Source organism: Gavia stellata, chromosome 5, assembly GCF_030936135.1.
Source record: "Gavia stellata isolate bGavSte3 chromosome 5, bGavSte3.hap2, whole genome shotgun sequence".
Lineage (NCBI taxonomy): Eukaryota > Metazoa > Chordata > Aves > Gaviiformes > Gaviidae > Gavia > Gavia stellata.
In genome coordinates this window covers 56,452,475-56,596,653 of record NC_082598.1, presented here as the reverse complement: position 1 = coordinate 56,596,653, position 144,179 = coordinate 56,452,475, and positions in this window count along the sequence as shown.

The window sequence follows — 144,179 nt, the reverse complement described above, 5'->3', positions numbered from 1 at the left end:
CTATCTGCTATATAATAGTTTTTAATGAGAGAATGAGAACATTACTTTTTCTCATCAAATCAGAAGGAAAAATGTACCAAAAATTGCTTAAGTGTCTTCTCCATGGAGGAAAAAAGTGGGCAGCTATTTCTCTTAATTCAAGGCTGGGAAGCTATTGGTACCAGTAGCTCAGGTTCTTCCCTGTTAATCACTGCAATACAAATAGTAGCCACCGCCTCCCCATCCTCTGGGTAGGGGAAAGACATCTTCAAATGGACTGGCTGGCCCGTAGTAGCTTGGATAACAGTAATGTAGTTAACAAGGTGCTCAGCAAGTCTCTGTTAATTTGTTGAAGACCGCCCATGAGCAAAAGACCTGCTTTCAATATGAGAGATGCTGAGGAACGGCTCTGCTAGCAGCGGTCTGCAAGCACGCAGGAATTTGGTAGGGCCTCTGCTGCCAGAAAACAGTATTTTACCTTGATTACAGGATACTAAAAGCTATAGTTTTTGTAGGATGTTTGGTTTTCCATCTTCAGGATACTACTAACTCTTCCCTCCAGAGATGGTCTGTACTGTTAATTTTGTAGAAAATGTGGAACTCGGGGTTGGTACTACACGAATAAACAGAAATAAAACGTTGTCAGGATAGGGCATGCAATCATTGAAATGCCCAAGGAATGATCCTCAGGCATTGGTAGACCATGTAGTGTTTCTGGTTTAGACCAGAAGTAGTATCAGAAAAAATCAGAAATACCAGTACCGTCCATGCTACCAAACTGGCCAATGAAGAAAACTACATCTGGTTATTTCCTTGTCAACCTGTTCCCGTTTTAACCTGGTGTGTCTGGACCCATATATATATATATATATACACATGTAATGGTGCTGCACATACTTGCACACATCTTTCTATAGCCCTAGCAGCAGACAGTGCCCTGTGTCCATCTGAGCAGTGCAATACGCTGATGGCAACATGGCAGTCGTCCCATCACAGAATCACAGAATCACAGAATCACTAAGGTTGGAAAAGACCTGTAAGATCATCAAGTCCAACCATTAAAAAAACCAAACAAACAAAAACAAAACAACAAAAACAAAAAAACCCCCACAACCACCCACACACAAAAACCACCACACAAAAAACCACCCACACCACACAGCACCATGCCCATCAAGCCACGTCCCACATCCCTTACGCTGGTTCACAGCAGGGAAGGAGGCCATCACCTCCAGCTGACTTCCAGCCTCGTGGGGCTGCTGGTGCCTCATGGCCCCTGCCTGAACCACCACAGCCCTTGTAAGTGGCCTCACAGGTCTGAGTTAGATGAGACCTGCAGCCTCCTTCCTGCCTGAGATGGGATGCACAGACCAAATTACCTTTCGCTGCCTCCCCTGAAGTCGAAGTTCAGCTTTCTCCAGCAGCATCAGCCAGCGGGAAGCCTAGCTAATAGTATGACATGGTAGGCATCAGCACAGTGAAATGCGCTTCTGCCTCGGTACAGAGCCTTGCACAGGTTTTCTAATACATCTTCAGAACGTTTCTGAATGAAGGAGACACAGCAGAAACTGATGAAAACTCGATTTTGCTTGCAGCGGGGGAAAGGGAAGAGGAAGGTGGGTTAATGTGCTTCAGAGAAGATCCTCCAGGAAGAATGTTTACAGGTAGTCACCTGCCCTCGTTTTACATTTCACGTTGGATGTCATCTTTTACTAAATTGCCAAGATTTTCATTCACATCAATAGGAGCTTCGGAGCACTCAAACTTCAGGAAATCAGCGTATATTTGGGGGGCCTAAATCTGAACGTAGAAGAATAGTTTTGTGTTTTTTCCTACCACTGGCAAAATGTAAATTTCCTTGGTGGAACGTTCACTCATTATCGCTGAATCAAAGAGCAGTCTCAGTTCCTGCTGGCATCCTATTTAACACAAAAATAAAAACCTCTTCCGTTGCAGACGTACATTGCTATGTGAATGGATGATGCTGCCTCGATGTTCGTGTCTCACATTCGTGTTGATTAGCTGCCCTATTTTAGGACTGTTTGCATTAGGCAACAGGCTAGTAAAATCATTAGTGCGCAAACAAAAGTATGTTTTTACCTTAAGAATTAAACATATAAACCACATGATTAAAATGACGGAGGTTTATAGAAACGGGGAAAACCGCAGGAACTAGGTGAGACACCATGGTTTGAGGCAGATGAGCATCACTGGGGATAAATGACAGGGCTGAAGCGCACAAGTGAAAATAATCAGAACTCCTGTGTAAAGTGACGCTGATGTATTCTGAATGTCACGTTACACTGCACAGTGCTATGCTTGCTCCAAAAAGGCTCTTTAATTATAGTTGCTCAAGCCTTAAAATCACAAAACTCGAGTATGGTAGAGGTGGGCGCCATTTAAGCAACATAAATCATCACACTGAAGATGTGGTGCAAATTGGAAGTTCACCTCCTAGATAATTTAGCAGGACTTACTTGTGGTATTTAATTCTCTAGGGGACTATTTAAGGCTAACAGTGGGAAGGTTTAAAGGAAGGGGGGAGTCTAAAAATTTTTATTAAAACTATTATCCTTTTTAAATATTTCTTTCTCCTTTATCTTTCCCTTCTAATGCTTGTATAGTAAATTGCTTTTGGGGTTTTTTTGCTTTAGAAGACTGCTGCATAATACACTGGCAATAAAATGATGAGATGTGACACCCCTTTGCCTCATGAGACGCTACAACTCTTCCTCCTAAAATAGTTTTCATCTTTTGAGGGAGGCTTCTGTTGCTTTTCTTTCCTTTGCTGATAAATACATAAGCATATGAGCCAGTTACCTGCTCTTCCCATGCTATTATCAAGGGTGGCAACCTGTTCTGGAAATCTCTTCCTAATTATTAGCCCTTCCCAAGGATCTGCAAATGAGAGCAACACTTGCTAACTGATGTCCGAGTCCAACGGTCCCAGGGGAGCGGGAACACCTTGCGTGGGGCAGCGGAGGCAGGGCTGAGGGTACTTGGAGCTTTCGCCATAGGGGTGGGGATGGCGGCGTGTCAGCCGTCCGTTGCACTTTGGCAGGCAACAATGACTTTGGCAGTTTCGTCCTCTCCTTCCCGTTGCCTGTCAGAAAGGGGACCCATCCCCTCAGGAGTCCCTAGAGACATCCCACACTCGGATATGGATAAACAGGGGAAGTGTGCAAGCCAAAACTTAGTTCCTGAATTAAATGAGAACTCTGCCCGTGGTAGTTTGAGTGTCCTGGAGAGTGCAGCCTGGGCCTTTGTCGGCTTTGTAAACTGCTGGCCTAGCTATTTAAGCTAAAAATAATTCTTTCCTTGAGAGCTTTTCTCCCACAGTTTTGTTTTCAGGAGTTGGCACCGAATAAAGTAGCTTGAGAAAAAAAAAACAAAATGGGGCAGAATTTCAAGCGGAATAACTGAAAAGCCCTCTTGAGCTGTGGCCACACACAGTCGCACGCTCTCGGCTGTCCTGGGATCCCTCCCCTGCCAAGTGGGCTGCCTGCTTTTCTCTAGGTGTTTTCTTCTTTGAGACGGTACCGATGCATTCATTGGTAGACCTCTGAAGAATGATTTTAGATCTGATATCACCTCAGCTGCCAGTTTTCTTTCACACCCTCCTACGCTTTTCCTTATGCCAGGCGTTCCCAAGGGATTGGGTTTATTGATGTAAGGCTGGAAGGGCTTCTCTGTGCTGCCAAAAGTCCTTTGGTATTTCGCAGTCAGGATCTCCAGGATCCATCTGGCCGGGCTGCCCTCCCGGGATGCCTCCTTGGTTGTCCTGCAACTCCCTTCCTTCCACCGTTCTTCTTCATAAAGGCAGAGTCGATTCACCTCTATGCAGCCAAGTTCTAAAAATTTATTGCTCTTTTGGGGAATAGCCAAATTACTGTTGTCTTCAGCAAAGCTCATCATCTGCTTAGGAAAGTTTAAGGGCTGGGTACGTGGATTTAGAGGCGTGTTGGCTTTGCAAAACACATTTTGCAGTTATGAAGAAATTCATAAATATCACAAGTGATAATTCAGCAAGCAAAAAGAGCCAGGTTCCTTAAATAAACTGTTAGCAACAGAAATCTGTGATCGGCTCAAATATTTATTGAGAGAAAAGCATGAATGAAAAAATGAAAGAATACTAGTTCTAAACTAAAATGTTTTCTTGGCAGATCCACATGAAAAGATTAAAAAAAAATTGTAACATTAGTGGCAAAGTATTAGAAATTCATCATTTTTCCTAAACAAAAATAAGATATTGAAAATTATGTGAAAAGTGAGGAAAGAAATGCTTTTTAGTATCACGGTGCCCTACCACAGTCCCCACAAACAGAGGATGTGTTTGTCAAAGGCCTCTAGACTTATGTTCTCAAGAACAGCCAGATGTATGTGCCATGATTTGCTATCAATGAGCAAGAATGTGGTATTTCAAGTATATTATGTTACATGTTTTGAAAATTGCATTGTAGCTGTTTGAAATTAAATGAACGTTTCCCCTGCCACCGCTCAAAAGTTAGAGTAACTGAACTGCTTGCTCCTGTTTGCCTTTACAGCGATACCCACTTCTTTGTGGCTTCTCATTTTCAGATGAGGCACTTCTTGCATGGAGAGGGAAAAATCAAAACTCTTTCCCAAATGTCTGCTTTTGGAAAGCATTGGCTTTGCCTGTCACCCACTGACAGGTGTTAAAAACTCAGCAGAACCATTTTGGATGATCAGCATCCCGGGATGCATCTGCATGAATGGCTCTGTGATCACTGCACGCTATTTTTTAAAAATTATTTTTATTTTATTTTATTTTATTTTATTTTATTTTATTTTATTTAGCTGTAAACCTTCTCTGCACCCACACTTGGAGTATTGCACAGCAGAGTAATGCACAAGAGATGGCTTCTCTCCTGGAAAACCAACAGTTCATTTTAGTTGAGAAACCTGGAGCCATGCATAAGCGCTTATGCTCCCTCGGTCTCTCTCACTTCTTTTTTTTTTTAATATCTTTCTGCTCTTATAGTGCCAAAGGAAAAATTCAGTCAGAGCTGAGTCTCCACACAAAATACAAGAGGTTTGCTGGAGTCCCCTGCTGTGCAGGGAAGAAGCATCAGCTGATTGATCCACCATGTCATTTTACCTTCTCCCAAGATTTCACAGCCTTAAATGTCTTTGTCTGTAAAGAACCTAAAGCAGGTGTAAATATGCTTGAGGTTTTACACTGGAAGAGAAAATCAAATGTAAGCTTTAAGGGAAAGAGGTGTGCATGTGGAAGAAGCAGTAGCTGGATTCACAGGTGTCGTTTCCGGATCTGAGAACACACTTGCATTTTGCAATTTTGGAGACCTGGGAGTGAGAGGCGTTGAACGTCCTCCCCTCTCCTTCCGATGAGTCTCAATTTGCCACGTTCATGTCCTTTTTATTTGGAAGATGCTCGCTGCTGTGTACGTCGCCCATGCCACGCTGCATCCTTGCAGCCACAGCCCTTTGTGCTCGGCATTTGCAGATGGATGGCTTTTTCCATCATACATCACGGTTGTGACAGCAGACTGATGATCTACAACTCTGAGCGCTGTAGCTCTGATGATGTGGCTGTGGCTGTAGTAATAATGTGGGCCTACTCCAGGGACAGCAATGCTGCATGGCGTTTTTTTAAAGGTGAAGCGAAAGGCTTAAATCCCCTCTTGTTTCCTAGCTGCCTCCCTCCACAAAGCTGTTTCAAGTCCCAGATCAATGGGAAAAAAAAAGATTAATCCATCTTCTGCGGAAATATCATCACCGGTGCGAGAGAGCTCACTGATTTAGATACAGGGCATGACAAAATCAAGCTTTGTAAAGACAGAATTGGGCAGAAATGCAAAGGAAAGTCTGACTTTCGGATTTCTTGCCCCGACAGGTAAACATTGTGATATCAGAAGCAGAGCAAACTTGTCTTCTGCAGTTTGAGCAACTTTTGCATTTTTTCCATAGGCTCATATCTCTAGTCATCATTAAAACTCCAGCTTCTGGAGGCAAGTGAGTCTGTTAAATCACATCTTTCCTAAGTAAATACACATTACTTTCTTTGAAAGAAAATGTAAACTCTTCAAATCCTGACACCAGTTACCCACGGAGGTTCAGAAATAAAAAGGTCAAGGAAAAAAACTCGCGTTTTATTATTATTCTGTTTCCTGGGTTTTAAACCGTTGCACTGATTTAGGCTTGAGTCATGATGCTTGATTGCTTGTGTGTAGTAACAATACCAAATTTAGATCCTCAGCTGGCAGTCGCTCTCCATCTCGCTGCAGGCTGGCAGCTGGTGGTGCCAAGCCAAAAGCCCAACTCCTTTCTCTCCATCTCCCAAATGCATTTAACCAGAAATATACTGCCTGCTTTTAATAGGCTGGATGGCCCCAGCTCTGGGGCTGCCTGTTTGCGCGCAGAACCTCAACCCCGCCGCCGTCCCTGCCAGCCAGGCTGCACCTGCAGCCACGGGAAACCGCGCCTTCCTCCAAAGCCCGGACAAGTGAAAGGAGAAGACCCGCCGTGACTTCAGCGAGGTTCAACTCAAGCCCAAGCCTCGTGCGTCGCGGAAGAGTTGGGAGTACTGCCTGTGCACACTGATGGAAATGGCGCCACACGCTTTTCTTGTGCTTTTTATTGCTTTCTAAAGCATATATTTCAGCTAAGGCCAAAGGGTTTTAAAAGGCGAACTCAAAATTGGTCTCTGAATTAGTGAAAGCGAAGTCATCCCACCTTTTCTCTGGGAAATGAAACAAAAAATGCGCTGGCAGACGTACCTGCTAGTGTTAATTAAGCTACAATTGTTTGCAGAGGACCTTACGCGCATGTGGCACTGAACAGGAAAAAGTAGCGCAGGTGACCTGATGAAACACCCCATGTTGTGTGTTGGCTGCAGAGGGGTCAGCTTTCTTCCATCCGGCTGTTTGGCAGCTCCAAGGCTGCTTCCCTGTTGCCCACAGCTGGTGGAGGTCAAGCCTTGTCCGAAACATCCACGCACACCCTCAGAGAGTAACGTGGGATTTACAGCAGCCACCTCATTTCCCTGTGCCATCTGAGGACAGGACGGCAGGACCAGGAACGGCCTGAGCCTGGCAGCGGTCCCCAAGTGCGTGTCACAGCCCGGTGCGAGGAGGACCAGCTGCGGGGCTGTCTCTCTCCATCCCTGGTGAGAAAAGCCAGTTGGGAAGAAAGGACAGGGCGGCTTGACAATACCCATCACAACTGACCCCGCCGTGGCAAGAACTCTGCCCCATCGCTGAGACGCTCTTACCTGAATAGTTTCTAGCCCTCCCATGTAAGTCTGCTCTTTCTGGGACCTCTTGTCCTACTCCCGGACCTTTCAGGTGAGGGGAGATCCTCAGTGGGTCGGCCACGCTCTCCAGCCTGGCTGCTAGAGGATTGCTCGGATGGCTTCCCCGCTGCCTTTGCGGGCCTGGTGTCTGGTCCCCCCTGGCATCTCTGCGGTGGTGGCCACTGTCCGGGCTCCCTTGGCAGATTGCTCTGTTACCTGTTTGATCTTGGGGAGTTTTCCCTAATATTTAACCTAATTTTTGCCTGCTGGAGTTAAAACCCATTAGTTCCCGTTCTGTCCTCACCGACTAATGAGAATTAGTCCCAGTCCTCTGTATAATGTCTCTTAACATGCTTGTAGACTGTTATGCATCCCTTCAGCCCTCTCTTCTCTGGTCTGAACATGCCTTTCTCTCACAGGTCTTATTTTCCAAATCCTTCATCACCTTTGTTGCTTTCCTGTGTGCTCTTCCCAATTAATCTCTAAAAAAAATGCGCCCCGCACCAAACGCAGTGTGCCATTGCCTCTGTGCTGAAGGAGAGCAGCATAATTAGCATAATTATCTCACCCGGTTTTCCCACAGCTCTGCTATTAACCGTTTTATTGCTGGGGCACCTTGTCCGGCTGGCAGCATGCAAATCCAGCCTGCTCCCAAGCACGGGCTGAGGTAGGGTTTGACTGGCTGGCCCTTCAGCTGGCAGTCATTTTTATGAGCTCCTGCAAAGGCAGATAACGCTTTGCAGGCAGAGTCCGGTCCCTGCCTTCAGGGAGACCTCAGCTTCAGAGAGTGAGGTGGAAATGAGTGTAACCTGGGGAAAGCCCGGGGGAGCCCCTGCCCCAAAAATGCCCAGGGTGGCAGGTGGCTCCAGGAGGAGCTGGTGGCACTGCTCCAGCCCGGGGGACGCTGGCCACGTTGGATGCCAGCCCGGGCAAAGCCGGCAGCTGCGCCAATGCCTGCCTGGCGTGCATCCGGGGCGGCAGGGCTTCAAGGTGCGACGGCTGTGAAAAACTTGCCGCCTCCAGCTGCTGGCAGAGAAATCGGCTTCGAAATGGCGACGTCTGCAAGGAGAGTTCGCACGCATCACAAAGCGCTGCCGCCTGGTCGCAGCAAAGCCCATCTTGGTTGGCTGGACGTTGCATCTGTCGAAGAGCCGCGCTGACGGCTTGCGTTGCTTTTAGGATTTTAACAGTGACCTCTAGATCCTATAACGAAGAAACACTCTTCCCAGCATTTTCTATTGCCATGCTACAGTGGTGCATTTCATTTTTCTCCGTGCAGAACATTGACTTTGTTGAATCTCAGTACATTTCTTCCATTTATCTCCCAAACACCACGTTATACTTTAATCCTGTCCTTCTCGATATTTGCATATCCTCCTTGGTTTGAATAGTACCTAAATAGGGCCTTGCTCCTAAAGGCACGGACAGATTTGCATGTCTGACTATGCCAAGAGCGGCTAACGAAAATACCAATGAGCATGGGGGAATAAACTCGCCACCTGTGGAGTCTTGTTTGGCATCCTCATTCAGCCTAATAAAGAATCATTCATGTTTAATTGCTACATTTGATTGTTTAATTACAGTTATTTTACATGCCATCTTGTAGTTTTGTCTTGGCTTTAGACACTATCTGCTACCTTACTTTTTTTGAATAGTGAATTATACTAGAATAGAAAATTATTTTAGTCAAAGAGTTAGAACTTGGCCTTTAAATTGTAATCAGGATTTTTAAAATCTGTTCATAAAACCCTTTCTATTTGATGTTGCTGTATAGATTCAAATCCAGGCTTTTGTCTGTGCAACAAGAATTATATGAATAACTCTCTCAAATGCTCTTGCAGGGCCACAATAGGAGTAGCCTCATCTTCTCACTGAAGTTCTACCAAATTAAGGTTACTTTGTCTAAATGCCAATTCGTTTAAACCACTGCAAGATTTTTTTGTACAGGCTTAACTTGGCATAAAATTAGTTTATTGCAGGTTCACTTAGTTGGGCAATGTTCTGACTTCAAATCAATACAAATCTGTCCTGAACTTCAGTAAGATGGTCTGCTTGCAAACCTAGCACCTGTTTAACTGAACGAATGGAAAGGAAACCAGGAAAACTCCTCTGCTTCTTCAGCTGTGCCTTTTTGGTGCTCCCATCCTGTAATTAAACGGTGAGGAGGCATCTGTGGGCTCGGAGCCCTGGGGCAGCCCCTTGCCTTGGTAGCTGGTGGGTTTCTCTCTGCCAGAAGGTCCCCCTGAACTTAATTCCCAGGGGAGGTGTTGATGGCCTCTCCGGGTTAATGACGGACTTGTCCTGGGTGAACAGCTTCATCACGCGCTCCCCAGCAGCAGCCTGGCTGCGAAGCGCCTGCCCCTGCCTTTCATGTACCTTTTAAGAGGGCAACCTCCCTTTTAACTAATGCTCTTAATGACTTCTTCCAGAAGCAACGAAACGCCTCCAGGTCATCTGACAATCCTTTCTTCATGTTTCTGTAAACCGTACTGTGTCCCCCCGTGGGGCAGACGTCGCCATATGACGAGGAGTCCCTAGATCCCCTCTTCGCTTTCCGAGCAGGGGGAGGTGTTGCTGCCTTGCTCTGAGTCCCCTGACTTTGCTTCTCATCTCGTGCCTTGGTGCATGGAGGCTCCCTTGGTGCATGGAGGCTCCCTGCCCCCAGAATCCCATCCACGGGAGTGTGCTACACCCCGTCTTGCTGGTATGTGCGTATTTGTCCTTTCTGATCTTTGTACGCTAAATTGCCTGGCGTTTGGTCGGTCACCCCTCCTGGGGTGCTGGTCTCTGACAAATTTACGTAGAAGCAGCTGAAGAGATGCCCAGACCTTTTAAGGTCTGCGGCAAAACCATCTACCCTTTCTATCATCTTTTCCTTCAACCTTATGATCTTCCCAAGTCTTCATCCCAACAACTGACATCCTCAGGTGTTTTCCAATCCCCTTCTCCCTTGGACAGCGGTGTTCCCCACTGTGGCACCATCTTTTCTGCCACAGAAACACATAACCACGCAGTCCTCCTCCCCTCCCACATTGAAAAGTAAAAGCCCAGGTGACTGCCAAGCACCACACATGGTGTCTTGCTTTGCCTCTGGCTTGCTCACCAGGAAGCAAATTTCTCAACGCTTCAACTCTCCTCTTAGACAAGTAAAGACAAATCGCTCTTTGTATGCCCAGGCAGCTGCGATGGCAAAGGCTGCACCGATCCTCCGTGGGTTGGGCTGCAAGGAGACATGGCAGCACGGGAAAATGTGCCCATCGCAGACTGCGCTCTGGCTTTCAGTGGTCTCCTGATTTTAGGCACTGGAGTAATTTCTTTACGTGGGCCATTTCTGTGTGGCCAATAGAGATACAGGAGGAGGAGGGTCTCCCTTTTACCCCTGCTTTTATTCCTGCTTCGCTAATGCCTAAATCTGTCTTTGAGCTTGTTGCCTGGGTGCTCTGCCCATCCAGAAGAGAGGCGACTTTCTCAGACTAGTCTTTAACTACGTTGTTTCATAGAGGAAAACTTTAGAATGCTAGCAGCTGGTGCCCAGAATTTAGAGAAAAAAATATAGAAAAGGCATTTATCAAATCAAATAAAGAATGAATAAATTCAGGGCACTGCACTGTGTGAGGCTTCTCCGTAAGAAAGAAAGAAAGAAAGAGAGGAAAAAAATAAGATGTGAGCCAAAGAGCTGCAGGACAGTTTAATGCTAGTTATTTACCTGCTTGGAGGCCCTAAGGGATTTCCCTGTGGATGCATCTTGAGCTCATTCCCACGAAATTCTTCCCTTGTTTTTACTGCTGCCTTGCCTTCCCCCTTCTCACCTCGTACAGCTAAGAAATGACATGCCACCTGAGTGCTTTTCTTTCAGGATAATTTCAGCTACTTCTTGCTCAGTTAAGATTTTTTAAAAGATCAGGCTCATGTACTCAAATCAGTTTAAAGTGCTTTGCAAGAATGTGGCACGGGAATACTAAATCATTATTCATCATTTGACCAGACATGAAAATAAGCTACACTCATAACTAGTTTCATAAAATGGCCAGTGTAATTACTAGCATGTGGAATAAGAAGGTAGGAAACAACTACTATTTCTGCAGACAAGGAGCATCTTACTGAGACAAGGCCACAGCGAAGCAGGCAATTTTCAGTTCTTTTTCAGCAAGCTTTCTACATCCTTTCTTGCCTTTGCACTCACAGAAAGCCAATTTTCCATGTCCCTACTACACACAAAATGGGGCAAGATTTTAAAGATACAGCTCCACTCCATTTGACTGCAGCAGACTAAAAGAAAAATGAAGTTCAGCACTTAACTGATCCCTTTGCAATATTTCAGGGTAAATTAAAAATCAAAATGTCACGAGGTTCAATGTGTCAGTGGGCCTTTTGACAGAGCAGCCACTTTGAAGCCTAAATGGGAACTATGCTCTTTTTAGAAACCAAAACCAAATGTGTGCAGCTGCTGCTCTGTTTCAAAATTTGGGCCCTTCATCTTTGTATTTCTTTCATAAGAAAATTAGTAAAATATTCTGGCTGCTGTTCTACTTATTCTCAGAGCAGAAAGCCTCCATTTCACAGAACCGCTATCTATTTAGTAGGACGGCTATTCTTCATTATCTGCCTTAAGGTAAAGCCTGGGAATCTTACAGTCTGCCTTTTACCACCAAGCAAAACTATATTTGCTGCCCACGACGTGTTATCTTGCCTGGCCCTCTGCAAATCATTTTTTGTTTTGCCATCTCAGTTTGTGTTTGTAAAACAGGAAAGATAATAAATGATAATACTTACCTTCTTCACAGAGATGTGGTGAAGATTAATTAGTTCTTGTTTATACAAAGATTGGCAATAGCGATCTGCAGGTTTGCAAAACACTGGAGTGATTGCTATCACTGCTGCGCTTGACAAAGAAGCACAATCAAGGACAGGAGCTGGTGCCACTGCAATCATTTACAGGACTGATATATGTGGCCTTGAAGAAAGCTCCCAAAAACCTTCTGCATCTGCACCTAAAACCAGGAGGAAATCTGTATCAGGACACTCAGAAGCTGAGTTTGCAGAGTGGCATTCACAGGACGGCACCGTGGCAGCCCCGTTCCTTCGCATCTCAGCGAACGCGGTGTTGCTGACCAGTAAGGGGGTGATTTGGTCTTGGTGGAGCCTGCAAGTGCAATCCTGTGCCGTTGGCACGCGACAAGAGGAAGAATGGCCAGGTATTGTGAAGAGGCTTGCCACCTTCCGGGCTCCGTGCTGCCTCAGTCCCATCGCAGGAGCCACGGACACGGGGCTCAGCCCAGCATGGGACTGGTGCTCTGAACGTGGACCTGAGGCAGAATTGGGTGAAGCTCAAAGCTTGCTCTGAACAATGCCAGGAGCAGCCAACCAGCTCTGAAAGCGCTTCCCGCTGCCCAACGGGCTGCTCCTCGCCCAGCCGCGTGCCCCCCACTCTTGGCCAGGCAGCGTGATCTGGCGTGGACCCTGCATTGCAGCCCACCTCAAGCAAGGTGCTCCTTTGCTGCTTTGGCCGGGGCACCCCTGGGGTCTCCATTACCCACCTGCCCCCCACCACAAACCCTTTAGCCTGCTGGAAAAGGCACATGGATAAGCAACCCAGATTGCTTATTCAGTAACCTCCTAGATAGCTGGTGTTGAACTGCCTCTCCTGAACTTTGCTATGGATGCCGTGACGGAGTTAACCTCTCCCACTCACGTACGCCTTCCCCACCAGTCGCTGCGTACATGTATTGTGCCACGGCAAATTGACACCTTTGGCGCTCAGCCTGCTGCGTTAGTTAGATACTTGCAGGCTGTCCAGTCAGCAGGTTAGGCTTTTTCATAGCGATGCCTCTGCAGCAAAATGTGTTTTTCCCCACAACTGCCCAATTTGTTCTCGCAGGTTCTTTTGAGCGTGGCCGGCTTTCAGCCTGAGTTCGCTGCGGGCGGGGATGTCTCTGTACGAAACGATGGGAGGTTGTGCTGGCCTGCACGCCTTGTTCTCCACCTTTTCCCCCTGTTCCCTACAGCTTTCCATAGGCTCCAGCTGTTGCTTTTTGCCTTCCTCAGCAGTTCCTTGCCGCCCTGACAGCCGTGGTGAGGAGGAGACGTGGCACATTCAAACACGATGATGCAGCAAATGGCAAAATCCCCCTGGGCAAAGCAGGGTCTGCGGCTGGTGATGGCAGTGACCGGCAGCCGGCAACGGCCGGGCCTGGGCGCTGCGGGTTGCTGAGAGGGAGGATGGGATTGTTGTGGCTGAAGCTTCGTTCCTTCTGCGGCTGAAGCGGTGCGGGCGATCAGCCAGAGCCGGCCGCGGGAGATGCTGGTCCTTGCATACTCGTGACTGCTTTTGTCAAATCGTCCAGTGACACATGGATAGGATTTGGGGGGTGATTTTTCTGCTTCGCAGAGACCAAAACACTCTGTCAAGGAGAGGTGAATTTAGCAGAATATGTGTGAGATCTGGGACACTCATACCACAGTTACGGTGTTGACCATCAGGTCCCCAGACCGGATGGTTGGTCCATCCTTGAATGACTGGGTATTACAGGGTCCCTTGAATCCCAAGATCTTACTTTGTGCTTCTTTAATTACAGCGCTTACTGCATAGCTACATATTTGTGCTGGTCCTCTTCAGCAGTCCGCTTGCTCCTCTGTGAGCCTTGTTTCGGCTGCACACCTCCCTAGGTACAGACTACAGCCATCTGAATAAAAAACGCAGCCAACAGCGACTGTTCGGTAACTCCTTGTAACAAAAGCAGCACTGATAAAACGTCCCTGTTCTGTAAAGATATAAATTCTCAGCAAGGTTTTTTTAACAGCAGAGGTTCAGTTACTATGGTGGACAGCTATGTCATTAAGGTCAAAGTCTACAGGTTAGATTGTGCAAGGCCAAAAAAGCATGCCATGTGATTTCAGGCTATAGACATCCATTTACTGGTGTGAGCTTAAAGGAAGGTTGTGTTTGGGGCAATTTGCATTGCAAAGTATATGCAGGTGACAGTGCAATATGACAGGAGATGTTATTACTGAGATTAAAATTTACTTATAGCCTAAATTGGGATCGTATTTGTCTGAGAAATGATGGTACCCTGGAAAAAATTACTAAACATCTGATAATTTAATATTGACTGTGTCCAGCAAATATCCCTTTAGTTTCCTATTTCCACCTAAGATTAATTTTCTGATCAAAGAAAATTTGATCAGAACTGCATAGACAGTGCAATAGCAGCGATATTACATGGCTTGAGGATATGTGTTGTACCTTTGAATCTCTACAGGAAAGCCAGCCAGGAGTGGATGATGATGGCTTGTGGTAGAAGCTCTGCAAGAAATAACAACTCCACTTTGGTTTTGGAAAGGAGTTATTTTTACGTATTTCTTTTCCGCTGTCAATCAGAGAAGTCCTTTCCTCACTTTGAAAGTACAGGCAGTCTTTGCTTTATGCCTCTGAAACTCTTCGGATGCTTTTGGTTGAACCCTGGGCTAATTATGGTTATTGCTATTTTGATTTCTCAAAAAAAGCCCAGAAGTAGAGATGACCGCTACCGCACCATTTGTTCTGGCGTTATAAACTATGTTAACAAGATTAATCTCTGTCCTCCCATGTTTCTGTCCTGTCCAGTGTGACAGATAGCCCCCTTCTCCTTCCCCTCCCACTTCCATCTATTCCTGCTAGATCAGCTGTTCCCGTCCCAGGTGGAGTGGCTCACCCACGCAAGCTGTGAATGGTTTCTGGTTAGCCCTTCACCAGTCATTTTGCAATATTGCCTTCCCCACTCTTCTACTACCATCACATTAAATATTCACTGCTTCACAGTGCCTGTTAACTGGATGGTTTGCCACTAATATCTAGCTCTGAATGGAGACATCTTACTCGGAGTATTCCCAGCACCATCTGCTGCCTTTCTTTATTTCCATGTCTGGAAGGGGTTTCGCTGATATCTGAGAAGCAGGGGAGGAATCTGGATACGGCTGACACAAATCCCAGAAAACATTTGTCTGTTTGTCTTATGCGCTAATTAGCACAGACTTGGTCAAAAGTGTCTGAACTTTTATTTATTTATTTTACTCATTTCTATAGCATCTATCACCATGACAGCAATGTGCTTCAACGGCAGGAAATTAAAACACACAACGCAGGCAGCTAATCAAATGCAGAAGCAAACAGAAGAATTTTGCACAGAGCCCTCAGTGTCGCTATGGTCCCACTTTGACAGGCAGTAGAGTTTCTCTTTCTGCAGGAAAAAAAAGATGTTTTGTTTGTTTCAAATTCCCTCTTCCCTTGGAAGCGTAAACGTGAAATTACTCTATCTTCCTCTGTTGGGATGACTTATTTATTTTCCTGCTAGTGGCTGTTAGAGTAGACGATGTTTAATTATTTCCTGGGTTTAATTCATGGTTTGCAGAGCTCAGCATGGGGATTGGGGTGGGACTGGTGCGGACTAACCTGTGCTGTTGAGGCACAGCCTGGTCTTAGCAGCTCCATTGCCTCCACGGCCAGGATCCATCCCCCCATAGCTGCCCAGCTTCCACCAGCCCTCTGCTCTGTGGCGTGCCGTCTCTTGTTAACAGAGCCTTATTTCATCCTTTGCCCTTCTGGGGCTGTGCAGGGCTCGGCAGGTCTCTGCGCATGGGCAGGGGCTGAACGTCGGCGCGAGGCTCCCGAGGTACAGCACAATTTTCTGGCAGGAGCGGGCGAAAGGGCAGCCGTCCAGCTTGGTCCCGTGCACCGAGCTGCCGGCTCAGCCGGGCAGGGGGGGCCGGTAAGAGGTTTCAGCAGCCAGGAAGACCTGCGGAGCAGAGGAGAGAGGTTACACCTGCCCGGGTAAAGGGGGACGGCCAGCCGGTGAGGCTGTGTTTTATTGCTTTGCCTTCGAGGTAGCAGGTACCAGCAGGGAGGGATTTGGAGCTTGTTGCATGGGTTAGGAGTCACTGAGCTAGTGAGTTGTTAAGATTAAATCATTCACTTAAATGAAGAAAGACTGGGGGACTGAACCAGGATGAAGGCACGAGGAAGGAGGGCTGTGCACCAGGGCCACAGGAGCCACGATCATGCGGATGGGTGGCCCACTGGCTTGCCCTCTCCTCGTGGGGCCAGGGCAGGGGCAAAGGAAAACCCAGCAGGAAAACAATTCCATGGAAATCTCTCAAATCTTTGAAAAACGTTTGTTTTGCAGGATCCAAACTAGATCTCTCATATGAGGTTAGTGAAGCTTTGTATTTTAGCAGTATTTGAACAAAAGTGTAACTGCAGTTCCCAGCACGTCATGATTTTTCTCCAATTTTCCCTTTCTGGGCTGCAGCCAGTTCCTGTCTCTGCGCATTGCACCCTCTGCCACGGGCATCGTTCACACGCAAACCCAAATCCCTCCAACCCCAGCGCATGGCAGTACCGAGAGCCGAACCGTCAGGTCAGCCGGTCGACGGCCGCGTGTGAGTAGCAGAGTTAAGGCTAAAACTCTGCTCATCTGATGCCCTTCACCTTAGTCATGAGGCTGTGCGGTGTGATGCTCACCTCCCCTTTTGGCACATGTTTCGTGAAGTGGCCAGCCTACAGTTAAGGCGTATATTTATGACTGCATCTACATCTTTGGGTGTGCAGTACAATTGTGTGATCGAAGTAGTGTTTTGGGCTTCAGGTGTTTAGATAATTGCCATGTTTAAAATTATTGTTCAAAAAGAAAACTCTTTTAGAAAAATATTAAAAAGAATGAATTTCAAATAAGCCATGGAGAGAACCTAGTAAAAGGGTAACAAAATCACTTCAGGCTCTTTTTAACCTTGACAGTGACCCTTTGAGCTCTTTATATAAGGCATTGCATATGTCAATCACAGTCTCGACCCTGTTAGAGACTTCAATCAGAAGTCTGCTAACTTTTCTTGAACACTTTCATCAAATCATCATCTTATACTGGTGTCCTCAGGTGATTTCTTTTGGGGGCAACAGAATTTTACCAAAACCAATCTTTGTATTATTCCCCTTGCACCTAAATTAGTTTTTATCTGTATTCTTTTGAGTCAACAGTTCAAACACCTAAATATGCCTACCAAGGATCATCCTAACAGACCACTTTCCTATTAAGCTTTCTTTAGTATTGAACACCGAAATGCATTTCTCTTCATTAGCACTGGTAAAACGTCTGCCACATGAGTAATGAATCATGCAAAGCTCAAGTCCTTCCCTGCGCCCAGCGAGTGTATGCAGGTGGGCAGAGGTTTTCTGCTTTGCTGCTGCAAGCTAAGTTTGGATTTCATAGAGTCAAGGAGTAACTCATCTCACAAATCCACATCCTAACATTAGCAGCCTAACTCCTCTCAAAATAATTACACTGCTTCTACCTCAGGTTGTAAACTCGGGTGTGTTGTTAAACAGCTGTTGTGTTCCACTCTCCAAATGACCAGAATGATTCAAGGTACAAAGCAATCGGGTCTTCTCCCAGGTGAGAGATGCTCCATAAATCTAAGAGACTCATTATTCGCCTGCCCATCCAGATACATATAGAAGAAAGTAATTTACCAGTGGAGATTTTTCATCAGTGAATTACACTAATGAATGCATTAGTCTCTTTTTTACTTCTCTATCCAGCTTTTTGAGTTATTTACTTGATATTAATTACTGAAAAGCCCTCACTATTTTGTGGAGCCCTTGTACCCAAGTAGCATTATTTCTTGCCATAAGAGCACAGCAAGGTTAAATACCACAGGCCACTTGATGTGATTTTGCAGAGATTTTGGGCATATGGAGCCATGAAAACGCCTGAGGCCATCATCAGATCCACTTGGCATCCATAATCAGGAGGAGCGAGCTGATTGTCTTTGCTTTTTGCAACTCTGCGTTTGAGTAGGAACTCTCCAAACTATTTCATCTGATAATGCCTTGGTGAACACTTCATTTTGTGTACATAGGTAGGCAGTCTCTCCTTGCTTTGAAAACTGATTTTATATCATGGCATTTTTCTCTTGTCTTTGTTTTATGTTTGTAGGTGCTAGTCTCGAGGCTGCTATTTTCAAGTTTTTTTCTTTTCCTTGCGTGCTTGCTTTAAAGCGATTCTTTGGTATTGAGTATGATGTATTTTAAATGGCTGAAATAGAGCATATTGATGTAGATTCAATAGAAATTGATTTGAGACTTCAGCAACCATGGTACCTTCATATGCTAAAATCGGAAGGTATCGTAGCTTCTGAAGTAGACAGTGTTAGCGCCTGAGTAGTACTCACTATCAGTCAGGTTCAGACTAGAGCCTATTTAATTTTTATTTTTTTTTAAATAGGTATAAGTTATTCTCTGGGCTGCAGATACTTACAGTTTTCTGTTTGTTTTCCAGTCATCTGAGGAGAATAACTTTATGAACCCTACAGTGAACATTGCTTTGGAAAACTTTATGAACAAAATCACGCAGCACATTTTAAAAATGAAAGTAACCCCAAAAAGGCCTTTGCCGCATAGGGAATGGGTGGAGCTCACAAGTGCCTACTAAGGGTAATGGGCTCTAAATTTCAGCTCGGTTCTCTGATCCACAGGGTCAATTCCTCTCAATCTGATCCCAAAGTCTGTGGCAAACTGTTGTATTTAAGAGCCCTTGGGAGAGTATTTCATGGAATGGAGATTAGAAAGCAAGAACTGGAAACTGGAAAGTGCTTCATGGTGCCTCTTTAACAGCTTAGGCTTGATTCATTTTAGTATTTGTGTCTGGGTCGTATTCACTGCTGCCTCATAGATCAATGGCACGACGGAGTCCCAGCTCTTGTTGATGCAGCATATGGGAACGGGATCCATTATCTTTAGTTCCCAGGACTATAAAATGTCTAATAAACTCAGCAGCAAGAGTGCCAGATTTGTGCGGCACTGCCAGCTGCTGTAGCCTTGTTGTCTATTAAGCTATGTTTTTAGTTTCATTATTGATGGGGAATGCTGATAGTCGAGCAAATGATGTTGCTTGCAGATTCGAGGCACTTTACTAAAGCATCAATGATATTAGAGAGTTGAAAGAGGCTAACAGTAAAAGAAAACCAGTCAGAAAACAGCCCCTGGCACCCACAGAGTGAATTAATGGTTCGCCTGCCTTACTTCTCCTTTGGAAACTAGGAGACCTCCAAAGTTGTGCCTATGGGATTTGTACATGAACGCTTGTTGCAAGAGACAGGGGAAAACTAAAATCGTGTGTACCAGAGCAAGAAGGAGACCCAGCTGCGGGAGATCAGGGCTCATAGCAGGAGGAAAGCCGTTTGGTCGAAATCCCATTTGCCACGGCGCTCTCCTAGCCCGTCCCGTCCTGCCTCCTCCTCCTTTCGCTTCTACCAGACAGGATCTGGATCAGAAAACAGGGGAAATCCTCAGTTCACCACCTAACTAAAAAATATTTGCTCATTATCTCATAACCCTCTTTCTCCCATGTCAGCATGACTTGTAAAGGTGACTTCAGCTGCTGTGCCTCCTCTTGTAGGGAGGGAGGGAGGGAGGAAGGGATTCATGCTGCAATGAGAAATCAATTTAAATTCACATGGGCACAGTCAAGCCTTAATCATGTCAGCAAACTCAGGCTGGCTGCAGGAATCTGAGTAGGAAGTTCAAATGCCTCAGCCCCAAATGTTCATCCCCTACCGCAGAACCCAAGGCAGGGTGTCCCTGAGCATTAGTCTGCTGCTCCAACACTTTTCTCAGTCTCTTCCCTAGCTGTTGACATTATAATTTGTCTCTCCCCTGTTTTTCCCACATAGCGCTCTGTGGGTCCTGCTACACCTTCAGGATAAATTCCATAATCGCTCTGAAAACAGTGCAAAACATGATCTTGCATATAGGAGTTGTTAACGGTGGGGTGGGGGAACAGCTTTCTACTCCACTTTGCTTGCTCCCTGTGCGTTGTCACTAGGGGCATGTTGCAGTTCCTGACCAGTGTTAGTTTTTATTGCTTTCTTTACTCCTCTGGGACATGGAGATCAAGCACTACTAGGGGAAGTTAGGCAATGTTTTCAGTCTCTAGTGTCTTTAGTTGAGGCACTTCAGAATCAGTAGAAGGCACTCAAATGGAAGAAAGTTAATATGAGCCAGCATCCACAGCTCCCGTTTAATCCACTATTGATGCCTTTGATCAATCTCTAGATATTTTTTCTTGAAAAGAGAATCCTGTATCCCATGGGCAGGATCAGTTTCTGTATCTTGGACATCTTTGACAAGGGAAAACAAAATCTGTAGCATTAATGCTGGTATAAATGCAGAAGAAAACATTCCCTTGATTCTTACCTGGGCTAAGGTCGGTACGGGTGGTGATTAGAGTAGCTCTCACCCATGCTTGTAGCTAGGCTGCTCCTGGTTTGTAAGTATGCTGTCACTACCCAGTGCCCACTGGCTCTTGACAGCCTTCCTAGGGCATTTCCGATCTCTCAGTCTTCACCGTTAATAGCTGCAGCACTTGGAAAAACCTGTTAAATGCTGGTGTGTTTCTGCCAACTTTTCTGCAAGGAACAGAAAGAAAGAAACTCGTGAGCCAGTAGTTGCTCTTAAGGAACACAAATCAGAGGTTTTGTGCAAACTACTTTCTTCAATTATTTAAAATCTGCCATAATTGCCGGCTATTTCAAAATATTCTGGGGAATAATTTCTGGGCCCATCTGTTTTTCCCTTCTCTTTACTGCCACGTTGAGTCCCAGCCATTAGAAATGCTAAAGGATGACTTTAATGAAAATGAGGGAGATGGTAATGGTGTGTTTGACAAAAAACATGACTTTTGCTTGGTGAAACTGTATATCCTGATCAGAAGGCACCAAGAGGTGGAGGATTCATTATATCCATTGATACCTTGTTCAGAGCTTTTCACCGTTCTTCTTAAAAATGCATTCCTACCATCTCAGATTTGTCTGTCTCAAGCATCCAGCTACTGGGTCTTGTTATCTCCCATGTTAAAGAACTTCACGGTTCCCATTGTTTCATGAAGGTAATAGCATACTGTAATCAAGCCACCTCTCCGTCTTCCTTTTGATAAGCTAAACAGATTGTGCTCGCTACGCTTCTCACTCTAGAGCACTTTCTTCAGCTCTTAAACCATTTTGGTGGCACTTGCTGTGGCTTTTTTTTCTGTGCAGTCACCAATTTTGCTACACCCTCATGAAAAAAGATGAACTCTGGAGCTGAGTGTGTTGTCAGGAACTGGCCTCATCCAGACTATATGTGCCTAAAAAGCCCGTGCCTGAATCTGCTCGCATTCCCTTCTTTGTATATAGGGATTATTTTACCACTTTTTAGCATGACTTTGCCCTGGCAACCTGTGTTGAGTTGCTTGTCCACTATGACCTTAAACCCTTTGCCATTGTTGTGGGATTACCCTGCTGCCCATTTCCAGGAGTGGCTTCCACTCCGCATCCCTAGCATTTACACCTGCCTGAATTTAGATGCAATTTATTTGATTGAGCCTATGTTACCAGATGTTGCAACATCTTCCACATGGCTTACAGGTTCTCTGAGGGACTTCTAGAGAGATGGCTAGCACCTAACATGGGATGCTGAATTAGTGCCTCCCATCCCAGCTCCACAGCAGATTTGCCCTGGGAAAGGACTGTGGTCCATGGAAGATCATAAAATGAATCCCCAGACCTGCCTCCTCCAGGCAATAAAATGGGGAAAAATAAACTCCTTGGGTCCATCAGCATATTTGTTGCTCTTAGCCCCATCCTTGTGACAGACCTGTTGCTACCTGTCACATCTTTTAGATTTCATGAAGAGTCTTGGGTGGAAAATGGTTTTAATGTCTCCGGTCACTTCTGACCTGTGGTGGAAACATTTCCATTTGAATCCCACTCGAAAATACCTCAGTTCTTCATCCATTTAATGCAATCTTTACTGATATTGTGGAGTGCTGATTTTTTAATCACCATGCTGTACGGTACTAAGTGAAGCACCTGACAATGGAAGGAGGATTGCTGTATCACCAAATCCATTGTCAAAAAGACAAATATTTTTTGAGACAGGGTTTCTGTTTATAATAATGCTGACTGACATTAATTATCACTTAAAATCTGTATCAGCACTTCCATTTGGCATAAGTGTGATGCATAAGTGTGATGCCAGGAAGCTGCTCCAACAGTAAGAAGAAGGTAGTGCCTCCACGCTAGGTCGCCCGCAGTTGCTCTGCTGTTGTCCGCAACCACGCAGGGGTGTTGCTCTGTGACAGAAATGGAAGGTATTGTCCTCCCCTTTGAAAATCCCTTGATTTTCCAATCGGGTTTGCATGCTCAGGCCTTTGCTTTGCTGCTCAACTCCACTTTGTGAGCGTGGCAGGGTGATTTATTAAGGACTTCAAGAGGGAGACACGAGGGTCGCGGCCGCGCCACTCTCGCAGGGCTGGCCAAGCCCCCCTCCCCGTCTGCCTCGGAAGCCACGAAGCAGCTATTTGTATAACACGTGGTGGTGGCGCAGTAAGGCACTCGCCCATTAAAATGCTTTCAGTGCTTGTCCTTATGACTTAAATAAAGGCTTTTGGTTTTCCAGACAAGGGTTTGAGACATGTCCGTCTCCTCATTCATTTTTTTGTCCTTTGCGTGTTGTTATTGCTTATATTTCTTAAAGCTCCACAAATTGTAAGCCTGGGGCTTGCAGCGAAGGCATGCTGGTAAATGATTTATAGAGGGTCCTACAAATCATGTTGCACAGAGTGCAACCCCTTCCCCCACAGCAACAGTCATCATTTCAGGGCAGCACCGTCTTCAAGGGAGCTAAGCTGTCCTTTCCCTGCTGAGATTTAGGAAGCCAAACAGCAAAATGCAGCTAGAAGTGAGATTAAACATGCCACAATAACAACCTGGCATTTAAGTTTCAGCAGGGCTTAAGGTGGCCTCAGAGTAGCTCTTGCTTATCAATGGTTTTATATTGTAACATTAACAGACATCTGTATATTGTTTTAATGCTTTTGCAGATATATTTGAAAAAAATCACAATATGTCAATATGTCAGCAAGGAGTTAAAATTACTTCAAGGATTAAAAGGCTAGCAGAACTTTCTAACAGTTAAGTGAATTGCAGAAATCTCCATTATTAATTGTGGTCTCGGCTGTAGCAATCCAGTCAAACCTCAGAGTGCTTGCAGCAGACCTGAGAGCACAATTTGGCTCTGTGACACTAACCTCAGGACTTTTCAGCCAGATAGCCCTCGGCACCACCCCAGAAAGACATCACACACAATACTCCATACGGCACGTGGCAATGCCCGTGTGTACAACAAATGCTTAAAAACCCCTCAGCCCTCCCCGGCTCCCAAACATGGAGAAGGGATGCTCTTACCCTGCTGCCCTCCCAGCAGCCGGTGTGGCTCCCAGCCATTGGAATGCACGTGGGTAGAGGCCATCAGTGTAGGAAGTTTGGGGATCCAACTTGGTCTCGGCTGGCTCTGGCGTACGGTGAATAGGAAGGGCTTGTAAAATCGCCTACGCTGCTTTCCCCTTTCTCTTGTTCTCTGTGCTGATCATAGAATCGCAGAATAATTTAGGCTGGGAGGGACCTCAGGGGTCAGGCAGGGCAACCCCTGCGTGAAGCAGCGCCAATTAAATCAGGTTATGCAGAGCCTCGTCCAGATGGGGTTATAATATTGCTGAGGATGGAGACCGCAGCCTCTGTGGGCTCCTGCTCCAGTGTTTTGACTGCCCTTCTTGTGAAAAATTTTTTTTGCTGATATCTAATCTGAATTTCCTGCATACTAACTTGCATCCGTTGCCTCTTCTCCTATCCTGCTGCACCTCTGGGAAGAGTCCGGTTCAGACTTTTCTTTGCCCAACCCTCAGGTAGTTGCTTCAGGTCAAAAAAGCAGAGCCCCATACTTTGCCAGCTCTGTTGATTTTGGTGGCTCCAAAGAGTTAATGCAATAAAACATCACAAGGAAAACAGCTCTGGTGCCTAGAAAGGAACAATTTGCTGTGCAGTGAAACGACTGGGTTAACAGATTGCAATTTAGACAAAATATTTTACCAAGGAAGTTGCCAAATTGTAGAAATGAAAAGATTTTTTGTTTTTTTACTAAATTAAGAGTTCCTCTGGGGCTGGGAGGGGGATGTTTATCAGCAAGTTCTGCCCTCTTAAAAATAATCAAAACATTGCTGGAGCTATAGACTAATGTCTTAGCAAGATGCACGATCTCCTTAATGGAAAAGTGAATTCTAGCCACTGTGATACTCCATCTGATGAGCACACTTAGCTGTGATGGGGTGGAATAAAGTGCTTTATTATACCAAAGTGAACCACACTGTGAGTGTTGGGGATATGGTTAATGCGAGTACAGAAAAATTACACAGTGTCTGTTTTGACTTTCTGATTTCCTCTAATGGACACGCAGCCTCCAGGCCAAGCGCTCGGAGAGTTTTGTGCCATGCCATTTTCTCCAATTATTAGCTCGGCTTTTCCTCCGAAGTACCTGGTGGCAGCGGCTCATTCACAAACCCAGGGTTTACAGCTGGGAATTTAAAGGGCTCGCCTCCCGCATCCGGCATCCTTCATTTTGATCCCATTTTCCTTTAATGACGCGTTAGCCCTTTTAACGTGTTAACCGATGTCACCTGTACGGTGCGGGAAAAGCAGCAAAAATCGACACCTCCCCGCGGGGTTTTGCCTGTTAGTTCAGGGTTCATCCTCCAACCCTGGCTGTTTTTCTCTCTTTAAGATCCACCTTAGCTCCCTGTTTAGATGCTTCGTGGGTGAAGGCAGCGCACGGGGCTGCTGATGGGGAGATGGGGGGTCAGCGCGGGGAGGGACACGCTGCTCCTGCTGGGAAACTGCTTTCCTGGTGTCAAAGGCTGCTGGGGGGGGGGGATGAGGCAAATCCCCCAGGGAAAGCGCACACCACACCCCTGTGCATTCAATTAGAGGGCCCTTGACCGGCGCTTTATAAGAAAACCTTTCTGTTTCTGTACTGCTGTTGCTGACTTGGGTTTGGTTTTCTGTTTTGTTTGTTTGCCTTTCCAGTTGGACTGCCTGGGACAAACATATCTGCAGGAGCAGAGGGACTGTCGGAGGTAAATTCTTGGGTTCAAGTTAAACACTTATGTATTTTACATATTGGATAAGAGGGGGTTTTAATCTAAATATACAGCATATGTTCATATTTACATATACTTATACGAAAGGACTGCTTTGTCCCACAGCCTCTTCTCCTGCCATCACCACCATTTCCCCCGCCTGCCTTCCAGTTTCTGCTGATTTATGTTGAAAACACACTGAATCCCCAGCCAGGGTAAGATACTCTACTTCGCTGTTTAAATCTCTCTTCCCATCAATCCCCAGGCTGTTTTCCCCACCGCTACTGAACCGGGCTTGTTGTGTGGAGCTGAGTTATTGCAATGGTCTGGCTTCAAATTTGTCTTGGTCTTGTCCAGGCAACAAGGAAATGCATGCAAAAATAGTCTCCTAGGAAAACTGACCGTGGAAAATTCAGCTTAAGGAGCAATAAAAGAATTTACTGCCATCACGCGGAAACCAACAGGAGAATTTACGTCTCCCATGGAAAGCTCCCTCCAGGGGCATTTCCACCCTCGGGAAGGGAGGGAGTGGTCCTCAGTGAGGCCACCTCAGAGGCTAGCAGCTCGCTGCAGCACGTGGCCATCCTCGCCCATCAGCCAAGGACTCCCCTCGCCAGACCTACTTGAGCACTGCAGCATCTCCCGTTGAGGCTTTGCCCTCCAGCTTCGGAAGAAAAGGCGGCAGCAGCTCTTTGCCATGAGCTGTCACATCCCAGCCCGGCCGAGGGGCAAAGGGGATTTTATTTCCCCAGCACGGTGGGGCATGGCGGTTCCCCCCGACAGCCCTTGCCCCCTGTGCTTCCCGCAGCTGCGCTGCTCTGTGTCCTGAGGGTTTCTCAGTGTCCCCTCTGTTCCCTGGTAATTTTCTGGTTGTTGCCTTTTGTCAGGCGGAGAGCAGGATCTGCACTCCTCGTTGACCTGGAGGAGGTCTCAGAGGGCGTTTTTGTCTTCTTTCATCCAGGCGCTTCTGCTGTTTCCTAGCTCCCAGCCCAAAACTCAAGGGTAAACCAACATTCAGGCCCGCCGCCTTTGAGAACTGCCCTCAAAGCCCCAAACTGGCCTGTCTTGTGTTGGCACGGGGTCTGGGCAGGAGGGTGGGCAGACAGCCCCTGCCAGCTGTAGCCCCTCGGGGCTGTATCAGCACTCTTTGGGCTGCGGGGTGGGGGGGAGGCAGGGAGGTGTCCCTGCAGGGTTTTTTTAGGAAGGGCTTTCCTAAGAAGGTCACGCCTGTGCGCACGGCTCCAGGAGCGTGTACCGCTCCTTGCAGAGCTGGGCGAGGGCAGAGAGCGGTGCACAGCCCGAAATGCTTATTGTTCCCTGTGGCTGGCACATAGGCACCCTGAAGACTTGACAAGTTTGTACACAGGCATCTTTTCCCGCAAGGCATTTCTCCAAAGTCTTTGTAATTTTTGTTTCGTCTTTCTTCAGTCTTGAGCTCTTTTTCCTGCTTTACGTCATGCTTTCCATTTTAGAGATGTCAGATGATCTGTGATAAACTGACAGTATGTGCAGGAGCAGCAAGGAGACGAGGTCCATTTTAATGAGACTAACTCTACTGGGTAGTGAAAACTGTGCCTTGACAAGCCCCTAGATCTTGTTTCTCTTTGCAAAGCGTCTTAATGGCATAAAAGGATTTTTACACAAATAAGGAAAGGCAATTCCCAAAACAGATTACTTTCAGTAGCCATTGAAATGGAAAGCTACCGCTGAGAATTGCATGCTCCCCTTTAAGAGGTAAGCACGATCAGAAATCAGTATTCTCTTGGCTTCTGAAAACAGCCTGAAATATTTCTGAATAAAGAGCGGGTTTGCTTGAGGTTCACCATTCACCCAGCAGATCCTGCAAGCACCCGGCGTTTCCTCTGTGGTCATCTGTAGGAGTCTGGATAACCAAAAGCAGAGGGGTGGGGAGAGAGCAAGAGGGAAAGAGCGTGTGAGGGAGGACAAAGCTGTGGCTGGACTTCAGTAAACGGAACCTTACAAATAGATATGGGAATAAATGCTCATTATTATCATGCATGTGCCCTGACTTTGTTACTATGGCTCTTACCATCTCTTGAGAAGGGTGTTGGTCCAACCCCTGCCGACTGGCGCAGAGATTTAATCACCCGTATGGACAGCGTTACCCAGCGCTGGCTCACTATGACCCACTCCTTCAGTGGCACAGGCAGAGTTTGGATGCTCGTGAGGTAGGATGAGTGGAGACATATAGCAAAGCTCAAGGTAAATGTGAGAAGGCACCACAGTGCTCTCTAGTCCTTCGTCATTTCAGGAAAGGACTCGGGTGCCTTTTATCACCTATGTAGCACCTTTATTCCCTGTGGATGAAGAAGTCAAGTCAACACAAAAACTGCCGGTGGTGTTACCATCTTATAACTAGGATGTTGGTAGGCAACTAAATGCAAAGGCAATTTGGCGTGCGTTTCAGGGCTGTATTCATTTTCTGACTCCCTGTGGAAATTACTGCTCGTTCTTACCTCCAAGGCAGACTCGAGTAACACGGCACGTGAAGCCGATCTTCAGCGCTAAGTTATTAGTCTTTCGGGCAGACTGGGCTCATACTTTGTGCTGGCTGCCAATACAATCTGGATGAATTTTGGAGATGTAATCATAGTTCAAATAGGGTCAGCTGTACAAGGCCAAGGCTATCGATGGCTATTTTCTGAGTTTTGCTGTGGTCAGGGATGCCTGTGACATCTATTTCTGTTTCGATTCCTGCAGAAACCAGAAAGCCATCTTCACTTAGGCCTTTACTTAATGAATTCCTTACCATAGGATAGAGGCTTGAAGTGCAACGTGATTACATACGAACCTTCAGCAATTAAGTGATACACAAAATAGTTTTTGCATTTCGGCACTAGCTAAATGCAAAAAGACAGCTAGTCCTGCTCCAAGTTGCAAATAAAAGCTCTCTTTCAACAGTTTATTTTTAACCTAGACACCACTAGCTTAATATGTTCTGGAGCATCTACAGAGAATAATTTTTACGAAATATATTTTTTAAATCTTGCTTTCCAGGGAAGTACTTTTTATCTGGTACTCTTTCCTAAGCTATTTTTGGACCCCAATGCATGAATTCTAACATTTTTTGGGCAACATTGTGAAAAAGTGAATAGATGAATAGGAGATGTAAAATACTCCAGACTGCATAAGAGTTATCCAGTCCAGTTTGCCTGTTCTCTATTGAAATGTGGATTTAGTGATGATTTGTTCAAGCCTGTGGGAAATCTTATTTAGCTATGTATTAAAAAAAAATCAAATGTTCTGATCTTAACTTGTGTTTCTGACTACAAATGACTCCTGTATTTTTTCAGCTAGGTCTGAAATATCTCTCCAAGGTAACTACGGTCTATTCTTGAGTTTGCTCTTTGTTTGTAAAAGTCAGATTTATTTAAATAGGTGTAGGAAATGCCATATAACCAGTGATGAGAGGATATTAACCAATTTTTAATGGCCTGATCGGAACAACTGTGGGAAAGAGGTCAACATTAACTTCATGGTCATCCCAAGTGTTAATTTTGACTTCAGCAATACTAGATCCTAAAATGGGTTCCCAGATAAGAATTGTAAATCTTGCATTTAAGAAAAAAGAAAAGTGTGATCCTAGAAAAGAGATGCAAATTTCTCCACATCTCTGTGTGTCCAATCTTTACACATCTGATCGATAGCTTTAGCAGTGGGACACGTGTGATTTATTCACTTTCAGATCTTTCTAAGGAAGGCAACAAAATAACATTAAAATCTCCCGTTGCTAGTCAGTGAGTAGATGGTATTCGCCGTGGGAGGAGTGGTAAGGCTGGCTTGTGAAGGCACACACAGCTGTAGCTGCAGGTACCTTTTTAGACTAAGGTGAATGGAGTAAGGTGACAAAGAAAGCTTTGATTTCCATCCATCAGGAGGGCAAGCAAACAAAACAAACAGAGCAGGTGGGCACGCGCAATGACACCAAGACGGGCCAGAGGAGTATCAGCTCAGCGCAGCGATACCAGGGCAGCGGCAGTGGGACGGACGAGTTACTGCGGTGCTCCGACCCAGCCCATAGACCTTGCGCTCCTCTCTTACGACAGCTAACGTAGACAGCTGTGACTAGGGCTTTTTCTGCACTAACAGCCCTCTTATTGCTGCTTTAGGGATCCTAACCGCTGCTAGCAGCAGCTTGGGGGCAAAAAAGCCCAGGGCCTTTGGGTACCACAGACCTCATCTATAGCCATGAAACAGCAGGGAAATGCCAGAGGCCATACAGAGTACAGCCAGTGGCAGTTACTGCCCAGGCCCCTAAAAACAGCTCTGCAAAGGAGTTCACAGCATTACAGCAAACGCCTGCTTGTGCTTTCTGCGCCTCATTGCGGGGGCACTGCATCTAAGTTTGTGCCGCCTTGTGCAGACAGGGACCGGAGACTGCAGTAAACCCAGCTATTTGTCACCCCCTCCGAGCGAACCGGCGGGCGCCCTGCCTCGCTGAAGCAGCACAGCAGCCTGGCCTGGCTCCCCGGCCCCCACCTCCCGGGGGGAGCCTCCACCATGGGCCCCCAAGCCGACAGCCGACAAGATATGCAAAAAGCGCCAGCAGCGTGGAGATTACAAAGATGCATCAAAAAAGCTTCCCTGTCTGTGTCCCCACACAGTGGACCCGGCGGATCTTTGATGGGTTTGAAGCCCTAAAAGGAGATCTCTGTGTTCTGGTGCTGCTTGAGCCTCCACAAAGGAGATGAAAAGGAGGAATAAAACATCTGAACAGCCCAATCTGGTCTGAACTGCATGCATTCATTACCGCAAAGACGGATTTCTTCTGGTTCCTCCTCCATATCCTCCTCCTCAGTGGTGGCAGCAAGAAGCTTGACACTCCAATTACAGGATATTCATGTTAAACAGAGAAGAGGGACAGCTAGTCGGTGGCAGATGTTTAGGATATGGCATCCAAGGCTCCGTGCAGCCAGCAGAAACCTGGAGGAACAGATTGAAACTACTCTAATGGCCCAGCTCCTCACAACTCTTTGGTATAGGCTTAAATTAGCTCCTAGCAGTCAGCGTTACCCGTGACTTGAATCAGGGTCCAAATGTACTCACTTCACCAAAGCTACTGGGAAAAGGGACTGGTGTCGCGGAGACTGGAAGGGGTCCCGTCGTGTGGGGCTGCTGTTGTGGTATACCATAGTGAAGTGCCTTTTCCACGCCTTTTTTTTCCCCCCAGGTTTGCCACTTGGCTGTACCTCGTCTCTGAGCCCCCCCCCAGCACAGGGTCTCAGGCCAGGAGTGCCACTCACTCCATCCGTTTACAAAACCCCATGCTGAAATCCATTCAAAGGCTTGTGCAAAAGCGTGTGATGTTTGGGGCTCTGAGACCGCTTTGTCCTTTCAAACTTGAGAAAAGTTTTTGTCTTTTTTCCCCTCAGATGGAAATGGTAATGCGGGCTAGGAAAAATGTCATTAATAATACAAACCGGGGGCCGTTGGGAGAAAATTTTAGTTTTGAAAAGTGGCTACTCTGCATTAATATGTCATGCCGTCAGAAGTTTATCTGGGTTTTCTTGACTTTTCACATATGCATGTATTTCTCATCTGCCACACATGGTTCTTTTCCCTTATTTAACTAGGGTATAATTACAAGTGCATACCTAAATTAGAAGAAATAAAGAGAGATTCATCCATTCAGTAGGCATTTTTCTAAGGAAAAAAATGTTTTCCTTCAGATACTGGTTTTCTTCGGGGTTTTTTTGTCTCTATTTTTAATTTAAAGGTACTTCTCTTATGTTTTATTCACTTGTTTTCATTAGGTAAAGGAATGCCTTGGCATGAAAACCTGTCCTGAATCCACTGCCTGCTTGACAGATATATACAAAGACTTGAAACATGAGAGGAAAAGCAATGGTTGCAAAAAAAAAAAACAAAAAACCAAAAAAACCCCACCTAACCAAAAGAAAGGAATTAAACCCAGCACAGGGGCATATATTAACACCGTGTGAGAGCCATTGCACACATTGGTTCCTAGGAGCGAAGCACAGCATCTTGCTTGACAGGCTAAGACTGACAGACCTCAACGATGGATCTCTACTGCCTTCTAAAAAGGCTGGCCCTCCTTTTTATCTCTAGATTGATCTGACCAGTTTGCTGCAAGTAGATACTGCTTGAATTTCAAATATTGAGTGCTGGTATCTGCGATTGGTCCCACGCTGTAAATCACATGCTAATGTTTCTCTGTCTTGACTGGATGAGAATAAACATAATAATCAGGAAGAGGCCTTGAAGAAGCCACTGCGGCTTTAAATCTCTCAGGGAGCAGCAGCAGTTTAGGGAGAAGCCGCTGATAAAGCGGATTAGGGAATTCTAGAAAATTTAAAACCCACTCCTTTCTGGGCCACACAGGCTCTGCCCAAGGCGTCATTCCTAGGAAAATTAGGCTGCTGTGAAATTTATTGCCGGGGTGCAGAATTTACATTTCAATTTCTCTTGTCGCAGTCCGGGCTGCGGTCAGATCCCCTCTGCTTGCCTTAGCCGCTTCTGCGCCGTGTGCCTCTCCCCCCGCCACAGCCCTGCGCAGCCCCCCGCCCCAGCCCGCTCCTCCGCTTCACCTGGGCTCTTTGGGAGGGTGCTGAAGACAACCGCAACCCTTCTTCTGAAGGTTTAAGGAGAGCAAGGACGGCTGGGGAGGGTTGCAGAGGTTGGTTGCTGTTGCTTTTCACTATATTGCTGCCCTCGTGGCCAAGCAAGGGCTTATATTCTCAACCCTACAGAAACTCAGTGGAGTTGAATTTTGTCCATCACCAATAAATCACGCTGAGGGATTTACCTGAGAAGAGGTAGGTGCAAGCCAAGGCAGGCGACGACTGTCTCTAGATTTGTGGGAAAGGACCCGTCATCCTTTTCCAGGAGTCAGCAGGGCTCTGCTGGGCTCCACAGCCAGATACACCCGCATGGCCCAGGCGACGCAGAACTGCTTCCAGCCCACGGGGAAGGACGGGGAGGGGGCGGAAAGTCTTGAAGAGGTTGTCTGAGGAATTGAAGAAGAGGAAGAAGAAAAGGAAGTAGAACATTTTGACGAGACAAATTTGGAGGGAGAGGAGAGTAGGAAAAGCAATAGTGACAAATGGTAAAGAGTGCAAAATAATGAGATTGCTGATGATAAAGCAATTCTGGAGAGTATTTGGTTGAACTTTTTAACAGGGCCCTCCCGGCCCCTTTGTGCTCTATGTTACTGTCCTTGTCAAAGAGGTCACTAGCAGGAAGGTTTGCAGAAATGATAATCATTATGTGGGTATTCATAAACACCCAGCACACTGCCAGTCACAGGACAGGGACAGGCTGTATCATCTCTGGACCTGCTAGAATCAGCCAAAACATAGACTCATAGAATCATTTAGGTTGGAAAAGACCTTTAAGATCATCAAGTCCAACCATAAACAGCTTGAAATTAGCAATGCGTTCCTTTGTGGAGGAGTCTAAGTCCTAACACTGATGTCATGACGAGCTGAAATTGTGTCTAAATTTGAAAAGAAAAAAAAAATTTTCCTCAGAGGTGTTTTGCAACTGTAAATGAGGCATAACTTGCATCATCGATGAACTATGATAGGCTGTTATTAGCATTTGAGTTACATTTCCCTTAGAAAGCCAGGAGGGGTTCTGACCCTGGATTAGGGGTCCCTCCTGACACTTAAATAGGAAGTGCAATGGAAATAGAGTTGTCCAGGGTGTCACCACCTTGAGGTGAACGACAGCTTGAGGTGGGAGCATGGAGAATAAAGGTTACTGCAAGAAAAGCTGCTGAATTTCATTTTCAGAGACTGATAATCCCGCAGGCTTCTGCAGAAGCAGCTTTTGATTATCATTGCTGATGATATTAGAAGACATCTCCGGAGTCTGTCCTTTAAAAAATGTTTCCCCAGTGCTACTTGAAAACATATGGGTTGGGAACTGAAGTGAAAAACTGATGTTTTACTAACTCTCTTGGCATGATGGAGGCTTAGGAAATGATGTGCCTGATACTGGAGATGCATTTTTAACAGTAAATGAAACCAGACTGCATAAAAATTCAAAATACTAGACTGGTAAATGTAGATGAGAAAAGAAGCTGGAACAAGAAAAAGGAGATGGCTAAAGAACCAAATGAGAAAAGATGGATCAGACCTGCAGTTGGGGTGAACTGGAGCAGCTCCACTAACTTTAGCGGATCTATTTTGAGTTGCATGAACTCACCGAAGTTCTAGACATACACCAGCAACTTATACACAGGGTTTGAGTAAACCGGGTCTAACAGAGCATTGACAAATCCAGCGACTTCCTGAGGGCTTTATCAAGTAATAGGATGGGCAAGCTCAGACTGCAATTTGGAAGGGAACAACTTTGAGGGGAAAGGAACAGAGAGATGGAGCCAGTGTCAGCGCATTTTGCCAGCTCCGGTATCGCACCAGCAATGCCTGGTGAAGAAGTGGCCTCCTGGCACATCTGCATGGGTTACTGAAAGGAAACAGGAGGGAAAAAAGGGAAGAAAAAGGAAAGAGGAAGGCTCCACACCCTGGTAGTCCCAGGCTTCTTCAGTCTGGTATTTTGTCCATCTGCAAAACTGGGCCATAGTTACCGTATCGAACACAGACGTAACAGCCCCAGTTCCAGTGGCTCTTACTGTACAATTTAAACCTCTTTCCAAACAACATACACTAACCCCCAGAAGATGTTTTACACCAGAACAAGCGTGCCCTATGCTGGAGTTGGATCAGGTGAGTTTTGCTGGTTTAAGAAGATAATTTAAAAAATTAAAATTAAAAAGCATTATGCTGATACCATTTCAGTGTATTCTGAAATACAGAAAAAGAGAGAAAGCTGAGTAGACTCTGTTCCATCAGCTCCACCACCTGTGGAAAAATTAATACATTTTGGTTGCTGCAGAAGAGCTTTGAGAAAATGTTACTTTGGCAAAGTGCAGACTCACGGCATCTCTTGACTGGGCATGCAGGTGCTGAGCCCCTGCCAGCAATTACTGATTTTGTAAACGTACTGAAGTAAAAAGGCATTCCCTTTCAGTGGCTTTCTGCTCCACCTCTTTGTCTCTTTTAGACCCGTTAGTCATCACACACATACCCACAGGAAGAGTTAGATGACCAGCAGATTTTTTGCCAAACAGGTGCTACAAAATTCCTTCCCCTTCCAAACTGCTAGACGGTGAACTTCAGGAGGCTTCTGTGTGATCTTAAGAAAAAAAGCAAACCGCTGCTGAGGTTGGCATCCTTCTGCACCAGTATGGGCAAGCTGTCAATCTGCTCCATTTCTGTAAACAGGTCAGATATTCCCCCCCGCCCCACACCCTGGAAAGGATTTTTTCAAATGGCAGAACTTACATTTTTGCTGCATGGTGGTTACAGTGTCTGTGGAAGCTGTAAGGTTCTGCGGTATCCTAAAGAAATGGTAAAGTCTAAAGACAGCTTTCATCTTTAGCCACAATCAATTAACATAATCTATTTTTCAATTTTCCCAGGCCCTCTTTACACTCTCTGTCTAGGAGCTTAACCTCTTTTCCAAAAACCAACATAGCTAAAAAACACTTACTATCGCTCTCAGTTCTTCTAGAAATCAGAACAGGTTTTGCATTTGACTACACAAAGAAGTTTTATTTCAGTGACTTCAGGTGCTATGCTAGGGTTTTTCCAGATGTGATTCAAGCCATGATTTCCCATTGAAATAAGCTTTTATCCTTTATCCAAGAGATAGATTGCATTATGAGAAAATTCAAATTATTTTATTCTAGACGATGTCTAATTAAATTGAACAATAAAAATTGTTATCCTTTGTGACCACCAAGCAATTAAGTAACCTGGTGATAGGGAATTAAGTCAGTCTTCCTTTGAAATGACAGCTGAAATAACACAGCCACTGTTCTTTGTCTACTGTATGTGTGCTGGAGATGCAGAGGAGGAAGGATGGGAACAGGATGATGCACAGTCAGAAAAATCCTGCCCCTGTTGCAACTGCTGAATTGTTTCCCATTAACTTTCCTAAGGGCAGAATTTCCCCCATTGTGTCACACTTTCTAGGACAGCTTCATAAACAAACAAACAAGAAAAAAAACCCACCTTGCTTCTGCTATGATTTATAATATTCCCCAAATTGTTAATCTAAAAAGCTCTTTGAGTATATTTTGCTGCCTTTCTCTTGCTTTTTCTTTGACATCCCTCAGAGTAAATGACAGCGGAGCAGGAAGAGTGCATGCTAGCTCATTGAAGGTGTGTGCCAATGAACTTGTAATTTAAACGTGACATGGTGGGAACTGGATTAAGGACATTTGGATATAAAAACAGTAGCATCTAAAGCACCAGGGCTGTGGCACATTCACCAGCATTGCAGACTGCAGCCTCTCCATCAAAGATGGGAGATACAGCCTCAGGGCCAGGTGACAGTGTGGCTGCATAGAAAGTTTTCCCTTTTGCACCACTACAGTTATCTTAATCATAGCAACTTAATTCAATTGGCATACGGTTGCTTTCATTCAGTGATAAAAGTGTCCAAAGTGACACAATCCAAGACAAAAAAGGCACATGTATATGGAAATAAGTGAGTCTGTCTGGGACATTATATTGGCATAACTATTTTTTATAAAAATCGTGCCCTATCTAATGCTTTTTCCAGGGCATCCAATCTTTGCGTGGCTGTTGATTATACAGCACTGTGTGATAGGACCATCACATATAAGCATCAATGGGTGTTTGCCTATCCAATAAAACCATATACAAAAATCAATCCTATACAAATGATCTCAATAAATTGGCTGAAAGCTTGTAAGACAGTAGCAAATGGACAAAAAACCATGCATCTATTTTGGTGCCACTTACCAGTTAGTGTTAGTTATTTGCCACCAGACATCTCACTTGCATGCATGAAAGATTGTTTTGTTTCCTTCTCCCCAAACTGCCATAACCATGATCTACCATTGGACGCCCTTTGAAAAGGAAAAAGTCACTATCGACCGTCCCTCATTACGTGTCAGAGTCCATCTGGAACAAAGTTTCTGTTAGCCTGCATAGATTTGGTCTAATTGTTAATTACTGTAATTAAGTAAGTTCCATGGATGGAAAAAGATAAAAACAAAAGCTAAAGAGCAAGACACTTTCATGCAGAAGATGTTTCCACAGCAGCTGAATACTCCTTGCTTTCACACCACAGTTGTAAAAGTTCCTGGTTTGGGCTTGTAGTTTTCCTTGATGATGGTGGCATTAATAATTTCCAACAGTGACAGACTTCAGAGTGTCAAAAGAATTAGGGCTGTAGTGTCAGAAAATAGGAAGTAAGCCACGCAGAGCGAATGCAGAGTTTTTTTAATGTGTTTAGATTTTAAATCCTTTTAAGGGAGAGCATTGCAGGCTTCAAGTGCCCTAGCAAATCATTAATGATAATATGAAATCCCAGCAGAATTATAGCAGCTATTTCACCATGAACTTGGCCATCGAACCGTGAAAAGAGAGTCCTTTCCACCTCTGAGTCATTACGAAAAAACCGTCATCTTTCCACCAATCTAGCAGGGGAGCCTGATCAGAGGCTAAAACTAGAAGAGTGACCCATACTGGCTATATTTGTTACTCAATATAGAGTGAACAAAAAGAATGACCGGACAAATTCATATAAGAAAAACTCTTCAAGGACTATTAAATATCTCAATAAGTTGTTGAGCTGCAAACAGACGCAGGTTGGAAAACTCCTCGGAGGGAGCATCCATACATGCCTGTCCTGTTCTCATGCTTCCCAGGCACCTGCTGTTGGCTGCTGTCAGCTGCTTCTGGACTTGCGTTCAAGACAGCGACTTCAGAGGCAGATCATAATTGCCAGTCTATTTTTAGATGCTCTAATTTTGGCAGAAGGCCAAAAGTTGTAATAATACAGCTTTGGTATTATCTGTCATCTCCAGACATGGAAAAGGGCCATGAATTCAGTAGAGGGGTAGATAATGTAGATATATTAGAATGCATTATTATCTACAGTGTTGCCTATTGCCAGTTTCATTTTTATTGCATGGCAAAGGTCAACACCTTTAGGTAGTTGAGAGATCCCAAAGGGTGACAAAGTACCATGAATTCATCTGTTCAGCATATATATGAAGCCATCAAAAAAGACTGTTGGCATGGTGCTAACACTCTCTGATCTACATAATACGTTGGCAAAGAAGATTTGTCTGCCATTGATGGTGGACAGATACTGAGGGCTGAAATAAGGTGCCACCTTGTTGTTCTTCAGCTGAAATGTAGCTCATGGTAACAATATTCACGAGTCTGATTCTTACTGGAAACTGAACTGCATTTAGTTTTGGGAAACCACAAGAATATTTTTATTTCAGAATGTCTTGGTGTTATTCCTAGGAAAAAACCCGAGATCCATCCAGACTTCTTTTTTTCCGTTAAAAAGAGGAAGGAAATGGAATAAAAACAGCAATCAATATGGAGGAAAAAATGGGACAGTCTTTCACAGCTTGCTTTTATGGGCATCAGACTCGACGGTCTTTGCTGGATACTTCAGGATAACTTAATCTCAGCTAGAGGAGACTGCATCTAGCTACTTACTTAGTGATGCTTAAGTGAGCAAACTATTACACTAGTGCTGCAGTGCATTGGCTTTTAATTGGTCTCCAGGCTTAATTTAAGCATTTTGGATATGCTCTACAAGAACCTGCCTGTTCTAGATCCTAGATAGTTTTGGCATCTGTCACATGATGGGAAAAGAGGAAAAGATATACCACATCAGGAAAAGAGTTCAAATACTGTGAGTTTTCAGAGAAAGGTGCAAAAACTCTGTCATTTTGGCCCTAAAGTTTTATTCTGACTAGACTGATGTTGTATCATCTTATCACTGTTGAGTATTTTACTCCTCATAAGGTTCCAGCCTCAGTGGTACCCTGTCACAGCCCATTCCCCAGATTGGTTCTCCGCTCTGTAAAAGAGTTTTTAAAGTTTGCCACCTTCTAAATAAACTGAGGTTTCCTTCTTGTTGTGGGATGAGAAGCGGTGGCTAGAAATGTCCAGCTGACCTTCTCTTTTGCCTCTCTCACTTCCCCTCTGATTCATTTTCCGCGTTGGGCTGACAGAGCCTGAGATGGTTGCACTTCAGGCCACATTGCAAGACCCGTCTATTATTCTGTCTTTTGCCAAAGAGGCTGATTTGAAGGGGTGTGAATTTTTGTGAGGCTTTGGAAGCGTTGAATTGACTTTTCTGTCACTTTCACTACATTTTACTTTCCGTGGGTTACAGCACTGATGGAAATATCCTTATAGTCTGTGATAGGCACATTCTATAAATAGCATGTTAAAGAAATAGAAATGTTTTTAAAAATTTAGAATCATCCAAAAGTTTTAAAAATATAGGTGCTGTATGTAATCAACCAAAAATAACCACTGCATTTTTATTTTTGGCAAAAGATTCCTAGCAAGAAGGAAAACTATGCAGTTTAATTTGCTCCTTGGTATTAGTTCTCATAGTATTTGCCAGTAATGGCAACATTATAATTTGTAGAATTAATTAATGATCTGGCATCTGATTTTGATTCATTAATGCTTAAGCCAGCTAAGTCTCAATTATCCTCTGGACTATTTATTCTTTAACAAGCTTTTAGTTAATGTGATTTTTAAAATATGAAAATAGGTCTTAACTAGCCTGTAAAAACTGGCAATATTTTAACACTCCTCTATAAAATAAAGGAACCTTCATATTTTTTGTTCTATTATAGCTACATTCAAAATTAGACTTGGGGATTTGCAATGTATTCACTAAATATATATTATATTTATATGTACCTGGAACCTGACTTCAATTTAGTCTTGATTAAAAAATGTACTGAATTGGAAACTGTGTAATAAAGGATGCCTAAATCATACTGACCCAGAATAGCTCACTCAGTCAGACAGTTAGCAAATAAGTGCACAAGCAAGCAGATGATACGAGAATTCAAAATTAATTCTATTCTCAGAGGATGCATAGACTAGGAGATAGCATCTGATTCTATCTGCAGAGGTGTAAATCCAGAGTAACACCTTGGCTAAAGCCTCGTTACCCTGAATTTGATTGCTTATCCTGCAAATGATCAGAATTGGACTCTTCTGTGCCCAAGGCTAGGTTAAAGTAGCTGAAATATCCAGTATTACTTCATGACATTTTTGTGATGCAACTGAAAGTCTCTACCGATTTCCAGGTATTTATTATTTATAACTAATCCATTTACCAAAGTAATTTAAAGACTCCTGAAATTTTCTCCAAATGACTGGTATTTTTAAAAGTTCAATCACCACATCCTTTAGGAAAATCTGCCCAATCGAGTTATCTCTTGTGCTGCAATTGTGTTATGATAGGGGGCATTCAGAAACTGCATATCTTTTATCTGGGATTGTCAGGCACCAGTTTGGAGCTGATCTGAACTGATCTTGGGCAGACGCTTCTATTGCTGGGCTCTGATGCCATGTTCCTGTCTGCCATCATTGTACCTTGTCCCTCCTCACATCAAAACTTAAATGCATGATTACAAAGACGGGTAAACAAATGAATCATGGATATTCTAACCAAATAATCTTAGTTCATCACTTTAGTTACTGAGGGTTTTTTTGTTTGAAAGTACCTTCCGAAAGCTTTCAGGCATTATGTAAATGGTAGAAAATACGAAACTAAGCCATCAGTGTTGCAGTACATGAAACAACTCATCTTCAGCTGAAACAATGCTTCCTTCTCCTAAGAAGTCATTCAGTGGCCTTCCAATACCTGCATTATTGGTATTAAAGTAGTTATGTAGTTATTCTTAGTTCATACTGCTGTGACATTAGCTAGAGCTTTCCCCACCCCTTCTCATCAAGAAAACCCTGAGATGAACATCCGAGAGTATCTTCCTTCCCATTTTTAGATCAGTAAGTCTAGCTCTTTCCAGTCCAAGACGGGAAGTCAGCCCACAATGGTAGGAGTTCTCATGGAGTGAGTTGTAATGCCAGCTTCTCTTGAAACCCAAGGAGCTGTTAGCTCAGCCAGCTCCCAAATGGCTTCATCAAAACTACCAAGTTGGGGGACTGCTGAAGTCCCAGGCTGTCTATGGTTTTAAAAACCAAAACCCATTTGCTGAGTCAGATCCTCTGGCCCACTGAATCTGCGCTGCAATGCTCTGGGGACACAACGCATGTCTAAGCCCAGCTTACGTGGCCAGCACAGAACTCCTGGGTGGTCACAAAACCAGTTACTGGAGACATATCAGAGGCAACAAACAAAGCAATCCATCTCCACATACTGAAGCACAAGGAAAAGTCCAAGTTACCCGCGTTGTTACGGCAAGAGTTCATTTGGACTAAGAGGTAGACACAGTTGAGCTCGATCTCTAAAGCTAGGGCTGGACTGCTGGAATCATAGAGTAGAATCATAGAATTGTTTAGGTTGGAAAAGACCTTTAAGATCATCAAGTCCAACCATAAACCTAACACTGCCAAGTCCACCACTAAATCACGTCCCTAAGTGCCCCATCCACATGTCTTTTAAATACCTCCAGGGATGGTGACTCAACCACTTCACTGGGCAGCCTGTTCCAGTGTCTGACAACCCTTTCAGTGAAGAAGTTTTTTCCTAATATCCAATCTAAACCTCCCCTGGTGTAACTTGAGACCATTTCCTCTTGTCCTGTCAGTCGTCACTTGGGAGAAGAGACCAACACCCACCTCCCCACAACCCCCTTTCAGGTAGTTGAAGAGAGCGATGAGGTCTCCCCTCAGCCTCCTCTCCTCCAGACTAAACACCCCCAGCTCCCTCAGCCGCTCCTCGTCAGACTTGTGTTCCAGACCCCTCACCAGCTTCGTTGCCCTTCTCTGGACACGCTCCAGCACCTCAATGTCCTTCTTGGAGTGAGGGGCCCAACACTGAACACAGTATTCGAGGTGCGGCCTCACCAGCGCCGAGTACCGGGGGACGATCACCTCCCTGCTCCTGCTGGCCATGCTGTTTCTGATACAAGCACAAGCTTTCTCAATTGCTTAGAGAAAAGGATTGAGCTGAGAAATCAGAGCAGACCTGATCACTTTTAATCAACTGAATGAGGAGGAAGGAGGGGAGGTGGAGGCTCGGGAAGAAAAATATGTAAAGCTTAAAAAGTTCCAGCTGCTGTTCTCTAATGGAGTCTTGGTTCCTCATGATCGGTGGAATAGTTAGGCCACCTGGTGGTAAACAGCAAACCAACAGCCTTTGCAATTTCCAAACCACAATAAATACCCCGAGGGTCAGAGAGCGCAGGGAATTGTCATAGGCTGGGGAGCCCTTCGCTCCCCGGGGCTGGTGTGCAGCAGCCAGCAACGGCTGCCAGCAGTCGCTACTGCAATGCAGAACAGGCAGGTGGATCTGGTGCCTGGCCAGTTTCTGCCCCACAGCTGGCTCCACCACAACGTCCTCCACCGCAGCCAGCCTCCCCTTTGCCTCGGGAGGGAGGCAAAGGAGAAAGCAGTCCAGGGAGAGCTGAACTTAGGTAAGCTTGTGAAGTAGGAGCTTCACGTGGTGTTTGTTAAGTGGCTGAATCAGGACCTCTGTCCCTAAACGCAGCATCAGGTCTCTGCAGGTAAATCAAGCGAGGCTCATGTAAATGGTCACAATTACGCATTTGAGATTCATATTTTAGTGAATATTCTACAATATAGTTTTCATTTTTGTGTCTGCGACTTGTTTCTTCCAGCAAATCTACTCACCAGAAGTATTGCAAAGTATCAAACGTAAATGGAGAGTGCATGGAAGATGCCAACCCTTGGTGAAGTCCTTCTTCAGAAGCACTTCTAAGTACTCATCTTCGGTATCTAAGAATTTAGCTGAGCTGGACAGTGGTATATTGCCAAAGGGCATTCACAGATGGGTTCAGTACAGGCAAACGAATGTAAACAGAAATTTGTTTGAAAAGGTAATTCTTCTTAAATAAAGACCTGTCAGTTGTTTTGCCCAATTCTGTCCACTGGAGCTTTAGTCTGATCCTAGTGAAAACAACCGTGTCCAGCAGCTGCTGTTCTGCTGAGCATTGCTCCTAGCTGCTCTCTCCTTGCTGTTCTTGCCCGATTCCCTCACCGCATTCCCTTACACTTGAAAACTCACCAGACTTGTGACTCATATTTTAATCTTATCCAAGTCACAATGTTTATTTCACAGGATGCCCAATTAAACAGTAATTCAATCTGCTCTGGAGTTGTTTCCTTCCCCTCTGGTGATTAGTATAACCTGAATAATGTAGGAAGCACAGAAAAAAAAAAGCAGTAAACAACTTCAGTGACATCGGGAGACCAAGCTGCAAGTTTTCCCGCTGAAGAAGAGGGAAAAAGGGCATGCACAAAAATGTTAACATGGGTCGTAATTTCTAATGCTCTCTGAAGAATGCAAGGGAAAATTATGCTACCTTAGCATGTCTTATGGACTCCCTTTAAGCCTGGGGAAACATGAGTAGGTGTGGGGCTGTGCAAGCCACACCAAGTGAAAGAAAATCTCTGGCCCCGTTTTCCCTGTCCTTTCAAGTGCCTGCTGTTGCCCTTCATTGAAGCTAGTGTGAGCACGCCAGTTCCTTGCATCCTGACTCCAATGCAAGTGCTGGAGCTCCGCGCTCTCAAAGCAAAGGAGCAGAGTCCTGCCTAGCACTTGCTGCACGCTAGTGTCCAGAAGGCCTAAAAACCTATCGGCTATCAGCTCACTGATTGACTGAAGGGCATTTTTATCGTGGCACAGACTTGCATACTTTCTTGGGGCTTTCTTTTCATCTTCACGTAGGCAAGTCAAGTGCCATGTGATGCACATAGATGTAACTCTACTTGTTATCCGCTCTACAAGTGCTCCACAAGTAGCCTTCTGCAGCACTCCAGGCTTACACTGGAGGCATGGAAATAGAGGTAGAGCTCCGCATAAAAAGAAGGGTCTGTTTTTCAAAATAAGAAAGCAAATTTAACTACAGTGTTAAATGTTACCTTGTCTTTAAAAAGCAAGCAAATGAAAACCTCTTGGGAAATGCCAAATGTGAGAAGCTGTGTAGGAACGCAGCTCAGAGCTACCCTAACTCCCAACTCTTACAACTGCTAAGGCAAAGCCATCTCGGTGTCGAATATCGCCAATTACTTAGGGGAAATACCCTGGTTTCAGAATGGCCATTTGCTCACTGGAGCAAACTCAACGCCAATGCAAGCACGGGCAACTCTACCGAAGACACCTCCTCTTGATGCAAGTGCTGAAAACAAAATGTGCCTCTGGTTCCTTACTTTACCTAAGCATCACATGCTAGTTACTGAGCAGAGGCCAGGTTGTGCCTCTGGGCTTTTCTGTGGGCGCACTGAGACCCGCTGCGAGCTGGGGCTCCCAGGGGCAGCTGAGGGGTGCCAGGAGTCCTGCAGAGCCAAGCAAAGCTGTGGCAAGGACGCGGAGTCTGTGGGCACGTCGTGGGGCAGCTCTCTCAAAAAGCCAGGTGCTCTCTCCAGCTTGCAAAGGGAGCAATTTTGTGACTTAGGAAGAAATATTTCCATTCGAGCTCCTGCTGTGACGGTGCTCGTTACTCTTGGCTGTGCCTAAGTGGCATTGCAAGGAGCTCCTCGCACAGCATGCCCTGCGCCTGCCTGCCTGTTTTTTTTTCCTCTGAGGGGGGAGAAGTTTGGCACTTGACTTTTTTGGTGATAACATTGTAAAAGTCTTCCCAAAGAAATTTTCAGTGTGCTTTGCTGAGACTTTCTAAAAAAATATAGATTAATTGTGATAATTAAATTTCCCTCTGAGTGATTTCTTTGATAAATGGGTCTAGTTAGGACTTTCAATTAAGCACCAGGCCCTGCTGTGAAGTCAGACTGAGCTTCGTGTTGCAGGCATTTATTGCCTCATTTACACAGAGACAATCTGAATTATTTTACATTACACTGTTTTCTTTATCTGTCTTCTTTTACACAGGTATTAGAATCCCTATTAACCCTTCTATCAGGGAGCCAATTAAAAAGGTATGGTCAAGCAATTTTTAATTATTTTGTTATGGTTTAAATAAGCCTCCTGGAAGCACGGTACTTGAAATTTTTCTCTTGTCCGTACTGCAGTCCTTTGCCGCATAAACTCACTGGTTTGTTATTGTGCAGATTCTCGCAGACTCCAAGTTGGTGATAAAAGAATATGAAAATAATATAAAGTGGGGAAGAAAAGACACTGACCACAAAGACAACGTTTTGATGAATGGTGGTAATATGCAACAATTCTGGGAGCAGCAGCTTTTGTATCTTTGCATTGTCCGAAATTGTGTGTAAATGGTAACTGCTGCTTGGAGAATTTCAGTTATCAGGGGTACACTTCACCTTTAAGGTTGCTATGTTTTCAAGTTACATCCATGCACTCGAGCATGGTTGCATGGTCATTTTGAGTGTGGATTGAAGCATTTAAGATACACAATTTCTACCTTTTATTATGAAATTGGGACTAATTGCTTGTTTTTCTAGTTACTGGTATGGATGGTTACAGAAAAATATCCTTGTGACTGTCAATCACTGCTGTTAACCATGAAGAATGAGAGGTCCGCTAATTTAATAAAAAAAGCAAAACTCATCCAAAAGAGGATCTTTTTTTAAATACAAAATCCACATCTAGACATGAGAATTCACTGTCATTGATAACAGAGAAGGAAAAGTCTACTAGACTTAGAAAATGGTTTTAAATTTTTATGAGTTTTCTGTAAAGCCATCCACAGCTACGCTAGCTAAGATGAAATTGTAAGGTTTACCAGCTGATGTGCTTTGAGATATAAATCAGAAACTAATTGTCTGACATTAGGGAAAAACATGTTTTTCTCTCCTCCCACACTACCCAACAAAAAATATTTCTATTATTTCCTTTATCCTATGTAGTATGTTTGAATCTATGTAATGAGAGTATATAAATTTCCAATTATACTTTTGAGCTTGATTTTGATGCAACCAATGAAATCGACATGCTTCCCAAATGAGAGTTAGTCAGAGGCATAATTTAATTCCTATTAAACCGAACCTTTTTTTGGAGGGGAGGCGGGAGGATTTCAAGGGAATCTCTGCCATGTAAAGAAATTATGCTGTCTGTCCATATATGAATCTAAGCACAGTCAGACCTCAGATTGTCGGCAAGGAGCAAGAGATATTAAATGAGTTGTGACTACTGAGAGTTTGAATAATTGACAGAAATTTCAATGCAATTAATGTAAAGCAAAGGACAAAAACTCATTGCTGAGAAATTAGGGTTTGTGGATTATTGAGGTATGACAGTAAATCCAAATGTCAGCCGCCCCCTTTTTTCTCCAACATAAAACAGCAAACCCCATGCTTCTAATGCAGATTTGTTATGCTCTGGCATATCTAATTTCTTAAACTGGTAAGACAAAGATGACTGATACCAAACAATACAAGTGTACATTTTAAAAAGCCAAATGCTATTTTAAATGTAAGTTAAAATGAGAACACTGTGTGGTTAATATTTATCTAGCATTCTCTCTCTTTGAGGCACATCTTGTCATACAGGACTATGCTGTTAAAGTGGTTCATGGGAATGATGCGCATGACTCCTTCTTTTGCTAATGGGAGCTGTGTGCATAGAACAATTTAGCTGTTAGTGCTCTGAGAAGAGAACTTGAATAGCAGGGGCTTGGAGAGGAAAATAAAAAGAAAGCTGCTAAGGGCATTCGAAAATACACTCGCTATTCTTTTTCTTCCTAAGCATTGCTGAAGTAAACAACTGCTTCAAGATTCCTCTTTAAATAAGTGACATGAAAAGGAAAAGAGCATGACTTTGTATCAACAGCCATTCAAAATGTATGGGTCCCAAACTAACCTTGGGGGTAGGAAAAGCTTGCGGGGGGGTGGTGTGGTGTGTGGGGGGTGTGTACAGCCGGGGTGGTTGTTTGGGTTGGTTTCTTTCTTTGCTGGCCAGTGGTTTAAAGAAATTATCCCTGGTGGGAGCATTCTGACCCAAATATCAGGGACGCTGCATTCCCTATGGGGAGTGTATTTAGGTCTGGATTTTAAAAATACAACTGCCTAAAATTAGACTCCCAAATCCATGTAAAGCGCGAAAGGAATGGCCTGGTTTTCAAAAGAATCAAATATCCATGGGCTCCGGGTCAGGGTCCTGACCGGGCGAGGCACATGAATATTCTCCCCGACCCCCCACCCCGAGGCAACGTGATTGCTCATGCATTTAAGGCTGAAGTGCTTAAGTGCTCCCTTAGGTAGGGGTTAGAGAACTTAAACATGGGTGTAGAACCGACTGAGCGCCATCCGCTCTTTTAGATCTTGGCCGGAGGGAGGTTTTTTCATTTGATTGTTTTTTTATCACTTTGCTGGCGTAGATTTTTCCACCCAAGCCATATGCAGCAAAGTGCTTTTAAAGACATTGCAAACCTCGCTCCCGAACCTTGCCAGGACAATTTGCTTTGGGGGGTGGGCTGCAAATATACAAATTGTTGTAGGGCTGTGTGTAACTCGTAAGGTCAGGGCAAATGTATACCACACGGGAGAGCAGCTTCTTTTAAAGGCTAAGATAATAGCAAACTCTTCCTGATGATTAGTCAGGACCAGAAGAACCTGGGATATTAAAAAAAGCCAAAGAGCATTATGCATCACACAGCCCTTTCCTAAATGTCTCAATGCAGATCTGTTAATGGGTAAAAAGGTGGCTTAAGGTACTGGGCCAGGACACAGAAAGCCTGACTCCAAGCCCAACTTCCACCAAAAGATTTACATATGACCCTGGGCAAGTCACTGACTATACACTTCTAAATCCGTAAAAGGGCAATATACTTTTCTGCCTTTGGAGTGAAGGGAGACTAAAATCCATTAGTGATTGTGAGGTGCTCAGATATTAAATTCTTAAGTGCTTAGATACATCAGTAGAGGAATTTTCCAAAGAGACATTATTGAACAGATCTGTGCATGCTTTTTGGTAATATTTGTCATAATGTGCTGTTGTGTATCTTTATTCCTGATGTTTTATTTATTACAAAGTATTAAAGGTTGGGTTTCCTTATGGGGGTGGATTGACTTGGAGGAATTCCACAGGGAAAGAAAATGTTTTCCAAGTTATAAGACTGATAACGTAACGGGAAAAAGAAAAAGCTTATGTTGCCATCTGATTGAGACAATAAATAAATGCCTTCACTTTGGCCCATAGTGTACCATCTAACTACTGTGTTCTTATGCCTGTTCAGGCTTATTAACTGCCTTGCTTTTCACCTGTTCTGTTTTCTTCTACTTCTAGAACCGATGTACTAAATGCTGCAAAAACCAACCAACCAACCAAAAAAACCCCAAACAAACCCTCCAAAAAAAACATTCAGGCCGTAACAAATATCATTGCGTATTTCCTGAATTGAATGTCACTGTGGGATGGTCCCCGTGATATCAACAAAAATGCCATATTACTGTTTAATTGTCAAGTCCTGCCTAAGTCTGCCCATTAGTGACAGTAGTCAGGACAGAAAAGGAGCCAGGTTACAGATACCAGGCTCAGCTGAAAGCTGAGGAAAGACAGGCATATGACAGGAAAAAGAATTTAAGAGTGACTTCGGGGAAGCCGACTGTTCCTCATACTTAAACCAAGGCTATATCTAAACGTTATGCTTTTTCACAGAAATATTTTTTGCAGTATTTTCTGTTTCCTCATGTGTTTGTGTTCTTTCAGGCATGTAACTTTTGGTCATATTTTGGCAATCAACATAAACCTGATGATCCTCCTAAGCCTTAGTTTGGAGTAGTTGACAGAGGCTGCGTTGCTTTAAGGTCTTTAGAAATATGGGTGCTGTTCCTCAGGATGAAATCTTCCTTGGGCTGCTGGCTCTGCAGGGGATCCGTACCAATGAGCAAAGCATTCTCACTGAGGATGAGCCTGACTTTATAATCCAGTATCTTGTGTTACAGTTGTCTACTGCATCACACTATCTGTCCCATTACTCATCCTGGCTTCTGTTATGCTCATTGATGGTTGTTTCCTGTGGTCTTCTTTTGGGGCTCTTTTTGTCTTTTATTATTTCCCTTTGGGAAACTAAATTCAACAAGTGGTAATATATCTAGCTTTTACAGAGGTGATAATCATCTGTTTATATTTTAATATCACCAGTGACTATGTTCTGTGACACAATAGAATGTCTTCATTTTCTTAATCACTATTCTGAAAGTGGTTTTGGAGCTTTCAGATTAAAAGGCACTAAATAAAACGCAGGGCTCTGCAATCATCCTAAGCATGGCTCAGACTAAAACTTCAACTTTCTGTAGTTTTCATGCAGTTGCTTTATATCCCGTTTGATACTTGTCCTATTTATCCAGTACTTTGATACAGAATTTGTAACGCTGCACTCTGCTTTATTACTCCCAGTAATTCCTTCCTGTCTGCTCTTGGCTGGTACTGTAAACCACACCGGCTGAGGTTCTGTGTTGTGTTGGTATTGCTAAGGTACTTAAACTCACTTTTGCTTAATATGGATTCTGATCTGATCCCAAAGATTGCTCACTTTATGAGTTATATCAGCCTAAACAGAGCTCTCTATGGATAACTCTCAATTCAGAGCCAGAGAGAATCCTTTCTGAGTGTTTTGCAACACAGCCATATCCCCTTTTCGCTCTAGCAAGCATCGGGCATTGTTGGAGGTTGGTCAGAGCAGGCAGTAGAATCAAATAACTTTTAAACACATTTTGCTAATAAAACTGAACTCAAGTTATCACAGAATAATAACAATTCATGACATATCCCTGTCAATCTTCAAAGGACTTACAAAAAAAGGGCTACAGCCCCTGCGTTACTTAAAGCAAGAGATGCTCAATTTACAGATTAGGAATCTAAGACTCCATTTACTACTGACTATGAAAATAGCTGAGGATTAGGCTTTTAAAGTAGTTTTCTACCAAGTACAAAGGGCAAGAGGTGAGGTCTAAAGATCTTCAAATGTCTGGGTTTTTTCTTCCTCCTGCTGTTTACAGCCCTTCTGTTGTACTTTTCAGAAAGAAACAAAAGCCCATAAACTTTTGCCTTCTTTTCCCCCTGCCCTTTTCTAGATGAAAATGACATGAAGCTAAAAGGTTGCCCCTGGATCTGCTCTACACTGCTTGGAAAAAAAGAAGAAAAAAGGAAAAAAAAAAAGGGGGGGTGGGATTTGATTAAAGGCGTTTTGGCCAACGTTTAGAATGGAACACACAGCACTGCTCTTCTGTTTCTGCCCTTTGCTCAGTTACTCACAAGACCCAAGCCACATTCATGCAATTTGCTCAGCCCACAGCCTGAAATCAATGAGGTCTATGCAAGAAGAGAGCACCTGCCGCAGGCTGTTACTGTTTTTATTTATTGTCTGTATTATTAGACCACACAGGAACCCTAACAACAAATATTGTCTGAAGCGCTGTGTAAACATCGAACAAAATGATGGCCCTGTCCCAAAGTGATTACAAACCAAATAGAGGACAAGAGACCACAGACGGATACAGAAAGGGAATATAAGGGAAATGAGAATGCTGTGTGGCTGACAGCAGTATTACCTCACTAGCAGTCTAAAGGTTGTCAAAGCTTCTGTAGACATCATGGCAAAGGAGAGCTTTAAGGAGATTCTAGAGAGCTACCAATATAAATCTGAGGGAGTTTATGCAAGGTACCCTCCAAGTATGAGAGACCACAGAGGAGAAAATGAGAAAGGGCTTGCCTTGAGATGAACACAAGGGGATGGTGACTCTGAACAAAAGGAGATGATCCATTTTAAGGTTTTAACAGCATTTAAATGTCACAGCTGCCTGCGTTCCTGACTGCCTTTAACAGTGACCCCCTTTTTTTGCTCCTGACCAATCCTGTTCACCCACATCCCGCTCTAAAAAGGTCTGTAAGGACCAAGCTGGAAGTCTGCTCAGGCAGGGCAGTTATTGGAGCTGCTCTGCTCCCTGTTCCTGCCTCCTGACAATGAGAGATGATAGGTAGGGTCCCAGGGGGCCTTGAAAATGAAGATAGGCAGCTTATGTTGATGCAAGATAGGGGAGGGGGGAGGTAGCGCAGGGATGCCATGAGAGGAGTGACATGCTCAAAGAGACAGGCTGGAAAAATGATCTTCGAAGCAACAGCAGCTGCATGCAGTATTATTAGGGCAAAGGCAAGCCTGCATGTGTCAAGGCCAGAGAAAAGGACGTTGCAGCAACTGAGCTGTTAAATAATGAGAACTTAGGCAAGAATTTTAGCTGCATGAAAGGGTGGGAAAACATGCATCTTAAAAACTGGAAGATTTAAGAATTGGGAGGTGGAGTGGTATAAGCAGATGAAAGAGTGAGGCTTTACCTGTATGTAACAGAGGTCAGAGCTGATGCTCCAATACAGTCATGAGTGACAGATAGCATGGTATGTTGTCCACAAGGAAAACAAGGTGGATAGAGGGCTTGGGGGCACAGAAAATAGTAGCAAGCAAGAAGTTGAGGCATTTTCTCCCTCTCGTCTTCTGTTCCGCTCTTCTCTCTGCAGCTATTTAATACAGGCAGCTATAGAGTAGCTGCCTAGGATAAGCCAATAATTCAGCAAAGAATTTAAGTGCAGTCCCACTAATAATTCTTTTCTCATGTGGTCTAGATCCTGTTCAATATACCCATGAGGTTGTGTCTCTCTTCTAACTCAGAAAATAAGAATCCTTTCCTCCGTGCTCACTAATAAACTGCACAGACCTTGTGCAGTTTTCTGCTGTATGCCTGGAATAAGATTACCAGCAAGATTAAGGCCTCTGCTTGTGAGAAGGGAGATTTCACTGGATTAAACATTATCCAGTCTACTTCTGAAACAGAGGACAAAACACAAGAAAGAACAATTAATTATATTACTGAAAATATCACAGACCACGATGGTGGTGAAAGGGATAATGAAAGACCGAAAATTTAAATTCTATACAGAAATAAAAATCAACAGGGCAAAGTACTGCAGGGCCCACAGTTCTCATCTGTTGCCAGAAGAGGGCACTCGTGGCTTTTTTTTATGACTTGAGATTTAAATCAAGATTTCCCTTGGTAGCATTTCCCAGGCATAAATCAAGCACAAATGAATAACCTTTGATTTATCATTCCTAATGGAGATGTACATCATATTGGCGTGTCATCACATTTCAACATTGGCCATTATGATGCCAATCATATAGTAATTTTCTTCTGTGTCATAATCAGCGATGAAGATGTACATTTCCATTCAGTACAATTAGATTTTCATGTTTCTTAATGGTAGCGGAGGGCATTAGGCAGAATACCTGCTTTTTCTGCCTCTAACTCTTTTGTGCTCATAGTTTTCCGAAATTGTATCCAAACCATTACCCAGTCACCACTTCCCTGTTGTTAAACGCCACCTCTGCTCATACGGGAGAAGGTGAGAAAGATTTAAACTATTACTCCAAGCTGCAGAGGAACAGGCGTCAAAATCCTAGGTAAATACACACTGTTGAAAAATCCCTGACCTTAACTATTTGAGAGCTTTTTGGTATCCTTCACGAAACCAGTTTGGGCTCCTCACTGGTGACCTAACCCACAGCACAACCCAAAATGAAGGTGCCTGGCTGGGCCTGATCTCCCACCAGCCAAGCTCAGCGATGTTGTTAGGAATAACCACCCGGGGAAAAGCCAAGCTGCTGCTGTGCTAATGAAACCCTTCTGTGAATTACGGGATGGATGGATGGGTAAGATGCGTTACTGGCGTTTAGAACAACTCCCGGCTCTTCTGCGTAACTGATGTTCAGGGCCAGCGTATCAGGGGTTCGTACAACCTAAACGAGCGAAACACAAGTAGCAGCGTTTTCAAAAGCACCTGAGCCTGTCTGAAAAGCCCCATCATGCTTCTATAGCGGATATTTTGGTGGTCGCACACTCCCTTTCCTAAAAAGGTGCCTTTTTTGTCGTCTTTGTTTTCTTGCTCGCGAGGATGCCATTAAGGTAAAATGGATACCCGGGGCCTGGCGGACCAGGCTAACCAGAGCCTTGCCGCTAAGCCCCGGAATTCACAAGCTTACAACAGGAGCATCCCAACCCACAGGAAGGACTGCGTGCCTTCAAAGCCGAGCGGCCTCGGGACCACCGGCGGCAGCGCCTGAGCTGCCGAGCGGCCGCCGAGGGCCCACGGTGGAGCCTCGGCGGGAGGGCGGGAGCGGGGCCCGCCACCGCGCTGCGCTCGGGTCAGGGGCGTCCCCGGGTAAGCGCACGACACGCGGCTTAAATATCACTCGCCGCCTCCTCCCCTTTCGGGCTGTACGCGAACGGGGTCCCCAGCCTCAAGGCAAACCTCGCCGCAAGCCCCGGGGCTGCCGGGGAGCGCCGTTACCGCCGCGCCGGGGCGGGCGGAGAAGATGGCTCCCGCGGGGGGGGGGCGAGCCCGCCGGCTGCAGGGGCACTGCGGCAGGCGGGCGGGCGGCAGGGGGCGAGCGCTCCCCGTGGCGCAGGCGGTAGGGGCGGGGGTGAGGTGCCCCAGAGACGCCCCCCGCCTGCGGGATTTCCGTCCGAAGGCGAGAGGACGGGCCGCCCCCGCCGCCGGCTCTCACACCGCCTTCCCCCTCCCATAGGAAGCGGCCCCGCTCCCCGCGGCCCTGCAACCGGACCCGCCCGGGGCGGAGGAGCCAGCGCCCCGCCTGAGGGACGAACCCCCGGAGCCGTCAGTAAGCCCGTAACGCTGTAAATAGCGCCCGGGGGCGGGAGCGACTGCGGGGCCTGGCGGCGGCGGCGCGCCCTCTAGCGGCCGTTCCCGCCGCCGCCTCAGGCAGTGCCGGAGGCGTGGGCAGCGCCCCCCCCCCGCCTCTGTCAGGGCTTGGCGGGAGCGGGGCTGGGCCTCACCTGAGGGGCCGCAGGGCATTCTCCGAGAGCCACCCGAGAAAACCTCAGGGAAGGGCTGAAAAGCAGGTTTGGGTCGGTAAAATAAACGCACCCGCAGCAGCGAACTGCGCTTTTCCTGTTCTGTCTCTCCGCAAAATGAAAGCCCTACCCCAGGCGCTCTGGCTGAGGTCTTACCGCATTAACAGGCCTCCTCAAGGGAGGAACACCATGACAAACCTAACTGTTGTATCCTGGGTGGGGTTTTTTTATTTATAAAGGCAGAGAACTGCTTTCTTCCCACGTGCAGTGGAACTAAGCTGTAAACTCAGGTTGAACTGAAAAGTTACCTGGTTTGTGCCTGGATTTGAAATGACTGTTTTTAAATATTTCTGTTGAGGTTGATAGGGCAAATGGCGGGACCCTCCCTGCCTCTCTGCCCACAAGCTGTGAAGGTTTGTAGCCTGCCCTCTCGCAGCCAGCAGACCAAGGCATCCCAGCTGTAAACCCACTTCCCTGAGTCAGACGGCCTCTAAAATTGACGTGGCCCTTGTAGCTGCCCCTGTGCTGCAGGGTCACACTTGACCTGTTTGCTGGTGAAAGAAGCTTTATTTAGTGAACTTGAAAATGTGTGCAGGTTCAAACCGAATCAAGGCGATGTCTAAAAAGCCTGATGGCAATCCCAATTCTTTTCTGGGTAAAACATGTTCTACAAAACCAGGATGTCTCAGGGCAGTAAAGATAAACCAGAAAATTTACTCAGCAACCAAAATCCCAGTCCTCATTAGGGATGACTGAGGCAATTAATTACTTAAAACTTGGGAAGAAATAAAAACTGTCTTTTTGTGGAAGAACAGAGAGCAAACATGAATTAATGCTGCCTGCACAAGGCCACGTTGGTTCCCATTTTGAAGATTGAACCTTTTTCCACTTATACTAGGGTGAGTTAGGGATAACTCCACTGAAATTAGTAGTCACAACAGTGCAGAAGCACACAGAGAGAAAAATGAGGTTCTTTCAATGCCTACTTGATATGAAATATGTTCCTAATGAATGGCAGTAGCTGCAAATGTCACTCTCAGCTTCCTATTTTCACTTTCAAATTTGTCGGTAGTGTCCTGATTAAAATTGTACAGTTCTGTAGCTGAGGCTTGGATTAAGTTAAAATTATTAGGATTAGAAATGGTGCAAAACCAGAACCCCAGATCTGATCCTCTTTGAATTTCTATAGGAAGGAGTTTGGATTCAAATCCCCAGATGTGAACCCGCTTGCACAGTTTAATTCTGGGTCAGTGGGAGCCTAAATTCCTGGTCTGGTTTTGTGCGGGTATAATCCTGCAAGAGCATTTGATTGTGGGATTTTATGGGTTTTATGAATGATTGAAAGTGAGAGAAAGGAGGCATTTCATGACTGTTGATGAGACTAGCTTGCTATTCACGGAGTGTGAAGGAACAAAAGGCAGTTATTACACTAGTTTTTATAAATCGTTGGGAATGCAACACGTGGGAGGAAAAGTGCCAAAGATCCTTCAGATGACTAGAGATTCAGAACAAAGACCGTTTCTATACAGTGACGGCACAATGGAACTTCATTTCTGCTTAGTTTTTAGGCATTATTCTAACAAACATGATTAATATTTAAAAAGGAAGTCAGAGTTTTGCAGGTTGACTGCTTTAGTTGTCTACATTTAAATCTAAACAAAAATATCAACATAAATTAATTCACACTCTGTTGCTTTGCCCAAGCCCAGGATTCAGCCTACTACGGAAGCTGGATTGAATTCGGCTGGAGAAAATAAAGAGTGCAGAGACACAGCTGGTGTTTTGGGGCCTGAAAGCAAATAGAGGAACAAAAATGTGTTTTCAGGCTAAAGATGAAAGCTACACCAGGTGGAAGAGTCTCAGACAAGAAGGCAGAAGATGAAGAGAGAAGTCAGAGAGTTGAAGAGGAATTCCTGAAGGGTAAACCACAACTTATTGGTGCTAATAGATCTATAACTGCTTTAGTTCGCTATAGTTCAGCCTGTTTCATCTGTTTACACTAGAAGAGCATCTGGCCTGCAGTTACTAACCTAGGAGAAGTATTCTGGGTGAAAAAGTATTACCTTGTGTAAGCTCCAGTTACTATGCTCAGCATGTCAGCTGGTCCTAAATCACTAAACCCTTATTCAGCTTTGTCTTTGTGCATGTAGAATTGCTTTTTCAAGAAATTAAGTTGGAGATTGCTTATTCGATACTCTAAATAATTTGTGCAAGTCTGCAAGAACATCTCTGTCATGTGTTTGGTAAAATTATTACACATCCTCATTTTCTTTTTCATCATTTTAGAAAAATGTATTTTCTCCTTGTTGGGTTAAAGCACACCTATAAGCTTTCCCTTTCCCTCACTACATCTCCCATCGCGGACTAAGGGCATCGCCATTACCCTGGAACAGGAGGAGTCTTGGATTGGATCAGCCATTTCACTGCCTGTGTGTGTCTGTGAGATAAGGACACAGTATTCAGTCTTTGAAAAGATGTTCTTCTGCGTAGCATCTGTATGTTTCTCTGTGCCTTTTGTTGATCAACTTTTGCATGTGACACATATGTCCAAACGCCAATATGCTGTATTAGGGCTCAATCCCACACTACTGACGTCACTGAGAGTTTTATCAATTACTTTAATGAGCACAGGATTAGGCCTTTGTGATTATACGAAGAACCAATTATTGGATTTTTCTATGAAGCTACCTTAAAACCTCCTTACAAATGTGACTTGCAGGGTGTGAATCAGAGAATACATTGCTTTTCTGTTTCAGTTTAAATTTTACTTTGGTACTAAGCCTATTATATTTATGTTTTGAAATGCAGTGCATTGGCAGAAACAGACACATTTTGCCCTCTGCTCCAGCTCCCATTAATAAGGCATTGCGTGGTTTAATCTGTTCCTAGGTGCTTCTTGCTTAAGGACCCAGTAATTTCACAGCCTCTATATTAAAAAAGACTTTTAGCATCTTGCAGGGTGAGACCCCCCAATATGTTGTGTTTGACAGATGGTCTTTATGTAATTCCATTGTCAGACAGGCAAACAAATAAAAATAAAATAAAATAAAATAAAATAAAATAAAATAAAATAAAATAAAATAAAAATGAACAAACCTAAGCTAGAAAGAAGCCTGAGCCTGTGATTTACTGTGATTTATTCTTCTTGGGTTTAGTCACAGTCTTGCAAGTCTGACAGCTGTGATGTAATGACCTGGCCTACATATTGTACAGCACAATGCTGCAGATCTTTTTATTTTCCTGTTGTTCCTAATCATTATTTATTATCTGAGATGATTATCAATCATTTCTTGTACAACTCTGAAGAGAGCAAGCACATCATCCAAGCCACATTATTTTTTATATTTGAAGCTCAAAGAGTGTTTGACTTCAGTTTAGCTTTTGAAAGTCATCGGTCCACAGTGCAGGTGAATGTCATTTCCATGTAAATATAGTCTGTGCATCGGTAATTTATGCTTAAAATCGGAAACACTAAAAATGAACATCTGCCTTTTAGGCACAACCTGTGCTGGGGTTGATGCAGAGCTGATGTTTTATCCTTTACTGCAAATTCACACTGGTATTTCACTGTGTTCCTGCACATCCAAATAAAAAGATGTTTTTTATAATAATTACTTTTGTCTTGTCTTTGGAAATATTCTGCAGAAGGTAGATATAAGCTGCATCATATTTTGTCTTGGAATAAAATTTTATAGTGTTATTATGGTGGGATGATTGGAGCTGAACCTTACTGGGAAAGGTTATTTTTTGTTTATTGGCATGATAGGAAAATACTATATCCAAGTTATAAAGATCACTAAAAGATACAGTAACGGAATCTTTCTGTGCGATACATACAAACTAGAAATGGTGTGTGTTCACCCTGGCTAAAACACTGTTTCCTAAAGCAGATATTTCGTGCTTGTGCAGGAACATATAAACCTTATTTTAAGCTGAGGAAATATTAAATAAGAAGGGCTTTATATTTTGGGTCATTAGGATTCAGCATAAAGCTCCAAAGCAATCTCATGAAAGTAGTGGTGTGATCTAGGGGAGAGACACTGGCTTAGGAATCAGGGGGCTTGTGTTTCATTTCTAGCTGTCTGTCTCGCTTGATAGTTCTGGCCCCTTCATCTCAGCTCTTAGGGATGACATTTTTCACTGGTTGTCTGTCTTCACTATTTAAACTGTAAAATTGTTGTGACTAGCATTATTCTTTGGTATGCATTTTTACGGCGCTTACCACAGTGGAGCTCTGTGGACTAGGTCAGGCATTTTTGGATCTGTTCTAGCACAAAAACAAGAGAGTCTCCCCTTTAACTAGATAAAAGGAACAACGTGATGATGTCAGAAAAATAAAGGAAGGAAACTCATAGCTGAATTTCTGATACAAATCTTACACAGAGCAGAGTTGTCTTTATTATGCTACATGGTTCAAATGGAGGAATTAACCAGAAATTATTCCTGAAGTGAATGAAGCCAATTTATCATCGCTCAGAATATCCATAAGTATATTTGTGCTTTTCTCTAGCTGCTGCAATATGTTACTCAGATTTAAACCAGACATGTTCACCTATAGGTTAATGACAAATAAGCCCAAATTGGCCAAGATGGTTTGGTTGCAAGAGGTCAGATAGGTTTCCTGATACCACCTCAGTTTTCTCCAGCAAGCACACCAACACATGCGGTGTCACTATGTTGACCTTCACATACAGAATCTGGTGCCCTGAAATACCTCAAGCTGCAATCGATGAATTGCTTTTCTATTTCTTTTCCGAAAGTAGTTTCATGAAGCAAATAGTTTTGATGACATGCATAAATGAGGCAGAAATGTAGCCGAAGGTGATTAATTTGAGACTGTAACTATTCAAATGAAAGCATTTTTCATTATTTTGCTACCTGTAGATTTAGGTTGGCAATTTCACAAAATGTCGGCTGAATAACTTGTGCTATTGACAGACAGGTGTAGTTATTGGGTACTACTGTGCACTAGCCTTAATGATTTCTTCTTCCTTCCCTTTAAATTTCAGCTCTGTTTTGTTTTGTTTTCTTTTTTCCTTTGATTATCTCAGATTATTCTAGGTTGGTCTTTTTGAAATGTCCTTCATAACATCTATTTGTGCATTTATAAATTCTAGTGTTAATCCTTGGTCTTAGGACGTCATTCCTTTCCAGAAGGAGGGCTAGATCTACCTGTGCTTTTAGCTACTTTGTGCTGTTCAGCTGATGCAAAGCATCTATAAAGCTGTCTTAATCAGTTAAGCCTGATTTATGGCTGCTTTACTTCGCCAGAGCAATACTAAGAAACCAGAAGGAGAACGTGGCCTTTACACTTCTTTTCTTGTTTCCCTTCTTCTTTAGTATTCTTTTCTCTGGTTTTCTTGAGCACATTCCCTTATTCTTCTCTAAAATATAGCCGAGTGATTAAAGAGTATTCAGGAGTTGGAAATAATTTCTACAGTTAATCAAGTAATGTATTCAATTAATAATTCTCTTAATTATTCAAACAGCTCAATTAGCACTGTATTCTCTTCTCTACAGTTCTCTTGTCCTATTTCACAACTGATTTTCTTACTCTATCGCTTTATAACCACTAACGTAGAAGCAAAAACTATCACAATAATCATAATCAGAGTAAGGCAATATAAATACTGTAATTGCCAAATTAACAACTTATTTATTACTCTCTGCAGTATAAAAATACGTATGCCAGAAATCTTTGCTTACTATTTAAAAGCCAGTGCTAGCTAAATCCAGACCTTCAGAGCCCCCAGAGCTCACGCATAACCTTGGAAGTGCCTGAACTTGGTCTCAGATTTTTCTCAGTAAGATCCTGCTGGGGTGAGTGTGTGTTTGTCTGTGCGTGCATTTTGTGGGGACTTGAGCTAGCAGCCGTTCTCAAAGACCCACTGGATGCCACACAGCACACATCTAGCAGTGGTGCTATTGCTGCCAGTTGATGACATCTCAGCGATGCCTTCATTACCAGTTTCCCAGCCCACAGAGCATTTAACCACCATTTGGGAGATGTGACTGCAGTGCTCTTGAGGGGGTCTCAATCATCACAAGGAATATGCAACAACGCCAATGTGCAAAGCATGTTGGGATGAAAGAAGACAAGGGCTGCTCTTCTTCAAAAGGCAGTCAGGCTTCAGAATAATTATACAGAGTCATTGATGCCAGTAAAAAAAAAGGATTGAATGCTTAACTAGGAGAAGGCAACATGGGGTTCCAGCTCTGCTCTACTGAGTATTTTTGTATTAGATGTTCAGCGGTGCAAGGACTAGAAACCAAGCCTTTCCTCGTCAGTCAAGCACTCCAACCTTTCACTATAGCATCACTCTTGCTTTGCATGTATACTCAGCCCATGCGAGGTGGAATATCTTCAAAAGGAATGTTAAAAACAGTCCTTTTCTAAACCTGGAATAACCTACAGTCTTATAGGAAGGGTATTCCTGTGCAAGTCATAAGATTCAGCACACGTCTACTAAATCTAGTGTTAATACTCTTACCATTGATTTTAAGAGCCACTGAGTTTGAAGAAGAAAGGAATTTTGCTGTAGACTATTCTGTGGGTGTAGGAGCCTCAAGAAAGAATCATCTCACTGCTCATTATAACTACGTCTCACCTTCACAGATCATGAAGACTATTGGTGTCTGTAGCTTGGGAACATTAGTGGTTCATGAATTCTGCTTCTGAGAATGTTTTCCTTAGCAGAGTATGTTGGATTCAGAAAGAATTTACTTCTCAGTGACTTTTTGAAAATGGGAATCTTTTCCATAGTGCACTGATAATCAATATTCTTCTTTCTATGGATAACAGATGTCAGTATAGTGACAATGACTTCATCATACTCATCTTTCTGCAACGCCGTCAGCTCTGCTATCTTTTTCAGACACAGTTTATCAGCCTCTTAATTCCAAGTCAGTGATCTATATCTGGAGCTCTCTGTATGTTTCTTTTTATATTGTCTCTTTCTCATCTTGACTCATAAAAAATCACCATTACTACTTCTCTCATTATCCACGTATGCTGTGCAGCTTGCACACAAGCTTTTGATGTACAGTGCAACCTTTTCTCATTTTTTCTCTTTGTCCCTTCTGCACAGATTGCATCCATCAATATTAACATTTCAGATCTCTGATTTATCTCATTACATTCCTGCATTACCAGCCAACTCATAATTTCCTTCCTGTAATGTCACTTTGCGCTCATTTCCCATACACTCTGCATGCGTATATAGAAAATTACTGGGTTTATTGCTTGCTTCCTTCCTACTGGCCTTGGCTTTTCTCCTTTGTCTTTATCTTCCAGCATTCAATATTTATGGAAAGAGCTCTGCACTGAATTGTAACATCCCAGTCTAAGTTCACGGCTGCCTAAAATAGCATGACAGTACTAGCCTCCTGTATTTTCTTGTACTCAGGCAGCCGGTTTTTAAATATGAACCACCCACCATTTCCACAAAGAGCAAGATTCGGTCGTGTTTCCAGTCCCATCTGCTGTGCAAGCCCCTAACAGACTACTGGAGTCATACATGTGAGTGAAACCGTGCAGAGGGCAGTGAAACCATCACCCACCAGTTAAGGGTTGCTCATTCTGCCAAACAAGAACAAGGGGGTTTGTACTGACTTCGCACTAACAGTTTGTGACTTCACAAACAGCGACTTCCTGGCGGTATGAAAGGAAAGAGGTTGCAAGAAGGACTCCTTTTTCCAAGGACAGCAAACCTTTCTCTCTCACAAGGCCACACGCACCACAGAGGCTTCCTGTTAGGCAACAGCCCTCTAGGCACCTTGCAGCTAGAGGGGCAAATGCGGCGCATGAGAACAGCAGTTGGAACCGATGCCGAAGGGGATGATGCACAGCTCTCTCGTGCCTGGAGGCCAGGCGTACGTGGACAGACACAGGGGAGACCAGGTTATACGGGAGGACTCATACCATTTCTTTCCTACCTGGAGGCAATTCCAACCATGCAGCTGGAGTAATGCCCACAGCATGTCCCTGCTGCCCAGACAAGGACGTCATTTTAAATCTTGGCTCTATACTTTGTCTCAGTGCTCATATAAAACTTCAAGCGCAATCCTTGGGCCTCCGCATAGTCCCCTATCCTCAGCTGAATTCCTCCCCAAAACTTCAATGCCATAGCTCCGCCCAGTGAAAATAAAGGCTCAAAGCTCTCTTGCAGCCCATCTTTTCAAAAAGTGGAGGTGCTTGTATATATTTCATTGTTCACTAGAGGGCAACATTGGCCTAAAAATCAGTTTCTTTGCCCTCGGTTATACAGAAAAGGTGAGTTAACACAAACACCGACAGAGAGAAAACACACAAGAAATAGCCAATTATGTTGCTCCAAGGGCAGAAAAAATACAGGGTCTGTTGCAATGCTAAGGAAGTATCTCAGACTGTAACAGAAATCAGTGACTATAGAACGGGGATGAAAGAAAAAAACATGTTTGTAGCAAATAAGGTCCTCACTGAGTGAGGTATTTAAACGTGCTTTATTAACCTGAAGCAGGGCTTTAGCTCTGCTGTCCTCAATCAGACTAGACATTATTTAGACAGTATTTTAGATATATTATGTAAAAGCTTTGCTGAAGGCTAAGGACTCAGGAATGCATCCTGACCTGGAAAAAGCCATTCAAATCAGGGGGAGACTGTACATGGGCTGCTTCTATTCTTGGGGAGACCGAGAGGGAAAGGAGGGACATGGGCTGGGCCCTGAAGAAGTAGACTTTTGGGATAGGAACTTATTATGCAAAGAAATAATTTAGAAAGAAATGGAAGAGAGAGACACTAGCGAATCCGGCGGCAAGAAGAGCTAAGGAAAAATTTCTTGGTAAGAAGAAAGTCGCAGGTGTGATCAGAGCCAGCTCTGTGGTCAAGAGTCCTCTTTGGGCTGGTGCAACAAGTGGCACAGAAAGGAATTTCTTCTGCTTTTGTCTGACAGTTTTTACTTGTCTTTTATCCCTGCTGAAGGAGACAGCTGCTCTTGTTTATTACCTCTGCTGCCACAGTAGGACTGTTAGCCCTTCTCCCTCATAATGCTGATGTAATTATGTTCCCAGAGAGCCGTGTCTGCGGGCAGCAGTGTGAGCCTGCCGAGCCTCTCCCGGTCAGGCTCTGCGCTCCTGCGGCTGCAAACTGTGCTGCTGCCCACCCATTACCTATTTTAGATATTTCTTCTGGGGCCCACGGGGAAGACAACAGGCTGTGTGCCCACTTAGCAGCTGCATGCTGGTAAATGAATTGGTGTTAGAAGTACCTGAAGACCCTTTTGCTAACAATAACATGGCTTGTTAGAGGTTTATAACACAGTTTTGAAATTGGATTTGAAACAAGAGGCTAGATTCACACAGTCCTCTGTGGGGAGCATCCCTCTGTGCTACGCTGGGTTCCAGAGGAGATGCAGGAGGAGTGGGATGTGGGCGCACCCTAGTTCAGGTGGCATCTGTTACCTGTGGCTGGTCAGAGAAGCAGCGGTCATGCCTCATCTGCAGTCTCATTGCTCCTGCCGCAGGGCTGCAGCGGCTGTAGAAAGCACTGCTCAGGTGCTCAGAAACAAAGCGAGTCTGTCGAGTCTCGCACACACCCTGTGAAAATCCGTACTTGGCCTCTGCCTCGCTGCACTTCTCCATCTCGCACAGTTTCTCTCCCCTGCTAAAACCTGCAAGGCAGGGTGCAAACGCTCAGAGCCATCCCAGAGATGGTGCTGCACTTGCTGTGTGAGGGCCGTACACGCAGCAGCCTCGTGGCCCTCCCCGACTGCTGCCTCCCCGCTATATGGCCCGACGCATGTGCCTGTCTGCCACGCTGCATCGCCGAACGCCTCAAACACCCCCTGCCCCCCTGCATGCCACCTGGCACTCGGAAATGGAAATGTTTGGAGTAGGGTGAAACTATAAAAAATGATGAGTGTGATACTGGCTTAACTGCTACTGTAACATTCCCATTCACTTTGAGTAAAGAGCCCCTAATATCAGAAGTGCCAAAGCCTTACAAATCTGGGAAAGCCACTCTCCCCCCTTAAAACTATCTAGCCATGTATCCTTCCACAAACAGCACAGAAATTTGGTGTTGGCAAGTGTTTTGAACAGCCAAAGCATGCCTAGTCCCATGTAGAAACCCAAAAAGTGCCCTGAGATAATATAGGTTTATCAAAATCTGACTACACCCTGTATTGACTCCTTACTCCCTTGCATTTTTCATCTTTCTCTTTGTGGACAGGAGAATGTAGAAATGTGTTTTAAAGCCAAAAGCTCGTGCTTTTCCTACTGGTGAGAAAAGATCAATCCACGAATCTAACAGCTGCCCTGCTGCGTTTGTTGTGCTGGAAGTGCGAAGTGAGCCTATGGGCTCCGTTCTGCCAAGAGAGGTGCCAGGGCTCAAGCCTCTGGGAACTGTTACGTTGAGGAGTAGCAAATTTGATGGAAAAATGTAGCAAAGAAACAGTTCTTGGGACACACAGATTCAGTTCTCAGAAGGCTGAGTCTTCATTTTCTTGCCTGCTAGCAATTCACAACCTGTGTAGGATTTTGAATACTAAGTACCTGCTTATCGTCTCAGGACTGCCAGCAAGATATCCAGTCAATAAACACATCTGAATGCAAACTGTCGGGGTGAGTGCTTCCCAGGGTAGCAAGCTGGTGGGAGGCTGCTGCTCGCTGCGGGTGCCCGCGGCCTCGTGCTCTGCAGAAATGTCATACGAAGGGCGACCCTGGAAGGCAGGTTTGGCTCCTCGTGCTGCCAGCAGGGACTGAAGGTGCAAATGGTGCTGCCACAGAAGTGTGATGGCTGTTGCACTTCAGTAAAAGCCCAGAGTTTGAGTGGCCAGTAACACTGTTTTGAAAGGAACTCTGAGAAAAATACTTGCTCTGAGGCTTTTCAAAATGGTGCAATATTGAAGCAACCCAAGGAGTTCCCCATATCCTGCTTGTAAGCAGTGTGGGAATTGATTAATGTACGCAGACGATTTATGCTATTTACTGCCAAACTATTGCGGCTGATATCAAGCACTTCCACAGTATAATTTGTGGGTCAGATAGCCTGTGTAATAGCCTATCCATAATGTTTGATCATGTCATCACTGCTTAGAGAGACTAATGCACAGGGATTATGCTTCTGGAGCCAATACATTGGGCTCTTCAAATTTGCATGCATAATAATTCTCTGGGCTAATAGCTGTCAACATACATTTATTCCAATATACTGACTGCTTACTGTTTTGCAATTCCTTCGCAATACAAAGATCGACCAGTTCAGCTACTGTGGTGACCTCCTCAAAAATCAGGAGTCTAAAACCAAAAATGTTATCACAAACAGGGCCAGGATCTTTGGTTGATAGCAAGCTGCTGTGAAATACCATCTTAATTTATTACAGTTCCCCTCCGTTTCTTCCTACTCATACTCTTTTCCTTACGGCTGAAGTAAAACCGTATCATCAGGAGCCTGAAATCTGCTCTTTCGCTTCCCTCGAAGGCCAGTGCACATCAGCTAGCGCAGGTGCACGGGAAGAGTTCCCAGAAGCGAACTGGAAATGCACATTCAGCTGATGAGGTCAAGGGGCGTCAGGGCCGGCACGTCTGGCTGGGGAGGAGGCAGCAGCCGGTGAGAGAGCTCCCTCCACCTCCCCCTTCCTCCCCACCTCCATCATCACCCTTCTCCCCCAGCATAACCTTTTCGTTTGCTGCCTCGGATGTGGCAAAGCTTTGTAGCTGCAGTTTCAGTCGACGCTTTCAAGGGGGCTCAGGGGGACTGAAGCCAGTGAAGCCAGAAGGGGGGTATAAGCTTTGGCAACCAAAGCGACAGCTGCCGCAGCCTTTCACATCACGGCTTTTCAGGCTCCAGAGGGCAAACGCCTTGTAAAAGATAACCATGTGTGTACATGTCCAAAAGGTTTGGGGGTGTTCATGTTCCAGGCAAGATATTCTCAGCTTCTTTAGTAACAACTGAAAACAGGATGGATTCACAGAAGCTGTAACAGCAAGTCATCTCATGCTTTGCTGTGGTGACAAAAAGCGTGACAAGGCCAGTAAGGGACAGAGGCACGCACCCCTGGTACTGAAGAAAGTCAGTTTCAATTAATACTGGTTCTTATTTCAGGTCTGCACAGCTGCCTCATGAAGTGATATGCATTCCTTTGAAAAGTAGAGCTTTATGCTGCATAAGCTCAAAAAAGTAAGTTAAAAATGCTACGTGTGCACTGAGAGGAGCCTTGTTCCTTGCTTTCCATTTGGAACTTACTTCTGCCCAGTTTGGATATACTGAATGCATGTCACTACCAGAAGGAAACGTTTTTCATTTTAATTTTCCACAAGAACAATGGCAAGGTTCTTTAAGCAGACATGGTGCTGTTTTTTGTATTCGTTTTACACAGAACTAATCTGTTTGGCATAATGCCTGTTTTTTTTCCATATAATTTACAAAACAGTGGGACAGCAATGATCGAAGTGTCTCCTACCTCAGGGAGAGATTGCCATAGCATATATCTGCTAAAGCCAAGCAAAGAGCATTTGACTGATGCTCAAAAGTCCTCACCAGTATAAACACTGGTGGTATTCTCAATATAATCAATTACTGTACTTTAAATAGTATTTCTGCCAACTGAACTCATGCATTTTGTCAAATACCACACTGAAAGACTCTTTAACAAAGTTTTGTCTGTAAGCCTCAATTTCTAAGCATAGATTAGTCTGGGTGATGTGTTTAAGCTTTTTTTTTTTTTAACAGGTGTTAAGTATTAAAGGCAAGAGTTAGTAAGAGGATACAACTGGTTTATCTTTCCTAATATCCTGTGGCTGTCGCCAGTGACCATAATGCTGAACTGGAGGGCTTTGAGTCGATTCTGCACAACAGGCCACTGCGTGCCCGACACCCACAGTGGGGACACGATATAGACTGAAATATTTTTACATTTCCAAGTGTACTGTCTGTTACAGAGAGTTCAACTGGCATTTCATACCCAAGGTTAGGTGCAGGCAGAAGGAAAGCTTCGTGGGCAGCACGGTACAGGCAGGGACACGCTGCGTGCCCTCCAAGGCTTTCCCATTTGCTTGCCCGGTAGTTCTTTTTGTGTGTCTCTTTCTTTTATGATTGAAGTGAAACAAATTCGGTTGGGAGAGTCAAAAACCATAGGAGAGGAACCAGGTTTGTGAAGATCCTTCACTTCAAGCATACATTTCTCTAACAGCATCAAAGGAAAAGTGACACGTAAAAGCTGATTTGTTTTTCTGAAACTGTTCATTTTGCTGGTAAAGCCTCTATTTAAAACAACACTGCTAGGCTACACTCACATAGGGAGGACAGTTTGAGCATACCTTTTTCTGTTCTCTCTAACAGCTTATTTTCCTGTGAAATAATGAGTAGGGTGGTGGGTTTACAAAACATTTCTAGCTGGCTCCTGCACTCACCTCATCCTGAGCCTGGTGGCTTCCCTGAAGGCACCCGAACTGTGCCCCATGTGGCCTTTCAGGCCCCACGGTCTCCCTGCCACCCCGGCTTTGGAACAGCCTGAAAAACACACCACTCCCCAGTCACCATGGGGATGTCCCCGAGCCTCCACCCCACTTGGGCTGCCATCTCTCCCAGAGCCCATGGGGCACGATGGTGGGGGGAACCCAGAGGCAAAGCAGTGGCACCCATTGCCCCAGGGCCCTGGAGGGGGTTATGGTGGGGGGCACTCAGGAGCCAGGTGGGTCAGTTCAGCCTGAGCTGGACACCCCCACTTCCCACCGCAGGCACAGGCTGGACTTCACCCCCCGCAGCAGTGGGAACTGCTCCTCCAAAGGGGTTTGTGTGACTATGCTGGGGGATGCTGACAACAGGTAGGGTTTAATGTGGATTTTTTTGTGCCACGCTTCATTCCCGAAAGCCGTACCCGAGAAATGCAGTTGTAACACAAGAGTAACAGAGTTTTCCATTCCCTTTGTCTCTCTGCAAGTGATAAGACTATCTCTAGATGGTGAAGAAGCTAAAAATCATTTACTCTGCTTACCCATAACTAGCCTGGAAAGCATTCACACCAATCTCTTCTCATTCTGTCATAACAAGGATCCACAGTGACATCTGTGATTCATTCAACAACTATCTGGTGGAGGTAAAGTCAGTATAGCTGACATTATCAGCATGGACCACAGGTAGCTATTACTATTATTAGGATTTCATCCAGCAAGGACCTCAGCACAAATTGAACTCAAGTTTCTCCCACCTTGCAGGACCAGCTCAGTGTAAGTAGTATAAGTTTACCCATTGCTCTCAGTGGGTAAAGGTTTTTCAGCCTTTGAGCTTATGCTGCGTAATAAAATGCAAGACACAGAAGAGCTGCTGTCTGATGGTTTTGGCAAGGGAAAGCAGAGAGATAAATCGTGACAGCTTTCACAGATAATTAACAAAGACCATTTCTGATATGTTTTGAAGCATGGTTACTGGAATATGGGGACCTCTGAGCTTTACAACATACCCTTGTGAAATGCCACAGGGGATCTCAAACCTATAGGACAAGATCAGGAGAGTTTTCTTGGCGTTTGCTTTCCCAGGCAATCACAGGCTGTTGAACCTCCCCTTCAACAGTGGCTTTACTGGAGCAATGACAGGACCGTGACAGATTATTTACGGAGTAACAGGACTGCACTGCTTCCTGCTCGACAGGGAGCTCCATCTCGCCTCTGCTGCTGCTTTGGCAGTGGAACAAGGTTTGCCTGGGCTGTAGATCAACCAGCTTGAATTTATCCACCAAGTTCAACAAACAGTAACCAGCAAGACTTTCTGCACCCTCAGCAAAGCTCTTTCTGGTTCTTCATTGTCCAACAGCTTCCCCATGGAGAATATAGTCAGTATTTTTTTCAATGGACTTCATGAATTTAAGCAAAGTTACAAAATTCATGCATGTTACCAAACAAAATCCACCGCACTGACCTATGCCAATTTACTATGCCTGTTTTGTAAAAAAAAAATTCCAGCAGTCAGAGGCTTTTCTTTTCCACTCGTTATTTAACTATGCAAATGTTTTGGTTAGTATAAAAAGGAACATAACAACAAAAAAAAAGAAATATACGTTGTGGAAATACAGCAACATTTATCACTACTAATAACTTTCTGGATATTGTGTAGGGAGTCTGTATGAAGTGACCATATCTTCCAGTCCTGAGATGGAAATTTGAAGTGACTTGCGTTATGGTACCCAGAGGAATGAAGGACACTCAGGCAGAAGTCGTCATGAAGCAGACTAATTCTATTCCCTCCTTGAGTAATACAGTCAACTTTGAAATGGATGTTGATGTTTTGCATTTCGGACATTTGTGCCTACCTCCCAAATGACATCATTACTAGATTTAACAACAGCAGAAGTATATTTTCTTAAATGTTCGGCTATCATTGTAGTATTTAGGATCTTTAAAAAAAAAAAAAAGTGGCTGTCTCTTAGTCACCAGCTGAATTCTGTTAGCAATATTAAATTGAATCTGTCACTGATTTTTCCCACTTACACAGTCAAATGTCTGGAGTGGAAAAGCACCTAGGAGGCATCACAAGACTGAAGGTTAAAACAGATCAGAAAACTTATTTTTTGTGATGGAAATGCAATACTGGGATTTTGGCTTCACTTTCCAGATGTTTGACGTAGACTAAAAACTTGCTCCAAGCAGGACATATAAGAGAAATAATGGTAATAACTAAAGCAAATTATCTTCTGCAAATGTTTGGGCCAAAGTTTTGCACTGAGTCTCAGAGCTGGTCTGCCAAGAGTACAGCTGGGTTAGCATCTCTTACGGCAAGTCTTGATTTGACATTTCCAGCTCACTGAGGGAGCCCAGCACAGGATGCAGAGCAAAACCCGAAATGAGTTCCCTGAGCTGGGGAGGGCTGCATGACCACGAACGTGCCCTCCTGTTCTTTCAGCATGAGCCCTTGGCATGGCAGGAATTGGAGATCCTATTCCCTGCACTGGGCCCGCTCCCCATTGCTCCCCACTACTCCCTGCTTGGGAGCCGAGGCAGCACACCCTCAGCTAATGACAGCACCCCGAGTCTCTACCGAGTGCTGAGAAGCTGGAAAGGGCAAGAACAAATAAATAACTGAGATCCAAGGGAACATGGAATGCTGCGCTTCCATTGCTGACTGTAGTAACTGTCATCACTGTTATTTATAGGCGTTGGGGTGCCAGCTCTGCACAGCCCCTGTGCAGCCTGGCCACTGCCACTGCGCCCGCTGCCAACCGCTGCCAACGCCACCGCCACGCAGCTTAAAACGCAGACTGCATAGCCACTTCGTAAGTCCTCCGTATTTTCTCCTGCTGCTGCTATGCCGTGCGAGTGGGCTCAGGGTAGGTCAGGTAACCAGCACCAGCGTTCCCCTGCCAACACTGCATTTGTTTTTTTAATCAGAGACAGTGAAGGCAAAGCAGGGGTCTAAATCAAAGTGCTTGCTGTCTGTCAGCAGATCCCAGAAATAATGTAGGACAATAAACATGGCCACAGAAGTTGTAATTTCCGAGTATCACGTTTAAAAAATATTCACAGCTCTGTTTGTGATGTGTTCTTGTACCCACATATCTTGAGCTGTACCAAAACAGGATTTTACTTTCCTCGTCACCTTGGTGCAGGCAAGCAAGAAGATAAAAAGCAAAAGCAAACTGCAGCTGGCAGTAAATCACCAACTCTGTTTAATTTTGTCCCTTACTCAGGATTACCGGGAAAGAAATCTCCAGTTTAGAATGTTTTCACCACTTGCAGTTAGCAGAAAACAAAGGTAGGATGCTTTAGCTGCTTTGAAAGGCAAAAAGCAAACCATAAAACACGGTGCTACACTTGCAAGGAGTGAAATTGTGTCGCCTGATATGAAATTATATACTCCTCCATATATACTCTTAGTTATAACATTAAGCAACATTTTTCCCAGATCTTATTAAATACATCTCAATAGGACCCTGCAGCATGTTTGACAAGCGTATTGGAAGATTAAATTCACAGGATTTCACTCTGTCTGTAGTTACATCTCTCTTACTCCTCTCACATCACTGGGTGTACTTCACCAGCTTGGGTGAGAGGAAAGTCAAGCCCCCGGTGTATTCCTTGGGCGGTTGTTTCCTTAGGGCTCAGTAGTACCCAGCAGGACAATAATTCTTTCAGCAGGTGCTGGTATAAGGTCAGATGTCCTGTGCAAATGTCCAGCTGCACTGAGCTGCAAAGTCCTTGCACTAGAGGAATTGCAGTCACTTAAGTGCGCTTGAACCGTCTGAGCAAGCGTACGCTGAATCCCTGCAGCATGGTGGCCCTCGCTCTGACCCAGTAGCTTTGTCTCTGCTGAGCTACAGGAACAGATCTGGCCCCGTTCCGTAGACTCAATGATTAAAATCCCAGTAGAGTATTTCCAGTAAGGGCTGTCCCTGCACCTGCTCCTGTCCCTGACCACGTCAGCTCCGTTTATTTATACCACAACTGCTTCCACTGACTTCATCCCTCTGTAGGCAGGTAAGCAAGAACAGAACCAGATCTGGGCTTTGACAGCTTTTGTTACCATCAGCAAAGCAAGCAAACGAGACATGTATTTAGCCTAATCACTCTTCCTATCTTAATGTCACCTGAGATTAATCCAAATAGAACTACCTCTCTTCGACTGAAGCTCCTAAAGATGAACAATATCTGATTTGTTCCTGCGCTGTTGATTGTGAAGGAAGGAAAAACCTGCAGAGAGTTAAATGCAAGGTTTGGAGCAGCGAACCCATTGTTATGATATATGAGATCTGTGATATATTTATAAACAGGCTAAAATAACTGAAATAAGTTGACTTGTGTGTTTGATTGTCTTTACTCTTTGAAAAGAGTGCTGCTTTTTATTTTTTGGAGTGTTTTTCTCCATTTCCCATGATTTGTTTTTGTTTTACAAATTCAGTTCTTGAGAGTTTGAAAACCATGGGGAAGCCTGTTAAATGCCGAAGTAGCAAAGGCCATGCTGAACCACCCAGGAGGCTGGATGAGGAGGGAGAAAGGAAAGGATTCCTAGGTAGATTATCAGAATGTATAGTTTTAGGCATCTAGTTAATTCCAACAAATAACAGGCAGTAGAAAAAGAATAAAACTTCATGAAGTATTTCTCAGTTAAGAGATCATAATGCACATGCTGAGAGGTATCCAGGTGGTCTTCCAGGGAGAAACTGGAGATGACCAGCACTGGCATTTTAATGTCCAGAGGGACATTCCAGGGCCAACAAATCCCATTTTTAAGCTGCTTTTTACACACTGTAAAGCAACTAATAAGGTGACAGGCTCCGTTAACAAGAATTCTGTGCAAATCAACCTTAAGAGTCACATTATACTTTTGCATCCATGCTATTTGTTCAGTCACATCACAGCACAGTTAGGCCAAGTAGAACAGAAGGGGTCCAGGCTCAGCCTCCTTTAACTGTACCTTGTGCATATTGAATTGTTCCCCGGAAAAAAATCAAATTGAGCTGGTGGGCTTAAAAATATCAGAAAGAAGCACGTGGATATAAAGTCACCAGGAATACATTTAAACTGGGAATTAGATGATGTCTAACCATAGAACTGTGGAGTTATGGAACAGTCTCCCAAGAGTAGTAGACAGGGTAAAAAGCCACATTGTCTTAAGGTGGTGTTTGGCTGGTTTGTGAAAGGGATGATGTGTCAGGGCTGCCTGTTAAGAACAGGGACAGGACCTGATAATTCAGGAGATCCCTACAATGAATGATTATTGTCTTTCTGTCTCCCAGCCAGCCGTTTAGTCTGCTATCACCATATGACAACTCCTGCTAGAACTAGCCCGCGTCCTTTGGTGAGCAGGAAGGTGGGAGACAGGGCAAGAGGGAGGACTTCGGATGCCGGCCAGGTCCAGAAGAGCCCCGCTGAACTCTGCCGTGAGAAATGATATAAGGTTTGTTGCAGGCTGAAGTGCCTGATGCTATTTTTATGCCAGCTGGCTGAAGATGTTTTGTTGTTTGACATGTAATACCATGCTGCTAAGACAGCTGCAGCCGTGAGCATTACTAGCAGCACGTGGCAGTCTTCGTGCAAGGTTGTCTGCTGTTGTTTCGACATGTAGATGCTGCTGCTGGGACTCCTGACCGAGTGTAGCATCAGGATGTTGCTGGGGCTCAGAATTGCATGCACCGAAGCTAACGTCTGTGCTCTCATAAGGTGCCCACACCTCCTCGCTGCTCTCCCAACCTCCTGCTTGCGTGTTACTGCCTGGCCTCACAGCAGGGGCAGCAAACCTAGAGCTGTGCCCACCCACACCTCAGCTGCTGCAGTTGCAACCTGGTCTTTTCAGCTGAAGCACACTTTCAGCTAAATAGCTAAAGCAAAGGGTGTTTGGACAGTGAAGGTGATGTCTCGGGCCACAGCTCTGTCCTGCTTCCCTTACGGGGACACTCAGCTTTGGGGAACAGATGGTCAGGAACAGCCACATCTTCAACCACTTCCCAGAGATATGCGACTGCTCATCCCTCACAGCAAGACTCAGCTCTGCACCGACTTCAGCTGCAGGACAGGGATAGGGAGGAGATGGGAAAACACCAAGTCCCTGCTTAATTTGGCCACATAACCCTCTGAGACACATAGAAAGATTTGGAAAGCTTTCAGTGTTGCACCTCTTGTTCCGATAAACAGACTTTTCTTACTGTAGGCCTGATAATTTCAGCCTTTTTCATGCTATATAGCTCCTTAAGGTCAGTTCTTGACCCTCTTACCATCTCTGAATATTACTTTTCTGCAGAAGCAGCTTCACTGTGTCACCGAGCCCGTTTCTGCCCCGTGTGGAGAGACCTAGGGAATGCGTACATACTAATGTCCTACTCAAAGGCGAGCGTCAGAATGAACCTCTAAAATTTAATCTGCTTGACTAAGGACCAAAATCTGCCAAAGTAAATGGAGCTGTACCAGTTTTTCTCAGAGAGAACTGAACCTCTGAACTACAATAAAATTAATCTCAGTTAGAGTACTATGCTAAGAGCAGAAGCAAGAGATATCACCGTCTGAAATACATTCCAAATACTGCTAAACTGGAATACACTATGACATTGCTTGAGAGTCTGATTTATCTGCTAGTCGTATGGGATCGCAAAAGTCTGGATTACCTCATCAGCAGTCTGCTGGCTGGAGAGGTATTTAGTCATGGAAGCAGCTATTAAGCAAGAGTTAAATAACATAATTTGTTAGTTAAATTTGTTGTTAAATACAAATCTGGCAGACCAGAAACACTAACATATGCACCTTCCTTAATACAGATTAAGGGCCTTAGTTCTCCTGATTCCCAAAGAAGTTAGCATAATGACTACAGTCCGAGATGACGTCCTGGGATCCTCGGTTACCAGAGATGATGTGAAGGGACCATCAATCCTGGTAGTTTGGGCCTAATTTACAAACTTGGTTTCTGTTCATGAGGCTCTATTTAGAAGATTTGGACACTAAAATGTCTCCTCTCCTACCTCTTTCATTCTTTGTCAAGTTTGAACACTTTAGCACTCAAGTTAGGAAAAGCTAATGACAAAGCTGAATGTGCAGCCTTAATTATAGTTCAGTATGGATCATATTCGACATATACACTTCTCCAAAGGCACATTTTATTCTCTAGTTCTGTAACTCAGAGTGTTTAGAGCTAGAAAGTTTCTTTAGTATTACCCAGTTAGGCTTTAAGTCTAATGATGCCTCAGCTATGTAACATCCCACACTTCCATTCCAGCTCTTTTTAATTATAAAGGGATTATTTCTTCCAGTGGAGCTAGTAAGAAAAATCTGTTTTCACTTGGCAGTTAGGCCAGAAATGTTATTGCCACTCCTGCCGTAATTGTCTGCTAGCCTTTATTAGTTTGTATCGAGCTGACATGATCCACATTTTTGGATGCTTTCTAAATCTCTCTGTATTTAGCCTAAAATGAAGTAGATTTTATCCTATGTTTCTTCCTCCAACACACCCCTGAACCATATTAAAATAGCTTTAGCTCTTTTACAGTTCAGATTTGTCTCTGTGACAGACTTAATAGTAGTTCACTGTTACACACCTCCAGGCCAAGCCCCTGCAGCACAGCTGAACAGAATAATAAATACTGTGGGACAAAAAAGAATAAAAAAAATCATAGTACAGCTACAACTGCTTATTGCAAGTTTATCTCTGGTGCTCCTTATCTGCTGGTCCCAGCCCTCTGTCCCACCCCAGCCAAACCAGACCATCTGCACGCAGAGCAACAGCGATCACCCAAAGTACTTGGCTACCACAGCTGCTGTGTCGAGCTCTGAACGGCACACTCCTGTATCATGCCTCAAAAGCCAGGGGCTAGCTTGCTTTATATGCTGCTTGCTTTCCTCCCCATTTGTCTTCCAGGGGATAAACACGCAACCGGTTAACTGCAGGACAGATAGATGTTATGGTTTGTTATCAAACTCCCTTGGGCTTTTGACTAGTGCTGCTTTCAGAAGGTATCCCTTTCAGAAGCATCAGTGACATACATGGAATCTGCAGGCACGGCACAAGGCTGGAAATCAGGAAACATCAGCTTTGCCAGTGGTCTGCTGCATGCCCTTGGGTAGCTACTTCAGCTTATTCAACTTCCACGTTTCTACATGCTAATGTAGCATAAATAAGGAACAATTAAATTAATCTTCTGTCCTATCAGTAGCATTAGTTCACTTAAATCAAGAAATGGTTGGTACCCGAATGATGTTGAGGTGTGGGGTTACCTTCAGATTAGCCTAAACTGCAAAGAGTCGCCTGAACTCAAAGTACTTTTAACTTCTGGGGGCCTGAGCCAACAGTACTGGAAACCAGTTAGTGCTTCTCAAGAGACCTTCAACGCTGTGCAATGACTAGTTCTCTCACGAAATGTTACTGGAAAAGAAGAAAAAGATTTACGGGCTACTAGGAGTGAGGTATATATTAGCTTTCTGGAGCCATTTCATAGCTCAGTATCTTACAGCCATCTAGACTTTGACAGTGACGGATCTAACATGACTATGCTGCCTTGCACCGCGCTTCCTTTTTCGATTCCTCGCAGAGATGATGGATTGCCAAGCCAATCTCTGAGGCATGCTGACTGCTTTGGCTGACCCAGAAAACAAGGGCACTGCATAAACGCTTTAGCTCTTGGCCACATTGGCTTTTATGGAAAGCATCTCATCATTTGTCTCTTTTAACCCTCTGAGCCCCAAATGCCGAGGCCATCCACTCTGTTGGGCTAAGCGGATAACCTGGGGCAAACTGAGGGCTATTCTTGAACCATTTCCAGCTGAAAGGCTTTTCCCAGCCAGTCAGAAAAGCAGCAGTGTGTGCTAATTTCTACCAGCAGGCTCCTGATTTGGTTTTTTCCCCCCAAAATCTACTTGTTTTATTTCTTGCTTGTTTCTGTTCAATGTCAACTTCCTTTGCTAATTGCAGGAGCACAATTTGCATTATATTTGGGCTCCTTTAGTTATAGGCTTAGGTTTGATTTGCCTGTTCAGCAGCTTGTCACAGATTGTATGTATTTATGAAGGAGGCCAAAGATCACTAGCATACCACTGTCAATGCCAGAGTTACCTAAAAAACCCCAAACTTTTCCTTTTTACAAAGAAAATTTTCCTAAGAGCTGACATTTAAGAATATGTGTTATCAATGATTAAGCATAACAGTCCATTCCTTCTACAGCAAGGCCACTCAGTCCACAAGCATGTCAATGACAAAAATGCTTTATGGAGCTGTTCCCCAGTCAAACTGGCTCAAAAACCTTCCGTGCCAGTCTCTTGCCATCGGCAGGTTCCCCAGCCTGTGGGAGGCTGATCTGCTCCTTTCATGTGGGTTCTCCCCGCTAGCCTTGCGCGCCCTGTTTCACTGCTGGTGCGTGAAGGCGGAGCAGAAGGCAGTGCTCCCTGGCTTTCTCCCAGCGAACGGCAGCGAGCCGCTGGGGCACAGCTGTAAGAGCGGACCCGGGAGTTTACTGTCTGTGCTGGGGAGCTGGCGGGTGCTCCAGCCAAGCTTTAATCCAAAAGCAGCTGGGTATGTATTTCATTGAAAGAAAGTTATTCTAAGAAAAAGTATCAGAGGTGACACTGAAGTGAGGTTCCTTACTCACTTAAGTTTTGCATTTGACCGGGGGCATTTTGTGTCAGAGAAGCACAATTCTTCATAAAAGCAACAAAATACATAGGAGGTATTTCCAGCTATTACAGCTTTGCCATTGCAAAGGTGACTTAGCAGCATGGATGGGAAGTTCTGAGCAAAGATTTTGCGATGATCTCTCTCTGCCGCCTTTTGCTGCTGTATTCGCAGCTTCATCACTGAACTGCAACGTTCAGGCTCAGATACCAGGGCGCTTTGGTTGTTCTGCCTGTGAAATGAGGGTAAAGACTCTGCTTTCTAGCTGAGTCCTTTTTCTGTGCGTGTTTTCTCCACGTATTGTTATGGAAAAATATTGGCATAATTTGCCTCATGTAGGCAATAAACCAGAAAGGTTGGTAGGACACAGTGCAAGAGTACATAGCTGCTTGGTGTATTTTAACTTCACGGTATCGGGAACTGACTCCAGGGGCCACCAGCCACCATCAATCCGACACAAAAGATGGTGCTAGTGCATCCCCGGACTATGCCATGCTAAGTAGTGAAAACATAAGCACTGCATGTTCAGGGCAACCCAAAGCTGAGGCAGAGGTTTTGCCAAATGAAACCACAGGGCGCAGCGGAAAATGGCAATTGGCAGTGAGCTAGGAGTGGAGACGGACACCAAAAATGAGGGGAGAAAAATAAGAGCAGTTTCCTGGCAACAGAGCTGCATGCAGCGGTCTGAGAGCCCTGCAAGTGCAATTGCTTTTGTGCCATTTGGAGCATGCCACCTCTGTTTAAAGAGGTCTTGTGTACGCTGTAAACACATTATCCTAGAGCATGTGCTGGGTCATGTCTTAGGCCAATGGCAAAAAGAGCCATCTGCCAAATGTCTTTCTGCTTGGCAAAGGAGACATTTGCTTCTGCTTCAGGTGGTAATACATTGCCCACAATATTATTTTGCAATAATTAGGAATCCAGAAACAGCAGTTGAGATGGAGCCCTGTTGTGCTAGCTGTTTTCTGAAACACGAAACAAGAGAAAGTCGCCCTTTTGATGACTTTACATTAGTAAATGCATCCTTGTGTTTTCAAAAGAGAGACTCAAAGTAAAAGAGATTCAGGCTGGATTTGAAAACAAACGCCTTCCCCTGGGTAGGAAACCATCTAACCACCTTGTTCAGAGGTAGCCAGGCAAGGAAAAGCAGTTAGAAACTGAAGACAGTCCCAGCGCAGTTCTTAACCCAAGACCTTATTTCCTCACTTGCTTTGATAAACCTCTGACTTAATTGGTACAAAGGAAATCCTGTACTGCCTCACCTCTATGTACAAGGCTGTATACAATCACGTGCTTTCTGCTGTGCCTTCTGCGTGCTGTCAGGAGCAGAGCTGGCACCTTGCTCTGGGTTTCTACCCGCTGTGGGCATCACAGCACTTGAAGTGCAGCCTGGGGAACGAGCACACAAAATGCAAACTCTGTTTCAAGCTACTCTCCTTTAATTTAACTTGAATCATGTACCTGGAACTTCAGATAAAAGTTTCCAATTTTATTTGAGAAAAACAGGCAGCCAGCAAAATCCACTTTGCGAATTCTGTCCAAAGTTACAGTGCACCGTGGTGGCACCTGCATCATTACTGGGATTCTTGTTTTGCCTCTGCATAGTCGTCCTTAATTTTCTCTACTCGCTCTCTGAAATATATTTGTGAACCAATCCTCCTTACTCCAGCTCACCCACAAGTATAAGAATGGTATATCACAACAAACCACAGGTACGGTTAGTCTAGTGTGCTATCTCCAGCGACGGCCAATATCAGACATCTGTGGCTGCATGCCAGAAGAGGGACAACAATGATATTTGTATACTCTCCCAGTCTTCAGTGATTTTTGGATCAGAATCCCTGTGCCAGCTATAGCGTCTTTGTACATCGTAGCCCACACTCATACCTGGTCCTAAGAGAACTGCAAATAGAGGTAGAGCTTAATATCACAGCTTCTATTTGTGGGGAGGAGGTATTAATATTTGTTTGTGACAAGCCTTATCAGAAATAATATGGTTGTAAATTTTCCAGTGGGTTGATACTAAATGTGTTATTTACTGATTTGCACATCACTGTTGGTTGCAGCTGGCAGGATTTTGATCCTAGCTTACGGCGACTCTAACAAATACCCACCACACTCCAGGATTCAGCTGTTTCTGAAGTCTTTTTTAGCTTACACAAATGCTGAATTCTGGACAGTTTATTTCTAAACCCATGTTTTCACTAATCATCTGTTAGGGATGAAAAAAATACGACAGCTATTCCTAAAGTCATCTGTGTGTAGAAAATTGTACTGCAGAATAAGAGTATCTTATTCTGGTCCAATTAGGAAGCAGGTTAAACTAAATCAAACTGGAGTCAAGAGCAAAAGAATTATGAAATAGAAGCATGTATACACGATGTCAGTTATTCAGGAATTTCTGAACAGCAATTCCAAACTAATTCCATGCCTCTATCTCATGTCTAAATGAGCTCACTCACCAGGGGCCATGTAATATGGCTAATTTACCCAACTGAGCGGTACAGCACCGTATTAACATAGCGGTGTTGCTTTTAGCATCAAAGCAAGCTCACTTAAAGCTCAGGTATTTCCACTTCGTGAAGGTATATGGGTAATAGAATATGAACAAACACAAATACAAGCATCAAAGCAGTTAAAAGCCTTATGGTTGTCTCAGCTGGAAGGTTATTGCATCCATGGGTGAGGCACGGTAACTGGCTTTACTCGCACTTCTAATCTGTTACAGGGCTAAGTTAGACAGGTACGTAGAACCACCATCAATCCAAAGAAAAGCCATTTTGTTGCTGTTTGTGGTCCACCCTACATAAGGTTCCAGATGTCAAGCATCCTGGATCCTAACACCAGATTTTCGTCATGTTGGCTTTTGGAAGTCATCTCGTATCACAATCAGTGGTCAATGGTGTGAATTCGTTTTATTTCACATTGCAACAGATTAAGATTGCAGGCGCACACACAGAGCCAGTTAACTGCCTGAGAGGGATCTACAGCAGGATGATGAATTGCTAAATTACTGTGAAGAACTCCCTAGTGTTTAATAATCCTAGCATATGTATGCTATGGATCCAAATACTTGGCACAGGTTTGTATCAGAAATGACCGACTTAAATGGCTTCTGAAGAAAAGTGCTTCTAGATGATTTTTCGAGGGGAATTTTAAATACCTGCCAGTTTCTGGTGCTAATTTTCCTGCTTAAATCTTCTTAATTAGCAGTTAGTTGCAAAATAGCAAACTGGGCGATAGAATTATTTAGTGCTTAAGTTTTGAATACTGACTAAGCAACACTAGGATATGATCTACTGGGTTTTTTTAATTATAAACCCATAAGCCTTTCTTGCATCCATAATTTTCTGTTTAATATTCATCATTTTGATTGTTCCATCAACACAGATACTCTACCAATTTATTTATTTTTGGAAATAATGAAGTGACGATTGCCATCTCAGGTTCTTTTCACCACTACATGAGACTTACTGTGACACAAAGGAAGAAGAAGAGCATGGGGTGGGCGGGGGTGTGTGTGTGCAGGTGTATGTGATAACCAGGGCCTAGAAGAACCAAATATTTTCGTGACCAGTTCTCAGAGGTTACTGAACAATACCCTGTCTCAGATTTGGTTCTATAAAACTAGCCCTGTAAAGCCAAGAACTTGTAACCCACAAACAACAGTGGAAGGAAGATAAGAAACACAAAATATATCCTGTCTAAATCTTAGTATCGGTAACAGCCCTGGGGATGAACGAAATGAGCTGTGAGAGTCCCAACACATCATCTCCAATCAATGCTAACTCCACTGATTTCTGCAACATCAACTATTAACAGACCAATCTAATTTTGCACCTGAGCTGACTGAAGTTTGGAACATTAATTAGTGTTCTAAAGTGTGAAAAAATGCTTTAATAATCAAGAGTTAGTGCTAGCAATAATTTGTTCAAGTTCAAAAGCTTAAAAGTATGAGCCCAGCTTCTCTCCAGTTACTGGAAGGTTCAAACACAGCTTAAATTCCTGCTAGAAAGATTATTGACAGCTGCTCTCTATTTATATTTTCTTTTGGAATTAACAGACTGTGGGCTTTGATGAATTGGTATTGATTAATCACACCTCATGAAAATCGCATACAGCATAGAATTTCTACCTGATGTTTGGTTGATAATAAATTAGACCAAGGTTGCCATCAATAAATAAATATTTGTGTCATCAACCAAACTTCAAAACAACAAATAAGTACTCCATAAGTTACAATGAAATAACTTAGGAGAAAAACTCACTTAGAAATAGAAGTGCTAATTCAGAAATTAGCCTTTTATTAACTAAGTTTCATTATGAGCACAGTAAGGTATTTTCTGGCAGAAAAAAATGCCTAGGCTGTAACTTTATCTATGAAAATAGGCAGCAAATAGAGACTTACAATAGTCTTTATTGGGGCAGTTTCTATTCGGCAATGACGACTGTTTGGTTTTGCTGCTGATAGCACTGGCAAGGTATTATTTGACCAGGACCCCAAAACACATAAAGAAGCATTGGGTTGGGGTCACGAGGCATGTTGCATGAGCTGTTGTCACATACAACGTACCCAGCACTGTCTCCTCCAGTCAGAGCACTCTGCAAAGGCTCAGGCAGACCAGTTCAGGCAAGGTGACAAAACACCGCTTCAGCGGTAATTACAGACAATCCACTCGCACAAGAGATGGACAGCAGGTAGATGTATTTTCAAACTTCCATGTGCTGGCTAAAAACATAAAGGCCTGTATTCTCGCAAGACAAAACCGTTCAGTTGATTAGATGGTAATGCTGCAATTGGAGCTTTTAGTCTAGGTATATCCCCTCACTGACTTCCCTAGGCCCTTGCAATGGGGTGTTTCCCTCTCCAAGCCCCACGTTCTGTTGTGGAAGGAGAGAACATTTCTTACAAACCTTGTAATTGAGATGACAAAAAAGCACTACAAAATTTTCTCCCTGATTGTAGATGACAGATGCACACTTCCAAGTACTGGCTCTCCGCTATCACCTGAACCTATAAATCGGCTGCAGAGATGACCCAGCAAACCGACTTGAAGGGTTTAAGCACAACAATAAATTTGTTCCGTTGCATCATTACAGGACATTCACCAAACCGAAGCGTCCCATTTCCAGCAGCGTTCTGCCTTTAAGAGCAGAGTTACACTAGACACACACATAATTGCATTGACTATCATCAGAGTACAATTACTCTTTTGGCTTTTCAAATTGCATACAGTTTTCAGCACAGCCTCTAAGATGAAAAGACGGAGACGCTTGCTTCTCTAATAAAGTTCCTGGAATTGAAATGCTGCAAATTCAAACCACTGGGAAATCAAGGTCTAAAAAAAATCCCTCCTACATCTGGGTCCCAGAACGTTTTACTTCAGTTCCCTTTCCTTCCATCAGATTGCTCTCCTCTTAACTGGTGCACGGCTCTGTGCAGAATTAGAAACCCACCAAAATGTCACCAAAAATAAACGGGTTCTAAGCCAGACTTACTAATGATTTGGAGGTTTCAGATAACCGTTTCATAAGTTCCTATAAATGCGTGGCATCATTACACGCAGCAGTACAGGTGGGGGGAAGCCAGAGAACTAACAAAACCCTTAGCTCAGAAGAGCTGCTGCTTAGGAAGGCATTCCGCAGAAGGAAGGAGGATTAAGAAGAGAGAGGGAATGAAATAGTGCAGCTGACAGCTTGCCGAATCGAGTGGATCTTTTTTGAGGGGGGTTGTTTCCAGTCCTTTTGTATTTATATTAGCTTGGTTTTCTTCCAAGGAAGCAATCTGCTATATAATTAGAGGGGTTTGGATGCTATTTATTATTCATTAGTCCCGCGCGGCTCATTGGACCACTATAGATTTCTCCAAGTCTTCTCCATGCATCAGGCATGGACTTTATGGTAGTTCCTATTAAGTAGGCATAAAAAGGGACAGAATGGTTTTTTCTGTTTGTTTTGTTCACCTTTTCTACTGATGATATTCCCCAGCTACCTCTACCTCAACTAAACAACTTTGTCATTATTCTCGGTTTCTCCCTCAGATCCAAGCTGACGTATCTTGCCTCCCAGTCTTTCACGCTCTTACTTTATTCCCTCTCTCGCAGTGGCCAAAATGTTCACCCTGTCATCCTCAAGATTTCCTCATCTAAATACAGCCACCTCGATTATTTGTTCCAGCAAATTGCAGGAATTCTTCGATGAAACCGTACGATCCTTCTGAGGATTTATGGTCAGGATGCTAAAGATGAGTGTCCTAAGCTGAAAGCAACATTGGCAGGGAAGTTCTCTGAGATGATTTGCGATGATCGGTCCATATGGGAAATGAGATAGCGCTAAGAGCATTAAGCAGATACACATTGGTATTAACTTCTAATGTCATAGCAACAATTGCTGTTCATCAGGTAATCTTTTCTGCCCAATTTCAGGGAGGAAATCTTGAAAGCTGAGAAGTTGCCCTTTAAGTCTGTGAGCAATATGTAACGTGTGCTGTGGTTGGGGGATTAATATTCAATCATCAGAACCCCCCCATTTTAGGTTTTCAAAGTCAGCAACATTTGAGTTGCTTCAGGTGAAGGGATGCACTGTACTTGGAGTCAATAGAATGAACTGCACCTACTGTCTGCTATAAAACACCTCTGCTCTTGAAGAAGAAACAAACATACACGGGAGGGAGGCAGTCTCGCTGTTGACTCGGCAGAGCTCAGGCTGTCCTAGTGCAGGGGGACCAGCCCGGCCCTGCGCGAAGACGGGGAAGCTGCTGGGGCGAAGGGAAAGGGAAGAGCACATGGTGCTCTGCTACGACCCACCCGTGGCACAAACCTGAAAAGCTGAGACGCAGTGGCACAAGAATATGACTTACAAAAAACAAGATGTCATGACTGTTTCCTTACCCTCTCCTCTGCTGGAAATCATGGCTGATGGGTTTTGTCAGAGGATAACCTCCAAGTCTTTTATCTGTGTTTATTCAGCACACAGGACAAGATGACCCAGACCTTGGTGTCGTCTTTGGGCAAAAATACATCACAACATAATGCTTACCGATGTGTGTTTTGAACCGTACACTGTACAATGAGTGAAGAAAGGAGCATTCAGTTTTGATCCACTGTTAAACAACTACTCACACAGGTTTTGATGACTCAACTCTCCGCCATACGGGCAGCTTCTAGAATATTTTGCAGTCAGACCCAGTATTTTCTTACATGTGAGATAAAATGAACAAAAAGAAAAGAGTCATGTAGCCAAACTGAGGAAAAGGGCCTGAGCTTCAAGTTCTGAACCAGAAAGAGAATAGCCTTGAAGATGAGAGATATACCAAACTAGAGTTTTCATTACGTTAGTTATAAATAGATGCTGTTGGACCACTTGTAAATATACTGTTGGGCCTGTCTGTGGCAAGGCTATGATTTTTCTGAAAGAGGATTTTACACCTAGCACAGCTGGCTTGAGCCAGCTTGAAAAGCACCTGCCCCTGCTTAAATGGGAAGGACAACAATTAACAGGAGGAGGTTGAAAGAGGAGGTGCCAGACTAAGTGCTGTACTTTTCATTGTCAAAATAGTTACCTCAGTCTTTTCAGTGGTTCTCACAGTTGTTAAGGAGATCTGTACTTTTCCTTCTTAAGTATTGTGAATTTCACAGCCTAAAAGCTCCTCTAATCAATTTGAAACCTTTCTTCAACCATTGTACTAGGATCTCACCCTTATACTTTCATAGAACCATAGAATCATTTAGGTTGGAAAAGACTTTTAAGGTCATCAAGTCCAACCGTTAACCTAACACTGCCAAGTCCACCACTAAATCACGTCCCTAAGTGCCTCACCCACACGTCTTTTAAATACCTCCAGGGATGGTGACTCCACCACCTCCCTGGGCAGCCTGTTCCAATGTCTGACAACCCTTTCGGTGGAGAAGTTTTTCCTAATATCCAGCCTAAACCTCCCCTGGCACAACTTGAGGCCATTTCCTCTCATTCTATCGCTAGTTACGCGGGAGAAGAGACCAACACCCACCTCTCTGCAACCCCCTTTCAGGTAACAGTATAGAGCGATAAGGTCTCCCCTCAGCCTCCTCTTCTCCAGACTGAACACCCCCAGCTCCCTCAGCTGCTCCTCATCAGACTTGTGTTCCAGACCCCTCACCAGCTTCGTTCCCTTCTCTGGACACGCTCCAGCACCTCTATGTCCTTCTTGTAGTGAGGGGCCCAAAACTGAACAACAGTATTTCCAACTCTTTTTAGAGAAACCCCCACATATTCCACCTCTTCAGATTTGTTAAAAAAAAATAATTAATCAATTAAATAAGCCTAATAAAGACAGTAGTTTGGCTCAGGCTGGCATTAGTAAAGTGTCTCATGGATGGTATCTCCAAAGGATCAAGAATAAAGCAGGCATGTGCCACTGGCATGTGCCCTCTCAAAAAAAAAATTATGGTTCATTTAAAATGAATTTATAAATACAGAAGTTTTATATAAATATAGAGATAAATTCTATATAAATATCATATGCAGTTCAGAGCTTGTTTTCCTACGTTCATAACTGCTGTTTAGGCTAAAATGTAAGGAAAACGAAGGGCAGGAGATATTTTCCTATTCAATCAAATTGTAGGACAGGGCAGTGTTTTGGTCCCTCCCAGCCCAGATTAGCCGATACAACTCTGCAACTAAGGAATCTTTTCAGATAATCTCCATTGCATCCAATTTGCTAAACGGACTTGAACCCTTTTTACAACAGCCTAGAGGAACGCCTCGTCACTACACTGTCATCTGTCTTAAGGTAAATGAAGACCCTTCCTTCTCTCTGGCTTATTAAAAAATCCCCCCACTGTCAGAAGTTTCATATGGTCCTAAAGAAAACTGCCTGGAGGCCCTTGACCTCTGAATAGCAGCTTAGGTGCTTGCAATAGCATCCTGAAATCTGTCAACACAACTGTATTTTAAATGAACAACAATCAATCAGAAACAGAGTCCATTTTTAGAATGCTTGGCTAATGAAACCATGCTCTACTCAAACTGATGCTGTTCCTCAAGTCCTGACAGCTTTCTGGAATAAGCATCCAAGCTCTGGCTGGTTCCCAAAAGACAAATGCCCTTGTACCTGGGCAGTAATCACAATTTAGTTACGGCTATTGCCTTCAGAGAAGCTTTGGTTTGTGCTGTCAGCAAAGAAGAGTCACATGTTAAAACATGTCATGCAGTCATAAAATTTGCCATCTTCACACGAGACATATATACAATACCATGTCCCCAACGGACATGGTTCATGTCTAGATTCGCTGTATCTGGCTTTGCCACTTCTACAGCCTAACAGACTCCAAAAACACAGTTACAGGTTTTTTCCCTCCGTCATTAAAAATCTCATGTGTTCTAAGTGTGACCTGTCTGTATTATTGCTATTTGGAAGGAAATACACCGAGCCTATTTGTCTACATGCCTACTTGAAGGTAGAGATCCTATAATCTTGGTCCTGAAACAGTGCCTCTCTCCAATAAAAGCATCATGCCTTAATTATTACAACAACATCAGGAAGCACTTTTTCTTTTTTTACTGTCTAAATGTGCCAGATATCCTTTCATTATTCTCAATGAACATGAGAGAAGAAGAGAGTGTGCAAGGCAAAAACATGCAGTGTTTGCAGCAGGCAAGACTGCCTGTTCAATGTCCAAAGAAAAGTTGCAAAGTGCATTAAAAACCATGTCTACTAAGTGCCATCCAAAATGGGAGCTATCGAAGTGGGGAAATTAAAGGCCCTGAACAAAACCTACTGACCAACCTGGATGCCAGGAGTTCTGCATTACAGAAATCTGAATTCTAGTGTTGGCATGGCGTGAGGTAAATCATTAGCACACATGTTAAATCTGTGTTTTGACACAACTTTTTGGTTTATTTACTATGTTATGTATTTCTGTGACACATTTCCGCAAAACATTATAGGAAAAAACTATTAAAAACTATTAAAAACTAACTATTAAAAACTAACTATTAAAAACTAACTATTAAAAACTAACTATTAAAAACTACTCACTTCAGCAGTAAGATATGGCATATCAGCTCTGTTGTTCTAGTTTGTAAGGAAGTTCATAAATGCACACAGTTTAAAAAAAAAGAGCTTGTTTTCTCATTAATTTTTATGACAGCACCACTCCATTCCTTGCATTCAGTCGTGTTACAAGGAGGTGGCTGCTAGATTGAGAGTGAAGATGATGATAATATGATTTCCAGAACAACTCTAACATCTTCTGTTATGTCACTAGCTGCCTTACAGTATTGTGTAGGAGTATCTATTGGCCGCATACATCACAAAAAAGAACAAAGGTGGTCCTTAACCCAGCAATCTTTCAGACTATGTAAGGATGCCCTTGTCAGACCATTGGTGCCAACACAGGAACCTTGACGGATCCCAGGTCTAAGAGACCTATCTGTAAAAAAGCACAGACATGCAGATAAAAAGGCAGGCATCCTCCTATGCCAATCTAGGTGCGGAAACAAAAATTGGAAAGCTCAAAACTTCTGGGAAAACACTTTGCCAACAGCATTCAGGTGACAACAGATGGGTTGCTTCCCCAATAACAGGGCTGCAGAAAGTCCGCCGGCGGAGCTGCCAAGCTCCAGCTGTCCTGAGAGAGGGGAAGGCAACAGCAGTACTTGAACTGAGCCGTCCTGGCAGGAATCTGGGCCAATTTCTGCCTCGGCAGGCTACGAGAGGTTTGGCTCAGTGGCACACTGCCACTGTGCTTGTGTGGCTTCGGGTTTTCCTGCGATGCCAATGGCAGTCAGCATGGCACAAAGGACATGCGGGTCCAGTTACCGATTTCCCTTACCTTGCCAAGCATAAGGGCACATTAAATTGTAATGAAGGGGGGGCATAAATCCTAGGGAGGTTAAAGCGACTTTTAGTCATTAGGCTTTAGACATTTAGACTTTAGAAAAGTGAGTTTGGGGACAATCTCTCTTCAGTCACTCATCTCAAGTTAGGTGCAGTGTTTTACCCCTTGATGTAGGGTCTCACAAGGAATTAAGAGTTACGGCGGCTTCCGAGAGCCCTGGTAATACATGTGGCAAGCAGCATTGAGTGGCTGGTCAATGTCTTCTGATGAAGTTAAGGAAATATTAATACTTGTCCAGTGCTGACCCTTCCTACAAGGAAGCTACAGATTTTGCCCTTCCTTTGGCTCAAAAGCCATTCCCAGTGAGCATATTCCCTGGAAAATTGCTGCAAATTCTTGCTCAAATACAGACTGCTCATCACTTCTTCTATTTCAATGCTTTATCTCTGGGTTGGACTAGGTAAGTAATTTTACATCAGAAAAGATCTGCAGGAAAAGCAGATAGTGGAAAGAAAATACTACTTAGCCCTCATAAGAAGGAATCCAAGTGCATACAATACAATGGAGAGTTATTGTTTTGTAGATCAGTCTGCTTGAGGAGCAACTGCAGAGGTCGTTAAAATCACCTCTGTAGTTCTTTGATCACTGGTCTTATTTGCATTTCAAAAGAGCAAGCTCGACAGAGCTTCTTGCAATTCTCTACTCCTAACTTGTAGCTGCTGCACTTTGGTTCCCTGTTATAGCACTGCTTCCTTCCTTCCTGACCTTCCCCAAAACCACAAACTCCTCCTCTTGAACAATTAAAATTACCCTGCAAAGGTGAAGCAGGTTTATAATTCAGGATTGCTTAAGAGCAAGCTGGCATGAGATGGGTCAGTAAAAAGCCACCTCAGTGTCAGGCCTTTGTTGTACCTCCTACTCTATTTCAGTGCTGTCATTGAGTTCTCAGTCGAGTTCAAAGCAAGATCGTGGTGTGCACTTTGATATCAAGTGCAAGTTCCCCTCTCCCATACACACTAAAATTTCTTTCTAGGGCAGTAAGCAAGAGTTTAAACTGATCTGCTCACACTTGTACCTCTTGGGGCCTCCTGTTCTATTATTTAAAAGAAAAAAAAACCCTAAAACCTGAACAACCTGGTACTCTGCCTGCAAGTTCAAACAATTCTTGCATTTATTCCATTGAATTTCATCAACAGCTAGGGTGGGGGAGAAGCTTGTCAGCAACATTACGTTTCCTTTTCATTCCCCTTATTTCTCCTCTCGTGTCTTAATGAAGCGATGACGATTGCGCGCACTGTGGAAGAGGTCTCAGCAGAGGAACATGACAGAAAGAAGATGCTCATGTGGAGCTTTGTGGCTGCTGTGGTCCTCTCAGTCTCTCTGCCTCAGGTTAGCTAGACTCTAAGGAGGTAAGTTGATGGGACCAAAGACGGGTAGTTTTGGCCCTAGAATACCAACTCCACCATCAGTAATGCTTGAAGGAGGTGGTGACTTGTGAGGAGCATGAATGGGAGGGGAAGGAGTTCTGCATTATGAGTTACACTGGGACCTGGAGCAGCCAGATTTGAAACATCTGGGAGCTGCTACCAACCTGCTCCTTTTCCAAAACCAGGCAGAACCTGGCTCTGCTTGTAGAGGCTGAGAAGGCTGCACCTTCAGCCTGCCTGCCACAGGAGCAGCTGATGTGCCCTGTTTTGCTTTCTTTCCTTACCCCCGACACTCTGATTCCTGCCAGGGACACCCACCCCACCCCACGCTACATGGGGTGTCCTAGGAGCGCCATGACATCTAGCTCCAGAAAAACCCAGGCTTTGCTCTAAGGCAGCTGAACTCCAGACAGCAAGACCCACTGGGCTGTAGTAACTGCTAAGCTTTATCTCCCCAAAATGTTTAATCTGATGAATTGCTCTGAGTTTCTGCAGTGAGTAGCAAGGAGTGGGAGTGACAGCATTAGGGAAGACTTTCATACCAATAGAAGAGACAGTACTTACTGCTCTTAATAGCAATTTTTTTTTAAAAGGCATCTTTTTCAGACCGTGGCTTTATTAATCAGATAATACATTGACAGATGTATCAGAGTGCTCAACAGAGAGGCACAGGTGTTGCATGAAAGAAAGGTTCATTTCCAGTAGCTGTCCTAGTTACAAGAGCAGCTGAATCATTTATCTTCTTACATATAACTACCTTGGTTTTTTAGTGCTGCTGTAGGTGCGAGGGGAAAAAGTTGTAGACAGCTGGTTAAGTTTAAATCCAAGTAAAATGGTGGATTTAAAATTTATGTACACTGTGCAGTCCAGTTCTTTTAGTAATAAATTTTAATATTTGCTTCAAATCTGCTACTCAATGCCCTTAACCTTCAGCACTATATTTCTTTGTGGGTTTCTGGCAGTTTGACTTGACATTTAGAAGGACCTCAGTAGTAAACTGTCTCTTGTTGCTAATTTCTAAGTGGCTGTTTACATCAAGCTGCCAGTGCCCTTCTGAACAATTAAATCCCACCCCAGGGGGCCCTGTGGAGTGGTCCATGGTGACTCTGCAAAGCACTGAGGTGCCCAGCTCAAGTTCTCCAATCCAACTAGCGTTATCCTCCACAGTAGTATTTTGAAGGCACATAGACGCACAGGTATTTCCGCCTACTTCATAGCAGCTTCTCAAGATGTGAAACAAATTTTACAAGAAGGATGTGAACGGTGAAGCGCTAGAAGGTTGAGAGACTTGCCCAAGGTCAGAGGACAACCTGGGCACACGAGCACAAGCCTGCCAGAGTCAGTCTTCTGCAGGGTCTAACCACTCACACAAGTTAATCCCCAGCATGGCTTTATTCACGTTTTACGGTGTGCTTCCCAAGGTGGCACTGTTCACATGTACAAGGCCTCCCCAGCACTTAGACCAGAGAGCCAGGAAGGCTGGTGTCAGAATAGATATTAAGCTATTTGGGTCAATGTCTACCAGAGTGCTAAGCCGCAATTACCCCCAGCAGCGTAAGCAAAGACTTGCCTCTTGCTTGTGCAATCCCGCTGTCAGCAGCAGCATGGCAAAACCCGCAGAGAGAAGGAGCAGCCCTCCCAGTGCCAGCCTGGCCGAGAAGATGGATGCCCCTGTCCCCTGTGCCTGGGGAAGCTGCTCTGCGGCAGTCCCTGGCCAGCAGCACGCAGAGCTCCCTCGGCCGTTGCAAGGGACCCCTCTTCAGGGAAAATCCTTGGCACCCCCAGAAGGTGTTTCCTCTCCACCTCATGGAATGGACCGAAAGAGTTTTGTTTTAAAGGCCAACTCCCCCTCTATAGTAAATTCCCATCCAGAAGGCAAGTTCCTTTTCCTGAGTGCCTCATTCATAGCAAGCAACAGCACAGCAGCAGACAGAGGCCATTAGAGACCTATTATATTTAACTGCTGGGCAATCACTGATTGCACACAGGAAATAAACTAATACTGAAAAAGTTCCTACCAACAGCTGTTGGAAGGAAATGTCATCGTCGTAGTGTCTAGACATAGCCAGGCTGCTCTAAATCAGATTGCAAATGCAGGTGGGCACTATGAAGTCTTGTCAAAGTGGCTAAAACAGTGGCTTGCCATTAAAGGGGCTCCAGCAACAGGCAGTCTCCCATCGCTCCCAGCACAGCGGTGCTCAAGTTGCATGTTGTTTGGGGATTGTCACCAGAAGAGCAGTTTGAAAAACTCAAGAATAGAACAGGAGCTCCACAGCTTTAGTGACAGACTTCTTACTCTCGCCTTGTCAAGGGCACACAGCAGGTAAACCAAAAGGCCAAGGACTTGCCTCATTCTAGCCCTCGTGAAACAACACCCTCCTCTGCAAGGGATCTGCAGCTGCAAGGGGTCCTTGCAGAAGGGAACTACTGCCGTCACCACACCTCCAAGCAGGTTTCCACCCTTCCTCGCTGTTGGCACCGAAGCCTACCGAGGCACACACCGTGCAAAGGAAAGGACAGCCCTGGCATGGGCGCTGCTGAGGGTGGGCAAGGTCCGCTAAGGTTTTCCCCTGCCCAGTTACTGCAGGAGTGAGCCTGGCTCCCAGCTCCCCATCCTTAAATCTTACAAAAGGTACTCGAAAAAGGCAAGGAGGCACTACGACAACAGGAGTGATAATAGCTGCTATAACAAGCATCGACGAAGACAGCCATTTAAAAGGTTTCCTGAGCTGATCACGGTGCAGACAAGCCCCTCTCTGTGCCGCCAGCGGTGCCGCCAGCAGAAGCCATGCCGGCAGTGGTTCCCCGGGGGCTGCGAGCAAAGCACAGCGCGGCGTGAGGCCGGCTGCTGCGATGCTGGCACCATGCCGCATGGCTCAGCAGCAGCCGGCGGCTGGCGAGACCGGCCATCTGCACGCAGCGAGGCAGCGACTGGAAATTTGTAATAGCTACCTGCAGGGAGGGGTTTTCCTCCAGGGAATTTGTCTTGCAGTCTGCTTGACAAGACTTTCCTGCAGTAGCCTGCAAACATATTAAAAGATTTCAGATAGTTGTGGGGACTTAATAGGTACCGGAATTTGCCAAGTCTTTCCTTATTACAGGATCAGCAGTAACAGCTGCTCCCCCTCCCGAACTGAAGCATAAAGATGCTGAGCAGTAGCTGGTGCTCAAAAAGTACAGCTACAAGTCAGCCTGGAGCCACACAGAGCCCTTTCACAGGGTTTGGAGGTTCAACAGGAGGTATGGACGCACTTGCTGCTTAATTCATTTTTCAACCACCACAAGCATGCAAAACTGCACCTCAGTCATACCAGACCAGAAGTCATACTGGATTGTTTCTGTGCACAGTATGCCTTATTATAAAATACAGCATGTGAGAACCGTCCTGTTGTGCTGAGCGGACTACATAAAGACGGACTAGAAGAAGCCAAAGGAGAACAGTGGTACCTGCCAGAGGAGCTGCTAACTCCAGCACAGCTTGGAGCAGCAGCTGCGGAACTGCGCTTGTACCTAAGCAAGATGTGACTTTGAGAATTACTAAATGAACAGTGTTCCTGTAAGGTACTGAGTTCTTTCCTCTCACTATCAGTTTATGTGCCTTACTGCCCTGTAATGCCACTCCTGAACAGATGGATCAATAAATTAAATTCTACGCTGTTTTAACTCTGCTGCAGTCAGCAACTGGTAGCATCATCTTATTCACTACATGGGAATTAGTCTGCAAAATTTACCTGTGCATATGTTATCCATACTGAGGTGAATCAGTGTTTAACCTTTTAAAGAAAAGCTATACAAGAATGAAAGAAAAAATAGAGGTGGCTGTATGATGTATGTCAATTGTTTACAAATTCCCTCTCACAGCCACTTAACTGTTTCACAACAGGTCTCAAAGAACAGGAGTGCACTGAAAAGCCAGGTAGACCCTCCAGTCAGGAAGCAGCTGAGAAGAGGGTTGTTTATCTACCCCTCACCCTCCCTCTCTAGTACCTGAACCACCAACATCAACTGAGCCAAATAAAGGGTGCCGTTCCCCAATTCCTCCTTTCACACATCTCACCACACTGTTTCCTTGTGCCCCTGCATGCTGCAAACTGTGGCAGAGCAGACAGTAGCTCCATCACTCTGTTTTTACCACTTGGCACAGGGTACGTTCATGCCACGACTCATCTTCAGCAGAGGAGGCTGAACGGTGATGAAAAGCTGTGCCCTGCCTCTGCTAGTTATAGAGTATTGCAGATATCAAGATACACCAGCAGACTAAGAGATACGTTAAAAAATAAACCAGTGTACTCACGGAAGTGAAGAGCAGCCTGAAGGGAAGAGACTGAACTACCTCAGGAGGATGAAGGAGAACAGCCCACACAAGTGGGTCCACACCTCTGAGACGTTGTGCAGCACCAACCTCCTCCGCTTGGGAGAATTCAATATTCAGCATCTTTCCACTACACCTGTATGGGGAGAAAAAACACCGTCAAGCTCTAAACGCTTCAAACCCTTTACGTTGCCAGACATGCTCTTAAAGGTAGAAGGGAAACAAGAGGAACAAGGTCTTTTCCCACCAGATATGCCCAGGCTGTGTGCTGCAACAGATGTAAGCTGTCACATTTATTTAATAAATAAAATGTATTTATTAAACGCTGAGCTTCTTTACTACAGAGCAAGCTCTCTGTCCTGGAGAAGTGGTTGCCATTTGCATCACGCAGTATGAGATTTGGAGGACAAAAGCACTCTCGCTGAGGCCTGGCCTTTGCTCTGGTGAGTCCTGAAAAGGGAGAAGGAAGCAAGCCCCTGGCCAACCACAAGTATGTTCTGGGTGTTTGCTGAATGGTAACCAAGCTACTGTTCTTGGCAGGAGAATAATACCCCTGGTTAAATAATAGTCATCTGTTTGCTGCTGCTTACATAACCCCCCACGTTGCTTCCTTTCAGATATAGAAGGTACTTTCTGTTTCAGCCTGTGCCAAAATGAGCGTGAGGAGCAGCTGTGTGCAGCTCTTCCCAATATCCCAGCAACGCTTGCTTTTCTTTTAATCTCCAGGCAGAGTCTATGCAGCCTCGTACTTTGCTAGCAAACACGCAGCTCAGCGTGGCTCAGGAAGGCTGCGCTGACAGCACTGGAGTATGCACTGGGGCAGGCGGGTCCCGTCCACTCCCCATTAGCGTACAAAGGCTACTGAAAGGGTGCTGGAAGGCTATACAGGGGGAAGGAAGGCTGAACAGTTGTAGTCTTGTCCATAGAGTCTCGAGAGCTATCCTGCCATGCGTACTCTAGAGATGCAGTAAAACTGCCTTTAATTTGGAGGTTTGCTCCAAGAGAAAGATCAGGGCTGCAGAAAACAGACACTGACTGAAGTTGCCCAAGGAGGGAAGGACCTAGGAGCCAACCGAGAAGTAAGGGTACATGATAGACGTGTAGACGTGGCATTGCAGGACATGGTTTAGTGGGCATGGTGGTGTTGGGTTGATGGTTGGACTTGATGATCTTACAGGTCTTTTCCAACCTTATTGAGTCAGTGTGATTCTGTATGATACCGCAGGAGTGATCGAAGCTGCCTTTCAAGCGCAGAAGGTGGGAGCACTCTCAGGTTCCCTGGTCCAGCCGCTTACCTCCCTCAGCCTGTGTGCTGGGGAAGATGTGCGTATAGTCTCCCCACACCCTTTCCACAAGCCTTGGCACCTGTGGGAAACAAGCTCATGGGCACAGGTTGGGAAGGGGTCGTCCTGCCACAATCAGCCACAATACACGGGCACCTGCCTTGAAGCTGCATACAGGCTAAAGGATCGGTGAAGTGAAGCAGCCCGATCTTTGCTATTGAGATGATAACCCAAGCAGAGCAATTCACTACACATCTCTAGGCCACAATTTTCTGTCCTGGCTATGTTTACAGTGAAAGTTCATATTAAGATATCATTTAATTTTCCTCTTTTTCTTGGCAGCTGCCACAGCTGCTCCTAAGGGTAGGCAGCGGTCTTTGCCCACTTCCCAAATTATGCCATACTGCAGTTAAATACTATTACTGTCATTTGAAAGGAAATGTTTCTATTCTTTCCTAACCATTAGCCTAATCTCATTCTCCATCTTCTTTCCAGGACGATGAAGAGGCAGAATCAGAAGTAATGACACTTCTTAAGGAAGAAAGTCTGTCAGGATTTCCTAATACCCTCCTCTCAAGCCTTTCAATGGGATGAATAGAAAAAAATGATGCTGCAGTGACAGTGATGCATCTCTATCAATGTAAATAGGGGAAAAAAGAGGTACAGTGGCATTTAATCAGCCACTACAGCCACCTCCCAAAATCTCCAGACACGTTAAACCTGTGTTGAAATATACCTCTGGCTGAATGAAAGCCAACATAAGCCTCTAGCCTCCTTCCCAGAAGCCAAGGGGCTCATCTTAAGTCAGGTTCTTTCTTTTTTCCATTCCTTTCTCTCCAAGCTCCTTTTCACAGGCTATATGAAGGTTATAAAGGAAAGGATAACACTTCTAGTATCAGTGATCTTTAATCTAAGCCAAGAACCTACTCGCAGACTTTTAATACCTGCTATGTACGAGAACTGCAGATGAAATCACAGTGTATGACACTTCATATTAACAAATCTAAGGAATTTCTGGTGTGCAGTTATATCATCATTCCCGTTCAACCAGCTGAGTCTTAACACTGTTTCAGATTGTTCTTGGCAGCTAAAACTTCTACAGTACCTGTGGAAAGCCATCAGCTTCTGGAGTTGCATTTTCAGAAGGCTGAAGTCCACAACTTCATTGGAAATGAAACATCACCAAATAATGACAGTCATCATAATCAACTCTACCAGGCCTATTGTTTATTTATTGTGAATAAGCTGCACGCAACATGCAATAAGCTATTTTTCTATGCTATGGATACCTATGATTTCAGGCTATAAGTTGAAGTTCTAGTATCAGCACGGACTCCTGTTTTCTACCTGTATGGAATCTGCCATTATTACAGTTATTTAGTGTCTTGCCACATCAACATTACTTCCTTCTGAGTAGCCGTGAGGATTGCTGACACAGGCCAAAAACATTGTTACGTTTGCTGAACAAGAGGCATTTTAATGACAGCTGAAGCTCAAAGATGTTATAACTCAACAACTCTATGAAAGTGCCACCCACAGCAATGACTAAAGCCTGTTGAACACACAGGTTTTGGCAAACCCAGGTTGCGGGGGAAGATACCAAGAATCATCGTGCTATTTTACAATTCAGAGAGGGGAAGGAAGACGTTTCTTTGACAGGGATAAATAGGATTGCAAGAGGACTTTACAGACCATGACAATGAAAACAGTTTCCCTCCCATCCCCATCAAGTCACTTGAACATTTGGCTTCTTTCTGCAATAAATGCTTCTACTGACACATTGCTGTTCTGAGAAGTCATCCTCACGTGCAGCTATGCCAGAAAGGCTGATTATAGTTATTTGTGAGAGACATAGTTGATAATTGCTCGAAAAGAAAGAATTATACTTTTTTTTCTATTTATGAAAAGCAGTTCATTGGAACAGCTCAAAAACCTTGCAGATTTTTTTTTATATTCTTCTGGTGAGGAAATTAGGTAATTTCCTGCAATGACATTTTAAAAAGAAGAAACGCAGTCAAGCGTCAGAATAAGTAGTGAACTGTGCTCTCTCTAAAGACATATGCTGGCATCTAACACTATTTGTAAATACCCTGAAAATAGAACTACTTTACTTTTACTATTAGATTGCCAGGTTGGGCGAGGAAGTTTAAGCCTTTACTAATAAATTACAGTAAAAAGTGTTTCATGCTGTTTGATTAAATACAATTCACTAATCCTGGTGCTGCCTGGTTATTTTTGAATAACCAGTTGTATGTAATCATAATTAAAGACTACCACAACCCATACACCTTGGTTAAGGTCAAGGATCATTAGCATTTCCTTCTGAGAATTTGATTTTATACACTTAGTCATCCTTTATTTTGGGGCATTTTTAATATATATGTATACAGACTTAGTCATCCTTTATTTTGGGGCATTTTTAATATATATGTATACAGACTTAGTCATCCTTTATTTTGGGGCATTTTTAATATATATGTATACAGACTTAGTCATCCTTTATTTTGGGGCATTTTTAATATATATGTATACAGACACAGAGACTTATCAGTATTTCCTCACAGCTTCCTAGTAGTTTAGGTATATGAAAACCAACAAAAAAACCTCTTAAAAAGCCAGAGTCAGCAGTTAGGTAAATAACAGCATCTCCCTCCTTTTCTAAGCATCTTGTTCATTCCTCCATGCTCCCACAAGCTCTTTCCTTATATCCATGGCTTTTTCACATTTTTATCCGTCTCCTCTTCTTCCCTCTTCCTAACAAAGGATTCCCATTTCTCCTTCTATGTATCCTGTTGTCCTTTCCTCATTCAGCCTAGATTTCACACCTCTTTTCCCAAACCTGCACACATCTTCACTTTTTCCACAGGCCCTGGCACACAGGTTTAAGCAGGAATTCAGGATTGTTCAAAACACGGTTTCTGTTTTTGACTGTATGGTATCATTTGGCATCAGATTGTATGGTGTGCCTGCTACTTGCGCAGTGAACTCTGTCAGTTCAGACACCATGCAGATCTGGCATACATTGCTAAGGTCACCTGTATAGCCATGACGCTGGCGATATCAAGTTATTAGGAATGAGATATTTACGTAAACAGATTCCCAGTAAAGAAAAAGAAAATCTAAGTGTTCCTGTATTAAGACATGATTATAACTGATGCAAATCACATACCCATTAATTAGAGCATAATCTCTGGGTGAGCTGCACAATGAAGGACAAGTTACTTCTTTCCTAGCTATATCTCCTCCTGAAGCGATTGCAAGGTACCATACAAAGATCATTTCAGCAGAACTGGGAATTACACTCGAACACGAAGGCTGAAAAGCAGCAAAATTTGATTGTTCACATACATAGATTGTTAAATCGGCCACATAATTCTGAAATATTTCTCCTCCATGTTATTCATGAAGTTAATGCCAATGGAACTGGGCTGTGTGAGAGATGACATAATGTATGACACTCGTTACAATAATGACAGGTTGAAACAGCGGTAGGGAAAGAAATACATGACATCTCAACACAGTTTAGCCATATAGTCATTACTTGCACAAGAAAATGAAAAGCAATGATGATTACAAGAGCAGTTACAAATTGCCATTATGCCATTTGAAAATAAAAAAAAATAGAAAATGTCCACTTCCAAAAGCCAGCCCATTATAAGATTCAAAGAGAGTTTGTGAAATAGAGAGACAATTTCAGACTTGCATTTAGTAAAGTCATGAATCCTTTGACATATGCGTTTGAGCCCAGACTTTAAAAGTAGTTATCAAGCAAAGACTAAGGAAAAAAAAAAAAATCAACTGAAAAGAAGAACTTGCCTTGGTTTGCTTGTTTTTCCACTAGTGATAGAAACTGAAATAAGAATAAAGCTGGGGAATCAAGCAAGTATTCTCACTGAGGAAAGCTGTTTCTGTCAATAGATGGTGCATTTTTATTTATTTATTTTTAAAAGGGTTGCTCTAGTGTCTTGATATTCATATCTGCATTTTCACTGGATCCTCCCTGTATAACAAGACATCTGAGCACAGTCCTGGGAGCAAACACCTGATCAAAAGTCTCAGTTCTATGCTGATTTCCTCTGCAGGAAGAAATCCCTTCTGCATTGATTTTCTCATCCACAAAAGCAGAGACAGTAACATCAATCCATTGGTAGGTAACGTCTATTCCAGTGATTCGTTAATTAGTGTTTGTGAAGTGCTCCAAAGGCACGCTCTCAGAGGGAGTGCCGTTATCAGCCGCAGCATCTTTCATTTGACATGCTTATTTAGCACACTAGAAATTACAAAACAGCACTGTTGCAGTTGACCCCAAAGGCAGGGCTGAAAGTGGATGCTCCCCAGCCTGTCTTTCTCTCTGTATAATTAATTGCCATCTGGTCTGATCTCAATCAAGAGCCAGCAGTGAGCTACATGCACTAATCCCTGTTAATATAATCATACCTGTATGATTAGAAAGTTAAAACAGGTGCAAAGAAAAAAAAACAAGATTTAACTTGTAGAGAGGCTTTATTCTGCATTTTAAGCATTGAGCAGCCTGACCAGAAACAATCCAACACCCACAGTGAGTCAATAATGTACATATCAGCCAAGTGCAGGACTTGCCAGTGTTCATTTATAGTACAGATAGCTCCAGAGAGACAGGCAGCAGTTAACAGTTTGACAGGAGTAAAGCTTCACACCCCACTCATTTACATTTGTAGCTTAGTCTGTTGAAGATGCACTAAGAGCTAAACACCACAAGGAACCGGGATACCCCAACACCAGGTGTAACGCAGTAAATAAAACCTGAAGACGCAGTGTGCTGTAATAACAGGTATCCTGGTATCCTCTGTCAAGACACTTAAGAACTCGCTGCTGCTAGAGGTCAGATCATTTGGTACTAATCGTAGAATCATTTAGGTTGGAAAAGTCCTTTAAGATCATCAAGTCCAACTGTAAAGTTAACACTGCCAAGTCCACTGCTAAACCATGTCGCTAAGCACCACATCTACACGTCCAGGGATGGTGATTCAACCACCTGCTTGGGCAGCCTGTTCTAGTGCTTGACAACCCTTTCAGTGAAAATTTTTTCCTAATACCCAGCCTAAACCTCCCCTGGTGTAACTTGAGGCCATTTCCTCTCGTCCTGTCACTCATCACTTGGGAGAAGAGACCAACACCCACCTCTCTGCAACCTCCTTTCAGGTAGTTGTAGACAGCGATAAGGTCTCCCCTCAGCCTCCTCTTCTCCAGACTGAACACCCCCAGTTCCCTCAGCCGCTCCTCATCAGACTTGTGCTCCAGACCCCTCACCAGCTTCGTCGCCCTTCTCTGGACACGCTCCAGCACCTCAATGGCCTTCTTGTAGTGAGGAGCCCAAAACTGATCACCTGGTTGTACTATATGTGCCATGTGATGGCAATCAAGATGATCTGCTCCATAATGTTCCCCGGCACTGAGGTCAGACTGACTGGCCTGTAGTTCCCCAGATCCTCCAGGGAACCAAGTGAGTCAAATATGTGAGCAACACAAATTTAGGTTGTGCGTTACTCTCCTCCCCGCATCCCTCCTTGCTTCTGCAGTGAGGCAGAGAGACCTTATGCAGGTTCTACCTTCCCAGCTTTTCCTTGGCCCTGCTCAGACAACAAGTACTTTGTTAAAACCCTTCCTGAAGTTCTTTCTCATTAAATTACCAGCAGAAACACTGGCCAAAATGGAGCACTACAGGCACCTTTAGAAAGACTCCACAGGCTAACAAAGAGGTGAAACAAATGTGTAGAGAAGTTTCAAAAACACTATTCCCCCCCCAATTTAGCAGTACCCCTTGCATGATCAAATATGCTTTGGGCCTGAAAAAAATCTACGATACGGCTCTGAGACCTCCTGTATACACTTTTCTGTGACTGTAATTTCATCTAGGTATACATAGGCAACTTGGCATTGACAAGCTACATGTAAGCATTTCTGCTATTTACTATACAATCCTTGGGTAAATGAGCAAGAGCAAAAATAAAACAAACAAAGCTTGTGAACTTTATCATCATATAAGCTCACAGTTACAGTAATAATTCATATATAGTGAACTGAATAGTAAACTGACTAATATTTGTTAACACTACCTTTGAATTTAAAGTTATCCAGGGGAAAAAAAAAAATAAACCAAAGAGTACTAAAACCTGTCATTTTCTAATCGTACAATGACTGCTTCAGAGCCAAGTCACGTACACGGGTAAAAAGCAATGACTTTTTCTGTTGCCCAGTGAGAAGATAAGACAGGTGGCTACATGCAATTTGCAGCAGTATATGAAACCCTATAGCAACAGTAGGAAAACTTAAAATTCTCGACACGTGGAAGACTTGGCAGAGTTAGGCACCACACCTCTCTGCAATCAGGATTCCCTAGCTAAAGAGAAATAATTTACAAGTCAGCCATCCATGGGGACACCATCACAGCACTGGCATTGTTAAAGGGAACAGCAGTAGCATAAGTCAGCTGTAACTGTTTAAACTTCTGCATTTCTAGACCTGATGGCAACCCACATTCTGAGCTACAAAGACCTTTCAGCAAATAATTTTCTTAAGACTATCTAATTACCACTGATAGTTGATTGGCAACAAATTGAGGTGGTTTAGCCAGAAAAAAGTAAACTAGAAGAAGCTTTAGTTATAGAACACAATACTGTAACAGTCAACTTCCCTGTGCTTAGACAGCTTTCCCCATTTTTTCTTTCCCTTGGGATTACATTTACATGTAATGTAAGTGCAAAAGCCTAGGACAAAGCTTATGGCAAGTTTTCATTGTTTTTAACAAGCTTCTTTCCTAATCAAGAAGAATATTTTAAATGCAGTTAGTTATGCAGGGGGTAAAGTTAGTTTTACCTGCACATGGAAAACATCACCAGTGTTTCCCAGAAATGTATGTGGTATAGATACAAATCACACAGGATGTGCAGAGAGTCTGTTCCAAGTGTCAGAAGTGTGCTAACTTCGAAGAAAAATTTTCTGATCACTCCATCTTGAAGCTATGCTTTCACTGCTCATTAACATGCTTTAATAACCCCCTTATTTTGTTACACCACTTTAAAGCTTTTGTTAGCAGGAACATTAAGAAGAGCAGGCTACATCTGCATTAGTTACGTCTACCGTCTAAATACCTGATACAGTAGTAGTATGACTTCATGTCCTTTCAAAGGTCACACATACCATTAATAGAAAGAAAACTGCTGAAAGCTGCCTTGATTGGAGGATCAGTGGTCAGAAGAATTCATGGCAATAAGAAAGTCATCACCAACTCATAACCTTTAGCACCAGGTAGGAACACATCTCTCTTCTCCACATGCTTCCTGCGTAGAGCATTAAATGCTCTGTCTTTGACAGTTTTCCTGCTTCTTCAGGCTCTTTAGTAACCTCCTTTCTACCCTGCTGACATCCCAAGGCAGGTTACTTGAATCGTACACCTTTCTTAGGAGACAGCACCTCTGAAGCACCAAGCGATGCCCGGTACTGAGTCCTGTTCCCCGGCCCAGCCCAGGGCTATCCCACATGACCCCAGCAGCAGTCCCTCCAGGTGCACCCAATAACCCCCACCCATGCAGCCCGGATTGCCATTAACCCTGCTCTCCACCTCCTGATTGGAATCATCACCAGGCAATTCAGTGTATTACACTGAAACCCAGAATATACTAAAGATAAAGAGGGAGAGAATGCTTTTTTTTTTTTGGTTAAAATAAAGAAGCAGCTTCTCTCTTCACTAGTAAGACTCGCTCATATAAAGTACATCAGCTCAGAGCTGGTAATGCTCAGGTCAGGTTCCCTGCCCCTTGTAAAATTCTCAATACTCTAAATGCTGCTTCATTTCTTGAAGGTTGAACTGAGGAATTGCATCTTATCATAAGCCCAGCAAAGGGAACTTCAGCTAAATTAGCTTCATTTATTAAACTCGTTACTAAACGACCAGTAAGTGAATTTGCAGTGTTTCAATGAATGCAGTCTAAAGACTTGCTCTTAGCCCAGCTGCAAAACCTCTGTTTGCTTCCATGCAGGTAGTGTCTGACCCACCAGCAGGAAGGCAACCAAACAGGAGAGGACAACTCTGTCATACCTGGGGATCTCATTGCAAGAAAGTGGGAAACTTCCATAAAAAAATAAACCCAGGAGACCTGGTTTGAAACTGATGACCTTAAAGGTGTTCTCCCTTGCATGCTGTTTCTCTCTGAGCCTCCTCTCTTGCCCACCACACTCCTACCCAGATGGGTACCCACATCTCTAGATTTCCTGTGCTCCTGTATCACACTTGGTGTAAGAGGGCACTGGTGAAAGAGAAACTTCCAGCAAAACAGGTCCTACTTTGTACTATGCCTCTCTTCCCTCCGGCACACTACCACTGGATCAAAGCAAGTCTCCTCATTTTAGGTCACTTTCAAAAGCAAGACAGGTCTCTCTGCTACCTTACTGGTATCCCTCTTTAGTGTTGTTTGTCCCACAGATTATACCGTCACTTCCACCTCATCCCCTCCATCCCGTCACACCCCCAGAGATTCATTTTTATAGAGGGTCACCATAGAAGCAGCTTGCAGGGAGATCTCTGTGCTGATTATTAAAGTTATTCTGACTTTTATTAATCTCATACGACGACTTCCCACTTCTTCAAAATTTATCTACAACACACGATCCTAGAGCAAGAACCTCAGTGCTCCGTCATGGTCCAGTTTGTGCTCCCACAGCTACAACATCCTCAGGACGTGTGTTGGTTTATTGAAGGACTAGGGAACACTTTGCCAAGTTAGGTTGCTTCTTGGATGTGAACGCCCAACACACATGTATCCTTGCCCATTCTGGAGCCACCACCAGTGGCAGCAATGCTGAGATAAATGAGCTGAGAGGAGCTCTGTCTCTCAGACAGCAAATTAACTCTGGGTTGGGACAGTGGGACAAACCAGGTCTCCACACCAAGAGAGTGGTACTTTCTGTTTGAGCTAGTTCTTCAGCAGAGGAGTCTAACCACTTTGGTATAACAGAACAGTTGCTTTAAGGCTTCAATGAATCTTTCATTGTTACATTTTTACTTATAAAACAACAAAAAAAAAATGCACCTCCATCAGAAAAATGCCTTTCAGGCTTGAATCTTTCACCTGAATTCAAATCACTGTGCATGATAAGCAACTCCTCGGCCTGGTACCAGACCCTTTTGAGGATGAAAGCAATGGTTCACTGTGTTTAGAAATGAAGTACGTAGAGATTTTGAGAGAGGGATTTTTCCCCATTTTATGTGTATAATATATGTCTACATATATAGATATCTCTATATGTAAAGATATCTATATGTACATGCTGCTCATTTCAACAGCAGATAGAAACTATAAATATTCATTTTTAACGTAGCTTTTCCGCTGTTTGGCACACAGCTAGTAAGCAATAGATTCCAGAGACATACTTATACCAGAATGTCACATTTCAGACAGATAAGGTAAATCATATCCTTCCCATGCTGTGGCTTCACAGAGGCAAAATCTGCACGATAGCACTCTCTTCCTTAAACCCACGCACAGAAAAAATAGCAGTGGTGTGAGGTGTCCTGTGTATTATCTTCTTACAGCTGTCATTCCTGAAAGGTCAAATTTTCCTTCTTGCTTTCATCTAATGATAAATTCCCTGAGTTGTCTTCCTTGCTATGTTTTACTCTTGATGTAGCAAGTTCATATATACTAAATTTTTAGTCATATATATCGCCTTAACAAATAGAAAGTTAGAGAAAAAAAATAGCCATTTGCATGATACTAGATATAGGGAACAAAACATGCCCCTTCAGCATTTTGTTATCAATAAACCCAGTTTACCCAGTAATATTTTGTAGTTGCCCGCTGCTGATATCCGCTGCCTCTACGTTCACTCCTTTCATATCATTAGCTGACAACTACACAATGATGACATGGTGACTGCTTTATATTTGTTGTAGATTGTCACAGCGATGGACATCCACACCAGGTACATGGGGGAGAAAACCAACAGCCTAGGGATGCTTTAGCACTGCACTGAAAACAGTGCTTAAAAGTTATCTTATGTCTACCATTTGCGCTGTATTTGCTACCACATGCAAACAACAATTCCCAAGAATTTTTAATTTCACAAAAAAACCTTCTCAGTTAACCATATCATCTTTAAATCACAGCGCTGGCTCTGTGCTGCTGATACTCTGGCCACATGATGAGAAAAGGTCTGGGTGTCAGAAGGCCAGGTTCTCATTTACAGACCACTACATCAGATATGAGCATGTTCAAATCATTCAAATCTTTGCCAACTCATTTCCTCATACATCAGTGGAATTCCTAATTGATCACTTACCATTGCAAAATTATTCTAAGGATTAGGTATGATTTAGGTTTTGAATAAATATGATTTAAGTGTTGTAAGATCAATTATTACTTCTAAAATACAACACAGTAAAAATTTGTTTTGCCATTTTCTGAAATTAAAAAGTAACTTCCCTCCAGCTATTCATCATTCTGCAATTTCCTAAGTCTGTTACTCTTCTCGTTGTTTTTCCCCTGTTACTATGTGGTGATGGTGGCACTAAGAGATGTTACAGGGAGAAAGTCCATTGCCATTTATCTTGTACGCTCCTTGGAAACAGCGAGGTTTCTTACTAAAACTAGTGAATATAAATGGCACTATAAATAGACAACAAATCCTTCAAATGTATTTACTAGAGCTGCTTTGGGGCAGTCTAACAGGCAGAAAGCCAAACGCTTCTTTTTGTCACTTCATTGTCGATTTAGGAAGCTTTTCTATCAGATCATGTAGTAACTGTCATAGAGGGGAAGTACTGTCTTCAAAGTTTTTTAAGCTCAACTATATTTAAAAACTGGTGATAATGCCCTACAATCCCTACACAAATCCTGATGCAAAGAAATGGGAATATTATATATTTATTTTCTGTAGTAGGAAGTCAAATCTATGCATACTTTGTCCTATTCTTCTCACAAACGTGAGGACAACAACCTGTTTCCGTAGAGGGGCCTCCCTCCTCCCTCCGCTGCCCAGAAAATGAGGAGCACCTTGTAACTCTCCTTTCTCAGGAGGGGGAAACTTTTCCTCGGACAGGCAGGCAGACAAGAGGTTGTTCCCAAGCAATAACAAGGTATGACGCACTATTTTGGTGAATGGAATTGCGCGGAGATGGGATGGCAGAGGAGACCGTTCAGGTGAAGATTACCAGGGAGGGATGACATGCCTTGCCTGGCGGGAAAGTACTGAATTTATTTGCAGATATACTGACAGTACTATGAAAGGAACTAATGACTGCAAATAATATCAAGGAATGTGTTAAATGCTGCCAGGTAGATAGAAACTGTGGGATCGCTGATCAACATATGAAAAGTATTAGTAATGATACTGATGCCTATTTATTGGAAAAATGCTAGAATTTTACAAGAATTAGGAATTTAGCAATTATTTAACATCATTACTGCTATGGTGTCCAAGGGAAATAAATCCAAGTAATCTGGTATATTTTGTTTGAATACACAGGATACATCACACAGAGTAACATTGACTAAAATAACGAAGTGCAAAGGGTAAAACTGCGAGTTTAAAATTCAGTTTAAGAATGAGACAGAGTGAATAGGCATAACTGGTAACAACATTAGAAGGAAATGACAAGAGATTTCAAGGGTTAGTTTTGACAGCTCTTGTGTTAATATCGTAATTACTCTAACAATATAATTTACAAATTCTATAGGTTCTAATAATGCTGATTATTATCCTTATTTGATAAAATATGTCAACAGAAATAATAAAAATGAAGTGTGGGATTTAGCTTCTATTCAAATCAAGGTAAAGGCTCCAGGTGACTTTAAATGAAGCAAGAAATGGAAGCGTTTCACAATAGGTTACAACAAAACAAGGAAGAAATCCAGACCTTTGAGATAAGATCTGCTCCCCACTTGCCCCGTTTATTTAGACAGGTACGTTCTCACTGAAGCTCTCTGTTCTCCGTGAGCTGGCGACAAACATTCACCAAGTTTAGTGGGAGCAGAATCCAGTTCGGTTTCCCAGTCAAACATGCGACCCTTTGTACTGTGCCCTGGAGCTGGGACTTGTGGGTGCTACTGGAAAACACAGAGAAAAAACAGGTGAACATATTGTCATCCATAATGGAGGGCCAAGACATAAAAGAAGCCTAAGGAGCTACCAAAGAGCACAATAAATCTGTAATTGGGACTCCAGTCAGCAAAGAGGACAGCTTTTCAAAACTTCCGTGAGTCAGTGGTCCATTTTCCTTCACAGTTACATAAACCATAGCGATTTAATCCCACGCAATCAAGTGGAAAACCTTTTTATATTTTAATTTTTTCCCCTGAGGGAGAGGTTAAAACTAAGCTGGTTTGGTGAATGTCAAAGAATAACTAAAGAATAACTGGAAAGTATACAATCTTATTTTTTCATGATGATGGTTATGATCACTAATTGGCAATATTTAATATTTGTTCTGAGATGAAAACCTGGTTTATCCTAATTGATATTCCCATTTATATTCTGCAACTTTATTAGAACAAGGCTAACGTTCCCCAGCAATGCACTCGTTACCTGGAGCTCTCTTTCTTGTGCTTGGGGGAGCAACTGAGGCAGAGTTTTTACAGTTGTGAAAGATTCCTTCCCCGAGTTCACCCCTGTGACAAATGCATGTAGGTTTCACTGTTTTTGTCAGTATTTACGAGGTTAAAGGCGTTAAGCAAAATTGTAATGTATTTTTACATCTCTGTATTTTCATCGTCACGCAGTTTTACTTCAAGCAAAAAAACAAGTTGTCTCTCAAGGAGGAGCTGTAAAGCTCCTTGCGCTATTCGTTGCGAGTATATTAAAGGCCTTTTCTTCTTTAGGAACGGTACATCTTGCTCTCCCTAACATACTTGTTGAATAAGTAATTTTCAGCTCGAGCAGAACAAGTGAAAGCCATTTAAGCTAAGCCAGCCACCCTCTGGTAAAAGCCACTTGTGTGGCTCAATTGTGATGAGGACTTAAATGATTACAGCTGTTTCTGAACAGTCAGGAGACCTGGATCTCCGTTTGGACTTGTCTGTCTGAGACATTATTTTTTTATCGGATGGATAGAGCTGTGGGAAGCTGCAGAGGAGTCTCATCTTTTGCTACTTGCAAATTAAATTCTCTAGAGAAAGAATGCAGGGGAGGGTTGAACCTCAGAGAATTCGCACCAAAAAATAAACAAGAAAACCCTGAGCATCTTCTTCTTTGAGCTGCATTTTCAGAACAGTGCAGAACAGCTGTGTATTTAGGATCTGCTTTCAGAAAAAAAAAAAATTTGCTGTGTTTGCCCTCATCTTGTGTTTGCAATGGACAATTTAATATAATCCCTAAATACAAGCATGTGAGGGTGGGAAAAACTAGTTTACGAGACCCTAATCATCATATATCAGAAATCTAATAGAGTACATATTCTAAAAGCAGATTTACTTTAGACATTAAAGGAAGAAAATACAGTGGGGAATGTATATAACATAATGATTAGAAAAGTTGACTACTGATGTTAACCCAGTATGAATCAATTTCAATTAAATACGCATTGCAAATGCAGCACCCCCCATATAAATAAAAAAAAGTGGAGTCAGGTATTATTTCTTCAGCTGTTTTGTAAGCAGTAATTTTCAAGGCTATTTTACCACATGCAGCGAGGAACGAAATACAGCATTTGGCAAGTATATTTATATTCTGAGACAGCATTATTGATAATAGATAAGATTGGCACATTACATATCTTCCAAAGAAAAAGACAAGGGAAAAAATTCAAAAGTTTAAGCAAGAGAAATTCTGCCTGCATGAGAGGAAAAACAAAATTCACACTGATGATGGTCAGGCACTGGATTAGGGGCCCAGGGAAGCTGTGGAATTTCCACCCCGGGTATATTCAAAACTCAGCTAGACAAGGCACTGGGCAATTCCCTTGTACTTTAAAGTTTGCCCTGGATTGCACAGGGGGTTAGACTTTAGGCTTAAAAAAATCTTAGTCTAGCAAAGTATGCCCTAATCCAAATATTAATTTTGACTTTCTGAAGAATAGCTGAAAGTTTCTTACATGCGCACACACGCGGCAATTCCTCAGCCCTATCCAAGAGACTGACAAGTTACATTAGATTATAAAGGGAAGGAATAACTTTTATAGTTGGAAATATATCCATAGCAAATTAAAAGCACAGCAAAGGTAAGAGTGGCAAAAGCTATTCAGGATAAATTAGTTCTGTCTTTACATAAGTATTTGGATTAAGTCCAGTATTTTTGTTCCCAGATTAACGAGAATACAGACCTGAGGAAACATGAAACAGCATGTTAAATGTCAATATTTTTCTCTCTGCATTTTCTAATTCACAACTATGATTACAGAAGTCGTATGAGAAGACATAACTACTACAGGCAAGAAAAATCATTTCCACTAGCTCTGAATATTTTGAAGTAAAGCAAAGCAAACCAGAAGGGAACAAAACCAAGCAGTGTGTCGGTTATGGTGTCTTTTAGATCTTTCCACAGAAAGCTTTTACCATGGGCTCTCTCTGAGAGATCATGCCAGCTGTGCAGAAGCCCTCTTTTCTAGAGAGACTTACACCAAAGTGAGTTATTTCCTAAACCATCTAAAACAGTGAAACTAAACTTCTCCTTTCGCTGAACATTGATAAATCCTGCTGCCTAGGTATAAGTAAGTTTTTAAGGGAATAACAATAGATATGCTTGATGAAGGATGTAGCCATGCTTTAGTCCCTTATGTAAACCACAGTAAAGATTTGCTGCTTTTGTAGCTACAGGTGCTTAAAAATCAGCACAAGCAGCAAAATCTGGTTCAGAAACTGCATGGGATGTAATAAAACTCCTGTCAGGGTAAAGAATAGTATCAGAACAGGGGTTATTACTAGGATTACATTATACAAGGCAGAATGGACCAACACAGGGGAAGGAGGAAAGAAAGAAGTACATGGAAGTTAAAGCAACATCATACAGAAAATTAATCCTCCTTTTTCTTATAGGCAGCTTCCATGTCTACAGCTACAAATGCAAAATGAAAGAAGGGAAAACTGAAATGAACTGTTTCTAGTATACTTAATAGCCAACATGAAAACAGTCCATGAGTATTTTTGAATGTTTACATAAATAATAGATTAATATGACAAAGCAAGCAATAAGGATAATTAATAGCACAATCAACTAATTTGAACAAAAACATCGCCTGAAGTTTTGGTCCTCTCAGTTACTTTCATTGCTAAAACAATTGGAATTATATTTTTTTTAAATGATGCAAGGAAATGGTCTGCTGATCTCTGAATTAAGTGTGATTTTTACTATTTTAAAAGTTAAATCAAGTACATGGTAAATAAATCACTTGAATTATTAGTCGAATACATGGTGAAGTTTTACGCTTTTCCAACAAAGAATCATTCTCATATTCTAGACCTTCCCATATTGCCTGCAATGCATAATCTTGCCAATAGATCTTGCTACTGTTCATGGCTCCACGCATCATTAAGCATTCTGCAACAAAAACCCCCCTATGGTGTTAGCTAAATAAATATTATACACATGGCTGAATTCTTACAAGACAAGGCCAATCCTACAAACTTGAGTAATGAGGTAGAAGATTCCCTTCTTTAAGAAGAATATATACACTAGTGTGTATTTGAGTTCAGTTCATTAAGCGGACAAGAGTCTCCACTTGACTGTAGCTATTTCCAAAGATGGTCATCGAAACTCTGTGGAATCAGGGTGGAGCGACAGGATCCTCTTGGGGATGATTCAGCTCCATTTAAGCACTGCACCCAGGAGATGCTAACTCCTCTCACTTGGCTACACAGGGAGCTTAGACAACTAACTTAGATATAGAAATCCACCTTGCAGGTATCTGAAATCAAGCGAGATTGTCTTTGCTGGCCACAGCTGCTAAATGAGCAGTGAGAATATCTGTTTACATCCTATTCGGGAACTGGGAATATGGTTTTTGCCCATGCATATGTAAGATTGTTCTTATATGAGTAAGGTACTTCCCTCTCCTGTGGTAACCTGCTACATGACCTGCATTAAGCAAGCATTCCTGGGAGACACTTCTACTACCACCTAACCCCATGATTGCTTTATTTTTGATTGAAAAATGGCTATCATTATTGATACCTGACACAGTGTGACTTATGCCTGGTAGCCCACAGAGAAAGAATAAGGACAGCATTAATATAAAGTTTAGCACCTGAGTCATTGACAGCATCCAAGGTATCACTCTGTGAAAGTGTTAAGAACCAGCATCCAAGGTATCACTCTGTGAAAGTGTTAAGAACCAGCTAAATGCTGCTTAAGGCTCTGATCGCACTAGTTCTTTTACTCCCACCACACAGAGTCCTATCAGTCATTCAGTATCGTGCCCACTGCTCCCATTTCCAACCAGACATTAAGGAAAAGCATGAAGCAAAACCTCAGAGGAAACGAAAACAGCCAATATCAAATGTCTCCAATTTTTGCTAAACTCTACTGCTAAACTCCCTTATTCCCCTCCCCAAGTTATCTATTTGCTGATGCATGGGTGAATCTCACTGCAGAGCTGATGAGGCTTTAAACACAAGAAGTCTTAATATGGCATTCTGTATAGTTTGTCTCATACACTTTGCAAGCAGTTGGGAAGGACTGACGAGAGTGTTTATGCACGGCTGGTAAAGTACGTTCATGTCAATGTGTGTTACAATGTTTGCATAAACATTTTTTTCTCTTAAAATATAAGAAGCTGAACCCCTCTGTAGCATGAGCACGTTAAACACATTTGCGTTTGCACATGTATTTTCGATTGTGTATTCCACAAGATCATTAGCAGGCACTGCACAAAAATGATTTATGAACTTATTATGAAATTCATCCTTAGTAATTACATTCATGATTACAAATTTATTTCTGTTTTGGAACTAGACATATATTAGTTCTGTTTGAACTGGATAAATGTTTCATCAACAGCAATATTCCATTACATTTTCATTTTGTCCTTTAGGATACAAAAATGCTGTTTATATTTTGAGTTAATTCCTGTCATTGGATGTAGAATACCGGACAGTATCCTGTAAGTTGTTACCATAAAAGTTACTTCTCAGTGTAGATTATAGCACCATTGCACTCATTTCATGCTTTACTAGAACAATGGTTCAGATAATAGCATATGCGACTAGGAAAAGATGACTTTTTTTTAGTATCTAGTTGATTTAGAGATAGTATCTAGTATCTAGTATCTAGTATCTAGTTGATTTAGAGATACTGCAGATGGATTAAATTGGTTTAGACTTATACCAAAATAATAAAGTAGCTTTCATGAATTCCAGTATTATAAAAATTCCAGTTGTACATTCCGATGTTAATTAGACACAATCAATTAAATGCACCTTTGTAATTACATCTAAAATTAGCTCAGACTCTGCAGGGAGTCTTGTAAATTTGTCGCCATGTCAAGCTGACAATATCTACAGCATTCAAAATTTCACTCAAATCTCCTGTGACTTTTCTAGGAAAGTAATATTTCAGCACAAGTGGAGAATGGAATCAATAAGAACATCTGTGGAACTTCAGTTCTCAAGTTCTTCATCTATATAAAGAATTGTTTCTAAAAAATTATTTCAGAAAATCAAGGAGAGAGGATATATGCTACTGCAAATAACTCTGCAACAGAGCTAATTTTAAGCTAAGGGATACCTACTGGAGACCGGTATGCTATAATAATATTACAATTCTATCTATCTGGAATGTTTGGAAGGAACACAAGCATCATTAGAAACCAATGGAGACTACTCCTTTCACTTGGCAAGAGAAAAGAGCACCATTTTGAACAGACCAATTGTTAAACTTTGTTCAATTCACCCGTAAACTTTGTTTTCTAGACTCCAGGTGCAGAGACTGCCAGCACAGTAGGAAAAAGCATTTAAAAAAAGCTTTCTTACTTCAAGCAATAATTCCACAGTCATTCATACATGAATAAACATGAGCAGATAAATAGAATGTTTCTGCGACAGCAGCCTCAACCTTCGGAAACAGATAAAATGTGTGTGCAAAAAGGAGAGCTGCTAAGTGATTTTATTATTATTCATTTATATTACAGAATTCTTTGCTTAGTGACTAATACCTAGGTTAACTGTATCATTGAAATGCATGCAGCATTTTAATAACTGTTTACACCTGTAGGTTCAAGATAGCCAGACATATTCTCTTGGGACAAAACATAAATCTGACTTCAGTGAAAGAACTTTCTCTCCCTGAGCTCTCTTTCATTTTCTAGTGGAGATGAATAGTGATGAATTATTGAAATCTTCATCAGAAATTGTATTAACAACACTGTGGTATATTACAGGAGGAGAACAAAATAGAAGGAATTTAATCTTGATTTTGGCATTGCTTTCCTGAGGAAATTGCAAAATTTGTATCTATGTTATAAAGGAAAAAAGAGGGAACAGTTACATAGATCTGATAAACGGTATCATAAAGTGCTCTGTACATGCAAAGCACAAATGGCCTCTGGCATTAGTGGAAATCAAATGCAGAGATCTTGGTTTCTCTTCCCTTTATCACTGTGCTATCTAGTTTTGTAGCAGTACCTTGCAGATGGGTTTCATATTCCAAGCATGATTGCATATAGCTGTTAGAAATGAATTGTAGTGTACATTTTATAGGAGGTAATGGAAGGAGGAGAGTGATAAGATAAGCTCTTTAGAGATCATACCCATGATCAACATTTGTGTGACAAATGTTCATCTGAGTTATGTAATTCCCTCCACCAAGTTCCTTTGAGAAATGTATCTTTACTTCATATAAACATATGCAAGGCAGTTTGAAATGAAACGATTTCCTGTTCCTATGCAAAGAAATGAAAACAGGGGAAAAAACCTCCTGAATCAAAACTAGCAAGTGCTCTCAACATTGCAAAGAAATCAAGGTTAGAAGAAATGTAATACCCGAGTATCGACAGTACTGCTAAGGTACAGATGGTAAGCAATTTTTCTAATAGGAAGGAAAATAGAAATCAATACAGCAGAAATAAAAATCAGATTTTTTCAAAAATTAGCTGGAAAGCTGCTAGCTGTCTGTATGTCGTTTATTCCTGTGCCACCTAGGACATTGGATGTCTAATAAATATACTGAATTAAGAGTCCATAAAAATATTTATCTGTATTATAGAAGATGCCAACCCTCAGAGGCTTTAGACAGAAATTTTACTGGCAACTTTCCAGAATCTTGACACACTGCACTAGCAGTCCCATAATTCTGTTTTAACTCCCCCCTCGCTAAAGCTCACATCTCCTTGGTGTCTCCTTTCTTAACGCTCTCTCAGGACCCCACAGCCCTGATCTAAAAGGCTGCAGTCACAGACATGCCAGAACATAAGTACACCAACAGCTGTGTCAAAGATCACTAAAAACTACAGTGAATATTCTCATTACATTTGCTACCGTTTAGAGCTCTGAGTTCACCCCATTAGAAATCCGTAACAGGGGAAAGACTTAGCTTGCATAGTGATAGGCTCACCCAACAGCCATCTATTCTGACAGTGGGCAACAGCAAACGCCTACGAAAGATTATAAGAAAGCAAACCTATTTATTCTTCCCCATGTAGTCACCTGGCCACAAGTGATCTGTGGTGCAAGAAATTCTGGGGTTTGAGGTAATATCTTTGTGATTAACAGCTCTTGTAACAGCTCTTTTTCATCTGTGAAGCTTTCTAGTAGCTGTTCTGCATCCCTGTAAACATTGGCCTTTGCAAGACATTGTGGCAGAGCTCCCCAGTTTCACTAGACAAGGCACAAAGAGAAATCTCCACTCTTTTTAATCTACCTCTTTATAACTTCATTTCATAGCCCTGATTTCTTGAAATAAAAACTAATACTTGAATGACAAACCCTCAAATAATAATTCCCTCTTCATCTTTTCCATGCATTTGTATCACCTTTCCTTTCTGTCTTCCTTCTTCCAGCCAGAAAATTCCTAGCCTTTTGCTCTTCTTTTCACTCCCTCGGTATTTGAACAGTCTTTGTATCCCAGACACGTGGAGTGAGGAGGTCCTATCTGTATTCCAGCAGAGGATCCTTAGTTTAGGTGGTGAGCTCAGAGGAAATCAGGCACAATTTCACTAGCACTCTATTTCCTTTAGTTGGAGGTACCCCTAGATGTGTAACCGTTGATGGCTTGCTCAAATAAATGTTTTCTGATTAATCAAACAGTAGGCCTGCAGGCAACTTCAGGGCTTGAGAGTGAGTTCCCTTACCTGCCATACAGTGTAAATTGCAACTTTTCAGCACAGGCAGAACTAACATTTACGAGCGTCAAATGACCATCTAGCGACAATGCTGCTTGTTAACTTTTGGTGACTGTTCATTTTGTGGAGTTATCATCCTCTGAGAGCAGTGGTGAAGGAAATTGCTTGGGACGATGTTTACTCCTAAGTACAAAGGAGCTGGGCAGTCCCTATTTGCCCTCCTGCATATTCAGTTCTTTCCTCTGCTCCATCCTTTTGCAAACCAGCGCACAAGCTTCCCTGCAGGAGCAGAGCATGCAGGGTATAGTCCACATTGAGGAAGCCACTCTCACGTTCTCAGCAGAACCTACTCCTAGGTCATTCAAAGGGGGCATTCAAAGGCGGCTACCCTAGCAGTGAACGAGGAAAGAGTCTGACAACTAATGGAAATAATCACTTCTAGCAGTTCAGCTTTTGCCAGCCTAAGTGTGTTTTCTTATCACTAGCAATTTTCCATGAAAAATACAACTCACAGCGAATATTCTTTACTATTGGCTAGACCAAAAAGCTGCAGACAGACGGTACCCACCACATTCAGGTGGATCTCTCGGTTGTCTGACCAGAGTGGCTTGGTCTTGAAAAAACAATTGGGTCTGTAGGGGTTTTATTCCAATCTCCCCATGGATCTTTAATGGGCACTTGAGAGCTCTTTAGGTGTTTAGACACCATTAGAGAAACATTTCCCCTCCTTTCCACTACCCCCCAGTCTTTGTTTCCATTTGAATTACCTGACTGGAGAGATTTATTTTTGCAGTGTTTTGAAGGATTAGATTATCACAACCTCTACTCCAGTACACAGCAGTAAGGAGATGGTGGGAGTGTGGATTGCCAGATCAGACTAGTGATTACTCTAAACCACTGTCCTTTCTCTGATTAACATCAGATTTTTACCTTTCTGTGTGAAACTGTCCCTGCCTGCAGAGAAAGTTTTTTCTTTATCCACTAACTATACCCTAATCAAATGCTACCTGCAGTAAACAAAGAATATTTTCACCCTGAACTCTTTTAGCCCTTCCACTACTGCACTGATTTTTAATTAGATTTGGCAGTACTAGTCCAGAGGCAGATTTGGGGTAGACCATAGCACACCAGACACCAGAATTTAGGGTTCCCTTGAAATTTCTCCAGTTGTCCAAAACTGGAACTTGATCTACACATCTATCTTCATTTTCCATACACACTCTTCACTTTAGATTTCAATTAAATTTAATTGAAGAGTATTGTATAAAAAGAGAATAGAGGTTTTTCTGAGGATTGTTTAAGTAATCCTACCACTAAGCTATCAAAAATAAGTGAATCTCCTGTTCAAATAAATGCCAACCTCATAGTAGGAAACAGTAAAATTGCTCTCTTAAACCAAAGGTATACTGAGGCAATCACTGTGTCAGCAACACATTTCTTTTCAGGAAATTCAGTCTGATTATTTATCATTGAAAATACAGCAGACCACAGCCAGATCTGTTTGGCCACCCCAATAAAAACTTTCCATTCTTTCCATTTCAAAAATAAACAGAGCCTTTGCAAACACACAACACAGTTCAGGCTAAGGAATTTGAGAACACACACGGGCATGAAATTTTAGTCTAGAGCTTACAGTCTATCCATTTGCCCCACAGAGTGCCCTGTTTCTATCAGATGAGTCCGCACTAACTGTTCAGTTCATCTCACTTTACAGTTTAGCTCAGTTCATTTTTGTAAATGAAGATCATATTCTATTAAGAAACCAAGAGGACGGGTTGCTGGTAAGATCACAAATCTGATTTTAATATGTCACAACGTTTCAGGAAGGACCACAAGAGTTAACCTAGAAGTTTACCAACTTTACTTTCTTTCCTGAAAGTCCTGGGGACATAATGCCACAAGCTTTTCTCACTGTAGCAATACAAATGGAATTGATGAAAAATAAACCTACGAAGTACATCAAAGTAAGGATTGTCTGTGACAATAATTCTGCCGAAGATTAAAGGACAGTTGTGCTTACTGGAGGACTAAAAAGAAATCAGTTTTCCTAGGAAATTGTCTACATCAGATGCATCTAAATTTATTGGGAAATCAGAATGATGAGAATTCATAGGCATTCATCAGAGCTATGCTGTCTCATTCAAAGTAAAGCACACTATTCCTCAAGCAATATCAAAACCTTGTAGATCAGCAGCTTTTTTCTAAGTCAAGTCCAACAATTTCTAGAGGTAGTTCCCATAGATAACTCCACGTCAATTTTTACAAGGCCAGGAACACAGGCAAATGGAAACTTGCAAGGAAGGGATGGGCAAATGGTGTCAAAATAATATATATTTTTATTGCCCAAAACTGCATATTAAAGGAAAGTTATTTTTGTTTTATTGACAGTCTCATTCTTCCCAGAAAATGCCTTCCTTTTAAATGAGACCTGTTAGTGAAAAACAGGTCTCTCATTGTGTTATGGACCACATGGACTCAGTAACCACACCTATGAGCCCTGCTGATATTTCTTGGGAAGTAGAAGGGCAGATTTGCCATGGTGAGAATCACTAACCAGGTTTCAATAAAATAACAGGTTTAGGTTTAAAAAGATACAGTGAGAAAATGGGACCAACCATAAAATGTCAGATGAAAGTTCAGCACGCTGTACTCAGTAACAGCCAATAGAGGATTCCTAGGGGAAAGTATAAAGAAAATGAGAAACATATTTCCCAAGAATTGCCTCCCAGGTTTCAGCTCGTTGTTCTGAAATTTCCTGAACCACAATTGGAATCTTTTTTTAATAGCCCTAGATAATTTTTTCTTCAATTAATGTATCCAATCAGTTTTGAACACCAGCAAACTTTTAGCATCTGCAACAGCCCGTGGCAAGGAATTACAGAGCTTAGCTCTGTATTTTGGTTTTTGGGGGTTTTTTTTAGCTTGGTTTATTTTCAACATGCTATAAGCAATTTCAATACACGCACGTTGGTATTACAGAAGCTATGGAGAACAGTCCTGACAGCTTACTTTTTTTTTTCCAAAATTCTTAAACTTCACTCCTATTTTATGCGCTCTTGAATTCACCAAACAGATTATTTTAGAGTCTTTGAACCTAAGTGATCTAATGTAACAGATATTGAGATAATCTCTTTCCTTGGACAAGGAAAATCCTCTGAATAGATTAATTAGTTTGAAATGTCTGTTGCTTGTGCAAAACTTTAATTATCTGAAACTATTCAGTAACCCCCATTACATCTATATAATTGAAGCTCAAATGTAATTAGCTGTTGCTCTAACAACAAGATTGGTTGGAGCAATTTGAGCAGTCCTCTTTGGTTTTGACCTTTACCACTGTTAAACCTTTCCCAATAGCTAGCAGTATTGACTTTTGACAATTCTTTCTCAGAAGAATAGAGAAAGTCAGCTAATTATTTTCATTGTTACTATTTGGCTTTTTTTTCTTTTTCTCCTAAATCTACATTCAACTTCTAAACTTTTCTGGGAAAATTTATTCCGTTAATCAAATGAATTTGTTACACATACCTCCCACGGAGTTGCTTTCCTCAAATTTAAAACTTGCCTACACAGCTGCGTAACATTATGCTGGTTATTAAGTCTATCACCTTGTTTCAGGATCTCAGGAAACAGGTTTAGGTGATTCATATAGCAGTAGTGCTGCCTTGGTAATCTAGAGGTAAGTGAGGCAAGACTGTATTTTTTATATAAAATACACCTCTCCCTGCCAATCTTACCTTAGGAAGATAGCCCAATTACTAATACACAACACACAATACAGATACAAACTGTGCATGCTGGGGTCAGCAATTTGGTTTGGGAAATAAGGGAAATCACAGTAGGAAATTGGAATAAATAATTCAGGAAAATAAAAACTGTTCCTGAAGAACCAGACAAGACATTTTCAGGGACTACTGATTCCAATAGGTGGCAGATGGATGCATACAAGACTAGTGAGTTAGACCTAATGCATCTTGGCCTGCCTAAACCTTTGAGGAAAAAAAGCTGAGTCTTAAATACATTATGGTAATACCGGTTGTGCAAAAAATCCATAATCCAGGTCTTTTTGCATGTTTTTCTACTGTGGTTAAGACTAAAGCTGTACTCCACTGGAGGAAACTTCTGTATTACTGCAGTCTCACTGGTCTCAGTTCTTGAAGGAAAAATCTGCAGATGACCAAGTGCAGGGTTAAAAGCATTGTTATTTAGTGTACTGCACAGTTCTGAATGTTGGAGTAGGGGAGAACAACAGCATTCCAGCTGAAAGTACGTAAAAACAAGAAACAGTTCCTGAAAATGGTACAAGCAAGAATATCTAGAAAGGAGATGAAGGAGCATTTGGCTCCTTAACAGTGATACATCTAAATTTTAAATTCATTTATCCATCTCCAGTCCCAGAGTCTTTGAAATTCCTAAGCTTTGCTATTTCTCTGATAATAAATCGCTCTGAGCTGTCACATCAGTGCCACATAAAGAAGGGTTCCCCTCCTTAGATGCTTTTGCATGGCAAGTCAACTTTGAATGGGTTCTCTTTGAGGCCACATCATAAGCACATTGTTTTCTACCATATTTCTGTCACCCTAGATCTCTTTCATTATAACTGCTTTTCATGTGAGTCTCTTCCCACTAGCATATGTGAGTTTTATAAGGCACCGCTGAGATTTACCTCTTCTTTTTTTTTTTTTGCCAACATTCATCTTATTTTCTCATATTGTAACTTTGTACTTTCTTAAAAATACCATTTTATTATCTGCTTCAGCTAGTGCGAGCATCTCTCTCTCATTTCACTACTACCCTCGGATTTCATTAAATTATTATCAATACCCTCTCTGAGTGCTTAAACAAGGAGACATTTAATAAAACTATTGCTAATATCAATTTCCAGACAAATTGCTGTTATTCACTGCCTATTACGTTCACTGTTCTGGCCAGCTTAAGATATATTACTGTAACCCTATTCAAGCTAGTTCATACTCACTTTCAGCTAAAATTTTATAGGAAATTCAATCAAATTCCAAGCAGTTTATATTTTTGTGTCACTGCTTCCTCTCTCCCTTTTATATTTCTACCAAGAAACCATCAAATTTTTATTGCAAGATATGATCCTATTTATAAAAAGAAGATGCATAACAATGCTTATTTTTTAGTTTACAGAGGCACTATCAGACACATCCATTAATGTTCTTCACATGCTCAAACACAGTGAAAATCAGTATCACTGAAAAGTCTTTCAGAAGGTAATGCATCATTCCTGTCTAGACATTGAAAGGTCTTGCCAGACCCTGAGGGTTAGACCAACTTAACTAAAATCAGCCTTAAAACTGACTTAGTTGTATTAATATTTATTAATGGCAAACAGCCTTAAGTATCAATTGCAAATAAATTGCAGTTTAACATTTATCTCCTAACAAGCAAACTGATACAGAACAGATTTGAATGACAGTAGATGTCTCATATGGCTTTGAACCCATTTCATCACAATACTTTTAAATCCACTTGTAATAAAGTTATCAGCTACTCTTTCTCCTTTCTCATCTCTGTAATACATAATTAAATATCTAGGCTTTACCTTCCAATCTTAGGATCAGTTATCTGATTCTTCCACTCACACACAAGCTTTCTGATGTTCATTCATCCCAGTGCACGTCTTTCCTGGCAGTTTGATTCAGTCAGACTGTTTAGTGGAGAGGAACCCAGTGACAACTCATAAATGAACTTTTTGCCATATTGGGTTTGATCCCAAAAACCAGATTTCTCTCCCTTCCAAAACCTGGTTTCTTCATTTGTACATCGTCATATGAAATCTCTTGCTATGGTCAGAGTGGATTTTCCCACAGAGGAGGATTATCTACAGGGAATTTTGTGAGAAAGCTGCCATTCACTTGTTTCAATATTACACTCTCCCAGTATCAATGGACTGTAATAATTGCCTGGATGGCCATTAATACACTGTAAAAGATTCTGATAGCCAAGTATATGAACAACAAACTATTTTTGTTGTTTTATTCCTGTTGTTTTCACCAGAGGCTGGACTGGATAGCCTTCAGACATCCCTCCAACTGATATTTCCATGACTTTTAAGAATGTCACCTTGGAAGTGAAGCACAGAAGTTATATTAAAATTGCAAGTCAAAATATACAGTTGAGAAAGATTCACTTTTAATTCAACGTGCATAATGATGACAATGATGCAGGATTAACCATGCAGCATCACCTTCCTCTTTCCTTTTAAAGAACGGGTAAAAGAAAGACCTTTCTGTTATGAAAATTTATGACAAATAAAGTCAGTATGAGTGACCAGGTTACTGACACAGCTGTTGTTATGCCAGCGTTCCTCAGGTCCCTTCAGAGCATCAAGCTGAGGATACGGTGTCTGAGAAAAAAATCGTGGGGATTCGGGTCATCACAGCGATGAGGTTGGGACAGTGATTGCAGATCATTTCAGTTGGGCTTCAACCCTTATCTCTAACCCTACACCCTACCCCTTACCCTAGCCCCTTACTCTAATTCTCTTCACTAGTCCCTAAAGCAAGCCCCTACCATGAAACCCCTAAACCCTATCCCCTTGCACTAACCTCCTAGCCCGCACCCCATCCCGTAACCCTAACCCTAACCTGTTTGGCCATTGGGAGGCAGAAGAAGTGCAGGGATTTTGAGATAGTGGAGCAAAGGGGAAATCCCTGCTGCCCAAATTAATTCCTAGCAAAAGGGCATACCATTTTTTTGCAAAATGGCTTTATTCTCTTTGGATGTGTGAACAAACATGGTGTAGGGTTCAGGCCACATCTTCCCAATGTCAGTGAAAGACTTTTCTTACATTGCAGCGAGACTGCGATCCCAGCACTTAATCTCTCAAAGTGAATGTGTCCGGTTCCCTTAGCTTTTCATCTGTCACATGTGATTACATTTTCTCTACGTATTCAATGTTGATGGAAAAGAAGGCATGACTGAGTTCAGTGTTGCTTCAGTGACTACACTGAAGAAAAAGTGATATGTTTGGGAAATAGCTGCTAATCCCACTGTGATGTATGCAGTTTGCTGTCAGGGATTAACACAGATGGATGTGGGTGAAGTGGTCTATATAGTAGTTTTATATATTAAATTTATACATTACTTTTTTAATCTGTATTTAGGCTATATATGATCTGACTTGTGATGTGAAATGGTTATAAAGCACTAGTTGTTCTTTCCAAACCCATGCATCTACTTCAGTGCTGAAAATATTCCTTTCCCCTTGAAGGGGGGGGGGGGGGGGGGGGGGGGGAATAGTCTGTATTTGAACTTCAAAGCATAATTTCAAAATATAACTAAGTTAATGGACAATGGTCTTATCTTAATGTGGCGAGCTACCTAAGTGGAGAAACAGCCCAGTCATGGGAGATCTGCCAACAGAGCAGGTCATCGTAAATCCTTCTCATGGGACACTGATATTCTTGTTATTTAAAGTAATAAGCAAGCTTTTCTTCACTTCATCTTAAAGAAAGCCCTTGGATCATTAATCTAAGCAGAATTTCTGATACTGCTTTTGTAACTCTAAGTATCTGTTTTTTCAGTGGCTACAACTCTAAAAGACAAGAAAAGTCTGAAGAGACATTTAGGAGATACAGGTCTGGGTTGCAAAGAAGCTTAAGGAAGATTTAATGTTTAGGAGTCCAAGGTAGAAACTCCTGGCTAAAGCTGTAGATTTACTCTGTGAGTTTGGATAAGTCAGTAAACAATCATATATATGGAAGACCATTTGCAAATGAGAGCAACTCATAAAAATATTCCAAAAATAGCACCGACTGTGCCATGTAGATAGGATGCTATATAAGCACTATACTCATAGAAAGTAAGAATTTTTTAAAACATGTAAATCTTACCTAAAAATATACTTTGTCTCAAGACACAATGTGATCTAGACAGTGACTTAGCCTATTTAATCAAAAAAGTTTGTGCTTTGATATATTGCAAAGGCTTTCCGCAATATAAAAGACAGCTAACGTTCAATAACCACATAGTTTCTACATATGCTTCAGAAATCGTATCTTCTTCACGGTTCAGAAGAATAAGAATAGGAACTTTTTCTTAAACTGTAAGGAGTGTAATAGGGTGAATATTATCAGTGTGTGTCTTCTAAAGAAATACCAGACCCAGGCGTGACAATGAACAGGTTGTTCAATGAATGAAAATTCTACTTTCTATTGACATTCAGTTAGTAAACATGAAGAGAAAATGGGCAGGGAGGATGGAAAGAGAATAAGAAAATATAGAAGTAATGCCTCCAGAAAGAATTCTTAGAATTCTAGGCCAGGCACAATTTATAGGTACAGACCAGATGTAAATTAGAGATACATCATTGCTAGTAGTGGAGATGCTTTGATTAAAATACCCGAGGGTCTCATTAAAAAAAAAAAAAAAGAAAGAAGTCACAAATTTCCAGATTTCTCCCAGCAGTATCTCACAAAATTCCTTTTTTTCTGTGAAAATTAGTCTCAAAAAGACACTTTAGGAAGATATTTATTTTAAAGGAGTAGTAAATACAGAGATAAATAAGTTACAGCCAGTCTAAGAAATTCTCAAGTCACCGTATTCATGTTGCAAGAGCCGGGGGTAAAATTAATAAATAGGGCTGTATGACAACCGGATGGTTCTGCAGAAGAAAAACTAATCATTGGAATCGCCAGAGGACTAAGACACCAAATAATTACTTCAATACATTAGTTAAACTAATGATTTGTAAATGTGTCCTCCCCTCCCGCCCCCCAGCACACATTTTTGATATGTGCACCATTTCATCCCTACTCAGAAATTCCACCAAATCCTCCTGTTAACCAGGGGAGAGTCCTAAAGAGAAAACTGCAGCAGCACAGCACTATATCTGCCGTAATAACACTTCGGTTTCTTACACTCCGTCCCATTCAAAGACTGACCCCTCTCCAGAAATACCCCATATTCTAGATAATACATAAACTTTAGGCCTAATCCCACAAACGTTCAACTATATGTGCATCTGCTGGTTTCAATGAGACATGAATAAAAAAGATTATGCTTGTGTACATGTGTTCATAGGATCATGTCCTCACTAGTGAAATTAGGTTACTTTCCTAGTATATAGTGATTAGTCCCAACTTTGGATCTTTTGAGAGCTGCGGGGTGGGAGGAATTGCCAGATGTTTTAGAGACGATGGCTTGAGAAAATATGTCATTTTGCCTGAGCTATTTACTGAAAATCTCTGGCATCTCATGTTGCAGAACAAAGCCGTGAAATTTGGCAGCATTTGTGGCTTGCTACAGCTCTTCAGGGTCACAGTGCCCATATGCTCTTTAGACACTTGACAGAATTTGACAGCAAATGAATCCAAAGATTGTACCAGAACTGTGCAGGTATTACTCCTGGCTGCATCAAGGTACCAAGACTGATAATACAAGATCTGAGAAGAAAGCTCTCATTTGTCGTATTACAATGGAGGAAACAACCTAATGCAAATGCAGAGGAAATAAGCCATACAGATGGAAATAATGCTACAAGTCAGAGAAGAATCCACAATTACAGCTTAAATCCTGGAGTTCAGCTTCCAGGATTAAAGTTACTAAAATGTCTGAAAGACTGTGCGTAGGCTTGGAGAATGGTAATAAAAGAGGGAACAGTTTGATCAAGCAAGGACAAAAGCAAGGACAGAAGGAGGGACATTAAGAGAGGTGCTGTGGAGTTAACAATCCCACAGTTGACTATTGGTAGAGGATACTACAGTTTCACATAATTGCAACCCTGACTGGAAGACAGGAACAGATTTTTTTGAAAGGCTACACCTAGGTAAACCCAATAGAAGTGGTCAAGGGAATAAACATTTGGAGTAGGTTACCAGAGGATGTAGTTGAACTTGGAGTTGTTGAAGTGAAACTGAACTTTTTTCCAAAAGTGGTGGTCCTGTCAGCTTTGGAGGGAGCTCATCTCCCTTCCTGGAGGAATCCCTGGGTAGAAGTCAGTGCCTTGAGATACTCAGAAGAAGGACAGACAAGTTAATCATAACTCTTCCTTCTGGCCTCCTGGTTATTTAAAAAAAGAAAAAGGAGCGATCAGTGCCAGTAAGAATTTAGGGGGTTTTTTTCAGAGCATTACCAGGAGCATCAAAAGGCTGAAGCATACTTAGAGTGCAAAAAATGTTGTAAATGTCTCATTAGGAAATATCAGTTAATACTACCTTTGAATATGCTTTTGGCTGTATTTATCAAAGTACCACCAATTAGTTAGATTTTAACAGCAATATGGAGTATTATCAAAATATTAACATCTAATAAATACTGATCGCAGCAGGAATTCTCAATTGCCATAATTACTCAAGTAAAGACCATTAGCGCTACTTCCTCCCAGCTGAAACATCAAAGCATCTTTTACTTAATTTCATTTGCTTCAGACGCTACTAAGTGTCAGCATCTTAATTCATCTTAATGCATTTATCCTTCTCTTTGTCCAATTTTAAATTGTTGTTTATTTCCACAAATTAATGCCATATTATCATTACTCTATTTTATTTTTTTGTTAAATCTCAGAACAGCAATGCAGGCAGCTATAGAGTGCTAAAGATAGGTAGTGTGGGGGAATATTCAAAAAAACTACGAACATCAAACTTTCATTCTTTCAGAGTCTCTCTGGGCCACCTGTCAGCTACTCTCTGACATTTTTCCCCCTTATATCAGGTCAGTTTTAGATCCAAAATAGTTTCGTTTCTTGAAGTTTTAAAGGCATAAAGATGTAGTTACTACTAGTTTCACGGACTGATGAACCTGTTTGAATTGAAACTGTAACTTATTTGAACTCCAGGTGAGGCCAAATTTTTTTTGTAAAAAACCTTTTTCTCACTCAGCTGGTGCTGGTTGTGTTAGTTTACTTCAGGAATGACCATGTAAATATGTTCTGAACTCTTCAGCAAGTGACACCTTTAGAGGAATTATTCTGTATATGAACTGTTTCAGCCTTGACACTTGTTAGGGTTCACTCGTATGCGTACGTAAAAGAAAAAAAAATCCCTAATGCTGATGGAGACCAGGCCAGCAGCAGAAAAAGCAGGATTACTGAGTCATGGCACTCATTTTTTTTCTTCCCCTTCTAACACTAAGTCATTTCTCCAAAGAATCATTTTTTATTTCTTTGGTTTGAAATCTAAAGTCAAGCCTCAATAGCAAGAAAAGCATGAAATGCCAGAAACTGCTGTTAGTCTTCTATGGGTTGTCAGAGCAACTGGCTTTTTCACCAAGTACAACTTACCACAATGAAACCAAAAAACATGATTTGTTTTCTCAAAACAAAAGATCTGCCATGAGGATGTATTTGATACCAGATACAATGCAGTTTTACTTTCCAAATCATCTCTGAATGCACCTAGATAGAAGTGAAAGTCCAGACTCACTCAGGACAACTAAGCCATGGATCCTCCAGCATAAGACATCATCAAAACCTCTGACTGGGTAACACAACTGGGCCGGTCAGTTTGTGGCTGTTGGAAACACTCCACCCCTCTCCCGGTCTCACAGGTGTCTCAGATGCATATATATTTCTTGTCTGATAAAGCAAGGCAGCAAATATCCCATAAGGAATAAGAATCTAATGATTCCAGACCACAAGAATCAGGGCAATCCAAACTCCCCATCTGTTGCTAGGTATGGTGGTCCGAGAAAATCTTGGTGCTCTGAGAACGAGGTGCAGAGTTCTTGATGCAATTGAAGACACTACGAAGATTTCAGACTCTCTACTGGACTTTTGCTAAGTTTTGGGTTTGGGGTAATTTTTCACCCCCCAAAGAAGAAATCCAGCTCTAACAAGAGACAAGACACCAAGTATTTTCCCACTGAATATTGCTGCAGTTTAAACCTCTGTGACTGTATAATATGAAACAGGCATATCATAAGTACTGTGGCTCTGATGAACACTGTGTCTTTCGTGAACATTTTCTTTTTTCATGTTCACTTTATGCCCAGACCAAGGTAATTATATCTGAGCAGAGAGAACATATAGGACATGTAGTGATGAGCCTTTTGCGGGGAACCCCTGGTGTCCAACAACATCACACACTACTGGCTCTTGGGAAGAGAGTTCAGCAAAACATATGGCCTGAGAGCTGAAAGGGTGATTTTCAACTTGGACTTGCAGACTAAGGAGCTAAAAGCTAACTCAAAACAGTTTAGGGTCCTTTGAGTCAGTGTTGAACAACAAATGTAAAATATGTTAAGGCTTTTCAGGACTGGAAAACATATATAATCTAGTTATTTATTAAAAAAAAAAAAAAGCCACCTAACAAAGACATTATTCCCAGAAAGTATAGTTTGCTATTCTTTATTTGACTCTGTGACGAGTGTGCTCGACCCCTTGACCAGACTGGAGGTGGTTTGGTGCAGGCGCTGGAAGAGGTGAAGGCCTGAGCCGTAGCCAGGCCATGAACTCTTCTAGTTTCAATCTGTTCTTGAAAACCCACAAAGGAGCAGAGTGACACAGTGAGCACCGAGGCATCGAGGCATCGAGGCATCGGAGCTTGGAACACTGATCACACGATTAACACATGAATAGCAAGTGGTTTTTCCAAGACTCATTTACCAAGGAACAAAGAAAGTTGTGGGTACAAGGAGTCCCATGCATACCTTTTCCATCACATGTAATTTGACTACAAGCCAACCACTTTATCCCATAACTATGACAGCCTAAGTGAGCCTTCTTTGAGCTCTCCATGCTAGGCAGCGTGGCTGCATGGCAGAGATCTCCCCTTGAGCTGCGACCTCTCAAGGTTGCTCCTTGAGGCAGAGAGACCTTTTACCAACAGCAGATCTTTGGTAACCGACCGATATCACACATAACCTTGCAGCATGGTATCTTTGATTTTGCCTTGGTAACTTTGATTGAATGCTAAATTGATGCTAATGAAACGTTACATAAACTTTGCATACATAATCCTTTAGACATAAACCGTTGACCAAGTCTGAGACTAGGTTTGGACCTAGCCGCACCTAGACTCCTCTCTGAGAAGGAGTTTGGAAAGCAAGGGGGTCCAATCTGAACCTCGTGACTCAACGGGAGGGTCTTCCTTACCCTTTGCGTAAGGGTAAGGCCTCTCTGTGAATCATCCTAACTCGAGTGTAATGTTCCTTTGTATGTTTTTCCATGCAGTAATTAGTAGAGTGACCCTTCCCGTCGAACTTTGTTAAGTCGCACTTCTACAACATCATATTAAATCTGCTTTTGCTAATAGCTTTGATGGTGATTCTTTAAGCGATCTAAATCACTCATTCACAACAGACTCCTAGAATGATGTAACTATTTAATTAAAATTCCTAGGGTAGGGTTTGGGCAGGGGGAATTGGGATTTATTTTTTTTTTTAAGATTTGTCCCTCTCAATGGTCACATACAAAGAATTATTGTCCACAGCTGGGTTTGCACAGAACAAAACAAGACAGAAGTAAACTTCCTTGATTTAAAAGAAAGTCAGTTCTAATAACAAAGTAGTTCTCTCACACGTAGGCAGCATGGCAGACACAAGGTGAACACCTTCATTTTATGAATGGGATCCCCAAACCCGTTCTTTAAAATCCTTTTTATCTTCAAGCTAGCTATCATACACATTAATTGGTTGAGAACACACATAAGGTGCAATACCAGAAGAAACAAGGTACATCTTTTATGGACTTCACATAACTTTCTTTGGACCCACATCACCATAACTTCCCATGACAGCGCTGTCTTTTTAGTTTTGTGCAGAAATACCTATGCAACAAGTTTTTTCATCAAAACTTATCATATCTTTTTCTCCCTGCTCAGTCAATTATGTTCCAGTCCTACAGAATAAACATTTCAAAAGGTGTATTTCCCAACTATCAAAATATAATACTCCTTATGTCTAAGGCAAACCGTTCTCTTTCATGACCCCCAACACAAGTTAAGTCACTAGCCCATTGCATTTTCAACTTCTTCCATCCCAGGCAACACTTGTTTCTGTGATATATATTTAATCAGTCATTGAATAATAAACAGAGATGAGCACTGAGGTAAGCATCTGAACACAGATCATTCAGACAAGTTCTCTCATCTCTGAGCAACAAACCCACCCTCTTCCAGTTTTGCTTCCTCTTCAGTCCTTTAGTGGACACTGGCCCAATTGCAACAGAAGAGTGCCAAATCCAGAGCAGCCTCGTGGTCCAGACCTTTAGGAAGTTAGAGACAGATTTAATTCACTGCAGCACCCAGCAAGGTACACGATTTCACAGCGATTGCACACTCTGTAGATGATGTTTCTTAGCCATCTGGCTATTACATAGTGAGCAGCAACAGCAACATGACTGAAAAGCTGAGTTCTGTTGCAGAATAATTAGAAACATTATTTATGAGACATTATCCCTCAGGATAACATTCTGAGTTGTAGATCCAAACAGAAAAGGGTATTTCTCTGATGTTCTGTGGGAGTCGAATAATTCCTGCAGAGACATAAATTTCCACACACTTGCTACTAAATTGAATTCAGATACCCTTTGAATGGGAAGAAAAAAATGTTCTCATTCAGGGAATATTTTGATTCAATCTTAATTTTAAGAGTAAAAACCCTAGCTAAGCATCATCATACACAGAATAATAAGATATTCTAAAATAAACTCAACAGAAAGATCTCAGCACCAAAGGGGAGACACTTTTGATGTAATATTTGCAGAAAAATCCCTAGTGTAGGAAAGGATTCAGTTAATGAATTATGTTTATATTTCATTTAGTTTTTCCTTTCACAAAGAGGCAAAAATGCAACCGCTGTGTAGCCATCAGACAAAAACAGCTAGTGCACATGGACACCTAGTTCATGCAGAGAGCAAGACCTTTAGCTGCAGCCCGCATGGCAGTAAGGTGCACATCACATTCCTATTCTAGGAACTATTACAGTATAGCCTTCATGCCCTCCTTTGAAAGGAAATGAAGACGCATAAGAGGTGGTGCCTATGTAGCTCTCTTAACACCACAAATATGTATTTTTCTTGGTAGTCCAGCTCTGATACTCAGCATAGACTGCAAAGAATTTTTCAAAGAAAAGCATCAAAGAGAAATAACTGCCCAAGGTCAGTGGGCAATCAAATGGCAGAGCCTTCAGTACAACCCTGGGCTTCTAGCTCCACCTAATCAACAAATTTTGGGCCACTCAACTCTCCTTACTACATACTTGCTTCATGTAGATCATTTATCTTGTCCCTCTTCTCAAACACCAAGCTGTTCAGTAGATGCCCATTTATTTTCCTGGCAGCTCCTATGTTGCTCCTACTTTTCCGTTGGAGTCATTCATCACTCCTTGCCTCCAGAGCAGAGCTAAGGACCTTACACAGCTTCAGCTGAAACAAGCAGCAAAACCCATCCTGATCTTCGCTAGAATAGGAGCTGGATGCAAATTAGCAGACAGTAATCCTTCTGCTGTAGTTCATCCCAAAGAAACTACATGAAAAATGGTACTGAACAGAAAAGAAACTAGGTCTTATAATACCACTGTACTCTCAAGAGCATAGTAAGGCACTCAAGGAATCGGAAGACAACCGATTGTAGCTATTTTTCTTTTCTCTTATCCCTCACAGACATCTTCAATCTATCCTTATAGCTGTTCATGAGGCTGTGGTGTAGAGCGTGGATTGGTGCCAAGGGTTAAGCAGGACACATAAGGTAGCACCTCTGAATCACCTCCAGGCTGTGCTTTATTAACTCCTTAGCAGCACTGACAGCTGCCTTTGTATGCTGCTTCAAGTTCCCATGTTTCTTTTTCAAGTCCTTATTTACAGGCATTTTTTCAGTCAATCAATTCAAAGAATGAAATCTGTGAGAAGCATGTCACTTAAGCTGTAACAGCAGCATACTGTGTTATTTGTTTCCCTTGGCCAACAATGACAGAGATGGAAATTAATTTAAATTTGGCTTATTTCTTAAACTGTAAAAAGGTATTTTATTGTTGCTTCCACTTTCATTTGAAGTTTCAAAATCCTGCTTTCAATATTTGTTGCCAGTTGTGTTTCTCTAAACGAATCTTACACACCAAATTTCTGCAAGTCGTTGTGTTTGCACAGATCCTCACCCCACAAACTAAACAAAAGTGATCATCTTTGCCATTGAAATAAAGGCCAAATCTAACAATTAATTTCATAACTTGTAACTGTAGCATGGCAGAAACAGGATGAACAGCTACCATCATTTCATCACCTTGAAGGAAAGGAGCATCACAAAAGCATTCTTCAACTCCTCTTCTATCTTCAAACCAGGAAACTTTATCAATAATTTATACAACTGTGTATGGTTGCCATAGTTGGCAGTTTAGCATGACTTCATTTGCATTTGTTACCAAACACTAAATATTATTTTTTCGTGCTCTGTACGTTGATTCATTGCTCTTTTTCACTGCCCTCTATTTCTCCCTAATTATGTATCTGTGGAAACAGACACCAGAAAAGCAGCTCCCATTTGATCCTGTGTTATTCTGTATTTAGCCTGTAATGTGTGGCTTCAAATGCAAGACACAAAACCTTTTCTTTAAATACAAATGTATCTTCTGAAATCTTGTATCTTGAACATGAGAGGGGCCAAAACCACTGCCAAGGCAATCAGTGACTGCTAAAAGTCCAAGGTCCTCTTCTTGGCTGGACATATAAATGGATAGCTGCTAAACCAGCAAAGCCATTTTTTTCAGAAATTTTGAATGACTATGTTCTAATACAAGTCCTTTAAAAATCATGATAATTTCTTATCAACTATTTTTTTATTTTTTAATTCACTATACATTTTAAAATTTTACACCTAAAAAACCTGTTTTTATTTTAATTTCCTACCATTTTCTGTGGATTAAATTATGAACATTTTAAAGCCCTACAAATTCAGTGTCAAGCTTTTTATGGTCCAGAAATTAAGGGGGTTTAGTTTTCCTTCATGGTCTTTGTTTAGAGCAAACTGAAGTAAAAAACTAGACTTTGTAAAGCAACAGAGATAGAAATTGATTCAGATACTGCACAGATCTCATCCTTGGTATTTTATGCCTTTTATGTCAGCATAAGGAGAAGTGGAGAGAGGGCTGAGGAGAGATAAATGAATTGTACAAGAATCAGTTCAAATAAATTTTCTAACAGCTTTGCCACCAGCTTACATCAACCTGGAAAACACAGATCTTTCTGTCTAGTGTCCCAGTCATATTCTAACACGAGGCTGTTCCAGGCAGCAATGGCACAGGGAAGGTGAGCAAGGGGAAGTCAACTCTTTCGAACCGTCAAAAAAAGCGCCTATGTTGCTGGACGAGCTGAGTACAAATAAGACAGAAAATAGCTTCAAAGGCAGTATCAAGACATATCTAGAAAATGGAGCTAAAAAGATATTTAGGCTCAGGCTTGGATCTACCCCAGAAAGTAGAGTATGAATTAAACCCCTGACTCTCAGGCAGCAACCGCCTATATGACAAAGCGTGCCAGAGAAACCAAGTCAGATGAGTAACTTCAGACAATCATGACAGTTGTTAGCACGTGCACACAAAGACTCTTCCCTCTCCCCCCAGCTCCCTGTGCCACACACCTGTATCTTCTCTTCAGTCCTGCAAGCCTAACAACAATGCTCTGGGGGCTCACTGATAATTGTTTTACTTGAGTGAAACATGCAGCTGAGCATTCTTAATACTCTTCTATACTAACACTATGAAGGGAAAAGACAGCTAGTGCTCTTGAAACACAAACGGAAATCACAAACATTTTGCATGGTTTTGCCACAGGGCTTAATTAACGCTACTTAACTTCCCTGTTTATGATTGCTAAAAAATGCTGGAGCTAAGAGACATCTGATTGCTGGCACGTTTATAAAGGAAAATGAATGTGTCTGCAAAGAAAAGAGAAACAAATTACATAGCACAGTGAGATACACAGCAAACATCAATAAAAAGTTGCTGTACATAACAGACTGGTACAGTCAGAGAAGCTGTTGCGTTAAAGGGCAAAGTAATTTAGCAGAAAATAAACCCCCTTGCGTTCCAGCTTGTCCTCAGATATCAGAGGGGCTGGGGGCGGCTGGGCTTAGATTCTGAGTGATGCCCAATTCAGTGTTACTAGTCCGATCACGTTCAATATACTGAACTATCACGATTACGGATGCACTAATAACACCATACACCTTCAGTCAAGACATGTTCCATGCACTAGCACGTCCGCTTAAGAGATTTGGTCACGTTCAATGAGAACTCCAATGGCTAGATTAAGGAACAGCGCAGTTTATTGAAGCAACAGATGCACAAGTTGTTTTCGATTGCCGGGGATAAAATTACTGCCTGCGAAGCATGTGCAAATACCAAGAATGTGAGTAATATAGCCTGGCTACAAACGCGTTAAGTTATAAAACAGCTCTATAGAGATTTCTAAGTTTCCCGGGAAAGCACTCGGTATAAGCAAGTGTTCGAATCTTACCCAAAGGCATCCCTATGGGGGCAAAGAGAGGCTCAGCCCGTTGACTGATCCCAGGTGTCAGAGGTGGTCTGCGATGGTATCTTCCCTGGCATCTCTCCTCCCTTAAGCCATTTTATACTATTTTTTACTTTACAGGTGGAGCTTGAGTGACTCTAGTCATACATACCCTTGTTGTAATTGGTGTAAGAGTTTCTCGCTTTGCTTTTAAAGGTATAGACGAGGAAAATTTCAGAGCGCAAGCTCAGTGAGAGGTGGTCGCACCTTGGAGGCGGGTAGCTTTTGGGATGGAGGTGTGTTTTGGTATTATAATGAGATTATAATGAGCAAAGCTTACCCAAAGCATAGTATTTTGTCAAAAAATGACAGACTGTTGGCCCATTTCCAGCACAACTAATGCATATTTACACACCATTACACACACTAAATAGGTTATTGTATACTCGAAAGGTCCTTGCACAGTAGCATTGTCTTGACCAGGATGCGTATCCTAGTTACCAGGGTGAGTCTCCATCTCCGTCCTCAAGGATACCTGAATTCCATTGTTCCAGTCTGGTTCCATAGTACCGTCCAGTTCCCGTCTTATCACAGAGCCTGGCCGCGGTGCCTCCACTCCGCTCCACCCTCCGTGCAGTTTCTCTTAAGAGTCAGCACACCAAGCTCCCCTGGTGTTGCCAACATCTAAGGTTGCCTAGGGAACTTCTGTGGGATGGAACCCTTGCATAACTGCCACACTCCACCCTGAAAGTTTCTTCAATGCTGTACCTTTTCTTAAAATGCAAATATAAATTTAATTTCTAAGTCACCTCCAGCAAGAATTCCACATAATCCACAAAGTGACTATAGTCACTCAAGCTTCACGATATTTAGAAGGAATTGGGAATATCACATATGTTCCTGTGGTGATGATTATCGAGTACATATACATTTTGTGGGGATATTAGATGAGCCAATCATTTCATCATAAACTAAAGTTTAACATATAGAATGATCATCACAATTAAGCACAATATAGTGAGTATTATTAAAACAACAACAGGGTGAAGTATTATGTTGAGGATTCTTGTAGCAGTTGGCGACCATCCAAAAATGGTGTCCCACCATTCATGTTCTCCATCTTTTTTAACTCTTTCCAACACTCGGTGTATCTCCTCTGCATCGTGATGGACAGTAATTAGAGTCTTTTGTCCATTTTCTTGAACCTCCTTCACAACTGCTTCAGATCCTCATGTTGTAAAAGTCTTTTCACCAATGTGAGATTCATTCCAATACAAGCAGACAGCAGATCTTGAAATAAGACATAGTTGGATTGTAGCAATTGATGAGTTGTGACAGGAGCTGAACAATTGAAGTCACATCCTCTAATGTTAGTAAAGTTACAAACACAAAGGTCAGAGGGATTACTTGTATCAATAGTCGTATCATCTATAAATATAAAATCACAAAGGGTTCTCATACAAACACATCCTTTTCCAGTATATACAAGTACTGTTTCAGGATTTTCATCGGGATGTATTTCAAAATGACAAATGTTTGGTTCTGTATCGAGACAAATGTCTTGGGCTTTGATGATATTACTTTCACAAATAAACTCTTGTTGTTCTCACACAGTACATGCATCAACATCAACAGTTTGCCATTTACTTCCATTCTGCTGGGCCCATACTCTATGCTCTATAGGACAGAGTATAGTTCCATGTTGATTCTTTCCCAGCGCAATGATTGGGTATATAGTATATACTGAAGCATTGTATATGGTTAAAACAAAAGCTGTGGCTTTACTGTTAGTGGGGTTGTAAGTGAAATTAACCAAATACCACCAGGATTGAAATTTCTTTTCGAATTCAGTTGCATTGTCCCAAATTATCTTCTGAATTTCAGTAGGTAAGGTGCCTTCCTCACCTTCCTGTATAATTGCAGCTGCCATTGATTGCATCCACAGCTGAGCTTGGATACAACTAAGGGCCAGAGAAACATTATTTTGGGCCACATCAAGTGCATCTGTAATCAGCTGGTGGTCCTTCTCATTTACCTCTCCCCACTGAGGCAATATATCCGATAAGAGCCATGGGTTAGTTCCCAGAGCTGAAAGAGAAGATTGTAAAGGGTGTTTCAATTTATTTAGATCACTGGTTACTGTGGCTAGTTTATTAGCAAGCACCTCAGCATCTATGCTGTTTAGGATTCCCAGTCCTGCTCCTAAGACACCAGTCACATCTCTCTCTGATCATTTTGGAGAGATGAGAGTCTTTCCATGTAACCATGCTGACCATCCTGCGTAAGATGTACTCAGGAATGGTGAACAGGTAGGTTTAATTGCAGAGACATTAGTCTGCGTTGCTAATTCCACACGTTTGAGGGAATATGCCAGATTAAACAGCACTTGTTGTTGACTGGTATTTTTAATTATATAAGGACTGGCATTGAGGATGTAAGGAGTTAGACTAATAGGAGGCCGAGTTGGTACATTTTCAGAGATTTGTGGGGACAGAGGTTTCTTATCCTTTACAAGTGGCACAGATGTTTCTGTATCAATCATAAATTCAAATAGTAATTCTGTGCCTCTGTAGCCCCAAATACAATATATAATTACTGGTTTGGTAAAGGTGAAATTATACTAGCAATCTGAATTTGGTTCAGTTATTTTGTAACGCTTGGTATTATACTATTCTGGTCTGGAAGAGTCAGCATAAATTTTTTTAATTTTGATTAATTAATTTTATTTTTAATTTAATCATTAACTGCACTTTAAGATTATCTTCAATGGTCCTTTAACTCATCTGTTCACACGCAGTTTGGTCAGGATTCCTGTGAACACAAGAAAACAAAAACGTGCTCGGTTGTATTTAACCGGCGGGGTTTAAAAGGGGGTTAGATCCACCGGGTGCTAATTCGGTGTACCTTTCCTGAGCAATCTCTGTGATGTTTGGAACTGGGGCAGTTAAAGATGCAGTATTAGCATTTAACTGTGGATAATCTACTGTAAAATGCCACTGCCCCAGCTGGTTTCTTTACTGACCACACCAGTGAATTGTAAGGTGAACGAGTCCTTTTAATGATGTCTCTTTTCTCCAATTCGGCCACCACCCTGTCAATCCCCGTAAGGGCTGCTCCTGGCAATGGATATTGCCGAACATTGGTGATTTTAGAGGGGGGTAAGGGTATAGATGTTTCTAACAGACCCAATCTTATCGTGCCTGATTCCTTTTTATTTCTTGCAAAACTCCACACAGTTTCATTTGGGAGTTTCCACGTTTGCCCACGCAGTATGTCAAATCCTAGAATGTTAGTATATGCAGCACCTAGTAACACCTCTGCCCTGGTTAATCTCCGTTCCTCTGGCAACCAGAGGGAAATTTTTGTGGTGGGGCATTCTTTCACCGCACCATCAATTCCTCTGAATTTAACCCTGCGTCGGCTAGGTCTTAAGCCCAGAGTTTGTGCTGTTTCATTCGTAACTACTGACATTTGGGCCCCGGTATCAATGAGAAAGTTTACCAATATTTTTTGGGGTCCAACAGGAATGGCGATGGTAAGTTCAGAGTATTTATCAGAGAGCCATTGAATTGCTAGTACCCGCCGAGCAGGGTGGCTCACTGCCCTCCTCGGGGTTGGAAGTTTTTTTGCTGAGATTCTCCCAAATCAATTAGATTGTGTTTTGGCACAGAAGGCACACTTTCCTTATGGGTTGGGGGGTTTCTGGCTAAACAATTTTCCCCAGCTGGGTTAATTTTCCTACCCAGAGACTGGACCAATGTACGGAGATCCTCCGTAGAGGCACCGTGCAAGAATTGTCGGGGTACACCAAAGTCCAGGGATTTACGCCACAACTCATTCCGTTCCTTATCAGGTTTGAACCTCCCATTGGATTTAGGGGTTTGGGTGTGAACTTGGCGAACTCGCCGGGCATGATCTGGGGGCTTTCCGCTGGATGAACTGACCCAGCCCATTTGGCATCCGTACCTATCATCACTGTCAAACCAAATATCACCGTCCCAAGTTTCAGGGCTTGCACTATGGATTAATCTACGCATTTGCTTAACTGGAGCAGAAGGTTGCATTTTATCTAACACCAGATTCACCCTTTCCAATAGTTGTCTAAGAAGATTATTCTCACTCACAAGTTTTTTTCCTATCTCCCTCTCAAAGGCCAATGATGATTTCAACACCTCATTTTCCGACTTCAAAGTTGTATATTCTACATCAGAAATTAGTGTGGGAGCAGGGGTTTCCTTAGCTCCTTGCTGAGCACAAGATAAACAGGCTCCTAAAATTGCACAAATGACACCTTTACCTTTTCTCACTCCAATCTTTTGCGCAGCCTGACACTGCTCAATGCATTCTACCACTTTCTCTTCATCCTTCCAAAACTTTTGAGCCCACTCCTTCCCAGCCTGCGAAGGGTCACATTTATATTTTTGCAGCAATTTATCCATGGCAATCCTGTCCTTGAAGCCAATTTTTCTGTTGCATTAAAGGGCAAAGTAATTTAGCAGAAAATAAACCCCCTTGCGTTCCAGCTTGTCCTCAGATATCAGAGGGGCTGGGGGCGGCTGGGCTTAGATTCTGAGTGATGCCCAATTCAGCGTAACTAGTCCAGTCACGTTCAATATACTGAACTATCACGATTACGGATGCACTAATAACACCATACACCTTCAGTCAAGACGCGTTCCATGCACTAGCACGGCCGCTTAAGAGATTTGGTCACGTTCAATGAGAACTCCAATGGCTAGATTAAGGAACAGCGCAGTTTATTGAAGCAACAGATGCACAAGTTGTTTTCGATTGCCGGGGATAAAATTACTGCCTGCGAAGCATGTGCAAATACCAAGAATGTGAGTAATATAGCCTGGCTACAAACGCGTTAAGTTATAAAACAGCTCTATAGAGATTTCTAAGTTTCCCGGGAAAGCACTCGGTATAAGCAAGTGTTCGAATCTTACCCAAAGGCATCCCTATGGGGGCAAAGAGAGGCTCAGCCCGTTGACTGATCCCAGGTGTCAGAGGTGGTCTGCGATGGTATCTTCCCTGGCATCTCTCCTCCCTTAAGCCATTTTATACTATTTTTTACTTTACAGGTGGAGCTTGAGTGACTCTAGTCATACATACCCTTGTTGTAATTGGTGTAAGAGTTTCTCGCTTTGCTTTTAAAGGTATAGACGAGGAAAATTTCAGAGCGCAAGCTCAGTGAGAGGTGGTCGCACCTTGGAGGCGGGTAGCTTTTGGGATGGAGGTGTGTTTTGGTATTATAATGAGATTATAATGAGCAAAGCTTACCCAAAGCATAGTATTTTGTCAAAAAATGACAGACTGTTGGCCCATTTCCAGCACAACTAATGCATATTTACACACCATTACACACACTAAATAGGTTATTGTATACTCGAAAGGTCCTTGCACAGTAGCATTGTCTTGACCAGGATGCGTATCCTAGTTACCAGGGTGAGTCTCCATCTCCGTCCTCAAGGATACCTGAATTCCATTGTTCCAGTCTGGTTCCATAGTACCGTCCAGTTCCCGTCTTATCACAGAGCCTGGCCGCGGTGCCTCCACTCTGCTCCACCCTCCGTGCAGTTTCTCTTAGAGTCAGCACACCAAGCTCCCCTGGTGTTGCCAACATCTAAGGTTGCCTAGGGAACTTCTGTGGGATGGAACCCTTGCATAACCGCCACACTCCACCCTGAAAGTTTCTTCAATGCTGTACCTTTTCTTAAAATGCAAATATAAATTTAATTTCTAAGTCACCTCCAGCAAGAATTCCACAGAAGTACTCTGCTAGCTTTTAGTAGAACAAATACAGGAGATGTGAACACAGACATTTTGCGCTTGCTGGTGACATCCATCAGAAAGCAAGACATTAAAAAACTTCTTTGAAATATTATCTTCTGCAATCCAACACTGCAATTACAATGCTTATTTAAGATTCTCAAACGCTGTGGATGTGGGGTGATACAGAAAAAGACATATACAAGTAATGCCCAAGTGGGCTTATACTATCAATATCTGCTCCAGGCAGTGCAAATAAAATGGATGATTTAAGAACTTCGTATTTTCCTTTTTGCTAAAGTCAGTTTCCTCAAATATTTCTCCATCCTTGTCCATTTTCAGTCACTCACCTCCTGCACTGACAAAAAGTTTTGGAGTATTAGTGTTTGAATTCCAGCATGTCCTAAAGGTTTCTTAAGCCATGATGCTTATGATGGTTCTGTGTTGCAGCCTGTTCTGTACTATTGCAACAGCTGGCGGAAGAGACAAGAAACAAAGCTCTGTTAGAGTAAGTTTCCACGGTAGTGAATATTCCTCACAACAGGAACAGCTAAGAAATGGGATTATACAGCCTTCATGTGCTATCCTTGAAACAGAACTAAAAATGTACAAAGGTAAGCAACTGTAACCAAAATTCGCAAATTGCAGGGATTTCTATTCACAGTCTCCCTGCCAAGAAGAGACGGCAGCCAAAGCTGTTATTTCAGTACTCCGAAACAACAATGTGAACTAGCTGAAGAATTTACCTTTGAGTTCAGGGAGGACGTGTTGTCACCCCTAAACTATTTTTCTGTACTGGAAAGACTGGGCTTTCAGCTTTATTTCCAAGCCAACAATATTTTTTACATCATTTGAGCAAATAATACCTATAGAACCAGCTATTATACATAAAGAAAAAAGGCATGGCACTCCCATTAGAGTCTCTGTATATAATGATAATGTTGGTAAAGAAAATGTTTCTCTCCCTAAATGACATGGAAAAGTCAACTACTTTGGCCTATGCATTAGCCTAGAGGAAATCCATCCTATCAAAAACACTGGGAGCTGGACTGAGTCCATAACTGGGACAGATAATTGTTGTTCTTAATACAATGATTCATGTGTAATAATAATAGTAAGCATTTGCACAGTGTTTCTACTTACATTTTCCAAAAAGCTTTATGAACATTAGCTATTTAGTTCACAAAACAATTCAAAGGGAGTGATTATTAGGTAAATGTCTAAAGAACACAACCCAGAGATATTTTCTTTAACTTGTCTCATGCTTTGACTTCCACATATTTCTAACGTAAATCTGTGCTGGAAAATAATTTGGATAATTACTGTGAATTATTGTTTGCAAGTTTTATTTTTCTACTTCAGCTGCAGAAGTGAACCATTTAAAAGATAGTCTCTCTTACCCTCTTTGAAAAGATCTCCCTATAAACTAGGGTCTTTGCATTCAAACAGCATCAAAGGACAAGCAACAGGTGACCTTGTGAACGGTGGCTATTCTTCATTCTGAATGCTGTTGCTGTCCCAGCTGGCCTGTATGTTTCTGAGCACAGCCAATTAGACACCATGCTAGACGTTATTAACAGCAAAATGAGCTGTTTCTGCTTTACATTTCTCTCTGCTCTCAGAGAGAAATATCTCAGCGAAATATCTTCATCTCATCATATTTAGGGAAAAAGATGTTGCCATTTTTTTCAAAAGGGAATAACCAGCTTGACTGACATTTTATAAAAACTTAGTTTGACTAATATTAATAAGAGCTTGTTTGGGCGGGGGAGCCCTTCTTTGAAATTAATTCTGATACTTTTACAGAGGCTTGCTTTAATGCACAGTAGCTACAGAGTGAGCTCTGTCCTTTGTACTTCTACGTATCCACTAGCTGTTTCTTCCTCAAGTCAAGCGCCTTTACATTTTTTCAGTTCTCCTCCTTCTCTCTAATTAGCACCAATCTTTCAGGTTTCTGCAAGGAGCTGAAGGTGCCTCCTTCAGCAAGGAGGCACCACACACAAGTCATTATAAGAGCAACGATGAACCCTCTCAGACTGCACAATTTATTCATGGACTTCCATATCAGCAGGAGTCCAACAGCTTTGAAAGGAAGGGCTGGGGTGTATTTCTCCAAGGCATAAAAACAGACTAACAAACCCAAAACATTTAATCACCTGAAATGCAGCATTCTCTTCCAAGAAGTACAATTCTGTACCTCAGTTTAGATGTTTTTGAGATCATCTGAATGACCGTTGTCAAGTAACTGCTAATAATTTTGCTCTACTCCAGGCTCAGAAGCAAACTCTGGCTCCTAAGCAGGTCCTTACACAGTTTTTAGCTTCCACTGGACTAGCTGGGCTGATGAGGGCCCACAGTTCTACATCAGCTGCTCTAAATCAAAATTCAGACCCAAATGCCTTAAATGAATGCCATTATTGAACTGCAAATACTTTCATTCTCCTGAATGATAGTGTATGTGCTTAGGTAAAAAATTACCACTAACTCTTATTAATGTTTGCAAGTACATAATTTCCCTTCTTCAGTGTTTTCCATTGACTCCCACAACACCTCTTGCAAAATGTCAGCATTCTTCTTCAATGACAGTACATATTCTGTTACAGTGTTTGATGTCTTATTTAATTTATTTAATTTATTGTTTTCTAAAAAAGAAACTGTATTGACCTTTAAGAATTAGGTATGACAGACATAAATGTAAACAGCCTCCTGCCTTTCTGAAGCAAATGCTAGTTTTCTCCCTTGTCATTTAGGCTGTCTTCAGTTTTCTCTTATGTCAGTGTAATTCTCAGATGTTTTATCCCAAGAGAATGACATTCAGTTATGCAATCAAGGTGTTTCTGGCACAGACTTTGTTTTTCAGATACAAGGCAGATTAGAAGATCAAATTAATCAACAAGCTTGATTATGCCTAATGAGGGATTAAGTATACATTCTGCCTCTTTTTTTTGATGCCAAATTTGCCAGATAAAAGATACAGTTACCCATTTCTAATCTATAGCCCTACCTGTTTGGAGGTTTATTACTTAAAGCTGTTGTTTGCTTTTCATCCACCATACTGCATGTTCCTTATAGAGAGAAACTATGCATTTTACACATGATGATCATCTCCCTCTGGAAACTTTAAACCTACCAACATTATTCAATAGTTCTCTTCTACATTTGGTGGTTTCTATAATTCTGAAAGGCACTGCTAAAAACTCTAGCTAAAACCTACAAAGAATTTCATTAAAAAACTCAGAATACCATCCCAACCAGAATAATCATACAGGATTTAGAAGACATTAACTCATTTTCATATTATGTAAAAACCAGGTAGCATGTAATAGCAAATAGTATTTTTCTACAGGTTTTGACAATCTATTGCTGTTCCAATTTATATTTTTTTAAAAAGCCCTATAGGAATGATTATGTTTTCTCTTAATACTCTAGGAAAATATAAACAGGTAAACTGATGTTACTGCCTCAGATATAAACGATCAACTCCTTGCACAAGATAAACCCGCCCCTTCATATCTCATTAGCTGACACAAATATAATTCTAAAAGAAATTAATTGACAGAAGCCCCAGCTTTCTTCCACAAGAGCAACTCCCGTGTCTCATTTATTCTAGTCTATGCGTTCCCTCAAGGGGTGGCTGCTTCAAAGATTTCTACAGCCAGCCCGTCCTATCCTCTCTCTCTGGCCACCCATCTCTTCCAATTCTCTAACACAAGAACAATCATCTCAAGGATCCAAAAATTAGGATTCTGATCTTAAAAGGCAAAGCAGTCCACTGAAAATCCTCAGCTTGGGGGAGGAAGGCTAAAAATCTTCAGGGCCTTCTCATTTGCCTTCTGGTTTCTCAGGGTATATAGTTCTTCAAATTCCCTTCTGCAACTAAGCGTTAGAGATTTTTTTAATTAAAGAAACTAAAATCCTCTAATACAACACTGCATGTATATAGAGATCTTTTACTATCAAATGAGTCAATATTGACTCTAATGGAATAAAGAGCTTTTAGTATATACCCCTGTGACTATAAGCCCACCATGTTAGACTTTAATTGACTGTCTTCACTCAGAGAAAATATGGCAGAATCAATGTAGATATTCTCAGAAAGCATTGGCTCAGTATCAGCCAAAATTGAAATAGAATGTTATGAACTGTCAGAAAGGGTACAGAGAACAAAACACAATTATACCACAGTATTAATCCATAACGCAACTACAATCATTCAGAAAAAAAGATAGATGTAACTAGAAGATTTGCAGAGAAAAGCAACAATATTTAAACAGAACTGAGAGATATGGTGTGGTTTATACATGAGAGGGTTTAAAAATCCTCCGGTTGCAAAAGAAACACATCTAATACATCATAACTGATTTGGAGAAAACAAATAGAGAATGGTTATTTCTTGAGTTTTGGAAATCAAAGTATCAGAGAAAGTCCAAAGAAATTATCAGGCCACAAATTTAAGAGACAAGACGAAATACTTTTTGGCACAGGATATTATTTACTTGTGGATCTCACAGCCAGATGATATATATACCTAAAGTATAAATAAAATCACTTTTGCTAGGTCTCAGCGTGGCTATTAAACATGGTACCCTAAATCTGATCTCCTCAGTAAGTTCACAGGACACCACATAAAAAAAAGTTGAATGGCACACCAGGGGAAAGACGGTATTATACTTCTCCAGTTCTTTATGTTTCTGTCATAGAAAGCTGCAGCTGGTCATAGTCATGTAGAGGGTTCAGCTTTATCCATCTTTGTACTGGAAAAGACCTGGTGCCCAGGTCTTCACCCAGAAGCTTATCTTTACAGAGTCATCACAGAGTCATCCTGTAGTTACCTGGAACTACTGGGACCTCTTTTATTGGATTAAAAAAAAAAAAAAAAATAGCAGGAACAACACTCTTTATGTGAAACTCTCAGCGGCTGTTGAAAAACATTTTCATTGCAGCAGGAATTCAGGAGAGTAATTTACTTCACTGAGCTTTCTTTGTTTTAAAAGTTGAAGATTTTTATCTCTAAATCTAGTTTCACAGATTCTGTGCTAACCAGAAAATACTCTGTATAGACCTTAGAGTTAGAGCTTTTGGATCTGTGTGCCTTTCAAGACTTAATATCATAGGACCGAAGGAGGGATTTCCACTGGACCGATTGCTCAGTGAAGTCAATGGTAAAGACAGACAAGCTTTAAAAAATATATGTAGGTAGTGGCACCTTTCCGTGGGATTTGGAGCTAATGCTGGTAATAATTTATAATGATAAAATCCATTCTAGATCGATGTAACAGTACATGATTCCACCATAGACAAAAGATGCAGAGTACATACAGCAGAAAAGATTATTTCAGTTTTCTGTGATGGGAGATGATTTCTGGGTTAGCTGATTAATTGCATTAGCAAAAAGTCTTGCAAAACACAAAGCCTGTGGGATGCAGAACATTCTGACAGGAAAGAGCTCAGCACAAAGGTGACAACGTGCATTGATTAGCATATCAATACGAATTTGTCAGTCATATAAACCTGGAATGCCAGGTTGCACTTCACTTTAAAAAAGAACAGTTTGCTCTTCTCAAATAAGAAGTGACAGCAGTGAAAAACACAGTTGATTGCTGCAGATTGATGGCAGTTGGATAAAGAAAATCTTTAAGTGAAACATACTCTTTTCTGTCCACAGTATCAGACTGCTATTTTCTGACCTTAAGGCTTTGGGCTGCCTATAAAGAGATGGCAGGAGCTTGATAGTATGCAAAAAAGACAGCCTACAGTGTACAGCCATAAGAAATTTCAATATCTATTTTGGTCCTGAATCAAGACAAAAAAAATCAGCATAGAGCTTGAGATTAATTTTTTCCCTAGTGGAAATTCTC